Genomic DNA, 144179 nt, shown 5'->3' with positions numbered 1-144179 from the left:
AAAACCTCCAACATAGAAATAGAATACTAGAACTAAACATAGACATAGAATACCACCCAAAACACCCCCTGTCACGCCCTGACCTACTCTACTATAGAAAATGACATCTTACAAGAGTCAGGATGTGACAGTCCTGGTTTGAAACGACAACCAGCACACTTACTCTTCTTACTCTGTAAACTGTAAACATCTACTGTAAACTGGAAACATCTACTGTAAACATCTACTGTAAACTGTAAACATCTACTGGAAACTGGAAACATCTATCTACCTGTATCTGTGGCCAGAGTCTACCACCTGGTAGTAGTGGATTTTTACAGTAACCAGTCTGTACTTTTACTTGACATTGGGCAAAATAGCTATTGAGTAAATACTACAATGCAGAATGGATTGATCCGCAGAGACTTCCCACTGGGCACAGACATCAGTTCAACGTCTACTTTTGATTTACATTTGGTTGAGTTGTCAACTGAAGTGAATTCAATGGGAAATCAACAAACTAATCTTCTGTTTGTGCCAGATTGGGCTGAAATGCCTTCTGTTTAATTTTTCTGTATTTATTTTTGCTGTACATGTTATGCTATTGTAACAGTACTCTTCTTGCGTTGTGTACAATCAATCATCGACAGGAACTCCAACTTGTAACACCAGTCATGGAGCTTTATTCTGATAGGAACAGGACAAAATTGCACATCATGCAATGCACCACTCACCATCCAACTCTGCACTCATGCACACTGATTTGGTGCTTGTTCACTGGGACGATTCTAACTGAAACATCCCCCCTCGTAAGCAAGCCACGCAAACCAGCCAATAAGATGCCATGTTGAGTAGGTGAAGGCAAGACAAAAATTAAACCAAAGATCCATTGGCTTAACAATAAAGTGGCAAGGGGAATCACCAATATAACCCTGTTACACTATGAATGTATGCCGGGTGGATATTATAACAGAACATGGTCAAGATGTTAAAATGTTCATAAATGACCAGCATGGTCAAATAATAATAATCATAGTAGTTGTCGAGGGTGCAACAAGCATGTCCGGTGAACAGGTCATGGTTCCATAGCCGCAGGCAGAACAGTTGAAACTGGAGCAGCAGCATGGCCAGGTGGACTGGGGACAGCAAGGAGTCATCATGCCAGGTAGTCCTGAGGCATGGTCCTAGGGCTCAGGTCCTCCGAGAGAAAGAAAGAAAGAGAGAATTAGAGAGAGCATATTTAAAATCACACAGGACACCGGATAAGACAAGAGAAACACTCCAGATGTAACAGACTGACCCTAGCCCCCCGACACATAAACTACTGCAGCATAAATACTGGAGGCTGAGACAGGAGGGATCAGAAGACACTGTGGCCCCATCCGATGATACCCCCGGACAGGGCCAAACAGGCAGGATATAACCCCACCCACTTTGCCAAAGCACAACCCCCACACCACTAGAGGGATGTCTCCAACCACCAACTTACCGTCCTAAGACAAGGCCGAGTAAAGCCCACAAAGATCTCCGCCACGGCACAACCCAAGGGGGGGGGGGGTGGGGCGCCAACCCAGACAGGAAGACCACGTCAGTGACTCAACCCACTAATGAAGGAAATAAGTATTTGATAATTTCTTTGTCAGTGGGCAAACGTACAAAATCAGCAGGGGATCAAATACTTTTTTCCCTCACTGTAGTCTGGGTTGCCATTTCATTAGATGTTCAGGAGTTTTATGGCTTGGGGGTAGAAGCTGTCTTGAAGCCTCTTGGACCTAGACTTGGTGCTTTGGTCCCGCTTGCCGTGCGGTAGAAGAGAGAAGTGTCTATGACTGTAACGTTCGTCGTTATAGAGGGACCAAGGCGCAGCGGAGGTTTGGTTCATCATCATTTTTATTAGAACGGTGAACCAGCAAAACAATAAACGATACCACGAACGAACAGCTTCACAGGCTACGAATAGCAATGCAAATACAATTCCCCACGAACAGCGTGGGGGAAAATGAACTTAAATGAGATCCCAATCAGAGACAACTAGCGACAGCTGTCTCTGATTGGGAAGACAGAAACCAACATAGAAATACTCCCCAATAGAGCCAACACAAGGCTCCAACGCAAAACAGAAAACAAACACAGGAAAACCACCCAACATAAACCACCCTGACCCAAAACACCTGAGTTCACCCGGTCAGGGCGTGACAGTACCCCCCCCTCAACGGTGCGTACTCCCGGCGCACCAAACTTAAGTCTATTAGGGGGGGGAATCCGGGTGGGCGCCTCACCCTCGGTGGAGGCTCTGGCCCCGGGCGTGTTCTCCCTCCCGCCTCCACCTTAGCCCTACCCCTCTGGCCCGGACTGGACCACTGTGGAGCGGCATGCCCAGGCTCTGGAGCGGAGCCGTCGCCCGGAACAGGATTGGGCACCGGTGGACCGGACCCGGGCCGTTCCGGACTGGGAACACGCACCACTGGTTTGGTGCGGGCAGCAGGGACGGGCCGGACAGGACTGGGGACACGCACCACTGACTTGGTGCGGGGAGCAGGGACGGGCCGGACAGGACTGGGGACACGCACCACTGACCTGGTGCGGGGAGCAGGAACGGGCCGGACAGGACTGGGAACACGCACCTCTGACTTGGTGCGGGGAGCAGGAACGGGCCGGACAGGACTGGGGACACGCACCACTAACCTGGTGCGGGGAGCAGGGACGGGCCGGACAGGACTGGGGACACGCACCACTAACCTGGTGCGGGGAGCAGGGACGGGCCGGACAGGACTGGGGACACGCACCACTAACCTGGTGCGGGGAGCAGGGACGGGCCGGACAGGACTGGGGACACGCACCACTAACCTGGTGCGGGGAGCAGGGACGGGCCGGACAGGACTGGGGACACGCACCACTGACTTGGTGCGGGGAGCAGGGACGGGCCGGACAGGACTGGGGACACGCACCACTAACCTGGTGCGGGGAGCAGGAACGGGCCGGACAGGACTGGGGACACGCACCACTAACCTGGTGCGGGGAGCAGGAACGGGCCGGACAGGACTGGGAACACGCACCTCTGACTTGGTGCGGGGAGCAGGAACGGGCCGGACAGGACTGGGGACACGCACCACTAACCTGGTGCGGGGAGCAGGAACGGGCCGGACAGGACTGGGAACACGCACCTCTGACTTGGTGCGGGGAGCAGGGACGGGCCAGACAGGACTGTGAACACGTACTGGTGCCCTGAAGCGTGGAGCCGGTTTAGCCACTCGTCCTGGCTGGATGCCCATCCTAGCACGGCATGTGCTGGGCATGTCCACCGGACGTACCGGGCTGTGCGGGCGCACTGGCGACACACCGCGCAACTCCGCTTCCCGTGGCCTGGAGCGGGGAGCAGGGACGGGCCGGACAGGACTGTGGACACGCACCGTGGGCTTGGTGCGGGGAGCAGGGACGGGCCAGACAGGACTGTGAACACGTATAGGTGACCTGTAGCGTGGAGCTGGTTTAGCCACTCGTCCCGGCTGGATTCCCATCTTAGCACGGCATGTGCTGGGTCTGTCCACCGGACGCACTGGGCTGTGCGGGCGCACTGGCGACACAGCGCGCAACTCCGCATACCAGGGCTCCTCCTCCAGATCTTCCCTCTGCAGGTCCTCAATCAACTGCCTCATCCTCGTCTCTTCCTCCGCCGTCATCCCCCACGAGAGCAGTGGTCTGGGCTCTTCCTCTGCCCTACCGGACCACCCCATTAGCCCCCCCCCAAAATTTTCTTGGGGCTGTTTTCCGGGCCTCCTCGACCGCCGCCTGCGACTCCGTCTACCGGCTGGCTTTTCCTCCTCGACCTGGGAGTCCGTCCGCCAGGGTCCTTTCCCCGACATGATCTCCTCCCAGGTCCAGAACTCCTTTCCCTCGCGAGCCCATCTCTCGCGCTCCTTTTCCTCCCGCTGCTTGGTCCTGGTTCGGTGGGGAATTCTGTAACGTTCGTCGTTATAGAGGGACCAAGGCGCAGCGGAGGTTTGGTTCATCATCATTTTTATTAGAACGGTGAACCAGCAAAACAATAAACGATACCACGAACGAACAGCTTCACAGGCTACGAATAGCAATGCAAATACAATTCCCCACGAACAGCGTGGGGGAAAATGAACTTAAATGAGATCCCAATCAGAGACAACTAGCGACAGCTGTCTCTGATTGGGAAGACAGAAACCAACATAGAAATACTCCCCAATAGAGCCAACACAAGGCTCCAACGCAAAACAGAAAACAAACACAGGAAAACCACCCAACATAAACCACCCTGACCCAAAACACCTGAGTTCACCCGGTCAGGGCGTGACAATGACTAGGGTGGCTAGAGTCTTTGAAAATTTTTAGGGCCTTCCTCTGACATCGCCTGGTGTAGTGGTCCTGGATGGCAGGAAGCTTGGCCCCAGTGATGTACTGGGTCATACGCACTACCCTCTGTAGTGTCTTGCGGTCGGAGGCCGAGCAGTTGCCATAACAGGAAGTGATGCAACCAGTCAGGATGCTCTTGATGGTGCAGCTGTAGAACCTTTTGAGGATCTGAGGACCCATGCCAAATATTTTTAGTCTCCTGAGGGGGAATAGGTTTTGTCGTGTCCTCTTCACGACTGTCTTGGAGTGCTTGGACCATGTTAGTTTGTTGGTGATGTGGACACACAGGAACTTGAATCTCTCAACCTTCTCCACCACAGCCCCGTTCGATGAGAATGGGGGGGTGCTCAGTCCTCGTTTTCCTGTAGTCCACAATCATCTCCTTTGTCTTGATCACGTTGAGGGAGAGGTTGTTGTCCTGGCACCACACGGCCAGGTCTCTGACCTCCTCCTTATAGTCTGTCTCGTTGTTGTCGGTGATCAGGCCTACCACTGTTGTGTCATCGGCAAACTTAATGATGGTGTTGGAGTCGTGCCTGGCCGTGCAGTCATGAGTGAACAGGGAGTACAGGAGGGGACTGAGCACGCACCCCTGAGGGGCCCCTGTGTTGGGGATCAGCGTGGCGGATGTGTTGTTACCTACTCTTGCCACCTGGGGGCGGCACATCAGGAAGTCCAGGATCCAGTTGCAGAGGGAGGTGTTTAGTCACAGGGTCCTTAGCTTATAGATGAGCTTTGAGGGCACTATTGTGTTGAACGCTGAGCTGTAGTCAATGAATAGCACCCTCACATAGGTTTTCCTTTTGTCCAGGAAAGGGCAGTGTGGAGTGCAATAGAGATTGCATCATCTGTGGATCTGTTGGGGTGGTATGCAAATTCACATCCGACGAGCGTCAGAGCCGGTGTAGTACGATTCGATCTTAGTCCTGTATTGATGCTTTGTCTGTTTGATGGTTCGTCGGAGGGCATAGCGGGATTTCTTATAAGCTTCCGGGTTAGAGTCCCGCTCCTTGAAAGCGGCAGCTCTAGCATTTATCTCAGTGTGGATGTTGCCTGTAATCCATGGCTTCTGGTTGGGGTATGTACGTACGGTCACTGTGGGGACGACGTCATCGATGCACTTATTGATGAAGCCAAAGACTGATGTGGTGTACTCCTCAATGCCATCAGAGGAATCCCGGATCATATTCCAGCCTGTGCTAGCAAAACAGTCCTGAAGCATCTGCTTCGTCTGACAACTTTTTTATTGATTGAGTCACTGGTGCTTCCTGCTTTAATTTTTGCTTGTAAGCAGGAGTCAGGAGGATAGAATTATGGTCAGATTTGCCAAATGGAGAGCGAGCATCAGTCTGTGGTGGTATGTAGACGGCTATGAAAAATACAGATGAAAACTCTCTAGGTAGAGAGTGTGGTCTACAGCTTATCATGAGATACTCTACCTCAGGTGAACAAAACCTAGAGACCTCCTTAGATATCGTGCACCAGCTGTTATTTACAAAAATACATAGTCCGCCGCCCCTTGTCTTACCAGACGCCGCTGTTCTCTCCTGCCAATAAAGCGTATAACCAGCCAGCTGTATGTTGATAGTGTCGTCATTCAGCCACGACTCCGTGAAGCATAAGATATTACAGTTTTGAATGTCCTGTTGGTATTTTAATCTTCTGCGTAGGTCATCAATTTTATTTTCCAAAGATTGCACGTTTGCTCGCAGAATAGAAGGAAGTGGGGTTTATACGCCTACGAATTCTCAGAAGACAGCCCGCACTCTGGACCCTTTTTTTCGCCTTCTCTTCACGCAAATGACGGGGACCTGGGCATTTTTCCCTGGAAAGCAATATATTATTCACGTCGGGTTCGTCGGACTCGTTAAAAGAAAAAAAGGGTTCTGCCAGTCCATGGCGAGTAATGCATATTCTGATGTCCAGAAGTTATTTTCGGTCACAAGAGACGGTAGCAGCAACATTATGTACAAAATTATTTAAAAAAATAAGTTACAAACAATGCAAAGAAATGAACAAAAAAAATGAATTGTTCAGGAATAAGTAAAACGTCAGCCTTGTCAGCCTCTTGAAGGATTTCCAAATATGCTGAGCACTTGTTGGCTGCTTTTCCTTCACTCTGCAGTCCAACTCATCCCAACCATCTCAACTGGGTTGAGGTCGGGTGATTGTGGAGGCCAGGTCATCTGATGCAGCGCTCCATCACTCTCCTTCTTGGTCAAATAGCCCTTACACAGCCTGGAGGTGTGTTTTGGGTCATTGTCCTGTTGGAAAATGATAGTCCCACTAAGTGCAAACCAGATGGGTTGAGGTATCGCTGCAGAATGCTGTGGTAGCCATGCTGGTTAAGTGTGCCTTGAATTCTAAATAAATCACAGACAGGGTCACCAGCAAAGCACCCCCACACCATCACATCTCCTCCTCCATGCTTCACGGTAGGAACCACACATGCGGAGATCATCAGTTCACCTACTCTGCGTCTCAAAAAAACACTGTGGTTGGAACCAAAAATCTCAAATTTTGACTCATCAGACCAAAGGACAGATTTCCACCGATCTAATGTCCATTGCTCATGTTTCTTGGCTCAAGCAATTCTCTTATTATTATTGGTGTCCTTTAGTAGGGGTTTCTTTGCAGCAATTAGACCATGAAGGCCTGATTCATGCAGTCTCCTTTGAACAGTTGATGTTGAGATGTGTCTGTTACTTGAACTGTGTGAAGCATTTATTTGGTCTTGAATATCTGAGGCTGGTAACACTAATGAACTTATCCTCTGCAGCAGAGGTAACTCTGGGTCTTCCTTTCCTGTGGCGGTCTTCATGAGAGACAGTTTCATCATAGCGCTTGATGGTTTTTGCAACTGCACTTGAATAAAACTTAAACGTTAACAAAATAGGGCTATCTTCTCTATACCACCTCTACCTTGTCACAACACAACTGATTTGCTCAGACGCATTAAGAAAGAAAGAAATTCCACAAAATCACTTTTAACAAGGCACACCTGTTAATTGAAATGCATTCCAGGTGACTACCTTATGAAGCTGGTTGAGAGAATGCCAAGAGTGTTCAAAGCTGTCATCAAGGTAAAGGGTGGCTACTTTGAAGAATCTCAAATATAAAATATGTTTTGATTTGATTAACACTTTTTTGGTTACTACATGATTCCATATGTGTTATGTCATATTTTTGATGTCTTCACTATTATTCTACAATGTAGAAAATAGTAAAAATAAAGAAAAATCCTGGAATGAGTAGGTATGTCCAAACTTTTGACTGGTACTGTAACTCTCAATCCAATAATTAATTATCTTTTTCCTACGAGCCTTAGAAGAAACAGATATAAATGATCACTAAATTATACAAAATTGAGATCTCTCATATTTATTCAGAGATTAAAAAAAGACTACTCTGAGCAAAAGGTTTTTCATGCAGGCAGTGCTGTAGCAGTTGACCCTCTGACAGCCACACCATCCCACATGGACAGATCCCTCATTGACCCACACAGTTATTAAATAACATTCAATTCCATTCTTTTCACTCAAAGTTATTTGTTCCAATTGCAGCTTGGCTGAGCATGACAACAACAGTTAAACAAAATAAGAAATACATAATCAACATCATAAAAGATGACTCATACAACAACTCATCACACCCTCAGCCTAACATCTCACAACCAAGGGACCCTTTCTCCCTCAATCTCCCAATGGAAATATCTTAATGCCTGCACATTAGAATATCTGTGAGTAAGTCTCATCCAGTTTTCACTCCATTTTCCTCAAAGCTGAGCCACCTGCTTGTTAGTGCTCATTAAGCATGCTCGTTTAGAATTGATTAGTTATACGTTGCATTACATTGCAGAGAGCCTAGGGGTTAAGAGTGTTGGGCCACTAACCAAAAGTTTGCTTGTTCAAATCCCAGAGCCAGCGGGATTGTGGAACATCTGCCGTTCTGCCTTTGAACAAGGCAATTAACCCCCAACAACTGCTTTCCAGGTGCCGATGATGTTGATTAAGGTAGTCCCCCACACCTCTCTGATTCCGAAGGGTTGGGTTAAATGTGAAAGACACAATTCAATTGAATGTATTCAGTTGTGCAACTTACTAGGTATCATCCCCCTTCCCCGAGTTACAATGGTGAAATGGCACTGTGCATGATGTAAACCCCTAAACCGCTCTACTACTTTCTTCATGGTTCATTCTTGCTGGGTGGTGTGCTATTGAGAGTGAATGTGATTTATATTCCACGTGGGAGTTGTAATGTTACATTAGTAGACCAGTGTTCGCTGGCGAGTCATGCTCCTATTGTACGATATGAAACATGTAATAAAGTGGCCTTCATGAGCTCATACAGTGACAGGACAGTGTCAACATCCATTAGATTAGATCCGTTTATGATACCCAGAGATACAGTACACCTTTATGAGCATCATAAACTGACCTCAATGTGTTCTAATGTTATTTATCTATGATAACAGCTGACTGAACATGTCATTCATATCAAATCACACTTGTTAATAAAACCCTTTTTATATCAGCAGATGTCACAAAGTGCTTATACAGAAATCTAGCGTAAAAGCCCAAACAGCAAGCAATGCAGATGTAGAAGCACGGTGGCTAGGAAAAACTCCATAGAAAGGCAGGAACCTAGAAAGAAACATAGAGAGGAACCAGGGTCTGAGGAGTGGTCAGTTCTCTTCTGCCTGTGCCGGGTGGAGATTATAAATTTTTGAATGGTACTGTATATATACTAAAAAAATATATAAATGTAACATGTAAAGTGTTGGTCACATGTTTCCTGTTTTGAAATAGAACATCCCATAAATGTCTCTAAAATGTTGTGCTACATCCCTGTTAGTGAGCATTTCTCCTTCGCCAAGATAATCATTCCACCTGATAGGTGAAGCTTATCAAGAAGCTGATTAAACTGCATGATCATTACACAGGTGCACCTTGTGCTGGGGACAATAAAATGCCACTCTAAAATGTGCAGTTTTGTCACACAACACAATGCCACAGATGGCTGAATTTCAGAAAAAAAATGTAAACCTCCACAAGTCTGGTTCATCCTTGGGAGCAATTTCCAAATGTCTGAAGGTACCACGTTCATCTGTACAAACAATAGTACGCAAGTATAAACACCATGGGACCACGCAACCATCATACCGCTCAGGAAGGAGATGCGTTCTGTCTCCTAGAGATGAACGTACTTTGGTGCGAAAAGTGCAAATCAATCGCAGAACAACAGCAAAGGACCTTGTGAAGATGCTGCAGGAAACAGGTACACAGGTATCTATATCCACAGTAAAACGAGTCCTATATCGACATAACCTGAAAGGCCGCTCAGCAAGGAAGAAGCCACTGCTCCAAAACCACCATAAAAAAGCCAGACTACGGTTTGCAACTGCACATGGGGACAAAGATCGTACTTTTTGGAGAAATGTCCTCTAGTCTGATGAAACAAAAATATAACTGTTTGGCCATAATGACCATCGTTATGTTTGGAGGATAATGGGGGATGCTTGCAAGCCGAGGAACACCATCCCAACCGTGAAGCATGGGGGTGGCAGCATCATGTTGTGGGGGTGCTTTGCTGCACGAAGGACTGGTGCACTTCACAAAATAGATGGCATCGTGTGGAAGGAAAATTATGTGGATATATTGAAGCAACATCTCAAGACATCAGTCAGGAAGTTAAAGTTGGTCGCAAATGGGTCTTCCAAATGGACAATGACCCCAAGCATACTTCCAAAGTTGTGGCAAAATGGCCTAAGGACAACAAAGTCAAGGTAATGGAGTGGCCATCACAAAGCCCTGACCTCAATCCTATAGAACATTTGTGGGCAGACCTGAAAAAGCATGTGCGAGCAAGGAGGCCTACAAACCTGATTGAGTTACACCAGCTCTGTCAGGAGGAATGGACCAAAATTCAGCCAACTTATTGTGGGAAGGTTGTGGAAGGCTACCCCAAACGTTTGACCCAAGTTAAACAACTTTACGGCAATGCTACCAAATACTAATTGAGTGTATGTAAACTTCTGACCCACTGGGAAAGCTGAAATGTATCATTCTCTCTACTATAATTCTGACATTTCACATTTTTTAAATAAAGTGGTGATCCTAACTGACAGGGAATTTGTACTAGGATTAAATTCAGGAATTGTGAAAAACTGAGTTTAAACCGGGCTATCTGCATTGTGTCCCGCCACCCGCCACCCACCACCTGCCAACCCCTCTTTTACGCTACTGCTACTCTCTGTTCATCATATATGCATAGTCACTTTAACCATATCTACGTGTACATATTACCTCAATCAGCCCGACTAACCGGTGCCTGTATATGGCCTCGCTACTGTTATAGCCTCGCTACTGTTATAGCCTCGCTACTGTTATAGCCTTGCTACTGTTATTTTTCACTGTTTTTTTACTGTTGTTTTTATTTCCTTACTTACCTATTGCCCACCTAATACCTTTGCACTGTTGGTTAGAGCCTGTAAGTATGTAAACTTCCGACTTCAACTGTATATACACATGGTACAAATATTGAGTCGATGTGTAGGGGTACGAGGTAAATATGTACATATTGTTTTATTTATTTAACTTGGCAAGTCAGTTAAGAATAATTTCTTATTTACAATGACGGCCTACCCCTGCCAAACCCGGTCGACGCTGGGCCAATTGTGGGCCGCCCTATGGGACTCCCAATCACGGCCAGATGTGATGCAGCCTGGATTCAAATCAGGCACTGCAGTGACGCCTCTTGCACAGAGATGCAGTGTCTTAGACCACTGCACCACTCTGGAGCCCCATACAGTATAGGGAGGGATAAAGTGACAACAGGATAAATAATAAACAGTTGCAGCAGCGTGTGTGGAGTCAAGAATGCATAAAGGGTAAATGCAGATTGTCCGGGTAGCTATTTGGTTAACTATTTAATTAGCTATTTAGCAGTCTTATGGCTTGGGGTCAGAAGCTGTTCAGGGTCCTGTTGGTTCCAGAATTGGTGCATCTGTACCACTTGCCGTGTGGTAGCAGAAAGAACAGTCTATAACTTGGGTTGCTGGAGTCTTTTTTAGGGCCTTCCTCTGACACCGCCTGGTATAGAGGTCCTGGATGGCAGGACTCGACCCCAGTGATGTACTGGGCCATACACACTACCCTCTGTGTATAACCTGGTGTTCAGTGAAATATCCATTTCTATATTTACGACATCAGGACTGGTATTTCTTTTGTCATTTTGACAACTGTTCATCGTTGCAATGCACACACACAATGAGGTTTAAGGGGAAGAGGGATTTGGTTTGGGGAATGTAGAGAATAGAAGCCTCACTGTTCATCCAACAGACAATAGGAGGCCATTGCACACATGCTCTGCATTACATTTACATGTTAGTCATTTAGCAGACACTCTTATCCAGAGCGACTTACAGTACTGAATGCATAAATTTCATTTCATACATTTTTTTCCCCCGTTTTCTCTGCACACACACAGACAGACACACACACGCACACGCACACACAGAGAAGGATAAAGAAGGGAAAATCAACAGGGACAACATTTTGAGTGCCCACTGCCTCCCACAGCTATACTGAAATGATAAACCATTTGTATTTGTATTTATTATGGATCCCCATTCGCATCATTATGGGTGCTAATGCAGCTGCTACTATTCCTGTGGTCCAGCAACATTAAGGCAGACAACAAACAGTAAATGCAATGAGTCAGTTTCACAATAGTCACAGTAGTCTACTAGCAGACCAATTCAAATCAAATCAAATTTTATTGGTCACATACACATGGTTAGCAGATGCTATTGCGAGTGTAGCGAAATGATTAACCTTCTAGATCTGACAGGGTAGCATTATTTAACAGGTAATATCTAACCATACCACAACAAAACCTAATATCTAACATATTCCACAACAAAACCTAAATCATGAAACATACACCCCCTCCCTTCTTCTTACCAGAGATGGTGGAAAAAGCTCCCTCACGACGCCAGGACAGCGGAGTCAATCACCACCTTCCGGAGACACCTGAAACCCCACCTCTTTAAGGAATACCTAGGATAGGATAAAGTAATCCTTCTACCCCCCCCCTAAAAGATTTGGATGCACTATTGTAAAGTGGTTGTTCCACTGGATATCATAAGGTGAATGCACCAATTTGTAAGTCGCTCTGGATAAGAGCGTCTGCTAAATGACTTAAATGTAAATGTAAATGTTTGTTCCTGTCGGCACGATGCACTGAAAATCCCGTTGGCTGTACGGACTCCGACAGCATGTCCCCAGCTAGCCATGTCTCCGTGAAACAGAGTATGTTAAAATACTGGATCTCTTTGGAAAGCAACTCTTGCCCTAATTTTGTTGACTTTGTTAACTAGGGACTGGACATTAGCGAGTAATATACTCAGAAGCGGTGGGTGGTGTGGGCGTGTAACAGTATAGCTTCCGTCTCTCTCCTCGCCCCTACCTAGGCTCGAGCCAGGGACCCTCTGCACACATCGACAACAGCCACCCTTGAAGCATCGTTACCCATCACTCCAAAAAAGCCTTGGCCCTTGCAGAGCAAGGGGAACAACTAGTTGAAGGTTTCAGAGCGAGTGACTAGCTAGCCATTTCACATCGGTTACACGCGCATCCGAAGCCTCACTAGAAGATGAGAAGACCGCTCCGGCACCCTCTCCGGCACCCCCTGGCACCCTCTCCGCCAACGGTGTTGTTTTGGGTCGGCCTCTGGAATCAGGTCGTGACCATGATGATGATAATGCGGACAGTGGTATTATAATTGGTGTTGAGGAGGCAGCCAGCCACAGTCCGTGTTCCCTGGGTGTTATTGAGACTCTAAGAGTACTGCTGGGATGACGTATGCTACAGTAATTATGCTAGATAGGGTGACTAGCTTTTAGCTCTGATGAAAAGATGATATTACTGTAATGACAACACTAGGGCATATAGTTTCAGCTAAACGGATAATTAAAATAATGACGATGACGTCTACGATGACAATGATGATGATTATCAAGCTGTTTCAGCATGCCGCAATCTTGTCAAATATAGTGTGTTATGGAACAGTTGCTGTAATAGTTATGAATGGTATGATGTGTTATGGAACAGTTGCTGTAATAGTTATAAATGGTATGATGTGTTATGGAACAGTTGCTGTAATAGTTATGAATGGCATGATGTGTTATGGAACAGTTGCTGTAATAGTTATAAATGGTATGATGTGTTATGGAACAGTTGCTGTAATAGTTATGAATGTTATGATGTGTTATGGAACAGTTGCTGTAATAGTTATGAATGTTATGATGTGTTATGGAACAGTTGCTGTAATAGTTATGGATGGTATGATGTGTTATGGAACAGTTGCTGTAATAGTTATGAATGGTATGATGTGTTATGGAACAGTTGCTGTAATAGTTATGAATGGTATGATGTGTTATGGAACAGTTGCTGTAATAGTTATGGATGGTATGATGTGTTATGGAACAGTTGCTGTTATAGTTATGAATGGTATGATGTGTTATGGAACAGTTGCTGTAATAGTTATGGATGGTATGATGTGTTATGGAACAGTTGCTGTTATAGTTATGAATGGTATGATGTGTTATGGAACAGTTGCTGTTATAGTTATGAATGGTATGATGTGTTATGGAACAGCCGCCCAGTGACATGAGCCTACCAGACGAGCTAAATTACTTCTACGCTCACTTCGAGGCAAGTAACACTGAAGAATGCATGAGAGCATCAGCTGTTCCTGACGACTGTGTGATAAATCTCTCCGTAGACGATGTGAGTAAGACCTTTAAACAGTACGTTCCGCTAGCGGAACGTCTGCTCCAATATCCAATGATGGGCGGGGCGCGAAATTCAAACTCCTCTAAATCCGAAAACTTCCACTTTTCAAACATATGACTATTTTACAGCTATTTAAAGACAAGACTCTCCTTTATCTAACCAAACTGTCCGATTTCAAAAAGGCTTTACAGCGAAAGCAAAACATTAGATTATGTCAGCAGAGTACCCAGCCAGAAATAATCACACAGCCATTTTTCAAGCTAGCATATCATGTCACATAAACCCAAACCATAGCTAAATGCAGCACTAACCTTTGATGATCTTCATCAGATGACACACCTAGGACATTGTGTTATACAATACATGCATGTCTGTTCAATCAAGTTCATATTTATATCAAAAAACAGCTTTTTACATTAGCATGTGACGTTCAGAACTAGCATTCCCACCGAACACTTCCGGTGATTTTACTAAATTACTCACGATAAACGTTCACAAAAAGCATAACAATTATTTTAAGAATTATAGATACAGAACTCCTCTATGCACTCGATATGTCCGATTTTAAAATAGCTTTTCGGATGAAGCACATTTTGCAATAATCTAAGTACATAGCCCGGCGTTACAGGGCTAGCTATTTAGACACCCTGCAAGTTTAGCCTTCACCAAAATCACATTTCCTATAAGAAAAATGTTCTTACCTTGCTTGTTCTTCATCAGAATACACTGCCAGGACTTCTACTTCAATAACAAATGTAGGTTTGGTCCCAAATAATCCATCGTTATATCCAAACAGCGACGTTTTGTTCGTGCGTTCTAGACACTATCCCAACGCTAAATCTCGGCCACGAGCATGACGCAAAATATGACAAAAAATTTCTAAATATTCCATTACCGTACTTCGAAGCATGTCAACCGCTGTTTAAAACCAATATTTATGCAATTTATCTCGTAGAGAAGCGATAATATTCCGACCGGGAATCTGCCTGTCTGTAAACTGAGGAAAAAACCGAAAGCCGGGGGCGGGGCGTGTCACGCGCCTAAGGCTTAGTCCATTGAGTGACCACTTAGCTTTTGCTCTCCTTTGTTTCAGCCAGGGCTTTGAATTACGTCATTCCTGTTTTTCCCGGGCTATGAGACCTCATTGGAGACGTGTGAAGTGTCACGTAAGAGCAGAGATCCTTTGTAAACGATAGAGATAATAAAGAAGGGCAAGAAATGTTCAGACAGGGTACTTCCTGAACAGAAGCATCTCAGGTTTTTGCCTGCCATAGGAGTTCTGTTATACTCACAGACACCATTCAAACAGTTTCAGAAACTTTGGAGTGTTTTCTCTCCAAAGCTAATAATTATATGCATATTCCAGTTTCTGGGCAGGACTAATAATCAGATTAAATCGGGTACGTTTTTTATCCAGCCGTGAAAATACTGCCCCCTAGCCATAACAGGTTAACATGCATAAGGTCGCAGGGCCAGAAGGACTACCAGGATGCCTACTCAGATTATGCGCTGAAAAGCTGGCAAGTGTTTCACTGACATTTGTTACCTCTCCCTATCCCAGTCTGTAATACTTACATGTTTCAAGCAGACTACCATAGTCTCTGTGCCCAAGAATGCCAAGGTAACCTGCCTAAATGACTACCGCCCCGTAGCAGTCACATCTGTAACCATGAAATGCTTTGAAAGGCTGGTCACAGCTCACATCAACACCCAGAAACCCTGGACCTACTCCAATTCGCATACCGCCCCAACAAATCCACAGATGACAAAATCTTTGTACTCCACACTGCCCTTTCCCACCTGGACATAAGGAAAACCTAGGTGAGAATGCTATTCATTGACTACAGCTCAGCGTTCAACATCATAGTGCCCTCCAAGCTCATCACTAAGCTAAGGACCCTGGGACTAAACATCTCCTTCTGCAACTGGCTCCTGGATTTCCTGACAGGCTGCCCCCAGGTGGTAAGGGTAGGCAACAACGCATCCGACACACTGATCCTCAATACAGGGGCCCCTCAGGGGTGCGTGCTTAGTCCCTTCCTGTACTCCCTGTTCACCCACGACCTCTATACCAGTCGGTGTCAGAGGAAGGCCGAAGAAATTGTAAAATACTCCAGCCACCCTAGTCATAGACTGTTCTTTCTGCTACCGTATGGCAAGCGGTCCTGGAGTGACAAGTCTGGGACCAAAAGGCTCCTTAACAGCTTCTACCCCCAAGCCATAAGACTGCTCAACAGTTAATCAATTGGCTACCCGGATTAGTTGAATTGACCCCCTTACTTTATTCTTATCTATTATTATTTTTTTGCACTGACTGTAATGACTTGTATGTCAGAGCAAAAACAACGCCATGAGGTCAAATTTAACACCGTAGAGCTCCATGACAGGATTGTGTCGAGGCATAGATCTGGAGAAGGGCACCAAAAAATGTCTGCAGCATTGAAAGGTCCCTAAGAACACAGTGGCCTTCATCATTCTTAAATGGAAGAAGTTTGGAACCACCAAGACTTTTCCTAGTGTCACGTTGGCATGAAGGGTTTTGGAGACAGGCGCAGGAATGTGTAATTGGGTTTTTATTAAACCCAAATTACGGCGTGCCGTGTAAAGGAAGGGGGACGAAGACCAAACAAACACGTAACGAAACACAGGGTAAAATCACAAAACAAAAGAGCGATGAGTACCTCGAATAAATAACACACGCACAATGATTAACACACAGGACGAGATCCGTAATCATCTGCGCAATACACAAGGGCACGAAAGCCAAAACACACAGCACAGGTACTCACACGCACCAACGTGCGGAAGTTTACATACACCTTAGCCAAATACATTTAAACTCAGTTTTTCACAATTCCTGACATTTAATCCTAGTAAAAATTCTCTGTCGTAGGTCAGTTAGGATCACCACATTATTTTAAGAATGTGAAATGTCAGAAAAATAGTAAAGAGAATGATTTATTTCAGCTTTCATCACATTCTCAGTGGGTCAGTAGTTTACATACACTCAATTAGTATTTGGTAGCATTGCTTTTAAACTGTTTAATTTGGGTCGAACGTTTTGGGTAGCCTTCCACAACCTTCCCACAAGAAGTTGGCTGAATTTTGGCCCATTCCTCCTGACAGAGCTGGTGTAACTGAGTCAGGTTTGTAGGGCTCCTTGCTCGCACACGCTTTTTCAGTTCTGCTGTCACGCCCTGGCCATAGAGAGGTTTTTGTTCTCTATTTTGGTTAGGCCAGGGTGTGACTAGGGTGGGCATTCTATGTCCTTTTTTCTATGTTTTGTATGGTTCTCAATCAGGGGCAGCTGTATATCGTTGTCTCTGATTGGGAGCCATACTTAGGCAGCTTGTTTTCCTTTGGGTTTTGTGGGTGGTTAATTTCTGTTTAGAATTGATGTTCCTGACAGAACTGTTTGGCTGTCATTCATTTTCTTGTTTTGTATAAGTGTTCTATTAAAATTAAATGATGAGCACTCTCCACGCTGCGCCTTGGTCTACTCCCTTTGACGGCCGTTACATCTGCCCACAAATGTTCTATAGGATTGAGGTCAGGGCTTTGTGATGGCCACTCCAATACCTTGACTTTGTGGTCCTTAAGCCATTTTGCCACAACTTTGGAAGTATGCTTGGGGTCATTGTCCATTTGGAAGATCCATTTGCGACCAAGCTTTAACTTCCTGACTGATGTCTTGAGATGTTGCTTCAATTTATCCACATAATTTTCCTTCCACATGATGCCATCTGTTTTGTGAAGTGCACCAGTCCCTCCTGCAGCAAAGCACCTCCACAACATGGTGCTGCCACCCCCGTGCTTAACGGTTGGGATGGTTTTCATTGGCTTGCAAGCCTCCCCTTTTTTCCTCCAATTATAACGATGGTCATTATGGCTGAACAGTTGTATTTTTGTTTCATGAGCGGTATTTCAGGTAATGTCGATATAGGACTCGTTTTACTGTGGATACACATACTTTTGTACCTGTTTCCTCCAGCATCTTCACAAGGTCCCTTGCTGTTGTTCTGGGATTGATTTGCACTTTTCACACCAAAGTACGTTCATCTCTAGGAGACAGAACGCGTCTCCTTCCTGAGCGGTATGATGGCTGCGTGGTCCCATGGTGTTTATATTTGAGTACTATTGTTTGTACAGATGAAGGTGGTACCTTCAGGCGTTTGGAAATTGCTCCCAAGAATGAACCAGACTTGTGGAGGCCTACAATTCTTTTTCTGAGGTCTTGGCTGATTTCTTTTGACTTTCCCATGATGTCAAGCAAAGAGACACTGCATTTGAAAGTAGGCCTTGAAATACATCCACAGGTACACCTCCAATTGACTCAAATAGTGTCAAATAGCCTATCAGAAGCTTCTAAAGCCGTGACATCATTTTCTGGAATTGTCCAAGCTTTTTAAATGCACAGTCAACTTAGTGTATGTAAACTTGTGACTGTCATGCCCTGACCAGAGAGAGTCGTTTTTCTCTGTTTGGTTAGGTAAGGGTGTGACATGGGGTGGGCATTCTATGTGTTGTATGTCTATGTTGTTTTTGTATTTCTTTGTTGGGCTGAGTATGGTTCCTAATCAGAGGCAGCTGTCTATCTTTGCCTCTGATTAGGAATCATACTTAGGCAGCCTGTTCCCCACCTGTGTTTGTGGGTTATTGTTATTTCTGTGTGTGTACGGCACAGTGCGTTACGTTCTTACTACGTACCTGTTTATGGTTTTGATTTCGGTTTCCCTAAATAAAGATGTGGAATTACTGGCACGCTGCACCTTGGCTCCTTTATGACAGGGAATTTGAGGATTCAGAACATGACAGTGACCCACTGGAATTGTGATACAGTGAATTATAAGTGAAATAATCTGTCTGTAAACAATTGTTGGAAAAATTACTTGTGTCATGCACAAAGTAGATGTCCTAACCAACTTGCCAAAACTATAGTTTGTTAACAAGAAATATGTGGAGTGGTTGAAAAACGGGTTTCAATGACTCCAAACTCAGTGTATGTAAACTTCCGACTTCAACTGTATACAAATACAATCAGTGGGAATAGGGGCCAGGTGTACTCAATGAAAGATCCAAAGGGATCCGTGACACCTAGAGTTGGCCACCCGACCAAACTGAGCAATCGGGGGAGAAGGGCCTTGGTCAGGGAGGTGACCAAGAACCCGATGGTCACTCTGACAGAGCTAGAGTTCTAGAGTTCCTCTGTGGAGATGGGAGAACCTTCCAGAAGGACAACCATCTCTGCAGCACTCCACCAATTAGGCCTTTATGGTAGAGTGGTCAGATGGAACCCACTTCTCAGTAAAAGGCACAAGAAAGCCCGCTTGGAGTTTGCCAAAAGGCCCCTAAAGACTCTCAGACCATGAGAAACAAGATTCTCTGGTCTGATGAAACCAAGATTGAACTCTTTGGCCTGAATGCCAAGCGTCATATCTGGAGGAAAGCTGGCTCCGTCCCTATGGTGAAGCATGGTGGTGGCAGCATCATGCAGTGTGGATGTTTTTCAGAGGCAAGGACTGGGAGACTAGTCAGGATCGAGGGAAAGATGAACGGAGCAAAGTACAGAGAGGTCCTTGATGAAAACCTGCTCCAGAGTGCTCAGTACCTCAGACTGGGGTGAAGGTTTAGCTTCCAACAGGACAACGACCCTTAGCACACAGCCAAGACAACGCAGAAGTGGCTTCGGGACAAGTCTCTGAATGTCCTTGAGTGGCCCAGCCAGAGCCCGGACTTGAACCCGATCTAACATCTCTGGAGAGACCTTAAAATAGTTGCACAGCGAAGCTCCCCATCTAATCTAACAGAGCTTGAGAAGATCTGCAGAGAAGAATGGTGTGCCAAGGTGTGTCAGATATACATGTGTGCCAAGCTTGTAGCGTTATACAGAAGAAGACCTGAAGCTGCAATCACTGCCAAAGGTGCTTCAACAAAGTACCGAGTAAAGGGTCTGAATACTTATGTAAAGGTCATATTTCAGTGTTTTATTTTTTATAAATTTGTAAAAAAAAATCTAAACCTCTTTTTTTTCTTTGTTATTATGGGGGTTTGCGTGTAGATTAATGAGGGAAAAAACGATTTAATCAATTTTAATTAAGCCTGGCTCATTCTGCACTGGGCTGAGGGAGGGAGGGAGCAGGGCCTTCAGTAAAGCTCCATTTTGGTGTTATCCTGCCATTAGAAGCTGTCTGCTGGTTCATTACTAACCACACAAATAGACAGATGGGCCGTTCCAGATTCAACCGATCTGATTAATGAGCCCTCTCTTCAGCACTAATGGTAACATACCAGAAAGACGAACTAGCCGGAGAGAGAGAGAGAGAGAGTCATGTTTTCATTTCCTTCCTCGTCCTTGGAATGTGTGTGTTTCCCCCCCTCACAATGACTTTCAGTTCATTCCTGTCCTGTGATCTACTGTGGGACTCTGTGTTGAGATGGATGTAGACATAACCCTTTAATGACAAATCCGAGATGACATTGCATGCCATTGTGCCTTTGAGCAAGGCACTTAACCCCCCACAACAACAGCTCCCCGGGCGCCCAGCAGTGGTGGAAAAAGTACAGTACCTAAAAGTAAAGATACCTTAATTGAAAATGAGTAAAAGTGAAAGTCACCCAGTAAAATACTACTTGAGTAAAACTCTAAAAGTATTTGGTTTTAAATATACTTAAGTGTCAAAAGTAAATGTAATTGCTAAAATATACTTAAGTATCAAAAGTCAAATTTGAAATAATTTAAAATTCCTTATTTTAGGCAAACCAAAAGGCACCATTATCTTTTGTTCTTTTTATTTATGGTTGGCCAGGGGAACACTCAGACATAATTTACAAACTAAGTATTTGTTTTTGGTGAGTCGGCCAGAGGCAGTATGGATGACCAGGGATGTTCTCTTGATAAGTGCGTGAAATGGACCATTTTCATGTCCTGCTAAGCATTTAATGGGTGTCAGGGAAAAGTACATTATTTTCTTTAGGAATGTAAGTGAAGTAAAAGTAAAAGTAAACAAAATATAAAAAGTAAAGTACAGATAGCCCAAAAAAACTACTTAAGTAGTACTTTAAAGTATTTTTATTTAGGTACTTTCTACCACTGGTGCCCAGTGTGGCAGCCCCCCGCACCTCTCCAAAACCTGAATATGTATGTATGTGTATGTGTGTCTTTCGGGGGGGTTGGGTAATAAGCGAAGGTAACATTTTGGTTGTACAATTGACCAATAAAGTTATATTATGATATTATGGTATTTAAATTTAAACTACCGGTCAAACGTTTTAGAACACCTACTCATTCAAGGGATTTTCTTTGTTTTTACTATTTTCTACATTGAAGAAAAATAGTGAAGACATCAAAACTATGATGTAAAACATAGTTTTTGATTTTATTTCAGCTATATTTAACTTTTTTATGTTCAACTGAACCTTTATTTAACTAGGCAAGTCAGTTAAAAGAAATTCTTATTTACAATGACAGCCTAGGAACAGTAGGTTAACTGCCTTGTTCAGGGGCAGAACGACAGATTTATTCTGTGTACCATCCCCTACCTTGTCACAACACAACTGATTGGCTCAAACGCATCAAGAAGGAAAGAAATTCCACAAATTAATTTTTAAGAAGGCACACCTGTTAATTGAAATGCATTCCAGGTGACTACCTCATGAAGCTGGTTGAGAGAATGCCAACAGTGTACAAAGCTGTCATCAAGGCAAAGGGTGGCTGTTTGAAGAATCTCAAAAATAAAATATATTTTGATTTGTTTAACACTTTTTTGGTTACTACATGACTCCATATGTGTTATTTCATAGTTTGATGTCTTCACTTTTATTCTACAATGTAGAAAATGGTAAAAATAAAGAAAACCCTTGAATGAGTAGGTGTTCTAAAACGTTTGACAGGTAGTGTAAGTATTCAGACCCTTTACTCAGTACTTTGTTGAAGCACCTTTGGCAGCAATTACAGCTTCTTGGGTATGACGCTACAAGCTTGGCACACCTGTATTTGGGGAGTTTCTCCCATTCTTCTCTGCAGATCCTCTCAAGCTCTGTCAGGTTGGATGGGGAGCGTTGCTGCACAGCTATTTTCAGGTATCTCCAGAGATGTTTGATTGGGATCAGGGACACTTGAGGACATTCAGAGACTTGTCCTGAAGCCACTTCTGCGTTGTCTTGGCTGTGTGCTAAGGATCGTTGTCCTGTTGAAAGCTGAACCTTCACCCAATCTGAGGTCCTGAGTGCTCTGGAGTAGGTTTTTATCAAGGATCTCTCTGTACTTTGCTCTGTTCATCTTTGCCTCAATCCCAACTAATCTCCCAGTCCCTGCCGCTGAAAAACATCCGCCCAGCATTATACTGCCTCCACCATTCTTTACTGTAGGGATGGTGCCATGTTTCCTCCAGACGTGACGCTTGGCATTCAGGCCAAAGAGTTCAATCTTGGTTTCATCAGACCAGAGAATCTTGTTTCTCATGGTCTGAGAGTCTTTAGGTGCCTTTTGGCAAACACCAAGTGGGCTGTCATGTGAGTTTTACTGAGGAGTGGCTTCCGTAGGGTCACTCTACCATAAAGGCCTGATTGGTGGAGTGCTACAGAGATGGTTGTCTTTCTGGAAGGTTCTCCCATCTCCACAGAGGAACTCTAGAGCTCTGTCTGAATGACCATCAGGTTCTTGGTCACCTCTCTGACCAAGGCCTTTCTCCCCCAATTGCTCAGTTTGGCCGGGCAGCCAGCTCTAGGAAGAGTCTTGGTGGTTCCAAACTTCTTCCATTTAAGAATGATGGAGGCCACTGTGTTCTTTGGGACCTTCAATGCTGCAGAAATGTTTTCGTACCCCTCCCTAGATCTGTGCCTCGACACAATCCTGTCTCTGAGCTCTACAGACAATTCCTTTGACCTCATGGCTTGGTTTTTGCTCTGACATGCACTGTAAACTGTGGGATCTTATTTAGACAGGTGTGTGTCTTTCCAAATCATGTCCAATCAACTGAATTTACCACAGGTGAACTCCAATCAAGTTGTAGAAACATCTCAAGGATGATCAATGGAAACAGGATGCACCTGAGCTCAATTTCGAGTCTCATAGACAAGGGTCTGAATACTTTTGTAAATGAGGTATTTCTGTCCTTTGTTTTTAATACATTTGCAAAAATGTCTAAAAAAACTGTTTTAGCTTCGTTATTATAGGGTATTGTGTATAGATTGCTTAGGAAATTGTTTCATTTAATCAACTATTTAATGAATTTTAGAATAAGGCTGTAACATAACAAAATGTGGAAAAAGGGAAGGGGTCTGAATACTTTCCAAGGGCACTGTATGACCTATCCCCAGCAGAAGACTACAGCCCCTAACACTTGTGACGGCACTGTAGGTTTGCTTTCTGAGCTGAGATATTGTTGTTATCATCCATTTGTTTTTTAAATATATATTTTGTTAAGCTATTTTCAAAGCTCTACATTTTTTCCGCTTCCTCTGCACACATGGCAGCTGTTGTAAGTAGGAACAGGTGGCCTTTAGACCTTACAGGTGGCCTTTGGACCTTACAGGTGGCCTTTGGGCAATTCACTTGTTTGAGGACCTCTTTAGTGAGTAATTGCTTGTTTTCCATGACTGTGGTTTTGTGTTTTTCTTGGTATATTTCCTGTGCTCCTATGCTGCTAAAATTAACTTCAGTCAGACTCACATTCCAGCTCAGCCTTCATCCATGTTATGAAGGTAGATATCTTCATTGAGACAATGCTGTAACATCAATCCATGGGCGAGTCAGTGCCACATTTACATTTTTGCCGGAATCAAAATGGAAGAGAAGTTAACCTGCAAATTGATCAGGCTATGATGTGAAATGGGCTACTCATTCTTTCTTTAGTGTGCTTTCGTGTGCTTATCAATGCAATAATTGTATTGCACCCTTTCATTACTAACTTGTGTTGTGTGATATGTATTTGAATATTACTAGTTTTAAAACACAAGAACATTTGGTTACTAAAATATGAAGGGAGAATGAAGGGATGACAACACACTCTTCACTCTACCTCTTCATTCTGTGTTCATAACCAAGTGCTAAGGCGGTATACGACTGGGAAAAATCCACTTGAACACCCCTCTAACTGGCCATTTCTATTGGGAAACTCGTCTATCATCCCTGAGCTCAAATGCAACAACAAAACATTATTCATAAAAAGCTGTCTAATAACATAGTTTTGAACACTATCATTTATTTACAGTAGATTCGTAGAACACCACTCTGAACAATGATCGAGAGAGACAGCGATGTTAAAATGTGTGTACGATGCCAGTACTTGTGCTCCAAACTGCAACTTGATGCTGTAATCCAACAGACAGCGTGAGTCAAAGCGCTAAGATAATTGATTTTTGGAATTGAATTGCACATGGTTTGGTTAGTGGAATGAAGATAGAAGAGATGGGGTCGGGGGGGATGGATGGGGGAGGATGTTGCCTACAGTAAATACAGTAGCTGGATAAGGTCGTTCAACTGCAGGAAATCCCTTGGTCACATCAAACACACAGGATCTGCTCTTTTACAGGAAAAATCTGCACTCATGTAGGCTTTATTTATCTTTCTCTCTCCCTCGCGCCTGCCCTTTTTTTTCTTTCTTTCTCTCTTTTTCTCTCTCTTCCTCCTTCCATCTATCTCTATCTCTGGCTTTTCAGGATACGGCATGGATGAAAGAATGATTTTGTTGGTGGCCCTAACCTTCCTCTCGCCTTCACCTCACCTATTTCAAAGGCCCTTCAAAAAAAAAACACTCCCTTCTTTCTGATAGCTGAAAGTGGTCAGAGGTCAGAGGTTAAAGGTAGATAATGTTGTTACTGGGGTACAACAAAATGGCAGATTGAAAACCCTTTGATCACAGAGGCCTATGTTCTTACAGAGACATCTGCCTTTGATGTGTACAGGAATTATTACACTGGACCTGTTCTAGTCCTGTACGACCCATAAAACCATTCATGTTAGCTAATGTCTAAATAACAACAGGTTCTAAGGTTTTGAACATGGCCTATGAATGGTAATTTAAAAGTTGTATTAATTTTATTAAAAAAATATGTATATTTTGTACTGTACTTTAATGTATTTAATTTAAATATGCATTTAATTCAGTGTAAACCCAGATTTTAGATCACTTACTCTTGCCTTTCTCTTGTAATTCTATGAAAAACAAGTGCAATGTATGAAGTTGGATTTAATTTGGACGAATTATGCACAATCACTGCACTGCATATAGGAGACCATAGCTAAGTCAGTCTGCGTACAGCGTGTACTGGACCAAATACCCATCTGAAATTACAAGCCAACAGCTTTGCATCTTTAAAAGGCATCCCACTAGCGGGACAACTTTTGGTGAAACTGGAGGGCACCCAATTCAAATAAATAATCATAAAAAGTATGGATATTAAACATTTAGGTACATACAAGTGTCTTGTATCGGTTAAAAGCTTCAATTCTTGTTAGTCTAACTGCACTGTCCGATTTACAGTAGGCTTTACAGCGAAAGCATGCCATGTGATTGTTTGAGGATGGCGCCCCAAATCAAAATATTTTTCCACCGTCACAGGATTCATAAATTCACAAATAGCGATTAAATATTCACTTACCTTTTGAAAATATTCCTCTGATTTGTCATCCAAAGGGTCCCAGCTATAACATGTAGTGTCGTTTTGTTAGATAAAATCCTTCTTTATATCCCAAAAAGTCAGTTTAGTTGGAGCCATCGAGTTGAGTAATCCACACGTTCAACATGCCAAGATTTGTTTCAACAAGTCAAAATACATTTCTATTTAATCCTCAGATACCCTAAAATGTAATTAAACTATAATATTTCAAACGGAAAGAAGTATGTTCAATAGGAAAGCGATATTAACAGGTGCGTGTCCTCTTCATCTCGCGCATACATGAATTTCCAAGTCTTTTCCCTGTAGTAAATCTCATATTTCTTACTCGTTTTGAAAGAAACAAGCCTGAAACATTGAACAAAGACTACTGACACCCAGTGGAAGCCATAGGAATTGCATACCGGGAACGAGATTTAATTATTTCCCTATACGTTCCATTGGAAGACCATGGGCTCTCAAAAAAGAAAAATTCTGGTTGGTTTTTCTTTGGATTTTCTCCTACCATATCTATTGTGTTATAGTCTCTTACATTATTTTAACGTTTATACAAATATCAGAGTGTTTTCCTTCCAATGGTATCAATTATATGCACATCCTGGCTTCAGGGCCTGAGCAACAGGCAGTTAACTTTGGGCATGTCAGTCAGGCGGAAATTGTAGAAAAATAGACCCTAGAATGAAGAAGTTTTTAACAACATTCCCCTAATGCTCTGGAGGGCTAATTAATCAGAGTATAACTCCTAACCATGATCAATGCACATTTAAAACTCCTCATCCTTGTATTCAGAATGAATTACTTGAAGATTTTAAGAAAAATTGCTCCCACGCTTCACAGAATATTGTTCAATGTTTGAAGGTCTCACTTTATATATTTCATTATTTTATTTATTTTAAAGATGCTTCAGAGATGATTTTTAGTCCTGTGGAAAGACTATCTCAAAAACAGGATTCAAGCTGCTTAGCAGGAGAAATAGATTTCCAGGGGAAATGGATGTTTGAAGCGTTTGTCATGACAGCAAGAGAAACAGTATTTCACAGGATGATGATGATGATTGTCCATCTAATGGAGGTTGCTTGATGGAGACTGTTTGGTGAAGGATGTTTGACGTGACGGTGATGATGATGAAGATCATGATGATGATTGTCAATGTAATGGAGACTGCCCTGGTAAGCGTCACCAATAACCTCCTCATGAATGCTGACTCTGGGCCTGCGGGCATCCTCAAACTGCTTGTCCTCAGTGCAGCATTCGACATAGTCAGCCATGCCATTCTGTCCTAGACTGTTTCAGATCCTATCTCACTGATCACAACCAGTTTGTAGCCATCGGTTCTAGTAGGTCAGACACAGTTGTGGTCCGACAGGGGGTCCCCCAATGCTCGGTCCTGGGTCCACTACTATTTTGTATCTACATGCTTCCACTGGGAAACATCTTGAGGAAACACAGACTGGGCTTTCACTTTTATGCCGACAACACTCAGCTGTACGTCTCCACAAACACTGTCACTGCCAATGCCACTGCACTCCTGGTCAGTTGCCTGCAGGACATCAAAGCGTGGATGCAGTTAAGTTTCCTGAAGTTAAACTGCAAGAAGGCCGGAGGACGTACTGATTGGCACTCGCACCATCATAAACAACAGCAGCAGCAACAGCCTCAATACTGATGGAGTTCAGGTCCTCCCCTCCAGGATGGTTCAGCAGCTACATCCTCACTACTGATGGTGTTAAGGTCCTCCCCTCCAGGATGGTTCCGCAGCTACATCCTCACTACTGATGGTGTTAAGGTCCTCCCCTCCAGGATGGTTCAGCAGCTACATCCTCACTACTGATGGTGTTAAGGTCCTCCCCTCCAGGATGGTTCCGCAGCTACATCCTCACTACTGATGGTGTTAAGGTCCTCCCCTCCAGGAAGGTTCAGCAGGTACAGCCTCACTACTGATGGTGTTAAGGTCCTCCCCTCCTGGAGGATTCCCCAGCTACACAGCTACATCCTCACTACTGATGGTGTTAAGGTCCTCCCCTCCAGGAAGGTTCAGCAGGTACAGCCTCACTACTGATGGTGTTAAGGTCCTCCCCTCCTGGAGGATTCCCCAGCTACACAGCTACATCCTCACTACTGATGGTGTTAAGGTCCTCCCCTCCAGGAAGGTTCAGCAGGTACAGCCTCAATACTGAGGGTGTCAACCTGGGTGTGATATTTGACAGTCAGCTCTCGTTTGAGGCACACATCAAGAGTCTCATTTTTCCACCTACGGAACATTACCAGGTTGCGACCTATGCTATCACAACCTGCAGCTGAGCGACTCATCCACGCCTTTAATCTCATCTGGACTATTGTAATGGACATGTTTGTTGGCACATCTTCCAAGTTCTTAAACAGGCTACAACATGTCCAGAACTGTGTTGCACCTGTCCTTGCCCACACCTCCCCCCGAGGCCCATGAGGCGACGCACAATTGGCCCAGCATCATCCGAGTTAGGGGAGGGTTTGGCCGACTGGGATGTCCTTGTCCCATCGCGATCTAGCAACTCCTGTGGCGGGCCAGGCGCCTGCACGCTGGCACAGTCAGCAGGTGTATGGTGTTTCCTTCGACACAACAGCTTTTTTTGTGGATGGGTATATGTATAAAATGTATAATAGTAATATCTAAACTTACTAAATCGGGTGATTTTGTATACATTTATTTAAATTTGCATCGGGCCGCTTCTGGGGGGGGATTCTGGTAAGATGCCGGCAAAGTCAGCTGAATTCCGGGAGACGGAAACGGCCGATGTACTTGGGCCGATTCTGGGCAGTCATTCATTTTGATACCGGGCCGAGTACGACACCCGATTCTGGGCCGATTCAATCAGAGGGCCGCTTCTGTGTGACACCGGATGCAGTAAACACACACACACACACACACACACACACACACACACACACACACACACACACACACACACACACACACACACACACACACACACACACACACACACACACAGACACACTCCACCATTACCATACATTGTTCCTCTTGTGCTACCATTCAACAGGTGGACAGGCATATAAACGAGGCTCCTCATTTCTCTGATTTGTTTTCTGCTCTGTGACAAACTGTTTTCTTATTACCAATCAGATGGAGGATTTCCCATCAGGAGCGAGCAGGCGGTGTTCTGAATCCTTATCATTCTCTGCCGCTCTGCTCCGGCATCGGATGGCATTCCACTTCCATCGTTCCTGCAGTAAAGGTGTTTTTCTGTAAACAACAACCACGATTGAGTTTCAGATCACATCTTTTGTTGGTGAGTGTGTGTTTTAGTCTAGTTATAATAAACACTGGTAGCTTGAGTTTCAGATCAAGTCTACTGTGGGTGTATGTGTGTTTCATGTCTACTGTGCGAGTATGTGTGTTTACGTTTCTGTGTGTTTGGGTGTTTGTGTCTATGTGTGTATGATTTGTCAGAAGGCTAATTCCCTCTCATTCATATTTCACTGCACATCACCTAAAAAGCTTCCTGCTGTGTCATAATAAGATACACACACATGCACACGCGCACACACACTCTGCTAAACAATGTAATGGTGTGAACTATGGCTTGTGAATGCATGGTGTGATTTTGTTTGCAATGTATTGTTGCACTGTTTACTTGTTAAAATCGGTCTAAACCCTCCCTTCTCTTGGACATATTAAAAACAGAAACTTTTTAGATAAATCCCTCTGCAACTTTGGCCTGTAATATGGTTTTTGGCCTGTAATATGGTATTTTTTTAGCATTTCAGTGGACAGAAAATGTAGCTATCTCTAGCTAGGTTTCCATACAATTGGCCTACAATTCCAACATACAATTCCACCAACAGCTCGCAGACACACTTCGGGTATAGCCTACGTGATGAGATTATTAAGGAAAAAAGAGCGAGATTATTTGTATTTGTCAAACGGCAGGCAAGCATCAATCATCGTGTCACATGATTAAGATCCTCAATATTTATTGGAAAAGAGCATCAAGCTCATCACCGTGTGAGGTTCATTATAAACAATGTAATCTGTTGCCTAATAAATTGCATGCTTTCCACACATAATATCAATGCGTGGCTCCAGGTTTACTTCGATATAATGGTTATTATGTAAATATTTGCGCATAAAGGTGTTTCCACTGCCATTTCTCACACAATTCATTTTATTGACACAAAAAGATCCCACCTTGTCTAGCGTATTTTGTTTTGTAGACATTTGGAAAGTTTACAGACAAATGTGCTGTTTCCATCAAGCCTGTCGTGACATTTGTTACCCGACATGTAGGCCAACTTTACTGGCATAAAAAGGTTGGATGAAACCTGGTTTCTGTTGTACACTTAAGGATGTCGTTCAAAGTTCTTTAAGTTGTTTCGTTGCTTATTTGCTTGTAAACACTCCAATGAAGTGTCTTGGGACAATTCCAGGGAACTTCACGCTTATATGCTGGTCTGCTGCCAACTTGTGAACAAAATGAGAAAAGACGAAGCTGTTAGCAGCATAATTCCATGTTACCGAGTGTGGGTTCCAGATGTGCGTTTGAGCAGTCTTGTTAATAGAGATTAGATTCGTGATACATTTCTAATGATATTAGGGTACAATAGTTTCCCTGCAAATCAAATTGAATAATTCAGGTTTATTGGAGGGGTGTAAACATTTAAACAGAGACAGGGGAATATTTGCGAAAACAAATTAAATCAAACACCTGCCGAAAAGATGCCGAAAATGAATGGGAGTAAAAAGGGGCGTGTGTGTGTTTGAGATTAAACATGCATTTCACATCAATGCAAGTCAGTGTAGGTGACGTGTACATGTGTGTTTTTGAGTACCACCAGTCAAGTGATTTACCACACAATCCACACAGTCTCTCTTTGAAAAGAGACTGACATAATTTGCTTCCCTTCCTGACCTGCCAAAATTGTTACAACAAATGTCTGCAAATGTGAAGTGTGTGTGATTACGGTGGGCTGCTTGATTCATATATAGAAAAAGACAGCTACCTAACTGATAATGCACTACCTCCCAATAAAGCAAACTGGATCATAATGTAGTGAATAGATTTGTAATCTCAGTAGTTTAGGGTATGTTCTGTACAAAGGCTCAACATGTGTGGTTAGTAAATTCCACATCTGAGAGAAATGCGACAGCAGCAGCTTGCTTATTACACCTGGGTTTCGGGGGTGCTGGAGCAGTGCTTGATGTACCCATTCCTGAGACTTCTTACTTCTCTTACAGTGTAATTACATTTTAGATGAGAGTCCTTATGTTCAGTTCTAGATTATTTTATGTTATGGCTTGCCTGGTTTCCAGGTGAAGATGAATACAGTCAAGCGAGTGTTATTGTGTATGTGTGTGTGTGTGCATGTATTAACTATTTGTGAGCGATTCTTTCTATGATGTTGCATTAGAACATTTTCACATTAGAAAATATCACACTAGGAAACGCAGTGGGTGTAAGGTTTTCTTCCAGCCCAGCACAAACACACCTGATACAACTAAATATCACACTAGGAAACGCAGTGGGTGTAAGGTTTTCTTCCAGCCCAGCACAAACACACCTGATACAACTAAATATCACACTAGGAAACGCAGTGGGTGTAAGGTTTTCTTCCAGCCCAGCACAAACACACCTGGTACAACTAAAATTACGACGAGTTGATATGTTGAAGCATAATTCATGTTCTGCGTTTGTTAAGGGATTAAACAATGAACACTCTATGGCTCTCCAGACACAAGTCTGGCCCCTCCTGATGGATGGTCACAACACAGCGAGGAGGGTTGAATACAGCATGGACTCTGAAGTTCACCAGCGTTCCGTGTCTCCGTCGCTAATGATCTTGTCAGCCTGTTTCACTGTTTCCCTAAATGTTCTTCACCACCGGTCCTTCACAAGTGCCCTTCTCTGCTCTTCACCAAACAATGTTGAAGACAAAGACAACTCCTACTCAACACCCATTCCTACTCTGTCTCTTAATCCCCAGAGGGTAAACCCAGGACAGAGAGAGGTAGGTGAATGAGGTAGCAGTCAGAGCAGGGCTGAGACAGTCCTGAAATGGACTTCCCACTGCTGCCATAGGCAGGCAATATCATGCATGTATAAAACCGCACTCAATATATTGGCCCACATAAGGCTAATGTGATAAGGCATTGCAAATGATACTTATGGACAAAAACATTTTCAAACATACTTTATTTGACCTTCATCCTATCAGGGTGGAGTACCATTAAGACCAAGGTATATTTTACAAGGGAGCCCTGCACAAATAATGTTCTTCAGCAATGGGTTAAATCAAATTAAAGTTGATTATTCAAGTGCAGCGAAATGCTTATGTTTCTAGCGCCAACAGTGCAGTATATCTAGCAATACAATAACAATACACACATAATCCAAAAATAAAAAAACATCCCAAGAAATGAAGAAATATCAGAGCGAGCAAGATCAGAGCAATGTTAGAGTCAGTCAGGAATACAAACAAATATATACAGTACCTTCGGAAAGTACTCTGACCACTTGACTTTTTCCACATTTTGTTCCGTTACAGCCTTATTCTAAAATGTATTAAATAAATAAAACATTTCAGCAATCTACATAAAATACCCCATAACATGTTTTTAGAATTTTTTGCAAATGTATTAAATAAATAAAACAGAAATACCTTATTTACATAAGTATTCAGACCCTTCGCTATGAGACTTGAAAATTAGCTCAGGTGCATCCTGTTTCCATTGATCATCCTTGAGATGTTTCTACAATATTATTGGAGTTCACCTGTGGTAAATTCAATTGATTGGACATGATTTGGAAAGACCACACCTGTCTATATAAGGTCCCACAGTTGACAGTGCATGTCAGAGCAAAATCCAAGCCATGAGGTCGAAGGAATTGTCTGTAGAGATCCAAGACAGGATTGTGTCGAGGTACAGATCTGGGGAAGGGTACCAAAACATGGCTATAGCATTGAAGGTCCCCAGAACACAGTGGCCTCCAAAATTCTTAAATGAAAGAAGTTTGGAACCACCAAGATGCTTCCTAGAGCTGGCTGCCCGGCCAAACTGAGCAATCGGGGGAAAAGGGTCTTGGTCAGGGGGGTGACAGAGAACCCGATGGTCACTCTGACAGAATGATGGGAGAACAGTAAACTGAGCCACAGGGAAGACTGTAACTATAACTCTGGAATTAAACCATCACTGTAGGAAATACAATGGCTTTAGTCATAGTCATGGATAGGTTTAATTATTCATCTGTTGAAATAATCTAACCACCGATCATTCATCAAGTGTTATTCTGTAAATATAAATGTACTAGATATGAAGGTTATATAAACACACGACTTCTCTCTGTGTAGAAGTGATATTCAGAAAACACTTCATCTCATTCTGCTTTGCAGAAGATCTATTCAATGTTTTGACTTCATAGCTAGTTCCTTTTCTTTTTATGTTCATTGCAATAGACACAGAGTGTTAAAGCTCAATCACTTTCCACAGAGAACACACATCCACATCACCACCAGACAGTAATGGCTCCTTTAAAAAAAGCAGCCACCATGAACTAAAGCAGTTGTTCCCAACCAGGGGTACTAGGACCAGCGTAAGACCCTTACCGGTATAGACAGGGGAAAGAAAGTATATTTTATAATAACGCATGGAACAGAGAAGCGCCTTGAATGGGTGTGGACAATTACTCAACTGTGCATTGGTTTATGAATGAGCCACTGTGCATGCGGTGAATGATTCTGTGATCGACATTCTCTGCGTGATTAACACCTAAGGTTAAAGTTCATCATACACTTTCGCGATTTGTTTTTTTAAATAGAGCAGCTGTAACTTTTGGGTGGGAATATTGTACATGCATAATATCATTCTAAGATATATATGTACGCAAATAAATGCAAAAAATGCCACGTCTTCACTTACAAAAATCAGATGTTGAATATGTGCTATCGCGGCAGGCTGCTCAATCAAGATCAGGAATACTCGATCACCCTGGACAGCTATCGGCCAAGTAGGGGAAGAAACTCTGAATTTCGTACAATTTTATCCGGATAAGTTAAACGTTAAGAAGATATTATATTTCTTCCTAACTTGTTTTGATTATAAGGTTGTTATGTTTTAGAAAACTATGCGGAAGTAATGGTAATGAAAGATAGCAGGTCTCGCTCATCAAGAAATTGCTAATGTTTTGTGTAACCAGGTAGATAGCTAGCTAGCTAATATTCAGTGCTTGTACAGAAATGTACTGTGTGTATTAAGTACATTCTGAATTGGAAGCTGGCGAGGGTTTGCTGCACTGATAATGAAAATCGTACCACGACTCAGAGAGATGAATAGCCACAAGTGGCAGTGAGTTTAACGTAGCATGCTAAGCTAACTAGCTAACAATTAGCTGTGCTTTTACAGGACAGGAGGTAGCCACGTATGAACCTCTGTCCAGTCGTAGGTGCCTAATTCCTGCTTGTAACATACTAGCTACAAAGTGTTCCTTTAGCAGGATATATATATTAGATATCCCCAAAAAGTCTTAATCTAGAAGGAGCGCGCGTTTTGGTCCATAGTTCTGAAATGTTATAAACCGGAGCCTCGCGTGCTTCCGGGTTCGATGTTGCATTGAGCAGATGATGAAGCGGATCATCTGGGTGATCTCAGGACTAAACAGAAGGATGATGAAGCTACTGGTGGCCCTCGCGTTGATCGCCTACATTGCCTGTGAGTATAGTATGTCTGCAATACTATTGTATAGGCCTACTGTGTTGCAGTAAGCTCAGCTCAATCAATACCTTTTGTGTCTGGTTCTCAGTCTCTCGAATCCAACAACAGGCCTTAATGGCAAGACTAACTTTTGTTTATATTGCCAAAATGGCCTGAACAGTAGGTGGTAGTATCCCACTTATACAATAATCAGGATGACAATAATGCTGGTGATGGTAGTTATGATGATGATGAAGGCAATTCAGGTCTAACTGTCTGAATATTGTCTTCCTGAGTGTCTATGCAATGGAGTATGTTTGCAGTGATAAGGCTAATATGGGTCTCATCTCAAGTCTCTACTGCTGGAAGGTCAATGGGCAGGGTCAGAGTACTCTCACATTAATAACAATATAGGTCTAGTCAATAGAAGGCTCTAGGCCTTGTTATTTCCCCTTCATGACTGGGAGGGTTGTTTGAGGGTGTGAGCAGAGCACACTAGTCCATTCAGTGATAGAACTGCCAGGGACCTAAAGATGCGATATTATCACTATACTTAGGTGCCCAATATGTATTGACATCACAATTCTTTAAACAGGTTAACATCCACAGACATTAAACTCTACGTTTAAAATCACCATTGGCCTCATAGCGAAATTCCTGAGTGGTTTCCTTCATCTCCGGCAACTGAGTTAGGAAGGACGCCTGTACCTTTATAGTGACTGGGTGTATTGATACACCATCAAAAGTGTAATTAATAACTTCACCATGCTTAAAGGGATATTCAATGTCTGCTTTTTTATTTTTTACCCACCTACCAATATGTGCCCTTCTTTATGAGGCATTGGAAAACCTCCCTGGTCTTTGTTGTTGAATCTGTTTGAAATTCACTGCTCGACTGAGGGACCTTACAATTATCTGTATGTGTGGGGTACAGAGATGAGGTTGTCATTCAAAAATCAAGTTAAACACTATTATTGCACACAGAGTGAGTCCATGGAACTTTATGTGACTTGTTAAGCAAATGTTTACTTCTGAACTTATTTAGGTTTGTCATAACAAAAGGGTTTGAATTCTTAATGCCTCAAGATATTTGAGCTTTAAATATTTAATTTGTTACAATTTCAAAAAACATAATTCCACTTTGAAATTGTAGGGTATTGTGTATAAACCGGTGACAAAACATTCTTAATTTAATCCATTTAAAAATGAGTCTGTAACACAACAAAATGTTGGAAAAAGTCAAGGGGTGTGAGTACTTTCTGAAGGCTCTGTACATGTACAGTTGAAGTCAGAAGTTTACATACACCTTAGTCAAATACATTTAAACTCAGTTTTTCACAATTCCTGACATTTAGTCCTAGTAAAAATTCCCTGTTTTAGGTCAGTTAGGATCACCACTTTATTTTAAGAATGTGAAATGTCAGAATAATAGTAGAGAATGATTTATTTCAGCTTTTATTTCTTTCATCACATTCCCAGTGGGTCAGAAGTTTACATACAAATCAAATCAAAGTTTATTTGTCACGTGCGCCGAAGACAACAGGTGTAGACCTTACAGTGAAATGCTTACTTACAGGCTCTAACCAATAGTGCAAGAAAGGTATTAGGTGAACAATAGGTAGGTAAAGAAATAAAAACAATCTAGAAAAAAGAAACGCACACCTATAAAGGCGAGGTGCTGGCTAGCGGAGCAGAACACTAGAAAATAAAGGAAAGCCGCACACTCTAAGAGCTCAGATGCAAAAATTTTAATAACCAACGTTTCGACAGCTAAGCTGTCTTCATCAGAAATAAAAACAACAGTAAACAGACAGGCTATATACAGTAGCGAGGCTATAAAAGTAGCGAGGCTACATACAGACACTGGTTAGTCGGGCTGATTGAGGTAGTATGTACATGTAGATATGGTTAAAGTGACTATGCATATATGATAAACAGAAAGTAGCAGTAGCGTAAAAGAGGGCTTGGCGGGTGGTGGGTGGCGGGACACAATGCAGATAGCCCGGTTAGCCAATGTGCGGGAGCACTGGTTGGTCGGCCCAATTGAGGTAGTATGTACATGAATGTATAGTTAAAGAGACTATGCATATATGATAATCAGAGAGTAGCAGCAGCGTAAAAAGAGGGGTTGGGGGGCACACAATGCATATAGTCCGGGTAGCCATTTGATTACCTGTTCAGGAGTCTTATGTCTTGGGGGTAAAAACTGTTGAGAAGCCTTTTTTTTGTCCTAGACTTGGCACTCCGGTACCGCTTGCCATGCGGTAGTAGAGAAAACAGTCTATGACTGGGGTGGCTGGGGTCTTTGACAATTTTTAGGGCCTTCCTCTGACACCGCCTGGTGTAGAGGTCCTGGATGGCAGGCAGCTTAGCCCCTGTAATGTACTGGGCCGTACACACTACCCTCTGTAGTGTGTACGGCCCAATTAGTATTTGGTAGCATTGCCTTTAAATTGTTTAACTTGGGTCAAACGTTTCGGGTAGACTTCCACAAGCTTTCCACAATAAGTTGGGTGAATTTTGGCCCATTCCTCCTGACAGAGCTGGTGTAACTGAGTCAGGTTTTGTAGGCCTCCTTGCTCGCACACGCTTTTTCAGTTCTGCCCACAAATTTTCTATAGGTGTATACATTGTCCCCATGTGCAGTTGCAAACCATAGTCTGGCTTTTTTATGGCGGTTTTGGAGCAGTGGCTTCTTCCTTGCTGAGCGGCCTTTCAGGTTATGTCGATATAGGACTCGCTTTACTGTGGATATAGATACTTTTGTACCGGTTTCCTCCAGCATCTTCACAAGGACCTTTACTGTTGTTCTGGGATTGATTTGCACTTTTCGCACCAAAGTACGTTCATCTCTAGGAGACAGAACGCATCTCCTTCCTGAGCGGTATGATGGCTGCGTGGTCCCTTGGTGTTTATACTTGCGTACTATTGTTTGTATATATGGATGTGGTACCTTCAGGCGTTTGGAAATTGCTCCCAAGAATGAACCAGACTTGTTGGAGGTCTACAAGGTCTTGGCTGATTTTTCTTTTGATTTTCCCATGATGTCAAGCAAAGAGGTACTGAGTTTGAAGGTAGGCCTTGAAATACATCCACAGGTACACCTCCAATTGACTCAAATGTTGGAGTTTTCCAAGCTGTTTAAAGGCACAGTCAATTTAGTGTATGTGAACTTGTGACCCACTGGAATTGTGATACAGTGAATTATAAGTGAAATAATCTATCTGTAAGCAATTGTTGGACAAATGACTTGTCATGCACAAAGCAGATGTCCTAACAGACTTGTCAAAACTATAGTTTGTTAACAAGAAATTTGTGGAGTGGTTGAAAAACGAGTTTTAATGACTCCATCCTAAGTGTATGTTAACTTTGGACTTCAACTGTACATATGTACCTCCTGTACCTCGTACCCCAGCACATCGACTCGGTACTGGTACCCTGTCTATATAGTGAAGTTGTCATTACTCATTTTGTATTTGTTATTACTTGTCTATTTTTCTCTATTTTCTCTCTCTGGTTTGTTGGGAAGGGCTCCCGTAAGTAAGAATTTCGCTGTTAGTCTTCACCCGTAGCTTATGATGGACGTGACGAATAACATTTGATTTGATACTATATGTATTGCGATTCGATACTGCTTGCAATTTGATGTTCCAAACATATTGCTCACTATATGTCTGCTGCGGAGACCAAAGAGAGCTTAGTTTCGATCAGTCATAGAAAGGACATCACTACGAGCTGTAGTAGAACGACTTAATGGTGACTTGCTATTAAGTTGTAGTAGGGGTCTTACTTTACTGTCCTTACATAACAAGCCTTTGTCTGAGAATTCTTATTTCTGTTGTGTACTTGTTGTCATCATGCCAATCCTTTCAAGAGAATTTAGAAGAGAGATTTTATTGATACTTTTTCCAGAAGTGCCCCAAATCCATCAATTCTCTTGCCTGTCGCTGCCCTCCTACACCCCACTCCTCCTATTGATTTCCTATAGAGTAGACAAAGAACGACACTGACTCGGTCCTCTGCTCCATTCTCTACAAAATGTCAGACGCCAGTCACAGGGCTCTGGAGCAGAGCAGAGACATCCAGGATGGACGAGACACAGCCAGGCTGGCTGCTGTCCCCTGGCCAGCTGTTCACCAGGGTGTCTATCTGGAGAGGGAAGACTGGGATGTAGAGCTAGTTATAGTTTTATACATATTTTTAGACATTTGTTTAGGAGTTAGCCTTGGAAGTGTAGGGATTCATAGTTTGCCTAAAATAAAAAGTGTGGCAGTATCTGGGTGTTAATTAGGCTTGTTGTTACACTTGTTTTGTTTTTGCTTCTAGGCCTAATGCACTGCTTTGTTCTCCACAGCTCATGTAAAAAAACAACACCTCTGAATTAAGAGAACATTGGACCCCATCTCATTATAATCACATTCCCTGGCATTTTAAATGGATAAAATTGAAAAAACACACAGTCACATTCACAGAACAAGATTCACTCAATTATTTCCCTTGAACATTTATTTCCCAATTAGCCACTGTGTGTGGCCTTTGGCAAGCTGCCAGGGTTTTGGAGGGAGAGTAAAGCCCCAGCTGCTCTTAGGACTAGGTCTGGGCAGTCCCTTACAAAAAAAGATTGCAGTTTTGAAACTGCAGTAAAAGTGCAGTAACTGCAGTTGAGTCGACTGGTATTTTGGATGCAGTAATTTTACAGAATAACTGCAGTTATACTGCCCTCTAACTGCAGTTACACTGCAAAATTACTGCAGTAAAAAAAACGGTGTTATTTTGGATGCAGTATTTGCCACATACTGCAGTTACACTCCACTCTTACTTTCAAACTTTTTCCGTAAGGGTCATTAGATTAATTTGGCGCAATGAACCAATTGCTCGTATCACAAGAATTAAGTTTGTGTTTTTTTTAAATTGTTTAATTATTTTTGTTCTCGTCTACTTCTGTGCTGTGCGAACTGTGCACCTTCCCACTCATACACCAATACCAAACTCCTCCCCCGACACACAACAACATTGACGAAGGTTCACTTCTTCCTCTCTCACAACAAGCAGTTTCAACTCGCTATATGAGGTTTAGTACAACAGAATCGGTGATATGGACACCGAAACACATTGACATTATTTTACTGTAATAGAGGAGAAGTTAACTTGTCTAACAATACCCTTTTATGTCTCAACTCCTAAAATTTAGAACAGGGCTGATCCTACTAAAGCGCGAGTGTCAATGACCATGATTATGGAAAATGAAGGCTCAGTTTCGGTCCGCACGGTATTGCGGTACCACGTACCAGAGGTCTGCACTACAATGTTCTTACCGCTAGCAGCATTTTAGCCACAGACTTATGTGCTAGCTGTCTAGTCTGTGTTATAGAAATGTGCAATGAGCAATAAAATACGCTTTCATATGAGGAATTGGCAACTCATTTTCGTTCTGCGAATTAAGCATCTTCTTATCCAGGTAGGTCACATGATTTCAACATCTATACAAAGTGAACAAGCCGTGTTGTTCAAATAGTTGAAGATGGACAGGAGGGTGTATTCATAACAGTTAGACTGTTCTACCTTGTTCGCAAGCAAATAGATCCCAAAAAAATGAAATGAAGAAACATCAGAACGAGCAATGTCAGAGACTGGAATATAAATATATATACATGTATATAAAACACTGACTGTACAAAACATTAGGTGTTGGTATGACCTTAATAATTCCATATCATTGTATTCCCCCCACCCCCATCTGAGAGCCCTCGCCTCCTCCCTGTAGGCTGTCTCATCGTTGTTGGTAATCAAGCCTACTACTGTTGTGTTGTCTGCAAACTTGATGATTGAGTTGGAGTCGTGCATGGCCACGCAGTCATGGGTGAACAGGGAGTACAGGAGGGGCTGAGCACGCACCCTTGTGGGGCCCCAGTGTTGAGGATCAGCGAAGTGGAGATGTTGTTTCCTACCTTCACCACCTCGGGGCGGCCCGTCAGGAAGTCCAGGACCCAATTGCACAGGACGGGGTGAGACCCAGGGCTTCAAGCTTAATGATGAGCTTGGAGGCTACTATGGTGTTGAATGCTGAGCTGTAGTCAGTGAACAGCATTCTACATAGGTATTCCTCTTGTCCAGATGGGATAGGGCAGTGTGATGGCAATCGCATAGTATATGGACCTATTGGGGCGGTAAGCAAATTGAAGTGGGTCTAGGGTGACAGGTAAGTTGGAGGTGATATGAACCTTGACTAGTCTCTCAAAGCACTTCATGATGACAGAAGTGAGTGCTACAGGGCAATAGACATTTAGTGTAGTTCATTTAGTTCTTGGATACAGGAACAATGGTGGCCATCTTGAAGCATGTGGGGACAACAGACTGGGATAGGGAGAGATTGAATATGTCCATAAACACACCAGCCAGCTGGTCTGCGTGTGCTCTGAGGACCCGGCTAGGGATGCTGTCTGGACCGGCAGCCTTGCGAGGGTTAACACGTTTAAATGTCTTACGTCGGCCACGAGAGAAGGAGAGCCCACAGTTCTTGGTAGCGGGCCGCGTAAGTGGCACTGTATTATCCTCAAAGCGGGCAAAGAAGGTGTTTAGTTTGTCTGGAAGCAAGATGTCGGTGTCTGTGACGTGGCTGGTTTTCCTTTTGTAGTCCATGATTGTCTGAAGGCCCTGCCACGTACGTCTTGTGTCTGAGCTGTTGACTTGCGACTCCACTTTGTCTCTATACTCACATTTTGCTTGTTTTATTGCCTTGCGTAGGGAATAACTACACTGTTTGTATTTGGCCATATTGCCAGTTGCCTTTCCATGGTTAAATGCGGTTGTTCGCGCTTTCAGTTTTGCACATCTATCCACGGTTTCTGGTTAAGGTAGGTTTTAATAGTCAAAGTGGGTATAACATCTCCTATACACTTCCTTATAAACTCACTCACCAAATTAGCCTATACCTCAATATTATTCTCTGAGGCTACCCAGAACATATCCCAGTCTGCGTAATCAAAACAATCTTGAAGCGTGGATTCCGATTGGTCAGACCAGCATTGAATAGTCTTTAGCACGGGTACTTCCTATTTGAGTTTCTACCTATAGGAGCTGAGGAGCAAAATAGAGTCGTGGTCAGATTTGCCAAAAGGAGGGCAGGGCAGGGCCTTGTATGCATCGCGGAAGTTAGAGTAACAGCGGTACAGCGTTTTTCCTGTGCGAGTGCTACAGATGATATGCTGATAGAATTTAAGTAGCCTTGTTCTCAAATTAGCTTTGTTCAAGTCCCCAGCTACAATAAATGCAGCCTCAGGATATATGGTTTCCAGTTTGCATAGAGTCCAGTGAAGTTCCTTGAGGGCCGTCGTGGTATCGGCCTGAGGGGGGGTTATACACGGCTGTGACAATAACGGAAGAGAATTCTCTTGGGAGATAATACGGTCGGCATTTGATTGTGAGGAATTCTAAGTCGGGTGAACAAAAGGGCTTGAGTTCCTGTATGTTGTTACAGTTACACCATGAGTCGTTTAATCATAAAACATATACTCCCGCTAGCACATTCAGCATTACTCACTCCAACAGCCACCCGCCCACCTAGTCAGTCAGTGTTCATGGGAGACAGCTTCTTACTGCCCTTGGGAGTCTCATTCAACAACCCATCGCAAAGGATTTTTCCTCTTTCAATTGAAGACATTGTATGCTTCAATCAATATTTGCTTGCACACGTACTGGTTGAATGGGTTGTGAATGTGTGACATCGATCACAATTGAGGGTGTTCCTAAGCCACTTTGATCCAGTTGGCACTACAATGGAAGTGCTTTGTCTTTTATTGTTTTGCATTCTCTTATGCACGCACACACACACACACACACACCGCTAAGACTTAGGCTAGTCAACGGCGTATGTTTGTCACCAAGTCACAGTGTACAAAGTGTGGATTTTCCCTTGCATATCATCTCTCTTGCTCTCTCGCCCTCTCTCCTACCTCTCCATGTCTCTGCCTTTCCTTTTGAGGCTCTAGTCCATTAGCGTGGAGATCCTGAAGGCCAACTGCTGCTTGTAGACTAAGTGGCTGGCTGCGACAACACATACAGCATAAGCTAGGTTAGCCGCTGGCCAGACTAGAGATGGAGTTAGATCAAGTTCAGGGCCAGCCACTCTACTCCAAGTAGGGCAGATAGATGAGCCCCAGTTGGATGGCAGGTTGGTTGGCAGGGAGGGGGAAGAGAGACACTTGCCCTGGGTTGTTTATGACTGGAGAGAGAGATGGATAGATGGGTATGGCAGATAAGTATATGTGACAGTTATTGCTACAGTTTCCTTATTACATCTGGAGTTTGGCTATCTGTAACAGTAGGCTGTTGCAATCTCTCATGTTCCCCTGTGTCCTGTTTCCCTCGCTCCGTCTCTCTCTCCTCTCTCTCCCTGCCTGCCTGCCTCAGGCATTCCCTGGCACCAAGACTGGACTAGACTGTGTCTCCTGGTTTTGTGAGGCAGAGAAGCACGAGAGAAGGCTAGAATCGGAGACAGGAGGAGAGTGAACTGCAGGCGAGCTGAATACAGAGTATCCCTGTTTATAGGAACAAGGCTATCAAACTGTCACAGGCCACTAGCAGGTCATACTGTAGCAAGGTGTGTGTGTGTGTGTGTGTGTGTGTGTGTGTGTGTTCACCTATATGATACACTCAGAAATACACAAACCAGAGCGCGTTGGGGGATATTTCTCCTTTTCCCTAGCCATATTGATTTATTTACAGAGGATTGACACCCACCATCTCAGATTGTTCTGAAGTTGTTTCTGTAGTTAGAAACAGATTATCATTTCTGATACATTATTTTGATGAAATATAATTTGATCTGAGATATTGAGCTAATTGATTGCACCCAAATTGGCTATTTTAATTAATTGGATTCATATAATCGTAAATAAATATACTACCTAACATCTGATTTGGACCATAATTATTCTTAATAATATATAAGACATGAGGAGTCCAATTACAGTGGGCATCAGAACTATTCACCCCCTCAGATTTTTTCACATTTTGTTTTTTCTTCTATTTATATATATATATTTTACAAAATAATACAAATTAAATAACAAAAATATAGTAGTTGCATAAGTATTCACCCCCTTTGTTTAGACAAGCCTATTTTAGTTCTGGAGTAGAATTTGCCTGAACAAATCACATAATAAGTTCCATGGACTCAGTATGAAATAATAGGGGTTAACATGACTTTTTAATGACTGTCTCTTCCTCTTTCCCCCATATATACAACAGCTGTGTAATGTTCCTCAGTCAAGTAATGGATTTCAAGCACAGATTCGACTACAAAGACCAGGGAGCTTTTCAGAAGCCTCATAAAGAAGGGCAGTGATTTGTAGATGGGTAACAATAACAAGTCACACATTGAATATCTCTTTTAAGCATGGTAAAGTTAATAATGTTGCTGTGGAGGATGTATTAAACCACTCAGATACATCAGAGATACAGTCGTCTTTCTGAACTGAGCTCAGGACAGGAAGGAAAATGCTCAGGGATGTCCATGATGATGATTGGTGATTTTAAAACAGCTACGGAGTTCAATGGCTGGGATGGGAGAAAACAGGATGGATCGACAACATTGTTGTGACTCCACAATAACAACCTAAATGACAGAGTGAAAAGAATGACAAAAATATGCAAAATCCTGTCTGCAACAAGGCACTAAAGTAATACTGAAGGGGAAAAAAGCACTGCAAAGGAATACACTTTTTGCCCTAAATGCAAATTATTATTTTTTTTTTTTCTTTAACCTTTAACTAGACAAGTCAGGAAAGGACATGCAAACAAAGCCTTATTTTTGGGGCATGCTTGACATTGGCAAAGAATGGGGAGTTTTTCAGGATAAAAAGAAACGGAATAGAGCTAAGCACAGGCAAAATCCTAGAGGAAAACCTGCTTCAGTCTGCTTTCCACCAGACACTGGGAATGGAATTCACCTTTCAGCAGGACAGTAATTTACAACACAAGGCCAAATCCACACTGGAGTTGCTTACTACCAAAGTTACAGTTTTGACTTATATCTACTTTAAAAATCTATTGCAAGACTTAAAAACTGCTGTCTAGCCATGTTCCCCAACAATTTAGAAACAAATAAGATTAGCATTCCTGCAACATTATTTTGTTGAAATATATTTTGAACTCGGAGAAACTAAGCTAATTGATTGCACCTAAATTGGCCATTTTAAATTATAGGATTCATATAATATTCAATAATTATAGTACCGAACATCCGATTTGGACCAAACTTTTTTCTAACAATGAGTAAGACATGAGGAATCCAAAAAAGTGGACATGAGGAATTCAAAACACCACAAACCCCATGCCAATTCTACCCCATCAACAGGTATATTAGTGTCAGTTCTATATGTTTGATAAGTAGCATGGAGCTGCGGCTTGAAGTATTGCTTCTTCAACCTATAGTGTATTCAGAGAATTTGGTGCTGGTTTTTATGCACCTATTCAGAGAGAGAAAGAGTTGTAGACCTGTATGTATAGTAATAGGAGAATGTGGATGTACAAAACCACTAAACCAGAACACTAAGCCTACACCATGTCATTGTGTGGAAGGTCATTTTGAAAAGCACCTTTTTAGTTAATGTTATCTTCCCCTTCTCTCATCCTTCTGTGTAGCTGTCTGGGGAACCTACACCAATATGAGGTACAGTATGCTTTAATGACTATTTCCTTTCTTCATAAAACAAATGCATGGATACCATGAAATTACTACACTGTCAGTCACCTCTTTCATGCTGTTCCTTTTCTATATTTCGTGCTATTTCTTTTCTATCCATTCTGTTACAATCCATTAGACTTTTTTTTCCCTTCCCACTATACTCCCTTCACCCTTAATTGCATTGGATAGATTCAAAACACACTCGACAACCCAGGACTGTTAGGGAGTTATACCCATACTCAGTCTCAACAATCTTTGTTACGTTAGAAGGAATGCACCAAAAGCACTTTAAATCATTTTTCTCCTGGCTGCTAGTGTTCATGTTTTGATTCTTATAGCTTGTAATCGGGGTAGGATTCAGACTGTAAACAGCACACGAGTTGGCTTAGCTAGCCAACTAACCATGTTACATCACTGAGTTGGTTGTTGATGTGAGCAACCAGGTGTGCTACTGTTTGATATATAAATGGACTTGGAGAGAGAGAAGAGCAACCATGTAGGACCAGCAGTGCAGATTATATAACTAGGGGTGTAGAAAGCACACGTGTGCATGCACTCTGGATTTCCCTATTTTTCTGTCTTCTTATTTTCTCTTTCTCTCTGTCTCACTGTGTGTCTCTCGCTCTTTCTCTCAGTCTCTGTCTCCTCTTCCTGATCCATGTGCGTTCATAGCCTTTGTGTGTGTATTATGTCTGTCTGATTCTTAGGTGTGTCTGTGGGCCGGTTCGAAGTCAGGGATGGAAAGATGCACTTTCATGATGAGGGGAGGGTGATGTGGGTCTTTCACTGTAATTGTATTGACATGGGGTGGGGGGGGGGGGGGGGGGAGTAGGGCTGTTGATGTGGGTCTTTCACTGTAATTGTATTGACATGGGGTGGGGGGGGGGAGTAGGGCTGTTGATGTGGGTCTTTCACTGTAATTGTATTGACATGGGGTGGGGGGGGGGGCTGTTGCGGTGATCATCTTACCGCCAACCCGGCAGTCATGAGTCGTGACCGCAGTAAAATTCCACGTGACCGTTGAGTCACGGTAATCTCCTCTTATGCACTCTGGACTTGCGTTGGTAGCAGCCAACTTGCTGACGACCGTCAGGTCGCTAATTGCCTGGTACTCGGGGCTCTATTGTCTCTCTAACCACTCTGAAATCAATGGAAAATCACATCAAACACTTATCATCAAAACAGTATAATGCTTTTAAAACCCTCACTGTGATGATCAATTTGAAGAAGTTCAACAATAGGTTGAAACATAGTTATTATGGATGTTGTTTCAAAGCCTAACACAGTGAAATAGACAGCTCTTTCAGAAGTGATGACTAATTCAAACACCCATATGCATGTTAGAGCTTCTGCATAGGCTTATTCACTGAGTGAACAAAAGGAATTGTCTGAAGAGCTCCATTCTCCAGATCTGTGCCTCGACACAATCCTGTCTCGGAGCTCTACGGACAATTCCTTCGACCTCATGGCTTGGTTTTTGCTCTGACATGCACTGTCAACTGTGGGACCTTATATAGACAGGTGTGTGCCTTTCCAAATCATGTCCAATCAATTGCATTTACCACAGGTGAACTCCAATCAAGTTGTAGAAACATCTCAAGGATGATCAATGGAAACAGGATGCAACTGAGCTCAATTTCTTGTCTCATAGCAAAGGGTCTGAATACTTACAATGCCTTGCAAAAGTATTCACCCCCTTGGCGTTTTTCCTATTTTGTTGCATTACAACCTGTAATTTAAGTGGATTTTTTATTTGGATATCATGTAATGGACATACACAAAATAGTCCAAATTAGTGAAGTGAAAAAAAAATAAAATACATTTGTTTCAAGAAATTCTAATAAATTAAAAATGGAAAGGTGATGCATGTATTCACCCCCTTTACTATGAAACTCCTAAACAAGATCTGGTGCAACCAAGTCTACCTGTGTGCAATCTAATTGTCACATGTCTGTCCCATGATCTCAGTGTATATGTACACCTGTTCTGAAAGGCCCCAGAGTCTGCAACACCACTAAGCAAGGGGCACCACCAAGCAAGCGGCACCATGAAGACCAGGGAGATCTCCAAACAGGTCAGGGACAAAGTTGTGGAGAAGTACAGATCAGGGTTCCGTTATAAAAAAGATAAGAAACTTTGAACATCCCACGGAGCACCATTAAATCCATTATTAAAAAATGGAAAGAATATGGCACCACAACAAACCTGCCAAGAGGGCCGCCCACCAAAACTCACGGACCAGGCAAGGAGGGCGTTAATCAGAGAGGCAACAAAGAGACCAAAGATAACCCTGAAGGAGCTGCAAAGCTCCACAGCGGAGATTGGAGTATCTGTCCATAGGACTGTAAGCTGTACACTCCACAGAGCTGGGCTTTACGGAAGAGTGGCCAGACAAAAATAAGCAAACATGTTTGGTGTTCGCCAAAAGGCATGTGGGAGACTCCCCAAACATATTGAAGAAGGTACTCTGGTCAGATGAGACAAAAATGTAGCTTTTTGGCCATCAAGGGAAAATGCTATGTCTGGCGCAAACCCATCACCCCGAGAACACCATCGTCAGGGACTGGGATATTGGTCAGAATTGAATTGGGGCTAAATACAGGGAAATTCTTGAGGCAATCCTGTTTCAGTCTTCCAGAGATTTGAGACTGGGACGGAGGTTCACCTTCCAGCCGGACAATAACCCTAAGCATACTGCTAAAGCAACACTCAAGTGGTTTAAGGGGAAACATTTACATTTTGGAATGGCCTAGTCAAATCCCAGACCTCAATTCAATTGAGAATCTGTGGTATGACTTAAAGATTGCTGTACACCAGCGGATCCCCTCCAACTTGAAGGAGCTGGAGCAGTTTTGCCTTGAAGAATGGGCAAAAATCCCAGTGGCTAGATGTGCCAAGCTTATAGAGACATACCCCAAGAGACTTGCAGCTGTAATTGCTGCAAAAGGTGGCTCTACAAAGTGTTGACTTTGGGAGGGTGAATAGTTATGCACGCTCAAGTTTTCTTTTTTTGTCTTATTTCTTGCTTGTTTCACAATAAAAAATATTTAGCATCTTCAAAGTGGTAGGCATGCTGTGTAAATCGAATGATAAATCACCCCCCCATTTTTGTTTTAATTCCAGGTTGTAAGGCAACAAAAATATGAAAAATGCCAAAGGGGGTGAATACTTTCGCAAGCCATTGTATGTAAATAAGGTGTCATTTTATTTTGAGTACTTCGCTTTGTCATTATGGGTATAGTGTATAAAGAGGAAGATTGGAGAGAGAGAGAGAGAGAGAGAGAGAGGGGGATTGAAGGAGAGAAAGAGGGGGATTTGAGGGAGAGAGAGAGGGGGATGGAGGGTGAGGAAGAGGGGATGGAGGGTGAGGAAGAGGGGATGGAGGGTGAGGAAGAGGGGATGGAGGGTGAGGAAGAGGGGATGGAGGGTGAGGAAGAGGGGGATGGAGGGTGAGGAAGAGGGGATGGAGGGGATGGAGGGAGCAAATGATGCAATGTAGGGAATGAGAGGAAGTGGAGAAGTAAAGGGGGAGACAACCAGACACAGCCAGACGGGGGAGAGGAGGTGGAGGAGTGGGGGACAGATAGACATACGGAGGAGCGTGGGTACCGAAAAGCAGGCTTTGTGTGGTGAGCTATTGACTCTGGGCTGAAGTGATTAGAGTTTCAATCACGCCTCACTGTATGGCTCTTTCTCTCTATCTCTAGATCCATACAGGAACATGGAGAGATGAAGATTGAGGAAAGGATTGACGAGGTGAGTTCTCTCTTCCTCACTGTTTTACATACATCATGCAATGTATGATCAATATGAATAATATAATGTCCCCAGCACAAAATCTTCCGTCCAACACACACACACAGTGTACACACACAGTATACACACACACACACAGTGTACACACTGACATGTCGCTGTGTGTGAAGGCATTTTAATTCAATCTCCCAGTCAGAGGCCTGACACCCGAGGTGTTCAAACATCTCGCTGCTTTTCTCGTTGTGCTGCGGTCAGTTTTTATCCTCTTTATCTGTCTCTTTGTTATATTTACCCAGAAGGGAAGGCCCAAACACCCGCTGAGGGAGAGCTGTAAATGATGCCGGTATAGACAGACCGACAGGCCCAATGGGAGGCCTTACTAATGATGATTTAGAGCAGGAATGGATGTCTAGAGACTCTTCCTCCTGGCGGGCCGCACTGTGCTTCTGTTCCAGCTCAGCACTAAACACACCTGATTCTAGTTGTCCTGTATACTGGACATTGTGTCACCCTGGGATGTGTTTAGCATTGTGGACAGTTTGTTACTACAAGTGTTACTACAAAGTAGTGAATATGGATTGGCTATCACTGTGCGGGAGAGAGAGAGAGAATTACCAGTCTGTTACTGAATCAAAATGGTGTCTTTATCTCTGTCAATTTCCTCATTAGAATAGGGCTCTTTCGTATCTGGATGACCTTACGGTTCAAAGTGGCTCTGAAGACTCATTTCTGGGTGTCTGCGCAGGCTGTTATCCAGGGTGACATTTCTCCCCAGACACACTGATCTCTGATTAGAAGTCTCACGCCAATGGGGGTGAAGGTGTTGTCTGGGAATGTAACAAGCAAACCTGTGTGTGTGTGCTCGTACAATGCAAGCTTAAGGGAATACAACAAACTAAATGATTGATGTGTCACTTAGTCTTGTCGTCGGGTGCGTTTGTAAACCCGGCAGGCGAAACAGTTCCACATGAAATCACACACTCCTCAGCAGATGAGCAGCCCAAACCAAACTGCTCTGAATGACTATTTAGCATTACCTTTACACTGTATGTGTCCTTACAGTAGGATAATACCATGGTAACACATTATCCCTGCAGGATCAGTCTAATCTGTCTTTATATTCTTCTGTCTCTCTTTCTCACAGGCAGTTGCTCCCCTCAGAGAGAAGATCCGGGATCTGGAGCTGAGGTATGTCTGCTTCATCACACACCTGCAAACACGCACGCACGCAGGCACGCAAACGCACGTAAACACACACACACACACACACACAAACGCACGTAAACGCAAACACACACACGCAAACACACACACGCAAACACACACACGTAAAAACACACACGTACGCACACACACACGTACGCACAAACACATTAAATCAAATGTTAATAATATCTAACAATTCACAACAATACACACAAATCTAAAAGTAAAAGAATGGATTAAAGAAATATATAAATATTAGGACGAGCAATGTCAGAACGGAATTGACTAGACTACAGTAGAATACAGTAGAGTTAATCTCCCAGCAGTGGCATGTTTATTCATAACTGTGGTCTGCTGTGCTACAGATGCTCCATATCTTAAACGGGCAATCTGCAGTTCAAACAATAATAATGTGCGTCACCCCGCCTCAGATTTGGTAAATGGCTATTATAATATTTCATATATAATAATACATAGATGGAGCTATGGGTGTCTCTGAGAGGGACTGTGTGTCTCTGAGAGGGACTGTGTGTCTCTGAGAGGGACTGTGTGGGTGTCTGAGACACTGGAGGTGGCAGAACGGAGTGCTTGGGTTGGGGTGTAGGGTTTGAGCATAGCCTGAAGGTAGGGAGGGTCAGTTTCTCTTGCACCATGGTCTTGTTGTGGATGTGAGCTTGAACTGGTAGCCAGTGGAGTGTGCAGAGTGACATGGGGTTACTTTGGAAGGTTGAACACCAGGCAGGCTGTGGCGTTCTGGATAAGTTGCAGAGGTTTGATGGCACAAGGTAGCTCAGGGAGCTCAGCCAACAGAGAGCTGCAATAGTTTAGATGGGAGTTGACAAAAGCCTTGAATAAATCCTGCACCGCTTCCTGTGTGAGGTAGGATGTTGTAGAGCATGAACCTGCAGGAGCAAGTCACAGCTTTGATGTATGCAGAGAATGACAGGGTGTTTCATTTCGCTACACTCACAATAACATCTGCTAACCATGTGTAGGGTGAACAATGGCATTTTATTTGTTGTCCAGAGCCCAATGTTCTGTTTCTCGAGAGAGAAATCGGATCATTCACGAGAGAAATCGGATCATTCACGAGAGAAATTAAATCAAGAACTATGTAAGATGCTGGGCTGAAGAGTTGTAGTTTTCATTAAGCAAAATATTCAACCTAGCTCATTGCAGAAACGTGGTAATTAACTACAATGACCACAATCCATTGTGCCTGTTCTTTCAGCCTCGGACAGAGATAGATAATTTTACACCTGCAAAGTTAGGTTAGATACACACTGACCGCATGAGAGAGGAACGTGCACAACACAACAACGAGAGGCAGGATAGAGAGAGTTTGAAAGTACGCCTTATCTTCTTTAAAAACTAATAAAATGAATTTGTCAGACAGCTCTGCAGTATACTTAGGCAGGCTAGCTAAAAGGATGACTAAAGACAGTACAGTATGGGGACCACGGAGGTAACCCTAGATGGATGGATGGCTGGTTGCTACTGCCTGAGTAGAGATGAGATAATGACTTTAAGGAATTCAAAATAATAAAGTAATCAAATAAAAACTAAGTCATATACACAACTGAAATAGTGTGTTATTTAATAATCATTTCCTATTTTTCTATTGATGTCTACCCAATGTTTAACTGACAAAGACAATGGAATGTTTTGAATGTTTTGGGTAATTGAATGTTCACTGTTTTGGAATTTCCACTTAAAAATATTTTTAATGTCATTATTTCATAATTAATTTAACCCGAACTGAACCAACCTCAAAAAACACTAATCGCTCAGCACTACCACCTGGGCGTCAGAAGTGGGGAAGGAGAAAAGTAGTTGTGTTATCCGGAAAGCAATGATGGATCCGAGTGACTTGGTGTATAGAGAGAAGAGGAGAGGGCCTAGAACCGAGCCTTGGGGGACACCAGTAGTGAGAGTACGTGGTGCAGACACAGATCTTCTCCATGGAGCGACATGCCAGGTAGGATACAATGCAAGAGTGTGCAGAGACGCCCATCCCAGAGAGTGTGGAGAGGAGGATCTGCTGGTTCACGGTGTTGAAAGCAGCGGATAGGTGTAGGACAGGGGTTTCCAACCATTTTTTAGCTACTTAAAAAAAAATTGCGAGCTATTCATTCTTCTCTTCTCTACCGTTCATCTCTTCCCCGGGTACTTGGTGTACAATGTATGTGTTTTCTGTCAATATACCTGGTAATATAATGGTTAATAAACAGAATTTGGCATGACAGGCCCCATAACTTTTATTTAGTATTTTCTCATTCTGTTTTCTCATAGTTGTATTTTTGGTGGTTTTGGATTTTTTTTCTGAATATACCAATTATTCATAAAGAAACAACAAAAATGGGAGTCCATATCAATGCTTAAATCACATCAGACCATTTTCTAGGTCTGGAAAATAACCAAAATGTTTGTTTATTTATATATATTTTTTGTGTAATTCCCCCTTTTTTTATGTTTTAAAAAATATATATTTTACCTTTATTTAACTAGGCAAGTCAGTTTAGAACAAATTCTTATTTTCAATGACGGCCTAGGAACAGTGGGTTAACTGCCTTGTTCAGGGGCAGAACGACAGATTTTGACCTTGTCAGCTCAGGGATTCGATCTTGCAACCTTCCGGTTACTAGTCCAACGACTAGGCAATCTGCCGCCCCATTGTACATCTAGCAAGAGCGTAATGTGTCAGTCTAGCGATGTTTCTGCTGTTAGGCCTACTGCTGCAGAACATGTCATCTTTGCACAACAATGGCCACCCAATTGATACAAATAATCATGATATAGTCTTGTTTTGTCAAATAATCCTACTTTGCTGTTTACATTTCATTTAGAATGTTTATGGGGAATGTATTTCTGTTTACCCACAAGACGCCGGTTATCATTAGCATCGCTACCTGGCTACATCCGGACTGATAGACAAACGCGCGCACAAAACAGACATGGGCAATATTGCTGGAAATTAATTAGCAGATATTGTGTTACGTTTGGCTTTTTATGCCAGTAGTGGCTAACCAGGGTTAGGATAATGTCAATGTGGCTTTGATTGGAAAGTAGCCAGGAGCTTAACCTCCCTGGGCAAGGCGGGATGCTTGCGTTCCACCTAGTCAACAGCCAGTGGAATCGTGTGGCGCGAAATACAAATACCTCATAAATGCTATAACTTCAATTTCTCAAACATATGACTATTTTACACCATTTTAAAGACAAGACTCTCATTAATCTAACCACACTGTCCGTTTTCAAAAAGGCTTTACAGCGAAAGCAAAACATTAGATTATGTCAGGAGAGTACCCTCCCAAAAATAATCACACAGCCATTTTCAAAGCATGCATGTATGTCACAAAAACCAAAACCACAGCTAAATGCAGCACTAACCTTTGATGATCTTCATCAGATGACACTCCTAGGACATTATGTTATACAATACATGCATGTTTTGTTCAATCAAGTTCATATTTATATAAAAAAACAGCTTTTTACATTAGCATGTGATGTTCAGAACTAGCATACCCACCGCAAACTTCCGGTGAATTTACCTAATTACTCACGATAAACGTTTACAAAATACATAACAATTATTTTAAGAATTATAGATACAGAACTCCTTTATGCAATCGCGGTGTCAGATTTAAAAATAGCTTTTCGGCGAAAGCACATTTTGCAATATTCTGAGTAGATAGCCGGGCCATCACGGCTAGCTAATTTGACACCCACCAAGTTTGGCCCTCACCAAACTCAATGTACTATAAGAAAAATTGGATTACCTTTGCTGTTCTTCGTCAGAATGCACTCCCAGGACTTCTACTTCAACAACACATGTTGTTTTGGTTCGAAATAATCCATAGTTATATTGAAATAGCTCCGTTTTGTTCGTGCGTTCTGGTAACTATCCGAAGGGTGACGCGCGGGCGCATTTCGTGACAAAAAAAATCGAAATATTCCATTACCGTACTTCAAAGCATGTCAAACGCTGTTTAAAATACATTTTTATGCGATTTTTCTCGTAAAATAGCGATAATATTCCAACCGGGCGACGTTGTATTCGTTCAAAGACTGAAAGAACAAAATGGAGAATTCACATGAACGCGCATCTCCAGTGTCACTGTCCCCAGGCAGGCCAGTAAGAAACAGAACTGCTGTACTTAGCCCAGAGACTGCAGAGCTCTTATTCCACTTTCTGGAGCATTCTGAGAGCCAATGGAAGCCTTAGAAATGGAAGCCTTAGAAAATGTCACGTTACAGCAGAGATGCTGTATTTTTGATAGAGATAACCTAGAAGGACAACAAATTGTCAGACAGGACACTTCCTGCATGGAATCTTCTCAGGTTTTGGCCTGCCATATGAGTTCTGTTATACTCACAGACACCATTCAAACAGTTTTAGAAACTTTAGGGTGTTTTCTATCCAAATCTACTAATTATATGCATATTCTAGTTTCTGGGCAGGAGTAGTAACCAGATTAAATCGGGTACGTTTTTTATCCGGCCGTGCAAATACTGCCCCCTAGCCCCAACAGGTTTTAATGTTTATGACAGTTTGCGATGGAACACATAAAAAAATGCATGTACTTTCTTTCAGATTAGATTGGTGAGCTACTCATAGTGGGGATATGAGTTACTCGTAGCTTGCGATCTACCTGTTGGATACCCCTGATCTACGAGGATGAGAACAAGAGGAGGGAGGGTTAGCTTTGGCAGTGCAGGTCTCCATGATCTAGGAGCATGAGAACCAGAGGAGAGAGGGTCAGCTTTGGCAGTGCAGGTCTCCATGGTCTAGGAGCATGAGAACCAGAGGAGAGAGGTTTAGCTTTGGCAGTGCAGGTCTCCATGGTCTAGGAGCATGAGAACCAGAGGAGAGAGGGTTAGCTTTGACAGTGCAGGTCTCCATGATCTAGGAGGATGAGAACCAGAGGAGAGAGGGTTAGCTTTGACAGTGCAGGTCTCCATGATCTAGGAGGATGAGAACCAGAGGAGAGAGGGTTAGCTTTGGCAGTGCAGGTCTCCATGACACAGAGGAGAGCAGTCTCAGTTGAGTGACCTGTCTTGAAACCTGACTAGTTAGGGTCAAGAAGATCATTCTGAGAGAGATGTTCAAAGACTGAATGCTCAACTATTTCAGAAAGACAAAGAAAGAAGGGATACCGGTCTGTTTGTGTGCATCTGCAGACCAAAGCCCTGTGAGAATAGTGGGTTTTGTACCCTAAATCATTCTGGACGATAGTAGGTGTAAATGTTAATATTGGGGTAAGATCATGTTGGAGTTTGGTAACAGATAGTGGTGTTGATGTATCTTTCTGTCATTGGGGTGTGTGTGCCCCCCAAGTCCCCTCTGCAGTCTAGTCTCTTGAGGCGGAGATCTGATTCCACTAGGTTATTTGGTGTGAAGAACAAACTTGGTCTTAGCTCACACTGCTCCATCTATAAGGGCATACTTGTTCATCATAGCCCTCCAGACACATTGTGCAGTCCTTGAGTTGGGCACTGTACCTCATTACAACCTCAATGAGATTTACCTGGCTGTGAAGTTATACTCACTTACCTCCTATTTCCTTCAGACTCACTCACTCATTCACTCATTCACTCACTCACTCACTCACTCACTCACTCACTCACTCACTCACTCACTCACTCACTCACTCACTCACTCACTCAATCAATCAATCTTGAATGCACACACACACACACACACACACACACACACACACACACACACACACACACATACAGAGAGACACAAACACACTAGGTTTGGGCGGTATCCAGATTTTCATACCTTCATAATGACCTTGTGCCATACCGGGATATTCGGTAATACCGGCACTGAACACAAAAGGTGCTATTTAACCACCAATGAGCCTTCGAAATCCGATGGTTAGCAATGCTAACAAGCACTTGTAAAATCCCACAGAGAACGCTAAATGCTAACAGTCTCTGGTCTAATGTATTTACAGGACAGGCATTCCAGGTCAAATTTATACAACTATCTTAAAAAATGCTACACAGTTTGCTGCACGGACAAAACAAATATTAGACAGCGAGGCCCTTGATCCAGGAGGGGGCTCTCTGATGTTACCTTGAAGCTTGAGTTTAGAACATGTGTCAAACTCATTCCACTGAGGGCTGAGTGTCTGCGGTCTTCGCTCCTGTCTTGTATTTTTTTGTTGATGAAATAAGGTCACTAATTATTAAGTAACTCCCCTCACCTGGTTGTCTAGGTCTTAATTGAAAGGAAAAACCAAAAACCCACAGACACTAGGCCCTCCATGGAATGAGTTTGACACCCATGTTTTAGAAGAAGCTAACCACTTAGCTAGATATCTAACTATCTACTAAATTAGCAAACCAGATGCACAACTGCAGAGCATTTATCATATTTCAGACAGTTATCTTGATAGTTATGAGACATCTAGCAGGCAAACATTTAGTTATGAACTCTGTACTGTAACTAGATCACATGACGATTGTTGCACAACAGTGAGTGACTCACAAAGCTCTGGTCTCTCGTTGTTGTGTGCTTGTAAACAAACACTATGTGACTGGAGAAATACCGTTAAGCTTCATTATGAAAAATGATGTGACAGGTGAAATGAAGAACGCAATCTCATAATGTATTGCACAAGTTGACTGCAGGTGTTTACTTAAAAGGTAGCAACAAATATTCATATTTTATTTAAAAAAAAAAATTCTAAGAAAGTATACAGAACAAAAAGATAAATGCAACATGCGACAATTTCAAAGATTTTACTGAGTTACAGTTCATATAAGGAATAAATAAATTGGGTCCTAATCTATGGATTTCACATGACTGGGAATACAGATATGCATCTGTTGGTCACAGATATCTTAAAAAAAGGTGACCACCTTTTGCCTCATGTAGCATGACATCTCATTCGCATAGCATTGACCAGGCTGTTGACTGTGGCCTGTGGAATGTTGTCCCACTTCTCTTCAATGGCTGTGCGAAGTTGCTGGATATTGGCGTGAACTGGAACACGCTTGTCGATCCAGAGCATCCCAAGCATGCTCAATGGGTGACATGTCTGGTGAGTGTGCAGGTCATGGAAGAACTGGGACATTTTCAGCTTCCAGGAGTTGTGTTCAGATCCTTGCGACATGGGCCGTGCATGCTGAAACATGAGCTGATGGTGGCGGATGTATGGCACGACAATGGGGCTCAGGATCTCGTCGTGGTATCTCTGCATTCAAATTGCCATCGATAAAATGCAATTGTGTTCGTTGTTCGTAGCATGTGCCTGCCCATACCATAACCCCACTGCTACCATGGGGCGCTCTGTTCACACGGCGCCATACACGTGGTCTGCGGTTGTGAGGTGGGTTGGACATACAGCCAAATTTTCTAAAATTATGGTAGAGAAATTAACATTAAATTCTCTGGTGGACATTCCTGCAGTCAGCATGCCAATTGCACACACTCTCAATTTGAGACCTCTGTGGCGTTGTGTGTCAAAACGGCACATTTTTAGTGTTCTTTTGTTGTCCCCAGCACAAGGTGCACCTGTGTAAACAGCATGATCATTAATCATCTTGTTGATATGCCACAGTTGTCAGGTGGATGGATTATCTTAAAGGTGAAATGCTCACTAACAGGGATGTAAACACATTAGTGAAACATGGGACCAACACTACATGTTGTGTTTCTATTTTGGTTCAGTGTAGTTTCAACGATATTGACGGTTTTGGAAAACCGTGGCTATTTCCAAATACCCTAGTATACGGTATACCGCCTAACTCTCTCTCTCTCTCTCTCTCTCACACACACACACACACACACACACACACACACACACACACACACACACACACACAAGGTCCCCAGGCATGATTAATCATGGAACTAAATCCCATCTCACTGCCTCTCTGAGCACCTGTCTGCCCCACTTTAAGTTCTCCAAGCTTCCTGGGTACGCCTCTTAAAGACTCTCACCTTGCCGTCTTGCCCAAACACGGCCAAATTGGATGGAAATCTATTTTCGCCCTAACGGCACATTTTTCAGAGATAAGTAGTGAGGGGGACAAATCAGTAGCGAGCGAGAAGGACTGAGAAGCAGGAAAAATCAATCAGTTTTCTCCTGCCTTCTTGTGGTATGCTGAATAGCAGGCGCTGCCCAGATTCGGTCCTGCCTCTTTTTCCTGGAAAAACTACCAGTGCTGTGTTGAGGTGTGTGGCTACTGTAGGACCCAACAAAGACTGCTCACTCGCCCACACACACACATACATACATGCATACCAATACATACATACATATATACATACATACATACATACATACATACATATATACATACATACCAATACATACATACATACCAATACATAAATACATACCAATACATACCAATACATGCAATCCAATACATACATACATACATACATACATACATACATACATACATACATACATGCATACATGCATACCAATACATGCATACATGCATGCATGCAGTTGAAGTTGGAAGTTTAAGTTTGGAGTCATTAACTTGTTTTTCAACCACTCCACAAATTTCTTGTTAACAAACTATAGTTTCGGCAAGTCGGTTAGGACATCTACTTTGTGCACGACAAAAGTAATTTTTCCAACAATTGTTTACAGACAGATTATTTCACTTATAATTCACTGTATCACAATTCCAGTGGGTCAGAAGTTTACATACACTAAGTTGACTGTGCCTTTAAACAGCTCGGAAAATTCCAGAAAATGATGTCATGGCTTTAGAAGCTTCTGATAGGCTAATTGACTTAATTGTAGGTGTACCTGTGGATGTATTTCAAGGCCTACCTTCAAACTCAGTGCCTCTTTGCTTGACATTATGGGAAAATCAAAAGAAATCGGTCAAGACCTCAGAAAAATAATTGTAGACCTCCACGAGTCTGGTTCATCCTTGGGAGCAATTTCCAAATGCTTGAAGGTACCACGTTCATCTGTACCAAAAATAGTATGCAAGCATAAACACCATGGGACCACACAGCCGTCATACCGCTCAGGAAGGGGATGCGTTCTGTCTCCTAGAGATTAACGTCTTTTGGTGTGAAAAGTGCAAATCAATCCAAGAACAACAGCAAAGGACCTTGTGAAGATGCTGGAGGAAACAGGTTCAAAACTATCTATATCCACAGTAAAACGAGTCCTATATCGACATAACCTGAAAGGCTGCTCAGCAAGGAAGAAGCCACTGCTCCAAAACCGCCATAAAAAAGCCAGACTACGGTTTGCAACCGCACATGGGGACAAAGATTGTACTTTTTGGAGAAATATCCTCTGGTCTGATGAAACAAATATAGACTGTTTGGCCATAATGACCATCATTATGTTTGGAGGAAAAAGGGGGAGGCTTGCGAGCCGAAGAACACCATCCCAACCTTGAATCACGGGGGTGGCAGCATCATGTTGTGGGGGTGCTTTGCTGCAGGAGGGACTGGTGCACTTCACAAAATAGATGGCATCATGAGGTAGGAAAATTATGTGGATATATTGAAGCAACATCTCAAGACATCAGTCAGGAAGTTAAAGCTTGGTCGCAAATGGATCTTCCAAATGGACAATGACCCCAAGCATACTTCCAAAATTGTGGCAAAATGGCTTAAGGACAACAAAGTCAAGGTCTTGGAGTGGCCATCACAAGGCCCTGACCTCAATCCTATAGAAAATTTGTGGGCAGAACTGAAAAAGCGCGTGAGCAAGGAGGCCTACAAACCTGACTCAGTTACACCAGCTCTGTCAGGAGGAATGGGCCAAATTTCACCCAACTTATTGTGGGACGCTTGTGGAAGACTACCTGACACGTTTGACCCAAGTTAAACAATTTTAAAGGCAATGCTACCAAATACTAATTGAGTATATGTAAACTTCTGACCCACTGGGAGTGTGATGAAATAAATAAAAGCTGAAATAAATCATTCATACACACAGTTGAAGTCGGAAGTTTACATACACCTTAGCCAAATACATTTAAACTCAGTTTTTCACAATTCCTGACATTTAATCCAAGTAAAAATACCCTGTGTTAGGTCAGTTAGGATCACCACTTTATTTTAAGAATGTGAAATGTCAGAATAATAGTAGAGAGATTTATTTCAGCTGTTATTTATTTCATCACATTCCCAGTGGGTCAGAAGTTTACATACACTCAATTAGTATTTGGTTGCATTGCCTTTAAATTGTTTAACTTGGGTCAAATTGTCATGCACAATGTAGATGTCCTAACCATCTTGCCAAAACTATAGTTTGTTAACAAGACATTTGTGGAGTGGTAAACGTCAGACTTCAACTACATATTCCAATGCATACTCAAACACATTCGTCACACACACACACACACACACACAAAATCAGTCCTTAGAGGGGGGAATGACTCGTGTTCTGTTAGGTAACACAATTACCTTGAATGGGCTGTGTGATTAGGGTGAAATAGTGAACATGTCTCCCTCTCTTCTGAAGGGTTTAGTGGGTAGATAGTTTGCAACTCCCCAAAGAAAAGAGTGTTGTCACTCTGGTTACGTGGTTTTTCCAACTCCTGGCCCAGTCTTCCCTGGGGCCCAGTCTTCACTGGGGGGATATGGAGGGCCAGGAGAGACACACACACACGGCCCCCTACCCCGACACACACACACACGGTTCCCTGCCATGACACACACACGCACACACACGGCTCCCTGCCACGACACACACACGCACACACACGGCTCCCTGCCACGACACACACACGCACACACACGGCTCCCTGCCACGACACACACGCACACACACGGCTCCCTGCCACAATCACACTGCTCCCTGCCACAATCACACTGCTCCCTGCCACAATCACACTGCTCCCTGCCACAATCACACTGCTCCCTGCCACAATCATACTGCTCCCTGCCACAATCACACTGCTCCCTGCCACGCCACACACTGCTCCCTGCCACACCACACACTGCTCCCTGCCACGCCACACACTGCTCCCTGCCACGACCCACACTGCTCCTTGCCACGACCCACACTGCTCCCTGCCACGACCCACACTGCTCCCTGCCACGACCCACACAGCTCCCTGCCACGACCCACACTGCTCCCTGCCACGACCCACACTGCTCCCTGCCACGACCCACACTGCTCCCTGCCACGACCCACACTGCTCCCTGCCACGACCCACACTGCTCCCTGCCACGACCCACACTGGTCCCTGCCACGACCCACACTGGTCCCTGCCACGACCCACACTGGTCCCTGCCACGACCCACACTGCTCCCTGTCACGACGCACACATTGTTCCCTGTCACGACGCACACATTGTTCCCTGTCACGACGCACACATTGTTCCCTGTCACGACGCACACATTGTTCCCTGTCACGACGCACACATTGTTCCCTGTCACGACGCACACTGCTCCCTGTCACGACCCACACTGCTCCCTGTCACGACCCACACGGCTCCCTGCCACAATCACACACACGGCTCCCTGTCACAGACACACACGCTGTTCCCTGTCACGACACACACGCTGTTCCCTGTCACGACACACACGCTGTTCCCTGTCACGACACACACGCTGTTCCCTGTCACGACACACACGCTGTTCCCTGTCACGACACACACGCTGTTCCCTGTCACGCCACACACGCTGTTCCCTGTCACGCCACACACGCTGTTCCCTGTCACGCCACACACGCTGTTCCCTGTCACGCCACACACGCTGTTCCCTGTCACGCCACACACGCTGTTCCCTGTCACGCCACACACGCTGTTCCCTGTCACGACACACACGCTGTTCCCTGTCACGACACACACGCTGTTCCCTGTCACGACACACACGCTGTTCCCTGTCACGACACACACTGTTCCCTGTCACGACACACACTGCTCCCTGCCACAATCACAGTGTTAACCCAGAGGGGCCAAGCCTAATAATAAGCCCAGATGATGTCCCTAAAGAAGTCCTCTACTGTTCTGTTCTGGACTGTTACTCATCTCTCAGCATGATAGACCCAGTAGCCTTACAGCTCTCATCAACATGATGCTAACACATGACTTATAGATGGATTTCATGGCTTTGATTTGTATGAATGTACTTTCCTCCTATCAAAGGATTAATTTCTGGAATGTTTATCCTGATTTCCAGTTTCTCTCAGAAATACCCCCCTGTGAAGTTCCTCTCAGAGAAGGATCGGAAAAGGATTTTGGTGAGTGTTTCAAAATGCATACACCCCACACACAAACACGCACACGTTCCTCTCTTATCTCTGAGATCAGAACCCTGGACTTAAAACATTCATCAGTTTTTTTTTTTTATATATATATATATCTGAGGTGGTAGACATTGCGCTGTGGAGAATCATACTTTTTGATCAGATCTCTGAGCTGAAATCCTGTCAGGGAACGTGTGTGTGTGTGAGATGAGTGTGTGTACGTTACTATACACCTGTGGTGCTGCTCTGAGGCTGAGAGCCCCAACAAGGTCATGATTTCCTGGGCTTGCGTAAGCCACCGCTCACTGGACACTTGAGTTGACTCCCCACTGAGTTGTCTGGCTGGCAAACCTCCTCATCCAGAGTTCCATACTAAACACATCCTCTCTTATACATCTGATCATTTCCCACTAGGGATTACACTTTAGGACAGGTCTGTTGTGTCTGGCTGGCTGGCTGCTAGACCCTTATCCTAACATATTACACTTGCTCTTCAATGGACAACCAGCTGCAACTAGCTTCAAGGCATACTAGGGATTAGGCCTATGCTTCAGCACAGGTCTGTCTGACTGAAATGCTGCTTACCCAATCTCAATATAAACAGCTTTCTATTAACCTCAGCCTAAGTTAGATGTCCGAAGTTGTCTCTTGTATCTGAAGTTAAGATTTTACCCAGATTCGGACACACTGAAAGTTTGCTCTCTCTCCCTTCTTCCCTCTGTCATGGTTATCCTGAACTAGATCCATCTTACTCTGTTGTGGTTATCCTGAACTAGATCCATCTTACTCTGTCGTGGTTATCCTGAACTAGATCCATCTTACTCTGTTGTGGTTATCCTGAACTAGATCCATCTTACTCTGTTGTGGTTATCCTGAACTAGATCCATCTTACTCTGTCATGGTTATCCTGAACTAGATCCATCTTACTCTGTCGTGGTTATCCTGAACTAGATCCATCTTACTCTGTTGTGGTTATCCTGAACTAGATCCATCTTACTCTGTCGTGGTTATCCTGAACTAGATCCATCTTACTCTGTCGTGGTTATCCTGAACTAGATCCATCTTACTCTGTCGTGGTTATCCTGAACTAGATCCATCTTACTCTGTCGTGGTTATCCTGAACTAGATCCATCTTACTCTGTCGTGGTTATCCTGAACTAGATCCATCTTACTCTGTTGTGGTTATCCTGAACTAGATCCATCTTACTCTGTCGTGGTTATCCTGAACTAGATCCATCTTACTCTGTCGTGGTTATCCTGAACTAGATCCATCTTACTCTGTCGTGGTTATCCTGAACTAGATCCATCTTACTCTGTCGTGGTTATCCTGAACTAGATCCATCTTACTCTGTCGTGGTTATCCTGAACTAGATCCATCTTACTCTGTCTAGATGTTTTTTGTGCCCTCAATCTCCTCCCCTCCCCCTCTCATGGTGTGATCCTCTATCCCCTGGTCTAGATCATAGGCAGGGTGGTCTTCGTGGGGTCCCTTTCTCTCTTTCTCTGTGTTTCTCCCTCCCTCACTCATGGTGTAACCCTCTATCCCCTAGATAACGGGCGGCGCAGGTTTTGTTGGCTCCCATCTGACTGATAAGCTGATGATGGACGGCCATGAGGTGACGGTGGTGGACAACTTCTTCACGGGCCGCAAGAGGAACGTGGAGCACTGGATCGGCCATGAGAACTTTGAGCTCATCAACCACGACGTGGTGGAGCCGCTCTACATCGAGGGTGAGTGACGACACACACAGACACACACGCACAGAAACACACACACGTACACAGAATTCATACAATCACATATAGTGGCACATATAATAGGGATACTGTATAAACACTGATTGCCACACAGTACTGTAATCTCCTGCTTCGCTTAACTTGTGTTAGAAGACCAGGTGTGAGAATATACCACTAGATAGACTGAAACCTCTCTCTCTCTCCCTGTAATATTTGATCAGTCAGTCTGTCCAACAGGCTTCTGGGCTGTTCCACCAATTTGGTGCCTTTCGAGATGTGTAACTTGGTGTGTAACTTTGATTTCATCTAGTTTTAACAGTCATAAAGAGCAAATGTTTTTCCCCCATCAAGATGTTCAATAAATGACTATAGTAAATACCTATTAAGGTTTTTCCATCTCAAGAGGTTAAATAAATGACTATACTAACTGCCTATTCAGTGCCAAATTAATAGGCATTGCATTGCATCGCGGTGCTAGGGGTGTCACTAGGGGTGTCACTAGGGGTGTCACTACTGACTCGTGTTTGCATCTCAAGGTGAAAAAAACTGTCTGCATGTTCTTCACAAAGAGAGCAACAGATGCTACTGAGCCAGATGTCTGTGTCAGGGGAGAAGCTCCAGGTGGTATCTGATTTTAAGTACCTTGGCATCATACTTGATTCCAACCTCTCTTTTAAAAAGCATGTGAAAAAGGTAATTCAAATAACCAAATTCAACCTAGCTAATTTCCGATATATACAAAATTGCTTGACTACACTGGTAGCAAAACTGTACTTCAAATCTATGATACTCCCCCACTTAACATACTGCTTGACTAGTTGGGCCCAAGCTTGCTATACAACATTAAAACCTATTCAGTCTGTCTACAAACAGGCTCTCAAAGTGCTCGATAGGAAGCCCAATAGCCATCATCACTGTTACATCCTCAGAAAGCATGAGCTCCTGAGTTGGGAAAATCTTGTGCAATACACCGACGCATGTCTTGTATTCAAGATCCTAAATGGCCTGGCTCCCCCTGCACTCAGTATTTTTATTAAACAGAAAACCCAAACCTATGGCAGCAGATTCACAAGGTCTGCCATGAGAGGTGACTGTATAGTTCCCTTAAGGAAAAGCACCTTTAGTAAATCCGCTTTCTATGTGAGAGCTTCCCATGTCTGGAACACACTGCCATCAGACACACATAACTGCACCACCTACCACACTTTCACAAAAAACATGAAGACATGGCTAAAGGTCAATCAGATTTGTGAACATAATCCCTAGCTGTGTATTGCCGCTTTCCATGTTGTCTGTTGTCTGTAGCTTGTGAGGTGTGGAAACACTTTGTTGCTTTTATGGATTTTGTCTTGTTGCTTTTTGTCCTATGTTGCTCTGTCTGTATGCTGTGTCTTGCTTGTCCTACGTTGCTCTGTCTGTATGCTATGTCTTGCTTGTCCTATGTTGCTCTGCGTGTGCTCACTGTTCAATGATTGTCTGTATTGTAATTGTTTTAAATAACCTGCCCAGGGACTGTGGTTGAAAATTAGCCGGCTGGCTAAAACCGGCACTTTTACTGAAATGTTGATTGATGTGCACTGTCCCTGTAAAAATAAAATAAATTCAAACTACAGATCCGGGTTCAATTCAGGGCTGTGTCGCAGGCGGCAGCGATCGGGAGACCCATGAGGCAGTACACAATTGGCCCAGTGTCGTCCGGGTTAGGGAGGGTTTGGCCGGCTGGGATGTCCTTGTCCGATCGCACTCTAGCGACTCCTTGTGGCGGCATGCAAACTGACTTCGGTCATAAGTGGAACCACCAAGACTCTTCCTAGAGCTGCCCGCTAGGCCATACTGACAAAGCGGGGGAGAAGGGCCTTAGTCGTGGAGGTGACAGAGAATCCGATGGTCACTCTGACAGAGCTCCAGAGTTTCTCTGTGAAGATGGGAGAACCTTCTAGAAGGAAAACCATCTCTGCAGCACTCCATAAATCAGGCCTTTATGGTAGAGTGGCCAGACGAAGCCGCTCCTCAGTAAAAGGCACATGACAGCCCGCTTGGAGTTTGCCAAAAGGCACTTAAAGGAGACTCAGACCATGAGAAACAAGATTTTCTGGTCTGATGAAACCAAGATTGAACTTTTTGGCTTGAATGCCAAGCGTCACATCTGGAGGAAACCTGGCACCATCCCTACGGTGAAGCATGGTGGTAGCAGCATCATGCTGTAGGGATGTTTTTCAGTGGTAAGGACTGGGAGACTAGTCAGAATCGAGGGAAAGATGAACAGAGCAAAGTACAGAAAGAGATCCTTGATGAAAACCTGCTCCAGAGCGCTCAGGACCTCAGACTAGGGCGAAGGTTCACCTTCCAACAGGACAACGACCTTAAGCACACAGCCAAGACAACGCTCAAGTGGCTTCGGAACAAGTCTCTGAATGTCCTTGAGTGGCCCAGCCAGAGCCCGGAATTGAACCTGATCGAACATCTCTGGAGAGACCTGAATATAGCTGTGCATCAATGCTCCCTTCCATCCTGACAGAGCTTGAGAGGATCTGCAGAGAAGAATGGGAGAAACTACCCAAATACAGGTGTGCCAAGCTTGTAGCATCATACCCAAGAAGACTCAAGGCTGTAATCTCTGCCAAAGGTGCTTCAACAAAGTACTGTGTAAAGGGTCTGAATACTTATGTGTGCGCAATGATTGTTGCCAGGACCGGTGGTTAGACCGGCGACATCGAGCGCTGGTGAGGGGGAGTAGACGTGACAGAAAGTACTGGAATCACTGCCTTTTAGGTGGTTGTAGAATTGAACGGATCTTTTCTAGATTTTAATAATTTGCGTGTATTTTCCTAATTCTGCTCTGCATGCATTGTTTGGTGTTTTACATTGTACACAGAGGGTATTTTTGCCAAATTCTTCATGCAGAGTCTCAATTTGGTGTTTGTCCCATTTTGTGAATTCTTGGTTGGTCAGTGGATCCCAGACCTTACAACCATGAAGGGCAATGTGTTCTACAACTGATTCAAGTATTTTTTTTGTCATATCCTAATTGGTATGTCGAATTTTATGTTCTTTTTGATGGCGCAGGAGGCCATCTCATCTCTCTCAGATCGTTCACAGCTTTGTGGAAGTCACCTGTGGCACTGATTTTTAGGCCGAGGTACAGTTAAAGTCAGAAGTTTACATACACCTTAGCCAAATACATTTAAACTCAGTTTTTCAAAATTCCTGACATTTAATCCTTGTAAAAATTCCCTGTCTTAGGTCAGTTAGGATCACCACTTTATTTTAAGAATGTGAAATGTCAGAATAATAGTAGAGAGATTTATTTCTTTCATCACATTCCCAGTGGGTCAGAAGTTTACATACACCAAATTATTATTTGGTAGCGTTGCCTTTAAATTGTTTAATTTGGGGCAAACATTTCGGGTAGGCTTCCACAACTTTGTTGTCCTTAAGCCATTTTGCCACAACTTTGGAAGTATGCTTGGGGTCATTGTCCATTTGGAAGATCCATTTGCAACCAAGCTTTAACTTCCTGACTGATGTCTTGAGATGTTGCTTCAATATATCCACATATTTTCCTCCCTCATGATGCCATCTATTTTGTGAAGTGCACCAGTCCCTCCTGCAGCAAAGCACCCCCACAACATGATGCTGCCACCCCCGTGCTTCACTATTGGGATGGTGTTCTTCGGCTTGCAAGCATCCCCCTTTTTCCTCCAAACATAACGATGGTCATTATGGCCAAACAGTTCTATTTTTGTTTCATCAGACCAGAGGACATTTCTCCAAAAAGTACGATCTTTGTCCCCATGTGCATTTGCAAACCGTAGTCTGTTTTTTTATGGAGGTTTTGGAGCAGTGGCTTCTTCCTTACTGAGCGGCCTTTCAGGTTATGTAGGACTTGTTTTACTGTGGATATAGATAGTTTTGTACCTGTTTCCTCCAGCATCTTCACAAGGTCCTTGTGTTCTTGGATTGATTTGAACTTTTCGCACCAAAGTATGTTCATCTCTAGGAGACAGAACTTGTCTCCTTCCTGAGCGGTATGACGGCTGTGTGGTCCCATGGTGTTTATACTTGCGTACTATTGTTTGTACAGATGAACGTGGTACCTTCAGGCATTTGGAAATTGCTCCCAAGGATGAACCAGACTTTTGGAGGTCTACAAATTTTTTTCCTGAGGTCTTGGCTGAATTCTTTTAATTTTCCCATGATGTCAAGCAAAGAGGCACTGAGTTTGAAGGAAGGCCTTGAAATACATCGACAGGTACACCTCCAATTGAGTCAAATGATGTCAATTAGCCTATCAGAAGCTTCTAAAGCCATGACATTTTCTGGAATTTTCCAAGCTGTTTAAAGGCACAGTCAACTTAGTGTATGTAAACTTTTCACCCACTGGAATTGTGATACAGTGAAATAACCTGTCTGTAAACAATTGTTCGAAAAATGACTTGTAGATGTCCTAACCGATTTGCCAAAACTATAGTTTGTTAACAAGACATTTGTGGAGTGGTTGAATAACTAGTTTTAATGACTCCAACCTAAGTGTATGGTAACTTCCAACTTCAACTGTATGTGTCGTTGTTTTGTGTGCTCTAGGGCAACGGTGTCTAGATGGAATTGTATTTGTGGTCCTGGCAACTGGACCTTTTTTGGAACACTGTTATTTTTGTCTTTCTGAGATTTACAGTCAGGGCCCAAGTCTGACAGTATCTGTGCAGAATCTCTTGCTGCTGCTGTCAGTGGGCTGACTGTGAACACTCTGAGAGACTCTGAGTTGAGGTCAGTGATAAAGTAATCTACAGTACTACTGCTAAGGGATGAGCTGTAGGTGTACCTACCTCGAAGCCTACCATTGACTATGTATTTACCCAGCCTGTGACAGAGATACAGGAGTTGTTACCCATTTTTCTTGGTTCTGTTGTCATAGTTGTGGCTAGGGGGGCATATTTGGGAAGGAATGCTGTCACCTCCAGGTAGGTGTTTGTCCCCCTGTGTGCTAACAGTGTCAGGTTCTTGTCCACTTCTTGCATTTAGGCTGCCACAGACTAGTACATCCCTGGGCCTGGAAACAGTTGAGCTCCCCCTCTAGGATGGAGAAGCTGTCGGGGTTAAAGTATGGGGATTCTACTGGGGGGATATAGATATACAATTACCTTATTCATTTCTAGCCAGATGTAAAATGTTCCTGTTTCGATTAATTTAATAGTGTGGGTTAGGGCTCGCTCCCTCTGCCCTCTTTCGCTGCCCACTCTCTCGCTGCCCACTCTCTCTCGCTGCCCACTCTCTCGCTGCCCTCTCCCTCGCTGCCCTCTCCCTCGCTGCCCTCTCCCTCGCTGCCCTCTCCCTCGCTGCCCTCTCCCTCGCTGCCCTCTCCCTCGCTGCCCTCTTTCTCCTCTCTCTGACCTCGCTCTCTATGCCCTCTCTTTCTCGCTCTCTATGCCCTCTCTCGCTCTCTCTGACCTCTCTCTCTCGCTCTCTCTGACCTCTCTCTCTCGCTCTCTCTGACCTCTCTCTCTCGCTCTCTCTGACCTCTCTCTCTCGCTCTCTCTGACCTCTCTCTCTCGCTCTCTCTGACCTCTCTCTCTCGCTCTCTCTGACCTCTCTCTCTCACTCTCTCTGACCTCTCTCTCTCTCTCTCTCTGACCTCTCTCTGACCTCTCTCTCGCTCTCTATGCCCTCTCTCTGACCTCTCTCTCGCTCTCTATGCCCTCTCTCTCTCGCTCTATGCCCTCTCTCTCTCGCTCTCTCTGACCTCTGTCTCTCGCTCCCTCTGCCCTCTCTTTCTGCACTCTTTTTCTGCTCTCTCTTTTTGCTATCTCGCTCTGTCCTCCATCTCTATGCCCCTCTCTCTCTGCCTCTCACCTGCCAACTCAATCATTTCTCTCTCTTCTCTTTCTCATTTCCTTAGTCACACATCTGTCACCTGTTTATTCCCTCACTTCTTTTCACCCTTCTAGCCACGGGGATCCCTCACCCACCTCATCTCCCTCTTGTCCTCACTCTACCCTCATTCTTTCCATCCCTTCTCCCCTCTTTCCTTCTCTCTCCGTCCCCTCTCTCCGGACCCCCTCTCACCCCTCTACATCCCCTTTGGTCCCTCTCCATAGAGCTATCCCCATGTCAGCGGCCGAAACTGATTGCAATGACGTCTGTTACGATGTCTTGGTCAGGTTGAATACTGGTTGTATAAGGGCGATTTATCAATGTATTTTTAGCAACAACAAAAATGTCTTTATCTGGTTGTAGTCTAACCAGATAACAACCAAAATATGACATATTTCCCATAGCATCTTGATCTGGTCATGAAAAAGACATAAGAGGGCCACATTTTGCCCACTGGGACAGAGCTTTTAGGTCAGTGGTCTGCTGGGAAAAGCTGATTGTTAGATCACTTGTGTCCCTGAGATAATACTTTGAGGGGAATCTATGTTCACCTGACAGAAGGTCTCAAAAGAAGCCTAAAACCTCCTCCTCTCCTCCACCCATTGACCTTGGTGAGCGGGATAGAAGTAGCGTTGATAACAGGGCCTACCCTGCTGTGCCTTCAAGTCTTATCAGGAACACATCACTACACACCCATCTCCCCTACAGAGCCAGCCGCGCTCTACTCATAACCATCAATGCTCTACAATTACAACTTTAATGCTTCTTTTTACCTCAGTAGTTCCTTCTCTCTTTCTCCTCTCTCTCTCTCTCTCTTTCTCCTCTCTCTCTCTCTCTCTCTCTCTCTCTCTCTGACAGACAGACAGACAGACAGACAGACAGACAGACAGACAGACAGACAGACAGAGCCACAGCCACACACAGACAACCACACACAGACAACCACAGCCAGCCACACACACACAGACAGCCAGCCACACACACACAGACAGCCACAGCCAGCCACACACACACAGACAGACAGACAGATCTGTTAGGGCGGTATGCAATTTGGAGTGGGTCTAGGGTTTCTGGGATAATGGTGTTGATGTGAGCCATGACCAGCCTTTCAATGCACTTCATGGCTACAGACGTGAGTGCTACGGGTTGGTAGTCATTTAGGCAGGTTACCTTAGTGTTCTTGGGCACAGGGACTATGGTGGTCTGCTTAAAACATGTTGGTATTAGAGGCTCGGATTGGGAGAGGTTGAAAAAGTCAGTGAAGACACTTGCCAGTTCGTCAGCGCATGCTCTGAGTACGAGTCCTGGTAACCCCTGCGGCCTTGTGAATGTTGACCTGTTTAAAGGTCTTACTCACATTGGCTGCGGAGAGCGTGATCACACAGTCTTCCCGAACAGCTGGTGCTCTCATGCATGTTTCAGTGTTATTAAAGCAGGAAGCACCAGTGACTCAATCAATAAAAAAGTGGTCAGATGAAGCAGATGCTAAGCTCACATCGGCATAGCATCCTTCTAGTGCTGTAGCAGCTGATCATAACATCCTTCCAGTGCAGTAGCAGCTGATCATAACATCCTTCCAGTGCAGTAGCAGCTGATCATAACATCCTTCCAGTGCAGTAGCAGCTGATCATAACATCCTTCCAGTGCAGTAGCAGCTGATCATAACATCCTTCCAGTGCAGTAGCAGCTGATCATAACATCCTTCTAGTGCAGTAGCAGCTGATCATAACATCCTTCCAGTGCAGTAGCAGCTGATCATAACATCCTTCTAGTGCAGTAGCAGCTGATCATAACATCCTTCCAGTGCAGTAGCAGCTGATCATAACATCCTTCTAGTGCAGTAGCAGCTGATCATAACATCCTTCTAGTGCAGTAGCAGCTGATCATAACATCCTTCTAGTGCAGTAGCAGCTGATCATAACATCCTTGTAGTGCAGTAGCAGCTGATCATAACATCCTTCTAGTGCAGTAGCAGCTGATCATAACATCCTTCCAGTGCAGTAGCAGCTGATCATAACATCCTTCCAGTGCAGTAGCAGCTGATCATAACATCCTTCCAGTGCAGTAGCAGCTGATCATAACATCCTTCCAGTGCAGTAGCAGCTGATCATAACGTCCTTCCAGTGCAGTAGCAGCTGATCATAACATCCTTCTAGTGCAGTAGCAGCTGATCATAACATCCTTCCAGTGCAGTAGCAGCTGATCATAACATCCTTCTAGTGCAGTAGCAGCTGATCATAACATCCTTCTAGTGCAGTAGCAGCTAATCATAACATCCTTCTAGTGCAGTAGCAGCTAATCATATCATCCTTCTAGTGCAGTAGCAGCTGATCATAACATGCTTCTAGTGCAGTAGCAGCTGATCATAACATGCTTCTAGTGCAGTAGCAGCTGATCATAACATCCTTCTAGTGCAGTAGCAGCTGATCATAACATCCTTCCAGTGCAGTAGCAGCTGATCATAACATCCTTCCAGTGCAGTAGCAGCTGATCATAACATCCTTCCAGTGCAGTAGCAGCTGATCATAACGTCCTTCCAGTGCAGTAGCAGCTGATCATAACATCCTTCTAGTGCAGTAGCAGCTGATCATAACATCCTTCCAGTGCAGTAGCAGCTGATCATAACATCCTTCTAGTGCAGTAGCAGCTGATCATAACATCCTTCTAGTGCAGTAGCAGCTAATCATAACATCCTTCTAGTGCAGTAGCAGCTAATCATATCATCCTTCTAGTGCAGTAGCAGCTGATCATAACATGCTTCTAGTGCAGTAGCAGCTGATCATAACATCCTTCCAGTGCAGTAGCAGCTGATCATAACATCCTTCTAGTGCAGTAGCAGCTGATCATAACATCCTTCTAGTGCAGTAGCAGCTAATCATAACATCCTTCTAGTGCAGTAGCAGCTAATCATATCATCCTTCTAGTGCAGTAGCAGCTGATCATAACATGCTTCTAGTGCAGTAGCAGCTGATCATAACATGCTTCTAGTGCAGTAGCAGCTGATCATAACATCCTTCTAGTGCAGTAGCAGCTGATCATAACATCCTTCCAGTGCAGTAGCAGCTGATCATAACATCCTTCTAGTGCAGTAGCAGCTGATCATAACATCCTTCCAGTGCAGTAGCAGCTGATCATAACATCCTTCTAGTGCAGTAGCAGCTGATCATAACATGCTTCTAGTGCAGTAGCAGCTGATCATAACATCCTTCCAGTGCAGTAGCAGCTGATCATAACATCCTTCCAGTGCAGTAGCAGCTGATCATAACATCCTTCTAGTGCAGTAGCAGCTGATCATAACATGCTTCTAGTGCAGTAGCAGCTGATCATAACATCCTTCACTATGGTGTTCTTTTCTACCAGACACCAACCACTGTTATTCATTGTGCCTTTACAGTACCATGTTATTAACTTATTCTCTTTCTGCAGGTGTGCAAATAATTCTATTAATCTCTCTCCCTCCCTATTTTCTCTTTCCCCCCTCACTCTTTCTCTCTCTCTCTCTCTCTCTCTCTCTCTCTCTCTCTCTCGTGCGCTTTCTCTCTCTCTCTCTCTTTCTCTCTCTCTCTCTCTCTCTCTCTCTCTCTCTCTCTCTCTCTCTCGTGCGCTTTCTCTCTCTCTCTCTCTCGCTCTCTCTCTCTCTCTCTCTCTCTCGCTCTCTCTCTCTCACGCTTTCTCCCCCCTACAGTGGACCAGATCTATCACCTGGCCTCTCCTGCCTCTCCTCCCAACTACATGTACAATCCCATCAAGACCCTGAAGACTAACACTATAGGAACCCTCAACATGCTGGGTGAGTCATGAATTACATCCACTGGGTTAACAGCAGTGCAGTCCTCTATTTTAGTCTAGTTTGGATGTATCAGTAAGGACTTTTCTTTGCATAGTTTTTGTTTTGTGGTTTTGTAATTTCTACAGATTTGAATGGTAGAATCAGAACTATCTCCAAAACGATGGTGACAACCGTCTTCACGGAAACTCCCTTGCCACTGTTTGACAGGCAGGTATGATTGACTGATGATTATAATTAATGGACTGGTGACGAGGCAGGTTTCTCTGACAGTCAGTCATCAGGGGGTACGGAACATGAGGGAGGAAAATGAACAAATAACATGGAAGACTGGTCCCTCTAATTACCTTCTCTCCCTCCACCTCTCTCCCTCCACCTCTGCCAATAATCTCTACAACTCTCTCTACACCTCTCTCCACCTTCACCTCTCTCCCTCTCTCCTTTGCCCCCTCCTCCCCAGAGTGCAGCTGATCCTCCTCTGGCTAGTGTGTGATAGTGGTTGTATTAAGCTCACATCCCTCCACCACATAGCTGAGTAAAGGCCTGAGATCAGCTCAAGGCCACCAGTTAGCTTACAGTCCACACCTTCCACAGTGAAGACTGAGCAGGCTTGTAGATCTCTTACTCTCTCCGCCATGACACACATATAGACGTGCACACGGACTCATGAGAAGAGCATGATCAGCTGCATTCTGGTGTGTGTGTGTGTGTGTGAGTTACCGCCATATATTGACCAATTACTCTTCACCTAATCTGCTTCAAGAACAAGATGATGTGTTTCGCATCTGTTAGTGCTGGTATGGAACAAAACCCAGCCAACCCTACAGTACCATTGCTGACCGACAGACCGGACGTGCGCACGCGCACACACACCTTTATGGTCCACACTGGTAATAAAGAGACTGCAAGAGCCATCTCTTCATGAGAGTGTGTAGTAATTTCACATGCGATTTCCATGTTGAGAGTGAAGAGGCATTCAATGTGTTGTCTGCACTGTGTGGCACCTTCCTGTGCATTTACAGGTGTCATTCATCCTTGGACAATTACTGACCACAACTGTCTGGTAATTATCTTAGTAGAAATATTTCTGGCACAGAAAACTCTGAAATGGCATTTTTATCACATGCATTTTCACTTTGAACATCTCATGCCATCGCCCCCACACCAATTTACTGTACCTTCAGTGTTTTAGAGTGGCAGCGGAGGTTGTTGGGTAATTGGGGTGTGATATACAACAGGTTAGAAGGACATACGAGTGGCCTAGATTCCTCTCTCCACAGACTTGGAAGTCTTTCTTGCCAAGTGAAAGCCTGGTCCCAGATCTGGGCTGGGAAGTGTTTTGCCAACATGTATAGTCAGATGAGTTGGCTTAAACACATACAGATCTGGGACCAGGCTGGCGAACTTGAACTCTTTGATTAGATACACTATGCTGGATTGTCCTTTTCCCGCTGTCTGTAAGTATATCTAGTTCCAGTCCCACTGCTTTGATTGGATTACCCCTCCCAGGTTCTCCTTCTATACTAATCCTGTTCTGATCTCTCTGCTCTGTCTCGCTGCTGGATCCACTCTGAATTGGATTGATCTTGTCTGCCTCTCCACAGGTGTGATGCCTGGCTTTATTACTCTTGTCTGACTCTCTCCCCAGGCTCCACTCTGGCTTTGATTGATCTAGTCTGTGGCTCTCCCCAGGACAGGCTCTGGGTTTGATTGATCTGGTCTGCCTCTCCAGGGTTTTTGGCTCTGGGTCTTATTGCTTTTGTCTTGTATGTCTCCAGGGTTGGCGAAGCGTGTTGGAGCTCGTCTGCTGCTGGCGTCTACGTCTGAGGTCTACGGAGGTAACACACACACACACACCGTTTACTCAGCGTGGACATTTTATTACGACGTCATCTTTCTCTCCCTGACTGACAACTGGGCTTCTGTGTACAGACAACTGGTGAGACAGTGTCTGCTGTTGTTGTTGTGGCTAATTGAGGTTCAGCCACAGGTCAGCGGGATGTCTCTGAGGGAGGGAGGATAAAGCGTCAGGGCTGGGCTGCTGTCCACTCCTGGCCGGAGCAGGATCAAGGTCCTCAGGGTCTCCAAGCTACCGGCTATCTCCATAAACACCCTGAATTCATACGCATGTACGCACCAATGAGCATACAGTACACACACACACACAACGACAATGATCGACTTAGTCAATCTTACGATGCACTCTCTTTCTCACTCTATTTCCTTCTCCCTCTGTCTACCACCCAAAGTCGACTACGCGAGTGGCTGACATGAGCCCATTGCCTAGAGAGTTCACCGCTAATTGCCAGAGCCTTCCGCCTGCCCCCTTTATTGATCTCTAGGCTTAGGTACGCTGCCTGACCCCTTTATTAATGATTTATGTGAAGCTAGCAGTGTAGGTTACGCTAGTGAGACAGACCTTTATCGCACCACCACTACAGTAGCCTTCTCCACTGGTGCCAGCTGTTGACAGAAAGCGCTAACATTAACAGCAATGCTAGGCCTGGAGGACTAGGTGTTTCATAGAGTTATGACTGTGAATCCCCTCAAACCTTAGTTAAAGCTTGCCAACATGTCGCTTTCTTATGCAAATGAACGTTGTTTTGTTTTGCTACAGTTCAGTAACTTTAGCCACAGCAGTAACAAGAAAGAAGAAGCTGTTGCAGCTGTTATTGTCTGTTTGCGCGGTATTCCTTTGTAACTGTCCTCAACTCCGCTCACCACATCTCTGGATAAAGACAACAGTGCTCTGAGGAACCAATAACCGCATTGCACGCGTGCATGCGTTCGTGTGAGCCTTCCCTGGGGTACCAGAGTTATAATAATGAATTATGATATCTAGCTGGCAAACATTATGTTGTGAACTCTATACTGCAACTAGATCACATGCCGAGTGTTGCACAACAGTGAGTGACTAGCAAGGCTCCGGTCTCTCGTTGTTGTGTGCTTGTAAACAAACACTGTGACTGGAGAAATACCAGCAAGCTTCATAATGAACATTTTACATGACAGGTGAAATGAAAAAAGCTTCTTTATCTCCGAATGTACAGCACAGTTGACTGCAGGTATTTACTTAAAAGGTGGCTACAAATATTCACATCTATAAAATAGTTCCAATGGTGTTGATGCTTTTGAAAAGCCTTCCCGTGGCTATTTCCAAATACCCCAGTATGGTGTGTTGGGTTTTGTTGTAGTGAGAAATGTCAGCTTTGTACAGCACATGCTCCCCGCAGTGTTGAACTAATGAACAGGCCAGCTGTAGGGCTGCTGTCAAAGCCAGAGAAAACAACACACTCGACTACACCCACTTAACTGTGTGTATGTACAGTTGAAGTCGGAAGTTACCATACACTTAGGTTGGAGTCAGTTAAAACTCGTTTTTCAACCACTCCACAAATTTCTTGTTAACAAACTATAGTTTTGGCAAGTCGGTTAAGACATCTACTTTGTGCATGACACAAGTAATTTTTCCAACAATTGTTTACAGACAGATTATTTCACTTATAATTCACTGTATCACAATTCCAGTGGGTCAGAAGTTTACATTCACTAAGTTGACTGTGCCTTTAAACAGCTTGGAAAATTCCAGAAAATTATGTCATGGCTTTAGAAACTTCTGATAGGCTAATTGACATCATTTGAGTCAATTGGAGGTGTAGCTGTTGATGTATTTCAAGGCCTACCTTCAAACTCCGTGCCTCTTTGCTTGACATAATTGGAAAATCAAAAGAAATCAGCCAACACCTAAGATTGTAGACGTCCACAAGTCTGGTTCATCCTTGGGAGCAATTTCCAAATGCCTGAAGTTACCACGTTCATCTGTACAAACAATAGTACGCAAGTATAAACACCATGGGACCACACAGCCGTCACACCGCTCAGGAAGGAGATGCGTTCTGTCTGCTGGAGGTGAACGTACTTTGGTGTGAAAAGTTCAAATTAATCCCAGAACAACAGCAAAGGACCTTGTGAAGATGCTGGAGGAAACCGGTACAAAAGTATCTATATCCACTTCGACATAACCTGAAAAACCGCTCAACAAAGAAGAAGCCACTGCTCGAAATCCGCCATAAAAAAGCCAGACGACGGTTTGCAACTGCACATGGGGACAAAGATTGCACTTTTTGGAGAAATGTCCTCTGGTCTGATGAAACAAAAATATAACTGTTTGGCCATAATGACCATCGTTATGTTTGGAGGAAAAAGGGGGAGGCTTGCAAGCCGAAGAACACCATCCCAACCGTGAAGCACGGGGGTGGCAGCGTCATGTTGTGGGGGTGCTTTGCTGGTGGATGGACTGGTGCACTTCACAAAATAGATGGCATCATGAGGTAGGAAAATTCTGTGGATATATTGAAGCAACATCTCAAGACATCAGTAAGTTAAAGCTCGGTCGCAAATGGGTCTTCCAAATGGACAATGATCCCAAGCATACTTCCAAAGTTGTGGCAAAATGGCTTAAGGACAACAAAGTCAAGGTATTGGAGTGGCCATCACAAAGCCCTGACCTCAATTCTATAGAAAATATGTGGGCAGAACTGAAAAGTGTGTGTGTGTGAGCAAGGAGGCCTACAAACCTTACTCAGTTACACCAGCTCTGTTAGGAGGAATGGGCCAAAATTCACCCAACTTATTGTGGGAAGCTTGTGGAAGGCTACCTGAAACATTTGACCGAAGTTAAACAATTTAAAGGCAATGCTACCAAATACTAATTGAGTGTATGTAAACTTCTGACCCACTGGGAATGTGATGAAAGAAATAAAAGCTGAAATAAATCATTCTCTCTACTATTATTCTGACATTTCACATTCTTAAAATAAAGTGGTGATCCTAACTGACCTAAGACAGGGAGTTTTTATTAGGGTTAAATGTCAGGAATTGTGAAAAACTGAGTTTAAATGTATTTGGCTAAGGTGTATGTAAACTTCCGACTTCAACTGTATGCATGCTTGCGTACGTGTGAGTGTGTGCAACTTCTCACAAAATTACTTTTCCCTAAGCGTGTCCTTCAATCATATAGATCTTGTTTACTGTGTATGTAGGATACATTTCTGCTTGTTGCAATAATTATTTCTTTATTCTTTATCCTGAACAACGACTACTAATGGGAGGATTGGGTTTCAGTGGATTTGACATCATAAATAACAGCTGACTGTATTCCTGGTGACTTACACCTGTATTTCTGTCTATCTCTCCCCCCCCCCCCCCCCCCCCCAGACCCAGAAGTGCACCCCCAGAATGAGGAGTACTGGGGTCATGTGAACCCTATCGGCCCCCGGGCCTGCTACGACGAGGGCAAACGCGTCGCTGAGACCATGTGTTACGCCTACATGAAGCAGGTACGGGAGACACTCCCACTTCTGAGTATGATCTGTGTGCTATAAGAAATGTATGTAGTGCAGAACTACACGCAGGTAGACTGGCACTGGTAGCTAAGTATTATAGGTTGTGTGTGTGTGTGTGTGTGTGTGTGTGTGTGTGTGTGTGTGTAATAGAAGACTAGATCTATGAAATCGCCTTGTGTAATATTCCATCACTTTCTTTTCATAACAGTTCCGGCTTTCTTACTCTTTTCCTCTCTCTCTTTTTTTTCTCTGGAATTGTATCCCTCTTCTAATTGATGTGTTATCCTACGGCTGGTATTACTGTAGTGTTCTAATTGATGTGTTATCCTACGGCTGGTATTACTGTAGTGTTCTAGGTGATGTGTTATCCTACGGCTGGTATTACTGTAGTGTTCTAGGTGATCTGTTATCCTACGGCTGGTATTACTGTAGTGTTCTAGGTGATGTGTTATCCTACGGCTGGTATTACTGTAGTGTTCTAGGTGATGTGTTATCCTACGGCTGGTATTACTGTAGTGTTCTAGGTGATGTGTTATCCTACGGCTGGTATTACTGTAGTGTTCTAGGTGATGTGTTATCCTACGGCTGGTATTACTGTAGTGTTCTAGGTGATGTGTTATCCTACGGCTGGTATTACTGTAGTGTTCTAATTGATGTGTTATCCTACGGCTGGTATTACTGTAGTGTTATAATTGATGTGTTATCCTACGGCTGGTATTACTGTAGTGTTCTAGGTGATGTGTTATCCTACGGCTGGTATTACTGTAGTGTTCTAGGTGATGTGTTATCCTACGGCTGGTATCACTGTAGTGTTCTAGGTGATGTGTTATCCTACGGCTGGTATTACTGTAGTGTTCTAGGTGATGTGTTATCCTACGGCTGGTATTACTGTAGTGTTCTAGGTGATGTGTTATCCTACGGCTGGTATTACTGTAGTGTTCTAGGTGATGTGTTATCCTACGGCTGGTATTACTGTAGTGTTCTAATTGATGTGTTATCCTACGGCTGGTATTACTGTAGTGTTCTAGGTGATGTGTTATCCTACGGCTGGTATTACTGTAGTGTTCTAGGTGATGTGTTATCCTACGGCTGGTATTACTGTAGTGTTCTAGGTGATGTGATGTGTTATCCTACGGCTGGTATTACTGTAGTGTTCTAGGTGATGTGTTATCCTACGGCTGGTATTACTGTAGTGTTCTAGGTGATGTGTTATCCTACGGCTGGTATTACTGTAGTGTTCTAGGTGATGTGTTATCCTACGGCTGGTATTACTGTAGTGTTCTAGGTGATGTGTTATCCTACGGCTGGTATTACTGTAGTGTTCTAGGTGATGTGTTATCCTACGGCTGGTATTACTGTAGTGTTCTAGGTGATGTGTTATCCTACGGCTGGTATTACTGTAGTGTTCTAGGTGATGTGTTATCCTACGGCTGGTATTACTGTAGTGTTCTAGGTGATGTGTTATCCTACGGCTGGTATTACTGTAGTGTTCTAGGTGATGTGTTATCCTACGGCTGGTATTACTGTAGTGTTCTAGGTGATGTGTTATCCTACGGCTGGTATTACTGTAGTGTTCTAGGTGATGTGTTATCCTACGGCTGGTATTACTGTAGTGTTCTAGGTGATGTGTTATCCTACGGCTGGTATTACTGTAGTGTTCTAGGTGATGTGTTATCCTACGGCTGGTATTACTGTAGTGTTCTAGGTGATGTGTTATCCTACGGCTGGTATTACTGTAGTGTTCTAGGTGATGTGTTATCCTACGGCTGGTATTACTGTAGTGTTCTAGGTGATGTGTTATCCTACGGCTGGTATTACTGTAGTGTTCTAGGTGATGTGTTATCCTACGGCTGGTATTACTGTAGTGTTCTAGGTGATGTGTTATCCTACGGCTGGTATTACTGTAGTGTTCTAGGTGATGTGTTATCCTACGGCTGGTATTACTGTAGTGTTATAGGTGATGTGTTATCCTACGGCTGGTATTACTGTAGTGTTCTAGGTGATGTGTTATCCTACGGCTGGTATTACTGTAGTGTTCTAGGTGATGTGTTATCCTACGGCTGGTATTACTGTAGTGTTCTAGGTGATGTGTTATCCTACGGCTGGTATTACTGTAGTGTTATAATTGATGTGTTATCCTACGGCTGGTATTACTGTAGTGTTCTAGGTGATGTGTTATCCTACGGCTGGTATTACTGTAGTGTTCTAGGTGATGTGTTATCCTACGGCTGGTATTACTGTAGTGTTCTAATTGATGTGTTATCCTACGGCTGGTATTACTGTAGTGTTCTAGGTGATGTGTTATCCTACGGCTGGTATTACTGTAGTGTTCTAGGTGATGTGTTATCCTACGGCTGGTATTACTGTAGTGTTCTAGGTGATGTGTTATCCTACGGCTGGTATTACTGTAGTGTTCTAGGTGATGTGTTATCCTACGGCTGGTATTACTGTAGTGTTCTAGGTGATGTGTTATCCTACGGCTGGTATTACTGTAGTGTTCTAGGTGATGTGTTATCCTACGGCTGGTATTACTGTAGTGTTCTAGGTGATGTGTTATCCTACGGCTGGTATTACTGTAGTGTTCTAATTAGAGGTCGACCGATTATGATTTTTCAACGCCGATACCGATTAATCGGAAGATTTTTTATTTTATTTGTAATAATGACAATTACAACAATACTGAATGAACACTTATTTTAACTTAATATAATACGTAAATACTATCAATTTAGCCTCAAATACATAATGAAACATGTTTAATTTGGTTTAAATAATGCAAAAACAAAGTGTTGGAGAAGAAAGTAAAAGTGCAATATGTGCCATGTAAGAAAGCTAACGTTTAAGTTCCTTGCTCAGAACATGAGAACATATGAAAGCTGGTGGTTCCTTTTAACATGAGTCTTCAATATTCCCAGGTAAGAAGTTTTAGGTTGTAGTTATTATAGGACTATTTCTCTCTATACCATTTGTATTTCATATACCTTTGACTATTGGATGTTCTAATAGGTACTTTAGTATTGCCAGCCTAATCTCGGGAGTTGATAGGCTTGAAGTCATAAACAGCGCAATGCTTGAAGCATTGCGAAGAGCTGCTTGCAAACGCGGTAAAGTGCTGTTTGAATGAATGGTTACGAGCCTGCTGCTGCCTACCACCGCTCAGTCAGACTGCTATATCAAATTAACAGGCACCGCATCGGTTATATGCAAAGCAGGACAAGCTAGATAAACTAGTAATATCATCAGACATGTGTAGTTAACTAGTGATTATGTTAAGATTGATTGTTTTTTATAAGATACGTTTAATGCTAGCTAGCACCTTACCTTGGCTCCTTGCTGCACTCGCGTAATAGGTAGTCAGCCTGCCACGCAGTCTCCTCGTGGAGTGCAATGTAATCGGCCATGATCGGTGTCCAAAAATGCCGATTACCGATTGTTAGGAAACCTTGAAATCGGACCTAATTAATCTGCCATTCCGATTAATCGGTCGACCTCTAGATAGTATTCATATACACTATATATACAAATGTATGTGTTTCAGCATGACAATTCCTTCATGCACAAAGCGAGATCCATGCAGAAATGGTTTGTCGGGATCGGCAGCAATATTTCAACATCAAGTGGAAAACCTTCCCAGAAGAGTGGAGGCTATTATAGCAGCAAGGGGGGAACCAACTCCATATTAATGCCCATGATTTTGGAATGAGATGTTGGACGAGCAGTTGTACTTACACTTTTGGTCATGTAGTGTAGCTGTTTTTTCTACGGATCGGTGCGACAGAGCATCAGCGTCGGGTAAGCTCAAGGGGTGAGGTGTGTGTCTCTTTGTTAACAGCTGATCTCTAATATTAAGGAAATAATGAGGTTCTGCTCGCCTGAGTTAGAATACCTCATCATACGCTGTAGTTCATACTATTTACGAAGAGTTTTCATCTATATTTTTCGTAGCTGTCTTTTTACCACCACAAACCGATGCTGGCACTAAGACCGCACTCAATGAGCTGTATAGGGCCATAAGCAAACAAGAAAATGCTCATCCAGAGGCTGTAATTCTAGTGGCCAATGATTTTAATTCAGGGAATCTGCACCTCAGTTTTTCCTATCCCAGCCATTAATTAAACTATGTAACTATTTTGAAGTCACTATTGTCCTCATTGAAATCCCTGAGGAGTTTCCTTCCTCTCTGGCAACTGAGTTAGGAAGGACGCCTGTATCTTTGGAGTGACTGGGTGTATTGATACGTATTTAATAACTTCACCATGTTCAAAGAGATTTTTAATGTCTGCTTTTATAAAGAAATTGACCCATCTACCAATTGGTGCCTTTCTTTGGGCACCTTTGGGCACCCTGGCCTTTGTGGTTTAATCCTTGTTTGAAATTCACAGCTCGACGAATGTACCTTACAGATGTGTGGGGTACAGAGATGAGGTAATCATTCAAAAATCATGTTCAACACTAGAGTCCATGCAACTTATTATGTGACTTGTTAAGCTAATCACAAAACAGTAATTTAAATTTTTTTTTTTTTTAACATTTCTAAACAATATAATTCCACTTTGACATTATGGGGTATTGTGTGGAGGCCATTGACCCAAAAATCTCAATTTAATCTATTTTAAATTTGGGCTGTAACACAACAAAATGTGTCACTTTAAGTGCATCAATGATGTCTTCCCCACGGTTAACCGTATGTAGATGTTTGTTTCAGGATGACTGTGTGATCATGCACTCTGTAGCTCATGTGAGTAAGACCTGTAAATAGGTTAACAGGGCCAGACAGATTACCAGGACGTGTACTCAGAGCATGCGTTGACCAGCTGGCAAGTGTTTTCTAGACATGTTTACGAATCATGTGACAAATAAAGTTGTATTTGATGGCTAAGTTATACGGCCTTCAAAAGTAAATTACTTAAAACAGTTTTCTTTTACTTTGCTTTCACTGGGAATTTTAAACTCTAGACCATGCCTACACACAATTTCTAGTGGTTGAAGTATTGCATTGCAACCAGGAAAGTAGTCTAGTATTTTGTGCAGATGGAGGTTAAGATGGACACGTTTGTTCATGACAAATAACAGGTTAATAACAAAATGCAATCGTTTGCTATAGTGAGAAGAGAGAACATCACTTTATTTTCTTTGTATTCTATAATAATTAGAAACGGGCATCCATTTCCTAGGCTATGTTATTTACGTTCCATCATTGCAGAATCATTTTCTCACGTGGTAGCCTATAGGCCTTCAAGTTAAGATACCATTCTTCCCATCTCTCGTTTAATTGTACCCACTTCACAGTAGTAAATAGTTAAGTTAATTCAAGCATTTTGCTCTCGGCCATCCGATCCAGAGCGCAGTTTATTAACGATAGAACGGATGATTGTAGACTATTTCTTTCTGTATGTCTGAATACTGTAATTTCAAATTTCTCGAGTAGACAATATTTCATTTGTAAACATAATACATATTTTCATAACCTTTGCAGAATAAATTCCTAATCTTTTCTGGCATATTCCCAATGTATACTACAACAAATTACCAGACACATCTATCATTTAATTGGGCCTATTAGATTAAAGTATTTATTTCAAGTATTTTTCTCTATAAATAAGATGGTTGAATTTTACATGTGAACAGACAGTTGATATTTTGCATTGAAGTGTGTAGGCTACCACTGTAAGTAGACAATGTTTCAGAATTTGTGGGCAGTGTGCAGCATATAGGTTTGAGAAAACGTAAATGCGAAACATTAGACCCTTACAAACGATCAAACCGTCTGTTCACAGGTCCACAGCAATTTGCAATTGTTTTTGTTTTTCAGATTGTTTTTGTTTTTAAAAAGTTTAACATTCTGCCATCAAACCTCCAAAGACATTTGATCAAGTTCGCCATTGCTGTTTATTTTAGAAACTGCCTCGGCCTAATTCCAATGCTTTCAAAGTATATAGCAAATAAGGGTGTGATTGTCATCATAAATGGGGAATGATGTGGAGTTATAATGCTTGTTCACACACGCACAGTTTCAGGGTGGATCTGATTTATAATGGGAAACATGCGTATGTACGGCATGCGCCAAATTTTAATACATCTCAATATTTTTGTAAGTGCGCAGTGTTTTTCAGAAATGGCACATGTAGATATTTAGTGGGAGATTTACACAACAGTCATAAATGAAGCCCCAGACCTTTTGACAGAGGCCGAATTAAAGGTTACAGTAGCACTGCCAATGACAGACTTTTGGTTGCTAAAACAAAGTCAGCCTAAGCATGTGGAAATGTTGTAAAATGCACCTTTCAACAGAAAATCACAGTCCGGTGTAAAAACCATGGACATTTTTAAAATAAAAAAACTACGTTTTAAGTAAGAAGAAGGCATTGGTCTGAAGCCAAAAAACAATGTGTTTGCAGGTTGCTTAGGATTCTAACTTTCTTAAACATAGCATAGACCAGCGTTTCCCAAACTCGGTCCTCAGGACACCAAGGGGTGTACCTATTATGTTTTTTGCCCTAGCACTACCCAGCTGATTCAAATTACCAAAGCTTGATGATTAGTTGATTATCTGAATCATTTGTGTAGTGCAAAGGGAAAAAACTAAAACGTTCACCCCTTTGGGACCCGAGGACTGAGTTTGTGAAAGCCTGACATAGACCAACATAGCTACTGTAGTAAGTCAAAGCAGTGTGCTAAAAAAAAAAACCTTGAAAGAGCATGGATGGAGTAGGCATTGTGGTGCTTGTGAATTTCCTTTCTTTTTTTGGCTTCAGACCAATGCCTACTTCTCACTTAAAAAAGTGTTTTGTTTTTGATAGATAGATGGACGGATGGATTGATGGACAGATGGATAGACCCTCACTCTTCCTCTGCTATTAGCACACCATCTTTTGGACATATTTATGAATATTTCCCCTTTCTCTTTCCTTCCTGATTGACACCAGCCTTTGACTATCTTATTCCATTGATGCGGCTGGCCTTTCGTGTGGGCCAGGTGATATTTCTTTATCTCGTCCCTCCATCCCTCTCCTCATCCCTGGCTCGGGAGGATTCCAAGAAAAAGCCTCCCTCCCATTATGTTGTCTTCCTTCTCGGAGGCAGGTGGAATTTGAATATTGCAAATTACATCTGTCAGCCGGGCCTCTTTTAATTGAAATGCATTGACATTTTAGACGAGATGAGTATAGGTTGGGAAGAGGAGGGGGGGGCATGTTTCTCTACCTCCATGGACAGCATGTTATCAGTGGTAATATATGCCGTTTAGCAGATGCTTTTATCCAAAGCGACTTACCGCGTGCTTACCCAGGATCCTTGGCATTGCAAGCGCCATGTTCTACCAACTGAGCCAGTGGTAGAGGATGATTGGACAGACTTGTCACCGAGTGGTCTCTTTTTGGTTATATGGTAGGTGGTGGTTAGTTAGACTCTGACCAGACCAGACATTGACCAGGGGTGTGGACTTTTATTGATTGAACCCCCAGGGTTTCAAAACCTCGCTTCTCAGTCAGCTGTGAAATTGGCTCTAATAGATACATGAGATGAAGCATTAGTGTCAGGTTGGTGTAATGTAAATATTACGTAATATGTGATATTACAGGGGAGTATGCTTTAGGCTTGGGCGATATACCGTATACTGATGTATTTTGAAATATGGCCGGTATGATTTTCAATACCGAAAAAATAAATACAATGTGGTAGGTGCGTGTTATGCCACTACTTATACAGTGCCTTCGGAAAGTATTCAGAACCCTTAACTTTTTCCACATTTTGTTATGTAACAGCCTTATTCTAAAATGGATGAAATAAAAATAAATATCCTCATGAATCACTCAATACACCATAATCACAAAGTGGAAACAGCGTTTTATAATGTTTTGCAAATGTATTAACAATAAAAAACTGAAATACCATATTTATATAAGTATTCAGACCCTTTGCTATGAGACTTGAAATTGAGCTCAGGTGCATCCTGTTTGCATTGATCATCCTTGATGTTTCTACAACTTGATTGGAGTCCACCTGTGGTAAATTCAGTTGATTGGATATGATTTGGAAAGGCACACACCTGTGTATATTTAAGGTCCCACAGTTGAAAGTGTATGTCAGAGCAAAAATCAAGCCATGAGTTTGAAGGAATTGTCCGTAGAGCTACGAGACAGGATTGTGTCGAGGCATAGATCTGGGGAAGGGTACCAAAACATTTCTGCAGCATTAAAGGTCCCCAAGAACACAGTGGCCTTTAATGCCGGGCGGCCAGACTCTTCCTAGATCTGTCTCCCCGGCCAAACTGAGCAACTCGATGTTTACTCTGACAGAGCTTCAGAGTTCCTCTGTGGAGATGGGAGAACCTTCCAGGAGGACAACCATCTCTGCAGCACTCCACCAATCAGGCCTTCATGGTAGATTGGCCAGACGGAAGACACTCCTCAGTAAAAGGCACTACAGTTTGCCAAAAGGCACCTAAAGGACTCCCTAAAGGACTTTCTCAATACCATGAGAAACAAGATTCTCTGATCTGAGGAAACCAAGATTGAACTCTTTGGTCTGAATACCAAGCGGCACGTCTGGAGGAAACCTGGCACCATCCCTACGGTGAAGCATGGTGGTGGCAGCATCATGCTGTGGGAATGTTTTTCAACGGCAGGGACTGGAAGACTAGTCAGGATCGAGGGAAAGATGAGCCAAGGACAGAGAGATCCTTGATGAAAACCTGCTCCAGAGCGCTCAGGACCTCAGACTGGGGCAAAGGTTCACCATCCAACAGGACAACAACCCTAAGCACACAGCCAAAACAATGTAGGAATGGCTTTGGGACGTCTCTGAATGTTCTTGAGTGGCCCAGCCAGAGCCCGGACTTGAAGCCAATCGAACATCTTTGGAGAGACCTGAAAATAGCTGTGCAGCAACGCTTCCCATCCAACCTGACAGAGCTTGAGAGGATCTGCAGAGAAGAGTGAGAGAAACTCCCCAAATACAGAAGACTCGAGGCTGTAATCGCTGTCACGGGTGCTTTAACAAAGGGCTGAATAAAGGGTCTGAATACTTATGCAAATCTGATATTTCCATTATTACTAGAATCTTTTATACAATTTCAAGAATTATATTTTGTCATTATGGGATATTGTGTGTAGATTGATGAGGGGAAAAAAACGATTTAATACATTTTAGATTAAGGCTGTAACGTAACGTAACAAAATGTGGAAAAAGTCATGGTGTCTGAATACTTTCCGAATGCACTGTACATATAAAATGTGTAAAACAGTATGCAAGCGTTATTAAAGTGACCAGTGTTCAATGACTCTATGTACATAGGGCAAAGCAATCGCTAAGGTGCATGGTAGAGTACCAGGTGGTAGCCGGCTAGTAACAGTGATTAAGGTTCAGGGCAGGGTACTGGGTGGAGGCTGGCTAGCGGTGACTGTTTCACAGTCTAATGCCCTGGAGGTAGAAGCTGTTTATTCGTCTCTCGGTCACAGCTTTGATGTACCTGTACTGTCACCTCCTCCTACTTGTCTTCTCCCCCTGTCTCCATTGTCCATCAGACCTTCCAGAATTCCTGGATGGTCTAGCCTCTTCGGTGAGACGCCTGGGAGTCCTACCGGAGAGTTTACCTTCCAACATGTATCAGGGATTATCGCCACGGCTGTGTACATCGCTCCCCAAGCTGAAACCAAAAATGCTCTCAAACATCTTCATTGGACCCTGAACAAACTAGAGACTACGTACCCGGAAGCAGCGTTAATTGCCTCTGGGGACTTTAACAAAAGTAATTTGAGGACTGTGCTCCTGAATTTCTATCAACGTATTGACTATCCAACTTGCGGAAACTCCACGCTTGACCACTGCTACACGTCTTTTCTACACGGGTATAAGGCCCTCTTCCGTCCTCCTTTCGGCAAATCGGACCACAACTCCATTTTGCTCCTCCCCGGCTACAAACAAATACTCAAGGGATGTTCTGGCGTCTGTACCAATCAGAATCCATGCTCCAATACTGTCGTCATCACGTGGACTGGACCGTGTTCCGTGTCGCTCCTGGGGATAACATCAATGAATACGCCGACTCCGTCATCGGATTCATTAAAAAAAAGCATTGTGATACCAATGGTGTCTTTCAAAACTTACCCAAATCAAAAAACGTGGATTGATGGCAGCCTTGTCGGGAAGCTGAAGGAGAGAGATTCTGCTTATAAACACAATTTGTCACCTTGCCGTATGTTGAAACGGCACAAATACAACCTACGCATATCGATCAAGGCTGGCGAGACACAAGTATAGGGAGAACAATTCAATTCAGCAGGTCAAACACAAGGCATATGTGGTAGGGACTTCCAATGATCACGGATTACAAAAAGAAAGCCAGTCACGTCGCGGACACCAACACTGACCTACCGGATGAGCTAAACACTTTTTTTTTCTCACGCTTCAAACATAACGACACTGATCTGCCGAGGAGAGCCTTTGAGGACCACGTGAGCTATGTGCTTACCGGCTCCACAGAGGATGTAAGTAAGGAAAGGTAATGTGGATACCTATGTAAGTCATTCAAACGTCCCAACCCTCGCAATGCTGCCAGCCAAGACGGTATCCCTAGAGCCCTCAGAGCATGTGCAGACCACCTAGCTGTTGTTTTTTCTGACACTTTCCATCTCTCTCTAGCTCAGGCCGTTATCAAGGTATTCGCTATCATCCCCGTACCCAAGAAAGGGAAAGGAACTCAACCGAATGACTACCAATTTCTAGCACTCACTTCCGTCATCATGAAGTGCTTTGAGAGACTAGTCAAAGACCACAATACCACCTCCCTCCCAACACATCCATGGACGACATAATCACCATTGCACTGCACACTGCCCTCACCCACCTGAACAAAAGAAATGCATATGTGAGGACAGAGAGGTTATTTATTTTCCTGGTACCACTCTGCCAGGGCTATCACCTCCTCCCTGTATACTGTCTCGTCATTGTTGGTAAGCAGGTCTACCACTGCTGTGTTGTCAGCAAACTTGATGATTGATTTAGAGACGTTCGTTGCCACGCAGTCATAGGTGAACAGGGAGTTCAGGAGTTGGCTGGGCACGCACTCCTGTGGAGCCCCAGTGTTGAGGATCAGTGTGGCGGGGATGTTGTTGCCTACCCTCACCACTTAGGGTCAGCTTGTCAGGAAGTCCAGGACATAGTTGCACAGGGAGGGATTCAGACCCAGGGCCCTGAGCTTAGTGATGAGCTTGGAGGGCACTATGTTGTTGAATGCTGAGCTGAAGTCGATGAACAGCATTCTTACATAGGGCAGTGTTCAGTTCAATGGCTATTGCACTGCACACTAGATCTAGGTTGTCAGGTAAGGTGGAGTTGATATGATCCTTAACTAGCCTCTCAAAGCACTTCATGATGAAGTGAGTTCTACGGGGCGATAGTCATTTAGTTCAGTTTCGCTTTCTTGCGTATAGGAAGAATGGTGAACATCTTGAAGCAAGTGGGGACAACAGACTGGCATATAGAGAGACTTAATATGTCCAGCTGGTCTGCACATGCTCTGAAGACGTTGCTTGGGATGCCGTCTGGGCCGGCAGCCTTGTGTGGGTTAACACGCTTAAATGACTTACTCATGTCGGCCATGGAGAACGAGAGTGCATAATCCTCGTGAGCGGAGGGGGCTTTGGTCGGCGGCTCAATGTTTTCCTCAAAGCGGGCGACTTAGCTTTTGCGTGGTGGTTAATGACAGATTTTACTCTTATTGTTCTCTTATCATTGTTCTATTAATGTTCCCTCAGTGTCGTCCCCTTCATTTCCATTCCTCAGGTGTAAGTGCTGGTACTTTAGGATTGGTGTGTGTTTTGGAGGATGCTATTAAAACACTGCAGTTACCTCAGACCTTATTGCGGTGACAGGGTTTTGCCAGTGCGTGTTTGTGTGTGTACACTGCACCACATCAGAGTGCAGGTTCTAAAAGCTGGGCGGAACAAAACTTGAGCAGAAGTGAAAAGAAAGTATGTTTACCAATGTCCTGATTCCATGCTCTCTGTCTCTCTGAGAGAATGAGGTTTTCTCTCCTCCCCCAGAGAAACAGGTTCTCTCTCCCTGCGTTGTGATAGGAAACCCAGTGCAGAGTTGCCATGCCAGACAGGTATGATATACAGAGATACTGGGGAAGGCAGGCTTTTAGCTCTTAGGCCACAGCATGACAGGCACCTCATTATCAGTTTGGTTCTACAAGACAATATTTCCATTTCTTTGGGTACTCTGTGTTCTTTCTTGCCTTTAAATGATCAGTTCCTAGCCTTTTTCCTCTCTAGATGAGTCAAAGGGGATTGTGCGGCATCTTTTATCTGGCTTTGTACACTGTAATTACCCATAGTAGAGAGAGCAGCTAGCAATCACACATCACAATGGTACACATGGGTAGAGTGGAAGTAGAAAGAGTGTCTAAGAATCCAATACAGGAGCAGTACAACAAAAAGACAGCAGGAGCAACTACAATTGAAAGTGAATAGTGTCGATTTTATTAGCACATAAAGCCCAACTCTACCCAACCATTTTACAAATGCAGGAGGGGAAACACTCCATATGAAGTGGAATGTAGGCAAAGCATTCTCCCCACCACTGTTGTGCTAAAAAGCTGAGGGATGGAGATGTAGAAATGGAACCACTCTAAAATTCATAGAACGCGTTATTGATGCCAGCGCTGATTATCCATGATATCAAAATTATAGTTTCAACCATGTTTTGAGGCTATACAGTGTTTCTTAAAATGTTCTTTGTTTACAAACAGAGTAAAACAAGCTTATATTTTGGGTTCTGGTGGCGTGTGACAGTTGAACTAAGTTCATGAGGCATTTATAAATTATTTTCTTCAAGAATCAGTGCATACAGTACATATCATTAATTTAGAAGTCCAAAAGTTCCTGTAGCAAATGCCAATTGTCCAGCTGTTTGTAGATTCTTAGCAGTTAGCTCAGGTGAGAGGGAGACTTTTTTCCAGCATCGTGTCTTGACCATCTACGACTGCCTGAGCACTTCCTTTGTATCCAGCTTGAAGAATGGGTGTCTAGCAGTGATCAGCTGCCAACTTGACAGAGTTTGAAGAATTCCCCCCCCCCCCCCCCCCCCCCCCCCAAAAGGAATGTGTGTAAAGCTGTTAGAGACTTACCCAGAAAGACTCACAGATGTAATCGCTGCCAAAGGGGATTCTAACATGTATTGACTCATTTTTTCACTTTGTCATTATGGGGTATTGTGTATAGATCGGTGAAACAATAATGTAGTTCCTCAATTTTGAATTCAGGCTGTAACACAACGAAATGTGGAATAAGTAAACGGTATGACTACTTTCTGATGGCACTGTATGTACCATGATACAGAAATAAAGTTTATTTCAATGTCATGCAATAACTTGTTGATGTATATCCCTATTCCCACCACTCTCCCTATTCCCTCTCCCTATTCCCACCCCTCTCCCTCTCCCTATTCCCACCCCTCTCCCTATTCCCACCCCTCTCCCTATTCCCATTCCCTCCCAAACAAATGTTTATAAGTATTGAATTCCAATGGTACAAACCGCAACGCCCAGATTCTTGGTGCGTTATGGGTTGGCAATCCCCTTCAAAAGTATATTCACACACTGTTCTCCTATAAACCTCACTACAGGGCTCCAGTTTCCCCTGAAGGACGTAAGTCAGTGTTTCCAGAGGAAACAACCACAACAGGTTTCTGAGCCACCAGGAATTTTTTTGGTTTTGTGTCATGAATTTTATTTTATCTACCAGCATATCACATTAGAGCTACCATTTAAAAAAAAAAAAAATGCTATTTCAGTGCAGAGCTAGCAGAGAGTAGACCCAGAACACAATGGAGAGGCTGTAAACCAACTGTAGAGCCCAAAATATTTGAAATGTCCCTTTCCATCTCTTTCCAGAAATCTTTATCAATTGGACAGTACCAGGTGGTGGTGGTGGTGGTTGTTGTTGCATTCCCCCGAACAGGCGGGATCAAAATTACTTCCTACAACAGGTGTAGTTTGGAACTGATGTATACTGTTAAATGGTAGCTCGTACTTCAAGGCCTCATTTTTTTACCAAACTTATTGTATTGTTTTCCTCTCCAGGAAGTCTACTCAATCATACTCCTTATTCTGTCCTTGATTACCATATATATTACCAGCCTTTTAGCATGCCCTACATTTTCAAGCTAGCCTGTTATATAAGGTCTTCATGTTTTGACACTAAAAATAGAACTCGTAGGTGTCGTAGCTTTGGAGATGAAGAGGGGTGACTATCCTTGTTATAAAGGTGATGTAACCAGATAGGCTACAGATAATCAATTATATGTGGGTTTTTGGTTGTGTGTGTGTTGTCTGCTTGTATTTGAATGGTTTATATAAAGTGTGTGTGTGTGGTGGTGATGACCGTGTGAGTGGATCTCTGGTTTGTTTTCTCTATAGGACAGCTAGATCCCCCTCTTGGATGAGGAGTTATCTCCTTTCCTTATCGAATACGTTAAGTGTACAGCTTTAGTTCCTTCCTTCTATTCTTCCCATCTAGTCTGTACTATCCTGTACTATCCAGTACTATCCAGTACTATCCTGTACTATCCTGTACTATCCAGAAGATATTTCCATACAAGCGTTTTGAGGCCAAACACCTGGTTAAGGTCATCGATTTGCTGGAGGCCAAACAGCTGGGTAGCCCTTTCCACTCACAGCCCCTGTCTTCCCGTATACGGGTTGAAAATGGCAGATTTGTTCTTTGATAAGTGCCTTATTGGAACACAGTGGCTGTGCAGTAACATGCTGTACAGTACATGACGTCAGAGATTAAGCTCTGCACTTCACAGCTCTGTATGTTTTTGTATTTATTTATTTTTTATTTAACCTTTTATATAACTAGGCAAGTCAGTTAAGAACAAATTATTATTTACAATGACGGCCTACCCCGGACGACGCTGGGCCAATTGTGTGCCGCCCTATGGGACTCCCAATCACGGCCGGTTGTGACACAGCCTGGGATCGAACCCCCGGGCTGTAGTGACGCCGCAACACTTGCGCAAACAATATCAGTAATTGTGTGATGACAGTAATGCAGGGCTGTGTTCCAAACAAAACGACAACAGGTGTGCTTGCTCTAGTTCCTCAAGGACACAGCTAGGAGAGAAAGAAAAAAAAGTACCTAACAGTTGAAGACTCTTTGAATCATAAAAGTGCATTCAGATTACTTAGGAACTAAGAGAGGGGTGTGGCCACTTGGAGAAACCAGTTTGACCTCTGACAAGACTGAATCTAAACATTACATTTTATGTGCATTTTACATTTACTGTACTTTTCACTACATTTGATGATGACTAAATCTGAAAATCCTCCAGATATATGACAAGAACATGATAAGAACCTGATACGAACATGACAAGAATATTCTTGGAAAATTCGGGTTAGGTGCAACAAAAGACAAAAAATCTATTTTTTTCTTCTTTTGTCGCACCTAACCCGCACCGGAATATTTTCAGATTTAGTCATCATCAAGTGTAGTGAAAAGTACAGTAAATGTAAAATGCACATAAAATGTAATGTTTGGATTCAGTCTTGTCAGGTGAACTGTTGTGTCCTCACCTTTTAGTCTAGAAAATGTCCCATAATCTCCAAACTGTTCCCTTTTCATTTCTACCATGGTTATGCATATGCCCTCCATATTTTTTCTGTAAGAAACTTTTCAATATAGCCCTATCCATACAGGCCAATTCCCACGAGTGTAAAAGGTTCAATGTATTCAGTTATTTTTTTTGACACAGTACAGTTTTCCCATCAAGAGAAGAAATGTTCTGTAACCTTATTATGTATTTAAGTGTTTGTATTATAAACTCAGCAAAAGAAGAAATGTCCTCTCACTGTCAAATGCGTTTATTTCAGCAAACGTTAACGTGTAAATATTTGTATGAACATAAGATTCAACATTTGAGACATACACTGAACAAGTTCCACAGACATGTGACTAACAGAAATGGAATAATATGTTCCTGAACAAAGGGGGGGGGGGCAAAATCAAAAGTAACAGTCAGTATCTGGTGTGGCCACCAGCTGCATTAAGTACTGCAGTGCATCTCCTCATTATGGACTGCACCAGATTGGCCAGTTCTTGCAACAAGGCACCTGCAAGTTCCCGGACATTTCTGGGTGGGGGTGGCCCTAACCCCCACCCCCCACCCTCCGATCCAGCAGGTCCCAGACGTGCTCAATGGAATTGAGATCCGGGCTCTTCGCTGGCCATGGCAGAACACTGACATTCCTGTCTTGCAGGAAATCACGCACAGAACGAGCAGTATGGCTGGTGGCATTGTCATGCTGGAGGGTCATGTCAGGATGAGCCTGCAGGAAGGGTACCACATGAGGGAGGAGGATGTCTTCCCTGTAACACACAGCGTTGAGATTGCCTGCAATGACGACAAGCTCTGTCCGCTGATGCTGTAACACACCACCCCAGACCATGACGGACCCTCCACCTCCAAATCGATCCCACTCCAGAGCACAGGCCTCGGTGTAACGCTCATTCCTTCAACGATAAACGTGAATCTGACCATCACCCCTGGTGAGACAAAACCGTGACTCGTCAGTGAAGAGGACTTTTTGCCAGTCCTGTCTGGTCCAGCGACGGTGGGTTTGTGCCCATAGGCGCCGTTGTTGCCGGTGATGTCTTGTGAAGACCTGCCTTACAACAGGCCTACAAGCCCTCAGTCCAGCCTCTCTCAGCCTATTGCGGACAGTCTGAGCACTGATGGAGGGATTGTGCGTTCCTGGTGTAACTCGGGCAGTTGTTTTTGCCATCCTGTACCTGTCCCGCAGGTGTGATGTTCGGATGTACCGATCCTGTGCAGGTGTTGTTACACGTGGTCTGCCACTGCGAGGACGATCAGCTGTCCGTCCTGTCTCCCTGTAGAGCTGTCTTAAGTGCCTCACAGTACGAACATTGCAATTTATTGCCCTGGCCACATCTGTAGTCCTCATGCCTCCTTGCAGCATGCCTAAGGCACGTTCACGCAGATGAGCAGGGACCATGGGCATCTTTCTTTTTGTGTTTTTCAGAGTCAGTAGAAAGGCCTCTTTAGTGTCCTAAGTTTTCATAACTGTGACCTTAATTGCCTACCGTCTGTAAGCTGTTAGTGTCTTCACGGCCGTTCCACAAGTGCATGTTCGTTAATTGTTTATGGTTCATTGAACACGCATGGGAAACAATGTTTAAACCCTTTACAATGAAGATCTGTGAAGTTATTTGGATTTTTACGAATTATCTTTGAAAGGCAGGGTCCTGAAAAAGGGTTTTCTCGTGCTATTTTGTATGCCATGTTTGATTGTGTGAATTATGTAAATGTCTTCAGTTTGTGTAAACTGTGAGGAAGAAATAATAAAGCCAAAGTCAGTCGCTCTTTTTTGCTATTTATAAAATATGAACGTGACCTAAAAATAAAATTACAAAATCCTTCGTAATTAAAAAAATACATTTTGATTATAGCCTAATGGCAGCCATGAAATAAGCTACAAGTAGACCTACAAATATTATAGAATGAAATAATTGAACATGAAGTGGCCTAGGCTACAAGTTAATTGACGTTGCCGTAGACCTAATGTGTTGACCTTTAGGTTATTGGTTGAGCTACAGTGAAATGTGTGAGCGTTTAGATAATAGTAGCCTACTGGTCTAATGGATATATGGAAGCTGCTCCAGTGTAACCTAATAGCTTTAAACTAGATAGGTCTATCGATTGCACATACATGAAAGGGATGTCTATATGTAGCCTAATCTAGCTATCATATAATTTGGTTACCTCGGTTTTATTTGTTTATAACATTGTAAACTATTTAGGCTAATTTTTATTTAACTATGACTTTTTCGGCAGTCACAGAGAACTGACAATTCTTGTGTGTATTTCTGTTTGTGTGAGATTTTTGTAATCGTTTTGTTTGTTTGTCACCTGGTGGCCCATGAGCTGTGTTTGTGTACCAGTGATAAAGCTTGCCCAGTCGATGGGGCTTTGTGTGTAAATGTTGCTAATCCCTCCACACACAGCACCTCCCCAGAATATAATGTTCTCTGCTTCTGCTTACATACATTCATCTGGTGTACAGATCACAACAAAACACTTTGCGTTAGATGGAGAAACAGACCAATCCTAGAGGAGAAGAGATCCTGCAAAGATATTATTTTTCTATTGACTTTAAAAACTTTGCCAAATGACGCAAGCGTGTTAGAATCAGCTTTTCGAGTAGAATTTAGCAAAACTAGCGCAACAGATGGCTTGTTGTTTTCTTAATGTAATGATCGGATTGTGTTTATCCATCTTTGATGTTCTGCATACAGGTTTAGAAAGGGTACCAATGTTGTGCCTGGTGATTTTAAGCCCCCAAAGATATGGATTTGCCCGTGAAACATTTGTCATTTTACTAGTCTGAAGCCTGTAAATCATAGAGCCAGGAGCAACTCAAATCTGACTTTTTTTGGTTATGTTGGTTTACTTTATGGTTCCCTCTTCACCTTGTATTAGAAATAACACAAAATGGTAATTACATGCTAATAACTCATGAATTGCGTAATGTCCTCGACCAATGAGGTTGTTTCATCATTGCGTTTGGGTAGGTCTTTGACACAAACCATAACCCCCTTCTTTTGTCCTGTGCCACGTTAGGATTTGCGTACTTTTCTACTCACCCCTCTATTTCCTCTTCCTGTGCCCACAGGAAGGAGTGGAGGTGAGGGTGGCACGCATCTTTAACACCTTTGGGTCCCGGATGCACATGAATGACGGTCGTGTGGTCAGCAACTTCATACTGCAGGCTCTACAGGGAGAGCCCCTCACCGTACGTCCACTATAATTACCACTCTTACTACGGTTACTACTGTTACTACTACCACTGTTACTGCTGCTCCTACTACCACTGTTACTACTGTTATTACTACTGCTGGTACTGCTGTAGCCACTGTTACTACTGTTACTGCTAACACTTACTACTACTACTACTACTACTACTACTACTAATGTTACTACTTTTGCTACTACAACTGTTACTACTACTACTGCCACTGTTACTACTACTACCACTTACAACTGCCGCTGTTACTACTACCACTGTTACTACTACCACTGTTACTACTGTTACCGCTGTTACAGCTGTTACTACCACTTACTACTACCGCTGTTGCTACTGCCGCTGTTGCTACTGCCGCTGTTGCTACTGCCGCTGTTGCTACTGCCGCTGTTGCTACTGCCGCTGTTGCTACTGCCGCTGTTGCTACGCTACTGCCGCTGTTGCTACGCTACTGCCGCTGTTGCTACTGCCACTGTTACTTTTACCACTGTTACTACTGTCATTACTACCACTGTTACTTTTACTTCTGCCGCTGTTACTACTGTTACTACTACCACTTAACACTACCGCTGTTACTACTGCCGCTGTTACTACTGCCGCTGTTACTTCTGCCGCTGTTACTACTGTTACTACTACCACTTACAACTACCGCTGTTACTACTGCCACTGTTACTACTACCACTGTTACTACTGTTACCGCTGTTACCACTGTTACTACTCACTGTTACTACTACCGCTGTTACTTCTGCCACTGTTACTACTGTTACTGCTGTTACCACTGTTACTACTACCACTGTTACTACTGCCGCTGTTACTACTGCCGCTGTTACTACTGCCGCTGTTACTACTACCACTGTTACTACTGCCGCTGTTACCACTGTTACCACTGTTACCACTGTTACCACTGTTACCACTGTTACCACTGTTACTACTACTACCACTGTTACACTGTTGCCATCTGTTATTGCTACCACTCTTACAACTATTAATGTTACCACTTTACTACTGTTACTACTGTCATTACTACCACTGTTACTACTGCCGCTGTTACCACTGTTAGTATTACTACACTGTTACTAATGTTACTGCTACCACTTACTACGGTTACTACTGCCACTGTTACTACTACCGCTGTTACTACTACCGCTGTTACTACTACCGCTGTTACTACTACCGCTGTTACTACTACCGCTGTTACTACTACCGCTGTTACTACTGCCGATGTTACTACTACCGCTGTTGCTACTGCCGCTGGTACTACTACCACTGTTACTTTTACCATTGTTACTTCTGCTGCTGTTACTACTGTTACTACTACCACTTACAACTACCGCTGTTACTACTGCCGCTGTTACTACTACCACTGTTACTACTGCCGCTGTTACCACTGTTACTACTACCACTGTTACTACTGCCACTGTTACTACTGTTACCACTGTTACCACTGTTACTACTGCCGCTGTTACTACTGCCGCTGTTACTACTGCCACTGTTACTACTGTTACCGCTGTTACCACTGTTACTACTGTTACTACTACTACCACTGTTACTACTACTACCACTGTTACCACTGTTACCACTGTTACCGCTGTTACTACTACCACTGTTACTACTGCCGCTGTTACCACTGTTACTACTACCACTGTTACTACTGCCACTGTTACTACTGTTACCACTGTTACCACTGTTACTACTGCCGCTGTTACTACTACCGCTGTTACTACTACCGCTGTTACTACTACCGCTGTTACTACTGCCGATGTTACTACTGCCGCTGTTACTACTGCCGCTGTTACAACTGTTACTACTACCGATGTTACTACTGCCGCTGTTACTACTGCCGCTGTTACTACTGCCGCTGTTACTACTGCCGCTGTTACTACTGTTGCTACTACTACTGTTACTGCTCCTTCTACTCTTACCACTGTTACTATGACTACCACTGTTACACATTTGCCATCTGTTACTGCTACCACTGTTACTACTGTTACTACTGCCACTGTTACTATGGTTTCTTCTAGCACTGTTACTATGGTTTCTTCTAGCACTGTTGCTACTGGTACTGCTACCACTGTTACCACTGTTACTGCTGCCACTTACCACTGTTACTGCTGCCACTTACTACTGTTACTACTACCGCTGTTACTACTACCGCTGTTACTACTGCCGCTGTTACTACTACCGCTGTTGCTACTGCCGCTGGTACTACTACCACTGTTACTTTTACCATTGTTACTTCTGCTGCTGTTACTACTGTTACTACTACCACTTACAACTACCGCTGTTACTACTGCCGCTGTTACTACTACCACTGTTACTACTGCCGCTGTTACCACTGTTACTACTACCACTGTTACTACTGCCACTGTTACTACTGTTACCACTGTTACCACTGTTACTACTGCCGCTGTTACTACTGCCGCTGTTACTACTGCCACTGTTACTACTGTTACCGCTGTTACCACTGTTACTACTGTTACTACTACTACCACTGTTACTACTACTACCACTGTTACCACTGTTACCACTGTTACCGCTGTTACTACTACCACTGTTACTACTGCCGCTGTTACCACTGTTACTACTACCACTGTTACTACTGCCACTGTTACTACTGTTACCACTGTTACCACTGTTACTACTGCCGCTGTTACTACTACCGCTGTTACTACTACCGCTGTTACTACTACCGCTGTTACTACTACCGCTGTTACTACTGCCGCTGTTACTACTGCCGCTGTTACTACTGCCGCTGTTACAACTGTTACTACTGCCGCTGTTACTACTGCCGCTGTTACTACTGCCGCTGTTACTACTGCCGCTGTTACTACTGTTGCTACTACTACTGTTACTGCTCCTTCTACTCTTACCACTGTTACTATGACTACCACTGTTACACATTTGCCATCTGTTACTGCTACCACTGTTACTACTGTTACTACTGCCACTGTTACTATGGTTTCTTCTAGCACTGTTGCTACTGTTACTACTACCGCTGTTACTACTGTTAGTACTACCACTGTTAGTACTACCACTGTTACTACTGTTAGTACTACCACTGTTACAACTACCACTGTTACTACTGTTTGTACTACCACTTTTTCTACTACTACTGTTACTACTGCCGCTGTTACCACTGTTAGTATTACTACACTGTTACTACTGTTACTGCTGCCACTTACTACGGTTACTACTGCCACTGTTACTACTACCGCTGTTACTACTACCGCTGTTACTACTACCGCTGTTACTACTACCGCTGTTACTACTGCCGATGTTACTACTACCGCTGTTGCTACTGCCGCTGGTACTACTACCACTGTTACTTTTACCATTGTTACTTCTGCTGCTGTTACTACTGTTACTACTACCACTTACAACTACCGCTGTTACTACTGCCGCTGTTACTACTACCACTGTTACTACTGCCGCTGTTACCACTGTTACTACTACCACTGTTACTACTGCCACTGTTACTACTGTTACCACTGTTACCACTGTTACTACTGCCGCTGTTACTACTGCCGCTGTTACTACTGCCACTGTTACTACTGTTACCGCTGTTACCACTGTTACTACTGTTACTACTACTACCACTGTTACTACTACTACCACTGTTACCACTGTTACCACTGTTACCACTGTTACCGCTGTTACTACTACCACTGTTACTACTGCCGCTGTTACCACTGTTACTACTACCACTGTTACTACTGCCACTGTTACTACTGTTACCACTGTTACCACTGTTACTACTGCCGCTGTTACTACTACCGCTGTTACTACTACCGCTGTTACTACTACCGCTGTTACTACTACCGCTGTTACTACTGCCGATGTTACTACTGCCGCTGTTACTACTGCCGCTGTTACAACTGTTACTACTACCGATGTTACTACTGCCGCTGTTACTACTGCCGCTGTTACTACTGCCGCTGTTACTACTGCCGCTGTTACTACTGCCGCTGTTACTACTGTTGCTACTACTACTGTTACTGCTCCTTCTACTCTTACCACTGTTACTATGACTACCACTGTTACACATTTGCCATCTGTTACTGCTACCACTGTTACTACTGTTACTACTGCCACTGTTACTATGGTTTCTTCTAGCACTGTTGCTACTGTTACTACTACCACTGTTACTACTGTTTGTACTACCACTTTTTCTACTACTACTGTTACTACTGCCGCTGTTACCACTGTTAGTATTACTACACTGTTACTACTGGTACTGCTACCACTGTTACCACTGTTACTGCTGCCACTTACCACTGTTACTGCTGCCACTTACTACTGTTACTACTACCGCTGTTACTACTACCGCTGTTACTACTGCCGCTGTTACTACTACCGCTGTTGCTACTGCCGCTGGTACTACTACCACTGTTACTTTTACCATTGTTACTTCTGCTGCTGTTACTACTGTTACTACTACCACTTACAACTACCGCTGTTACTACTGCCGCTGTTACTACTACCACTGTTACTACTGCCGCTGTTACCACTGTTACTACTACCACTGTTACTACTGCCACTGTTACTACTGTTACCACTGTTACCACTGTTACTACTGCCGCTGTTACTACTGCCGCTGTTACTACTGCCACTGTTACTACTGTTACCGCTGTTACCACTGTTACTACTGTTACTACTACTACCACTGTTACTACTACTACCACTGTTACCACTGTTACCACTGTTACCACTGTTACCGCTGTTACTACTACCGCTGTTACTACTGCCGCTGTTACCACTGTTACTACTACCACTGTTACTACTGCCACTGTTACTACTGTTACCACTGTTACCACTGTTACTACTGCCGCTGTTACTACTACCGCTGTTACTACTACCGCTGTTACTACTACCGCTGTTACTACTACCGCTGTTACTACTGCCGATGTTACTACTGCCGCTGTTACTACTGCCGCTGTTACAACTGTTACTACTACCGATGTTACTACTGCCGCTGTTACTACTGCCGCTGTTACTACTGCCGCTGTTACTACTGCCGCTGTTACTACTGTTGCTACTACTACTGTTACTGCTCCTTCTACTCTTACCACTGTTACTATGACTACCACTGTTACACATTTGCCATCTGTTACTGCTACCACTGTTACTACTGTTACTACTGCCACTGTTACTATGGTTTCTTCTAGCACTGTTGCTACTGTTACTACTACCGCTGTTACTACTGTTAGTACTACCACTGTTACAACTACCACTGTTACTACTGTTTGTACTACCACTTTTTCTACTACTACTGTTACTACTGCCGCTGTTACCACTGTTAGTATTACTACACTGTTACTACTGGTACTGCTACCACTGTTACCACTGTTACTGCTGCCACTTACTACGGTTACTACTGTTACTACTGCCACTGTTATGACTTATTACTACCACTGTTACTACTTTCTGTCACTCTCACTCATCACTCTCTACCACTCTCACTGTCTCCTCACCCATACATTTGCTCTCAATCTCACACACTCTACCAGTTGTAGTATTACCATCTCTCATTCAGTCAGTCAGACAGACTTGTCTCTCTGATCCGTCATGTAGCACCTACCTGTCTTTCTCTGAATATTTCAAGAATCTGATTCTGAATAAGATTGTTTCATATCACCTTGTTTATATAGGTGTATGGTAGTGGATCCCAGACGAGGGCCTTCCAGTATGTGAGGTAAGCCTGACCGAACACATCTAACACACTGTTCACAGAAGCTTACATTTTTATCTTGCTCTCCATTTGTTGGTGTCTGTGTATCTCTGCATGTTGTTACTGTGAATGTGTCCGACAGATTGGATTATAATTGTGTATTCAGGTTCTGTATTCAGTGGATACGGGCAGAAGACCGACAGCCCGCTGGGTAGCTTAAATGTCGCTCTCTCTTGAAGACACGATGTCGCTCAGTGGAAAGGGGAAGAAAAAAACATGCCTGAGCAATATGGTTATCATCACTTTGTGTGTTTGAGTGTGTGCGCAGATATGGGCGTGTGTGCATGCAGGTGTCTGTCTCTAAGCAGAACGTTGTGGTGGTAGCTGTAATAGTCTATGGGCTCTGAAGGCCCAGACCGTTAAGCATGCATGTTCTCTCTTCTAAGGGACAGTTGGATAACCAGGGAGGAAATCTTTCCAAAGAGCACTAATTCTTTCTAGTAATTGAATTCAAGGAACAGTATTTCAAAGGTGGAAATGGCTTTGTTCATTTGAAAGGCGGCAGAGTTTGCTTTTCACACAGACTGATAGTTGGGCTCGGTTGGAGGGCTGTAGGGGTCTGCATATATCAACGTTGTAACACTCGCAGGAATCTGGAGGCAATGGACAGGCGGCTGGCTGGACATGGGAACTCCGGCCACAAGGTTTTTTAGGGGAGAGAAAGGTAATATTTGCTTTAGATTACAAAGGTGGTGGGAAAAATACTTACACCCCTCCCTCTCTTTTCATCACGTACACACACACACACACACACACACACACACACACACACACACACACCGCCTCATCCACATCCTCAGTCTTCAGAGGTTTTGGCGATTGCTGTGTGCATGTCTGTCTGTGTGTGTGCGTGTGTGTGCATGTCTGTGTGTGTGTTAGAATGATCTTTGGAGAATAATTTAATCAGCCCTGCTTTCATCGACGGTGCAGTCTGATCTCACAACACAACACACACACACACACACACAAACACGCTGCAATTTAGAAGGAGCGAGATCAGAGGAGGATGGGTATTTGAAGCTCTCCTATCATCCTTCGAGCAACCATTTACCTGGAAGGTGAATGTCTTTAATTAGGCTTGTATAAACAGTGGGAGAGCTCCTCTCTCAACCAGGTCCTATGACAGCCTGACTTTGCTTAATGACTTCTGTAGTCTGTGAATCAGTGGATTTGGTGGACTTAAGAGTCTCTTTCCCTACCCATGGTGTTACATTGCCAAGCCAAGACTCTGGGTTACATTTTATTCTTCTGAAAGAACACGGGCAGAGCACTAAGTAGCTGTGAAATGTTAAAAAGAGCAACGCTGCAATTATTCAAAAAGACTTGAAATGAAATGTCACCCTCAAAGTAAAAGTCATGTTCAAACTTTTGATAACGTCTAAGACCAGCAAAGCATGCTATTGTAACCCACCATTATCACACATATGACTGTCTGCCCTCAGTCTTACCTCACAGACTTATTGTGCCTCGCAGACTTGCCTCGCAGACTTGCCTCTTGCCTCGCAGACTTACCTCTGTCTAGCACGAAATGAAGACAGCAAACCTTTCGTCACATCCCACGATGCATTTCACCTACGCGGCTGAGGCCTCGGAGAGCCAGAGGGAGACAATGTTGACTCCGATACTTTAGCACCTGACGACGCTGATTTGGGTGTGGTGTCACTTGGAATTGTGGGAGATATTTGGACTTTTTTATATGATGGTGTCAAGTGGCAGGTGGAATAGGAACAGTTTTTATCACAACACTCTTTCATTTCTTCGTTAGCGCTGTCTTTGTCTCTCCTCTCTCTGGACTGCTACTAGATGTGAGTACTGTCTTGTTGCTTTGAGGCCATTATTTATTTTAGGTGGTGCAGTAAACTAAAGTATTAGTTTATAATCCATGAATGTTGTCTTGCCCTGTATCCCTGCAAACTAAATCTACAGAGAAGTTTTCTCATCTATACAGATCCTTACAGCATTGTCTGTGTATTTCATCAATGAACCTGAAGGTATTTATCTGTTGTAGCAGTTTCTGGTTTCATCCCACCAGCGTCGATTTGTTATTGTGTTGTTATTATTTATAGGGGCTTAGTCTTTCTGAGTTCATTAGAACTGGCCCCCAGAAAACATAATATATAATATTATAAAATATAATATTACATAATATCACAGGAGCGTTTTCTGAATGATTTTTGCATCATTAGTTTTTTTGTTGAAAACTATTTTCTTTAGTCAATTTAACATGAATAAAACATGTAGAGAAAAAGGTCTATATTGATGGATGGCTGATGAGCAGGTAGCCAGTTTGAGCCTGTTCCCAGTAGGAGCATAGTGGTTGTTAGTGTGATCAGACCAGTTTGAGCCTGTTCCCAGTAGGAGCATAGTGGTTGTTATTGTGATCAGACCAGTTTGAGCCTGTTCCCAGTAGGAGCATAGTGGTTGTTAGTGTGATCAAACATACAGCCTGGTAAACTTCAGTGGCTTTTTAAAGGCCAGTACATTCCTTTCCATGCAGCAAGCCACGGGGACCTACCGCCGCTAATTATGCTACAGAGGCTGAGACACACATACAGTACCAGTCAAAAGTTTGGACCCACCTACTCATTCCAGGGTTTTTCTTTATATTTACTATTTTCTACATTGTAGAATAATAGTGAAGACATCAAAATTATGAAATAACACATGGAATCATGTAGTAACCAAAAAAGTGTTAAACAAATGAAAATATATTTTAGATTTTAGATTCTTCAAAGTAGCCATCCTTGCCTTGATGACAGCTTTGCACACTCTTGGCATTCTCTCGAACATCTTCATGAGGTAGTTACCTGGAATGCACTTTAATTAACAGGTGTGACTTGTTAAAGATTAATTTGTGGAATTTCTTTCCTTCTTCGTGCGTTTGAGCCAATCAGTTGTGTTGTGACAAGGTAGGGGTGGTATACAGAAGATAGCCCTATTTGGTAAAAGACCAAGTCCATATTATGGCAAGAGAAGTACAAATAAATAAAGAGAAACGACAGTTCATCATTACTTTAAGACATGAAGGTCAGTCAATACAGAACACTTCAAGAACTATTAAAGTTTATTAAAGTGCAGTCGCAAAAACCCTATGATGAAACTGGCTCTCACGAGGACTGCCACAGGAAAGAAAGACCCAGAGTTACCTCTGCTAAAGAGGATAAGTTCATTAGAGTTACCAGCCTCAGAAATTTCAGCCCAAATAAATGCGACAGAGTTCAAGTAACAGACACATCTCAACATCAACTGTTCAGAGGAGACTGCGTGAATCATGGTCGAATTTCTGCAAAGAAACCACTACTAAAGGACACCAATAAGAAGAAGAGACTTGCTTGGGCCAAGAAACATGAGCAATGGACATTAGACTGTTGGAAATCTGTTCTTTGGTCTCATGAGTCCAAATTTGAGATTTTCGGTTTCAACCGCCGTGTCTTTGTGAGACGCAGAGTAGGTGAACGGATGATCTCCGCATGTGTGGTTCCCACCGTGAAGCATGGAGGAGGAGGTGTGGTGGTGTGTTGCTGGTGACACTGTCTGTGATTTATTTAGAATTCAAGGCTCACTTAACCAGCATGGCTACAACAGTATTCTGCAGAGATACACCATCCCATGTGGTTTACACTTAGTGGGACTATCATTTGTTTTTCAACGGGACAATGACTCATCACACCTCCAGGCTGTGTAAGGGCTATTTGACCAAGAAGGAGAGTGATGGAGTGCTGCATCAGATGACCTGGCCTCCACAGTCACCCGACCTCAACCCAATTCAGATGGTTTGGGATGAATTGGACCGCAGAGTGAAGGAAAAGCAGCCAACAAGTGCTCAGCATATCCTTCAAGATGGTTGGAAAAGCTTTTCAGGTGAAGCTGGTTGAGAGAATGCCAAGAGTGTGCAAAGCTGTCATCAAGGCAAAGGGTGGCTACTTTGAAGTAATATATACTGCTCAAAAAAATAAAGGGAACACTTAAACAACACATCCTAGATCTGAATGAAAGAAATAATCTTATTAAATACTTTTTTCTTTACATAGTTGAATGTGCTGACAACAAAACCACACAAAAATAATCAATGGAAATTCAATTTATCAACCCATGGAGGTCTGGATTTGGAGTCACACTCAAAATTAAAGTGGAAAACCACACTACAGGCTGATCCAACTTTGATGTAATGTCCTTAAAACAAGTCAAAATGAGGCTCAGTAGTGTGTGTGGCCTCCACGTGCCTGTATGACCTCCCTACAACGCCTGGGCATGCTCCTGGGCATGCTCCTGATGAGGTGGCGGATGGTCTCCTGAGGGATCTCCTCCCAGACCTGGACTAAAGCATCCGCCAACTCCTGGACAGTCTGTGGTGCAATGTGGTGTTGGTGGATGGAGCGAGACATGATGTCCCAGATGTGCTCAATTGGATTCAGGTCTGGGGAACGGGCGGGCCAGTCCATAGCATCAATGCCTTCCACTTGCAGGAACTGCTGACACACTCCAGCCACATGAGGTCAAGCATTGTCTTGCATTAGGAGGAACCCAGGGCCAACCGCACCAGCATATGGTCTCACAAGGGGTCTGACGATCTCATCTCGGTACCTAATGGCAGTCAGGCTACCTCTGGCGAGCACATGTAGGGCTGTGCGGCCCCCCAAAGAAATGCCACCCCACACCATGACTGACCCACCGCCAAACCAGTCATGCTGGAGGATGTTGCAGGCAGCAGAACATTCTCCACGGCATCTCCAGACTCTGTCACGTCTGTCACGTGCTCAGTGTGAACCTGCTTTCGTCTGTGAAGAGCACAGAGCGCCAGTGGCGAATTTGCCAATCTTGGTGTTCTCTGGCAAATGCCAAACGTCCTGCACGGTGTTGGGCTGTAAGCACAACCCCCACCTGTGGACGTCGGGCCCTCATACCACCCTCATGGAGTCTGTTTCTGACCGTTTGAGCAGACACATGCACATTTGTGGCCTGCTGGAGGTCATTTTGCAGGGCTCTGGCAGTGCTCCTCCTGCTCCTCCTTGCACAAAGGCAGAGGTAGCGGTCCTGCTGCTGGGTTGTTGCCCTACTACGGCCTCCTCCACATCTCCTGATGTACTGGCCTGTCTCCTGGTAGCGCCTCCATGCTCTGGACACTACGCTGACAGACACAGCAAACCTTCTTGCCACAGCTCGCATTGATGTGCCATCCTGGATGAGCTGCACTACCTGAGCCACTTGTGTGGGTTGTAGACTCCGTCTCATGCTACCACTAGAGTGAAAGCACTGCCAGCATTCAAAAGTGACCAAAACATCAGCCAGGAAGCATAGGAACTGAGAAGTGGTCTGTGGTTCCCACCTGCAGAACCACTCCTTTATTGGGGGTGTCTTGCTAATTGCCTATAATTTCCACCTGTTGTCTATTCCATTTGCACAACAGCATGTGAAATTTATTGTCAATCAGTGTTGCTTCCTAAGTGGACAGTTTGACTTCACAGAAGTGTGATTGACTTGGAGTTACATTGTGTTGTTTAAGTGTTCCCTTTATTTTTTTGAGCATTGTATTTTGTTCTGTTTTACACTTTTTGATTCCACATGTGTTATTTCATAGTGTTGATGTCTTGACTATTATTCTACAATGTAGAAAATAGTAAAAATAAAGAAAAAACGTTGAATGAGTAGGTGTGTCCAAACATTTGATTGGTACTGTATGTGCGAGCAGACACGCACACGTGCACAGGCACACCCAGGCACTCACTCACAGGCACGGCAACACTCTCTTGTGCAAACATGCACATACTGTACAGTGGTTCTTTCTTACAAAAGTTGCGTCATACTGCAGCGCAGCTTGCAGGGTGCTGCGGTATGGGATGGCACGACGTCATAGTATTTTACTGTCAGCCATTGTTGCCGTTTAATACTAGTTTGACCACCGGAGGGCATCTTTGAGAAGTTAAGTGATTGAAATGGCATGGAGCTGTAGACCTAAGAGTCATGTTTACTGTAGCTGTTATAGCATAACTTACTTATTGGCATAAAGGCCTACTTCAATATACAGTATGTCAATCAGTCATTTTTTCATTTGTGCATGTCATCACAGAGCATACAAGTCATCCATGTCTTTAAATACAGTCAAGCATTTTAGTTATAAAACAAAATAACAAATGGAGCCTTGAATAATTAAACATTGAATAAACCGCAACATGTCAGCTAAAGCGATTGAATTTATGAATGCATTTGACTGTTTTTAATATTGGCTGTAATAGAGACTTTAAGACCTTTTTTTTGTTAGAACAGACTATATGGGATTGATTATAATTTGTTTGTAAATGATTATTGTATTTGTTGTGCTGGTTATACGATTAGAAATATAGCTTAATTAAATTGAATAATATTATGGTGTTTATATTCCAAGAAAAACGAAAATGCATTTTACAGTAGCCTATGTAGGCCTCAGCGTTTTCTTAGGAAAAATTGTAGGCTAACCTATACCCAAATGGAGGTTCAGTGAAAATAAAAATCTGATTTGATTTATCAAGACCACTCCCCATGCTTGTCTCAAAGCAGTGCAAAATGGTGCTGAAGTAGTTGACCACAAGCTATTGCTTCAAATCCTATTAGAACAACTGGATGACTTTTGGGTTTTTCAGTAATAAACCATTTGTTGTCTTCAATTGCATTAGCCTACTTTATTCCAATATTTCTGTAATTCAGTGATATTTATTCTCATAGTAATTTATTATGGATCCATTCAGATAGGGTTAGAAAACAGTGCATGTGGTGGGCTATGCAAAGAGATGGGTGAAGTGACATGCCTCGCAAACAGCCATTAATACATTTAAATTCCCTGAACTCGGCAAGTCTTATGCTGATAGCCCATCAAGGGTGGATGGCTTCTTTTGTATTGCAGTGTATTGAAATATCAGGCCCACAGCATTTTTGCTTACTTCCAGTACAGTGCACTTTCACTCCATTCTCCGTCTGACTCTACCAATGCCACCAGATTATTCTTTCTGTTGTTGTTATCTATTCGGTAACATTCCACAAGTAAATGTAATAAATAAAACACCTACATTGAATAGCTCAGGTCTGGAAAATATGTGAAACCTTTATTTTTATATCTGTGCTTAGTATCAAATCAAGGTTTATTTGTCACGTGCGCGGAATATAACAGGTGTAGACCTTACAGTGGAATGCTTACTTACAAGCCCCTAACCAACAGCGCAATTTTTAAGTAAAAAATAGGTATTAGGTGAACAATGGATAAGTAAAGAAATAAAAACAAGAGTAAAAATACAGTGAAAATAACAGTAGTGAGGCTATAACAGTAGTGAGGCTATAACAGTAGCGAGGCTATATACAGGCACCGGTTAGTCGGGCTAACTTGAGGTAATATGCACATTTACATTTACATTTAAGTCATTTAGCAGACGCTCTTATCCAGAGCGACTTACACATGTAGGTATAGTTAAAGTGACTATGCATAGATGATGAACAGAGAGTAGCAGCAGCGTAAAAGAGGGGTGGCGGGACACAATGCATATAGTCCGGGTAGCCATTTGATTACCTGTTCAGGAGTCTTATGTCTTGGGGGTAAAAGCTGTTGAGAAGCCTTTTTGTCCTAGACTTGGCACTCTGGTACTGCTTGCCATGCGGTAGCAGAGAGAACAGTCTATGACTGGTGTGGCTGAGGTCTTTGACAATTTTTAGGGCCTTCCTCTGACAGTGATGTACTGGTCCATAAGCATTACCCTGTAGTGCCTTGCGATCAGAGGCCGAGCAGTTTCCGTACCAGGCAGGGATGCAACCAGTCAGGTTGCTCTGGATGTTGCAGCTGTAGAACCTTTTGAGGATCTGAGGACCCATGCCAATTCTTTTTAGTTTCCTGAGGGGAAATGGGCTTTGTTCTACCCTCTTCATGACTGTCTTTGTGTTTGGACCATTCTAGTTTGTTGTTCATGTGGACACCAAGGAACTTGAAGCTCTCAACCTGCTCCACTACAGCCCCGTCGATGAGAATGGAGATGTTCTCGGTCCTCCTTTTCCTGTAGTCCACAATCATCTCTTTAGTCTTGGTTACGTTGAGGGATAGGTTGTTATTCTGGCACCACCCGGCCAAGTCTCTGACCTCCTCCCGATAGGCTGTCTCGTTGTTGTCGGTGATCAGGCCTACCACTGGTGTGACATCTGCAAATGTAATGATGGTGTTGGAGTCGTACCTGGCCATGCAGTCGTGGGTGAACAGGGAGTACAGGAGAGGACTGAGCACGAACCCCTGAGGGGCTCCAGTGTTGAGGATCAGCGTGGCGGATGTGTTGTTACCTACCCTTACCACCTGGGGGAGGCCCGTCAGGAAGTCCAGGATCCAGTTGCAGAGGGAGGTGTTTACCCCCAGGGTCCTTAGCTTAGTGATGAGCTTTGAGGGCGCTATGGTGTTGAACGCTGAGCTGTAGTCAATGAATAGTATTCTCATGTAGGTGTTCCTTTTGTCCAGGTGGGAAAGGGTAGTGTGGAGTGCAATAGAGATCGCATCATCTTTGGCTCTGTTAGGGCGATATGCAAATTGGAGTGGGTCTAGGTAGCTGAGGCTTTATGGCTTTGCCATCAACTTGTTAATTTAGCAGACATCACTTGTGTACACATTTTAAGAATATAATGGAATATACAGACCATTTTTCGTTTGTGTTAGAATAAAAGCCTTACGGTGTAACAATAGTTTTAATAATAAGCTACGGACCAGTTACAGCTTCTTCTGACCAAGTAGACGCCGGACAGAGGAAGAACAATTCCTACACTATTGTTCTAAATTCATTCACTCTCTTCTTCATCCTCTTCATTCAGTTCATTCAAATTCAATTGTAATACATTTTGTCACTCCCATTCAACAATTCCAAATCACTTTTGTATGTGCTCCGAAGGGATAACTTGATATAAGTTAATTAAATAATCAAAAGGAAAAAATTGATTATTTATTAGCCTAGTGGATATATTTTAGGCATATATAATGTGAATTAGACCTCATGTAAAATCATTGTCAAAAGCGCAAGAGACACTGTTGCATAACAAACTGTTAAATGATATTGTAATCTATCTGCCAGTTTGGAACAGTAGAAGTAATGCCAGAGAGTCTGTTCAAATGAAAACATTGTAAAGCCTTTAATACAGCATAGCAAAGTTTAAAAACAGACGGATTTGTTAAATTGCTTTATCCAACATTTTACTGTTGCATGAGGCTTGGTGATCACAGAATCAGTAGAATATTAAACAAACACTCAAACAGGCATCAGAAGCAGGAACAACATAGAGCTGAGTGACTCACTCGTTCCTGGCTTTCATTCAAAATAAGTTACATTATAAAACAGGGTTAAAGACAACTTCTTTGTGATAATCTTTAGCATGCAGTCTCTCCTCTCGCTACAGCTAATTCTGTTTGAATTATTATGTGGATTATAATGAATTCATATCTTTGTAGGGGTTGATGCATTTTTCATTAGGGAAAATATATATGGAATGTGATATTGAGTTACAAATGTAAATTGAATACATTGCACGTTTTCCCTTTTTTGTCCATTAGGCAACACTTTACAATAGGACTCAACTCTGACTGGCCACAGCATCTACCAGTAGTTAAAACTGCAGATAACATACAGCCAGCTATTGTGAAAGAAAACTTGTGGATCTTGTTGATTTCCTCTATTGCTTCAAGAGGCCTACTGTCCACCTGGTAATTGTGTGATTCTAAAGGATAATGTGTGGTTTCAGAGAGAAGCCAGGATTGATTTATTTTACATTCATTGGAACCATAATGTAACAAATTGTTTGAACACACACAGCATAAGCAGGTTAACTTGTTCAAAACATTTCTTTATTGAAGCCTATCAGAAAGACTGTTGGTACATACTGTATTTTGATCCAAAGCCACGAATGAGTGAGTCATTTACATTACATTTAAGTCACTCAGCTTTATGCTTACAAATACTGTATAGCTTAATGCTGCAAAATTGCCTACTAAATAGGCCAAGCCTAAACAAACACACAAACACACACTAAAGAACACACACACACTATCATCGGAGGTTAGCTGTCTGGGTCTGGAGAGGCAGAGCGATAGAGACAGAGACACAATCATCAGTGTGTCAATATGCCGAAACAGCATCACAGCTCCCCTAGGCCTCCTCTGTCACCGCTGTCACACTATGACAAACTGCACCTGGAGCAGGGGAGGAAGTCACCTAATGAATAAAGGAGTGATGGAGGGGGAGTGAGGGGTCACCATCATCTGCTCTATCCATAGGCAAACCAGTGTCCTTAACGAGCTGTGCCTAATGTGTTCATCAATCTTAATTACTCTGAGACGTGTGTTAAACTCACGTTGGTTTCCACTTCCGTCTCCCCGACGTGTCAGTTACTTCGTCATCACTTGTCTGTTCAGGATAATCGGTACACACGCACGCACGCGTGCCCGCGCGCGCAAACACACAACATGATGGAATGGAAAGCAGTTATTCTGAGTCTCCATGGATGTAGTAATCAATATGGGGAAGAGACAGGGCCTGTCCAGGCCCCAGGGGAAAGAGACGGGCCTGTCCAGGCCTCAGGGGAAAGAGACAGGGCTGTCCAGGCCTCAGGGGAAAGAGACAGGGCTGTCCAGGCCCCAGGGGAAAGAGACTGGGCTGTCCAGTCCTCAGGGAAAGAGACGGGGCTGTCCAGTCCTCAGGGAAAGAGACAGGGCTGTCCAGGCCCCAGGGGAAAGAGACAGGGCTGTCCAGTCCTCAGGGAAAGAGACAGGGCTGTCCAGTCCTCAGGGAAAGAGACGGAGCTGTCCAGTCCTCAGGGAAAGAGACGGAGCTGTCCAGTCCTCAGGGAAAGAGACGGAGCTGTCCAGTCCTCAGGGAAAGAGACGGAGCTGTCCAGTCCTCAGGGAAAGAGACGGAGCTGTCCAGTCCTCAGGGAAAGAGACAGGGCTGTCCAGTCCTCAGGGAAAGAGACGGAGCTGTCCAGGCCTCAGGGGAAAGAGACAGGACTGTCCAGTCCTCAGGGAAAGAGACAGGGCTGTCCAGGCCCCAGGGGAAAGAGACAGGACTGTCCAGTCCTCAGGGAAAGAGACAGGGCTGTCCAGGCCCCAGGGGAAAGAGACAGGACTGTCCAGGCCTCAGGGGAAAGAGACAGGGCTGTCCAGTCCTCAGGGAAAGAGACAGGGCTGTCCAGGCCCCAGGGGAAAGAGACAGGGCTGTCCAGTCCTCAGGGGAAAGAGACAGGGCTGTCCAGGCCTCAGGGGAAAGAGACGGAGCTGTCCAGTCCTCAGGGAAAGAGACAGGGCTGTCCAGGCCTCAGGGGAAAGAGACAGGGCTGTCCAGGCCTCAGGGGAAGAGACAGGGCTGTCCAGGCCTCAGGGGAAAGAGACAGGGCTGTCCAGGCCTCAGGGGAAAGAGACAGGGCTGTCCAGGCCTCAGGGGAAAGAGTTAAAGGGATAATCCACCCAAACCACTAATTCCAATGATTGACAGGAGTCCACCTGTGGTAAATTCAGTTGATTGGACATGATTTGGAAAGACACACACCTGTCTATATAAGGTCCCACAGTTGACAGTGCATGTCAGAGCAAAAACCAAGCCATGAGGTTGAAGGAATTGTAGTAGAGCTCCGCGACAGGATTGTGTCGAGGCACAGATCTGGGGAAGGATACCAAAAAATGTATGCAGCATTGAAGAGAACACAGTGGGAGAGAAGCCAAAAGCCCACCATGCCTATTTTTCTAAAATTGTCAGTCCACATGTCAAGTGTAATTACTCAAGTTCTCTCAACTCCGGGACTACCCGCCAGCTATTTTTTTGTTTGTTACCTAATGCAGGACTCTAGTGCCAGAGAAGAGAAACTCTCGGACTGAAACATTCACACCTCCATTAATTTACGAAAAGATTTTGTGCCACAGTTTAGACTACCGATAGATCAGCGTTCTAACTCCCCCTTGACTGTAGGTCAATCTGCACTAGCAGACAGTAACATGTTGTAATGTAGATGGTTATAGATTCAATTAGATCTTTAATCATGTTACATGTTTCTTTGAATCCTGTTTGTGAGAACAACATTGGAGGCCCTCAGAGCATTCCCAATATCACTTGTAGACTAGGAGACAACAGTAGAGAGTGAAACAGCAGTAGAGAAGGCGACAACAGTAGATTCAGCAGTGGCAGAATACCTGTTTAGTATACCTGGAAAGGATGCATGGTTTTAGACTGCTTCAAATTAATTCACAATACATACAAGGGGAGTGTTTTTTAAATATCCAATGCAGTAGCCCTGGTGTTGGTTCTTCCTCCAGCTCCAAGGTGTTATGGCATATTGTCTGGTGTTGGTTCTTTCTCCAGCTCCAAGGTGTTATGGTATATTGTCTGGTGTTGGTTCTTTCTCCAGCTCCAAGGTGTTATGGCATATCGTCTGGTGTTGGTTCTTTCTCCAGCTCCAAGGTGTTATGGCATATTGTCTGGTGTTGGTTCTTCCTTCAGCTCCAAGGTGTTATGGCATATTGTCTGGTGTTGGTTCTTCCTCCGGCTCCAAGGTGTTATAGTATATTGTCTGGTGTTGGTTCTTCCTCCAGCTCCAAGGTGTTATAGCATATTGTCTGGTGTTGGTTCTTCCTCCAGCTCCAAGGTGTTATGGCATATTGTGAGCTTTGTCTCCAGACAGTACTTTTCTTGCCCTGGGATCAAGACGCAGACAAAAGGTAAATGTTGTCTAGCTTGCATGTTGCTGGGTGTGTTTTTATCTCGTCAGAGTGTGTGTTCCCTGAGTTCTAATTCCACCCAAAGCCTCTTGGTGCTTTAGGGCCTGTCTGCCACCTGGGTGTTCTAACTCACTGACACAACACCATGATATCTGAAGCAGGCCTTGGGCGCTTATATACACACACACACACACAAACAGTGACATCACACTCAATCACATCAAACACATTCTCACACATAAACACAACCACACACACACAAGCATTTATAGATCCACATATGCGAGCACACACACACTTCTCATCCCCATGGTCCTTTGGTACTTTCGTCTGTGTGTGTTTGTGTTGGATCTCTGTGGTGGACGTGTCTGTTTATTATCTCTGTATTTTGTTAGCTTCTCTGGTCCATCCTGTTTTAGTAGACCTTCACAGATCAGACTAATAAATCTGCCTTTAATGATAGACATTTGTATTCAAAACTGTCCCCTCAGAGCATGTCCACATTTTTCCCCATGTGTTGGAAGCGAGACTGAGTGTTTGATGGAGTCTAGTGTGTATGTGTGTGTGTTCAAGTTTTATTAATTTATCACATGCACAAGAACAGTGAAATGCTTAACTTGCATGCCCTCTGATTATGACTGTGAGATGTGGTTGTCTCACCTAGCTATCTTAAGATGAATACACTCATTGTAAGTCTCTGGATAAGAGCGTCTGCTAAATGACTAACGTGTGTATTGTGAACTTGTGTGTTAGCACATGCTTGCACTTGTGTGTGTCTGTGTGTGTATGAGAATGGTGTAAGTGTCTACTACATTAAGAGAGTGTGTTATAGAGTGCAGTAATAAGCCTGAGTTACTTCCCCCTGATGTACTCAGATCATCTCGTGACTCTTCTGGCATAACAGCCAGTGGACTGCTGTGTTGTTGGACCACTGAAGCCCCAGATACCAGACCCAGATACCAGACCCAGATACCTGAGCCAGACCTAGACAGGTTCTCTGACCCGTGAGAGCTGAGAGGAGGAGAAGACAGAAGCAGCTTAGTTTAAAGAGAATCACATGGCTCCTGTGGAGACACACAAACACACACTAAAAAACCCACACTATCATCGGAGGTTAGCTGTCTGGGTCTGGAGAGGCAGAGCGATAGAGACAGAGACACAATCATCAGTGTGTCAATATGCCGAAACAGCATCACAGCTCCCCTAGGCCTCCTCTGTCACCGCTGTCACACTATGACAAACTGCACCTGGAGCAGGGGAGGAAGTAAAACTCTAAAACTCTAAATCTCTAAAACTGGAAACACTTATCTCCCTCACTAGCTTTAAGCACCAGCTGTCAGAGCAGCTCACAGATCTCTGCACCTGTACATAGCCCATCTTTAATTGAGCCCAAACTACTACCTTTTCCCCTACTGTATTTATTTATTTTATTTATTTTGCTCCTTTGCACCATATTATTTATATTTTAACTTTTAACTTTCTTCAAACTACAAATCTACCATTCCAGTGTTTTTTCTTGCCATACTTTATTTACTTTGCCACCATGGCATTTTTTTGCCTTTACCTCCATTATCTCACATCATTTGCTCACATTGTATATAGTCTTATTTTTTTCTACTGCATCATTGATTGTATGTTGTTTTACTCCATGTGTAACTCTGTGTTTTTGTATGTTGTCGAACTGCTTTGCTTTATCTTGGCCAGGTCGCAATTGTAAATGAGAACTTGTTCTCAACTTGCCTACCTGGTTAAATAAAGGTGAAATTAAAAATTAAAATTAAAAAAAGTCACCTAATGAATAAAGGACTGATGGAGGGGGGGGTCACCATCATCTGCTCTATCCATAGGCAAACCAGTGTCCTTAACGAGCTGTGCCTAATGTGTTCATCAATCTTAATTACTCTGAGACGTGTGTTAAACTCACGTTGGTTTCCACTTCCGTCTCCTCGAAATAAAATAAATAAAAATGTCAGTTACCTCGTCATCACCAGTCTGTTCAGGATAAACGATACACACACACACACACACACACACACACAACGTGACGGAATGGAAAGCAGTTATTCTGTGTCGCCATGGTTGTAGTAATCAATATGTGTGATCCATGGAAAGAGACAGGGCTGTCCAGGCCTCAGGGAAAGAGACAGGGCTGTCTCTTAAAGGGATAATCCACCCCAAACCACTAATTCCTATGATTGACAGGAGTCCACCTGTGGTAAATTCCAATGAAAGACACACACCTGTCTATATAAGGTCCCACAGTTGACAGTGCATGTCAGAGCAAACTCCAAGCCATGAGGTTGAAGGAATTGTCCGTAGAGCTCTGGAGAAGGATACCAAAAAATGTATGCAGCATTGAAGGTAAGAACACAGTGGCCTCCATCATTCTTAAGTGGAAGATGTTTGGAACCACCAAGACTGTTCCTAGAGCTGACCGCCCTTCCAAACTGAGCAATCGGGGGAGAAGGGCCTTGGTCAGGGAGGTGATCAGATGGTCACTCTGAAAGAGCTCAAGAGTTCCTCTGTGGAGATGGGAGAACCTTCCAGAAGGACAACCATCTCTGCACCACTCCACCAATCAGGCCTTTACGGTAGTGGCCAGACAGAAGCCACTCCTCAGTAAAAGTCACGACAGCCTGCTTGGAGTTTGCCAAATGGCACCTAAAGACTCAGACAATGAGAAACAAGATTCTCTGGTCTGTTGAAACCAAGATTCAACACTTTGGCCTGAATACCAAGCGTCATGTCTGGAGGAAACCTGGCAACATCCCTACGGTGAAGCATGGTGGTGGCAGCAGCATGAACGGAGCAAAGTACAGAGAGATCCTTGATAACCTGCTCCAGAGCGCTCGTGACCTTAGACTTGGACGAAGGTTCACCTTCCAACAGGACAACGACCCTAAGCACACAGCCAAGACATCGCAGGAATGACTTCGGGACAAGTCTTGATTGTCCTTGAGTAGCCCAGCCAGAGCCCGTACTTGAACCCGATCGAACATCTCTGGAGAGACCTGAAAATAGCTGTGCAGCAACGCTCCACATCGAACTTGACAGAGCTTGAGAGGATTTGCTGAGAAGAATGGGTGAAACTCACCAGAATACAGGTGTGCCAAGCTTGTAGCGTCATACCCAAGAAGACTTGAGTTTGTAATTGCTGTCATGGGTGCTTTAACAAAGTCCTGAGTAAAGGGTCTAAATATTTAGGTCAATGTGATATTTCTGTTAACTGTTTTTGCTTTGTCATTATGTGGTGTGTGTAGATTGATGAGGGGGGAAAAGCAATTTAATACATTTTTGAATAAAGCTGTAACTTAATAAAATCTGTGAAGAGTCAAGGGGTCTGAATACTTTCCGAAGGCACTGTAATAACAGGCTCAACTCTTCTGGGAAGTCTTTCCACTAGGTGTTGGAACATTGCTGAGGGAACTTGCTTCCATTCAGCCACAGGCATTAGGGAGGTCAAGCACTGCTGTTAGGTCTGGCTCACAGTCAGTGTTCCAATTCATCCCAAAGATGTTTGATGGTGTTGAGGTCAGGGCTCGGTGCAGGCCAGTCAAGTTCTTCCACACAGTATGTACCTCGCTTTGTGCACGGGGGCATTGTCATGCTGAAACAGGAAAGGGCCTTCCCCAAACGGTTGCCACAAAGTTGGAAGCACAGAATTGTCTAGAATGCCATTGTATGCTGTAGCGTTAAGATTTCCCTTCACTGGAACCATGAAAACAGCCCCAGACCGTTATTCCTCCCCCACCAAACTTTACAGCTGGCAATATGCATTGGGGCATGTAGCGTTCTCCTAGCATTCACCAAACCCACCTTCGTCCTTCGGACTGCCACATGGTGAAGCATGATCCATCACTCCAGAGAAAGCGTTTCCACTTCTCCAGAGTCCAATGCCGGCGAGCTTTACACCACTCCCGCCGACGATTGGCATTGTGCATGGTGATCTTAGGCTTATGTGCGGCTGCTTGGCCATGGAAACCCATTTCATAAATCCCGATGTTGCTTCCAGGGGCAGTTTGCAACTCGGTAGTGAGTGTTGCAACCGAGGACAGACGATTTTTACATGGTACCCTATGATGGTGCCACGTTGAAAGTCACGGAGCTCTTCAGTAAGGCCATTCTACTGCCGATGTTTGTCTATGGAGATTGCATGGCTGTGTGCTCGATTTTATATGCCTGTCGGCAACAAGTTTAGCTGAAATAGCCGAATCCACTAATTTGAAGGGATGTCCACATACACAAATGTTTCATTTTGTCGTTATAACAAGATTGGTACCAATGTGAAAATCATTGTGGAAATCTGTTGCAGCTCAAGTCGACTGCAAAACTCACAATGCAATGCTTTCTCTCTGGGCTGGCTGGCTAGCTAGTTACACACAATAATACCAAAGTCAATATCAGCATCTGAAGTAGCTAGTTAGTGCAATTTGTTTAGGTGGTTTTACAGCTATCAAATTAGGAGTCTATCTCACAGAGTTCAGCTTGCAGTTCCTCTCTGCCCAGAGCCAGTGCAGACTATATTGCTATGGCAACAATGGCCCTTTTCCACACTTGGCGCATTGCAAGATGGTACCTGTAGGAGCAACTGAATTGAATAATTCGGTACACTGTTAAGATTGAGCACATCAAAGCAAAATATATACTTTGTCACAATGATATAAACTGATTTGATGTGTTCTAGACAAGTATGCCAATACCATCTATTGGCTGATTTGGCAATCTGGAGTGTAGGTAATAGTTTTAAAAGCGTTATGAAATGTGATAGGGGATAATACACTATCTCCAGCAATGAAAACAATGTAGCTATGACGCGTTCCTACACAATTTCCTGATTTCACAGATGGACACTTAGAAGTTAAATCATGGGGAAACATTTTATTTTACCCACTGATAGAACATGGGCTTTCACAAAATTGACAGGAGTTTCTGATTTTAAAGGGTGGAATATCCCTTTAAGGGTAATGAGCAGCTCAGGGTGAAAATGGAACCAGACTAATGACTCTCATAAATCAATACAGTGTGTCTTTGTGTCTCTTGTCTCCTCCTGACATACTGTACCACTGCACTGTCCTTGACAGCACACACACTTTCTCACAGTGTATTTCCTGTCTGTCTTTCTTTGTGCTTTTCTGCTATTCTCTCATCTCTACTGTGGACAAAGCACAGAGATGGAGTGGGAGGGTTTCTATAGCATCTTTTGTCCTTCACCGGCACAGGAAGAGGGAGGTGAGAGAAGGGGAAGGTATTGTTCAGACTGTACAATTTAGTAAGATGCAAAAATGTCTAAAAACATTTTTTTTTGTAGATAGTACATTCTGAACTCAGGCTGTAACACAACATGTGGAATAAGTCAAGGAGTGTGAATATATCTGATGGCACTGTGTATCATTAGGATGCCATTGAAAGCCCAGTCCAGTCAAAATAGTTTTGTATGATATTGTACAACAGATGATGAAACTAACACTGTAAAAGTGTAAAAAATGTTGATCAGTGTTATTTCCTGATAGTTGCTGGTTGAAAATACAATCTACACAGGACCTTCTAATCAGCAGGTTTGCATGGGCGGGAGTTTCGGCTTTCCATGGTGACATCATGGTGCTTAATAGACCAATAACAAAGAGAGTTCCAAACCTCTGCCAATAACCGCAAGTTTTCAGTTTTCCCCTCCCCACTCAGACCACTCCCAGACAGTCCAAAAGTCTTGCTTGAGCACGTTTTTTTGTTGTTGCTAAAATATCATTTTTAGCCATTTGAATGGAAATGTATTACAGTAAGGTACTTAATTGTTACCCACAAATTGTTTGATATTTAAAAAAATGATGGGCCTTTTAATTGTCCGTAATTTCCGGACTATTAAGCGCACCTGAATATAAGCCGCACCCACTGAATTTATTTTTTTTATATTTTTTTTTACATAAATAAGCAGCACATGTCTATAAGCCGCAGGTGCCTACCGGTACATTGAAACAAATTAACTTTACACAGGCTTTAATGAAACACGGCTTGTAACAAAAATAAATTGGCTTTAACGAAACACGGCTTGTAACAAAAAATTAAAAAATAGCAGTAAACAGTAGCCTACCAAGAAAGTCATTGCTCCAGACCAAGCTCCCGTGCAGCAGCTCTATTTCCTTTTCCAACAGCCAGATCAATCGCCTTCAACTTGAAAGCTGCATCATATGCATTTCTCCGTGTCTTTGCCATGATGAGGGTGACAAAATGACTACCGTAATCAGAATGATGGGAAGTTTGAGAGCGCTCGATTTAATCTAAACAGTAAACAAAAAAGTTTTTGACCTTAACCCGTTCGGCAATTTCATTGGTCTAATGAAAGCTTCATGCCGCCAAAAAACTGAGCATGTCACAGAATGTTAAAAAAAATAAAAAAATAAATTGAAAGCGGGAAAAATCCATATATTAGCCACGTCATTGTTTAAGTCACGAGGTTCAAAGAGTGGGAAAAAAGTAGCGGCTTATAGTCCGGAAATTACGGTAGTGTTTTCATATGAATGGTTGAATGTACTGTGTGCTATCTACATACATGCTAATGGCTGAATGTTTTATCTGGAGATAATAAAAAGCTTTTACTGGCCTTGTCAGATTGTTTTTGGTCAAAGCGAAGCCAATGCAGTTTAGGAGTGTTGAAACCGTGAGTGTGTATTCATCTTAGCACCATGACAGTTGATCTAACATTGTACTGAGTGTGATCTGTGTTTTCACACCACAGCCTGAGGGTATTCATCTTAGCACCATGACAGTTGATCTAACATTGTACTGAGTGTGATCTGTGTTTTCACACCACAGCCTGAGGGTATTCATCTTTCAGCCTGAGGGTATTCATCTTTCAGCCTGAGGGTATTCATCTTTCAGCCTGAGGGTATTCATCTTTCAGCCTGAGGGTATTCATCTTTCAGCCTGAGGGTATTCATCTTTCAGCCTGAGGGTATTCATCTTTCAGCCTGAGGGTATTCATCTTTCAGCCTGAGTGTATTCATCTTTCCGCCTGAGGGTATTCATCTTTCCGCCTGAGGGTATTCATCTTTCCGCCTGAGGGTATTCATCTTTCCGCCTGAGGGTATTCATCTTTCCGCCTGAGGGTATTCATCTTTCAACCTGTCACACCTCTCACTTCTCTCTCTTTCAATTCAATTTCAATTGAAGGGCTTTATTGGCATGGGAAACATATGTTTACATTTGCCAAAGAAAGTGAAATAGATAATAAACATTAAAACATTTACAGTAAACATTACACTTCCAAAAGTTCCAAAAGAATGATAGATTATGTCTATATACAGTGTTGTAATGATGTGTAAATAGTTAAAGTACAAAACGGAAAATAAATAAACATAAATATAGGTTGTATTTACAATGGTGTTTGTTCTTCACTGGTTGCCCTTTTCTTGTGGCAACGGGTCACAAATGTTGCTGCTGTAATTCGACAGTGTGGTATTTCACCCAATAGATATGGGAGTTTACCAAAATGTTATTTGTTTCAAATTCTGTTTGTGGCCTGTGTAATTTGAGGGAAATATGTGTCTCTAATATGGTCATACATTTGGTAGGAAGTGCAGCTCCATTTCCACATCATTTTGTGGACAGTAGGCACATAGCCTGTCTTCTCTTGAGAGCCTGGTCTGCCTTCAGCGGCCTTTCTTAATAGCAAGGCTATGCTCACTGAGTCTGTACATAGTCAAATATTTCCTTCATTTTGGGTCAGTCACTGTGGTCAGGTATTCTGCCACTGTGTAATCTCTGTTTAGGGCCAAATAGCAATCTAGTTTGTGCTGTTTTTTTGTTAATTCTTTCCAATGTGTCAAGTAATTATCTTTTTGTTTTCTCATGATTTGGTTGGGTCTAATTGTGTTGCTGTCCTGGGGCTCTGTGGGGTTTGTTTGTGAACAGAGCCCCAGAACCAGCTTGCATAGGGACTCCCCAGGTTCATCTCTCTGTAGGTGATGGCTTTGTTATGGAAGGTTTGGGAATCGCTTCCTTTTAGGTGGCTCTTTTTTCTGGATTTTGTTAATTAGCGGGTATCGGCCTAATTCTGCTCTGCATGCATTATTTGGTGTTTTACGTTTTACACAGAGGATGTTTTGGAGAAATCTGCATGCAGAGTCTCACTTTGGTGTTTGTCCTATTTTGTGAATTCTTAGTTGGTGAGTGGACCCCAGACCTTACAACCATAAAGGGCAATGGGTTAAAATAACTGATTATTTCTCTCTCCCCCCCCCCCCCCCCTCTCCCTCTCTCTCTCTCTCTCCCCCCTCTCTCGCTCTCCCTCTCTCTCTCTCTCTCCCCCCTCTCTCTCTCTCTCCCCCCTCGCTCTCTCCCCCCTCTCTCTCCCCCGCTCTCTCTCCCCCCTCTCTCTCTCTCCCCCCCCCCCTCTCTCTCCCCCCCTCTCTCCTCCCCCCCTCTCTCCCCCCCCCCTCTCTCTCCCCCCCTCTCTCTCTCTCTCCCCCCTCTCTAGTGATCTAGTGAATGGTCTGGTGTCATTGATGAACAGTAACATCAGCAGCCCAGTCAACCTGGTAAATCCAACCTACCGGTATCCTCTGTCTATGTATTTTACATTGTCAAAAACATCTGATACATGTCTGATGATTGGCTAAAAAAAACAATATCATATTAGAGTAGTACTTTTATCCATGTTTGATATTGACTATATGGTAACCTAAGACCTCTCCACACACACAACTAGCTAGGCCAGAGTAGCGTAGTTGTTGTTTTTCAGTCATGCTGTAGCAGTACAACCAGTTTTCTGTAGTACCTGTCTGGAAATGGAATGGATGGAGACCTCAGAGTAGTAGGAGAGGTCTTGTAGAGAGGCTGGCTGACGTACATTACTGACACACCCACTGTGGCTCTGATCCACCAAATTGTACTGCTTTCACAAACAAGTTTTATTTTATTTTTTTGCAAAAAAAATGTTTCTGAAAGGGTGCGTGTGTACTTTCGTCTTCCTGTGTGTGTGTGTGTGTGTGTGTGTGTGTGTGTATTGATCTTCTGTGTTGGTTCATGTAATCTGCCTGTAGGGGAACCCGGAAGAACACACCATATTAGAGTTTGCTGAGCTCATCAGGAGTCTGGTCGGTGAGTGTCAGATCAACAGACCACTCATCCACTTCTTTCTTTCACTCTTTCTTCCCCTTTCTCTTCAAATATACCAGATCGCTGCTGTTCTCTGTCTGGATTGTACCTAACTGTACCCTTTTCTACCTCCCTTCTTCCTCCCGCCACACACACACACTTAGTGAGCCGCAGTCAGATCCAGTTCCTTCCAGAGGCGCAGGACGACCCTCGGAGACGCCGCCCCGACATTCGCAAAGCCAAGATGATGCTGGGCTGGGAACCTGTGGTCAGTACAAACACGCACACACTGGATACACAACTGCATATATACAGTTGAAGTCGGAAGTTTACATACACTTAGGTTGGAGTCATTAAAACTCGTTTTTCAACCACTCCACAAATTTCGTGTTAACAAACTAGTTTTGGCAAGTCGGTTAGGACATCTACTTTGTGCATGACACAAGTAATTTTTCCAACAATTGTTTACAGACAGATTATTTCACTTATAATTCACTGTATCACAATTCCAGTGGGTCAGAAGTTTACATACACTAAGTTGACTGTGCCTTTGAACAGCTTGGAAAATTCCATAAAAGGATGTCATGGCTTTAGAAGCTTCTGATAGGCTAATTGACATCATTTGAGTCAATTGGAGGTGTACCTGTGGATGTATTTCAAGGCCTACCTTGAATTCAGTGCCTCTTTGCTTGACCTCATGAGAAAACCAAAAGAAATCAGCCAAGACCTCAGAAAAACAATTGTAAACCTCCACAAGTCTGGTTCATCCTTGGGAACAATTTCCAAACGCCTGAAGGAACCACATTCATCTGTACAAACAATAGTACGCAAGTATAAACACCATGGGACCACGCAGCCGTCATACCACTCAGGAAGGAGAAGCATTCTGTCTCCTAGAGATGAACTTACTTTGGTGCGAAAAGTGCAAATCAATCGCAGAACAACAGCAAAGGACCTTGTGAAGATGCTGGAGGAAGCCGGTACAAAAGTATCTATATCCACAGTAAAACGAGTCCTGTACCGACATAACCTGAAAGGCCGCTCAGCAAGGAAGAAGCCACTGCTCCAAAACCATCATAAAAAAGCCAGACTGCAGTTTGCAACTGCACATGGGGACAAAGATCGTACTTTTTGGAGAAATGTCCTCTAGTCTGATGTAACAAAAATAGAACTGTTTGGCCATAATGATCATCGTTATGTTTGGAGGAAAAAGGGGGAGGCTTGCAAGTCGAAGAACACCATCCCAACCGTGAAGAACGGGGGTGGCAGCATCATGTTGTGGGGGTGCTTTGCTGCAGGAGGGACTGGTGCACTTCACAAAATAGATGCCATCATGAGGGGGGAAATTATGTTGATATATTGAAGCAACATCAAGACATCAGTCAGGAAGTTAAAGCTTGGTCGCAAATGGGTCTTCCAAATGGACAATGATCCCAAGCATACTTCCTAAGTTGTGACAAAATGGCTTAAGGACAACAAAGTCAAGGTATTGGAGTGGCCATCACAAAGCCCTGACCTCAATCCCATAGAACATTTGTGGGCAGAACTGAAAAAGCGTGTGCGAGCAAGGAGGCCTACAAACCTGACTTAGTTACACCAGCTCTGTCAGGAAGAATGGGCCAAAATGCACCAAACTTATTGTGGGAAGCTTGTGGAAGGCTACCCGAAATGTTTGACCCAATTTAAACAATTAAACGGCAATGCTACCAAATACTAATTGAGTGTATGCAAACTTCTGACCCACTGGGAATGTGATGAAAGAAATAAATCTCTCTACTATTATTCTGACATTTCACATTCTTAAAATAAAGTGGTGATCCTAACTGACCTAAGACGGGAATTTTTACTAGGATTAAATGTCAGGAATTGTGAAAAACTGAGTTTAAATGTATTTGGCTAAGGTGTATGTAAACTTCCAATATATATAAAGTCGGAAGTTTACATACACCTTAGCCAAATACACACATGCGGCTAGACAGACACACACTCTCAATGCATTTAATCATACGTCTACTACACATACAATGATGTTCTGTAAGACGTGTGTGTTGTTGCGTTACCAGGTGCCGTTAGAGGAGGGCCTGAACAAGACCATCCAGTACTTCAGCCGGGAGCTGGAGCACCAGGCCAACAACCAGTACATCCCCAAGCCCAAGGCAGCCCGCCAGAAGAAAGGACGACCAAGACAACACAACTGAGCTCAAGGGGTCAAGGGTCACACCATCCCCAAAGGCTGCTGGGACACCGGAGGACCCAGGACCCTCAGAGAACTCTCTTGAGTTCGGCGCGAAGAAGAAGAAATGTTCCTGTGTCTGCTGTGGTTTTTACACTCCCGCGAGGCGTTGCTTTTCAGACACAAACGTGCCTGAAAGCAAGAATAGAATCACAAACAGATAATTAAAAAACTGACAACGATCGGAACCCAGTCTTGCACTCTGGGTTTTGTCAATACAGGCTGTTATTTAAGATCAGGCTTGAGAGAAGTGTTTTGTTGCGTTGTTTACACTGTGCAGTTTGTGTCATTTGTTTTGTTCGGTTGACGTGATCTATTTTATTACCTGCATTGATTCCTGGCTCTTACGTAAGACTGCTTTGTATTCCAACCATTGCAACATTGGAGGAGAGGAGAAGCGAGGAGGGGTGAAGGAGAGTGAGTTGGTTTGTTCAAAGCCTCAGATGGGTGTGCTAGGCCCCACCCCCTTCTACACTTGCTCTGGTGCTGTGCAGTGAGCTGTAAGCCTGGACACACACACGCCACTCGAGTGTGTTTCTGTGTCACTGTGTGTGTGTGTGTGTGTCTTTTGGTTCTGAGTAACTTTTTGGGATAACCTTTGAAAGCTCTACTGTCAAATCGGAAATCCAGAAATCTTATATAATTAATTTTAGGTGAAAATGCTATTTTAATAAAATATTTCCAATAAATGTCTCCCATGTGTGCGTGTGTCACTTCTAAAACCTTGGTGTTACTATTCTGGTAGTTGCTCCAATCTGGAGGTGGGGAGGTTAGTCAATAATGTGAGGCTGAGCAATGAGTCAGTCTTTATTTATACTGATCCTCTAGAGATCCTAGACAAACAATACAAACAGCAGGTGTAAAGAGATAGGAAGAGAAAAGCCAGATCTGGAGCAGGATTAGGCTGGGGAGAAGTGTGAGAGAGGAGACAGTTTAGGTGAATTTATTTGCACCAAATAAACATGTGATGGAGAACAATACAAATATAAACAGTATGCAGGTGTTGTTGGAAGCCCAGGGGTTTATTTGAAAACCACACCCCCCACATTTTATTTTACAATACATAAATATAAAAATGGTTTGTTAAAACATAATAAAACCTACTAATTATAAATTTATAAATGAATTGAGCAGTAACCACGCAAAAAAAAAAGTGTTTTGTTTAAATGTGTGTCAGTGTGATACTTAGGCTATATGGAGATTACTGTGTAGTTTGGTTCATCAGCCTGACCCCCAGTCTTCACTTGAAGTTATTGAGAGATAATGTTATGGCAATTTAAAAATATAAGTTTCAGAGTATGGTACCTCTATATCTGACAGAGAATTGACTATGTGAGGTGTGGCAGTGGAGGGGGTAAAGGTTATCACAGTGTCTTGTGTTATATACAGTCAGGTCCATAAATATTTGGACATTGACCAAGTTATTATTTTAGCTGTCTACCACAACATATTGGAGTTGAAATTAAATAATGAATATGAGCTGAAAGTGCAGACTTTCAGCTTAAATTTGAGGGGGATGAACAGTAGGAATTACAGCACTGCACATATGTGCCCCCCTTTTAAAGGGACCGAAAGTAATTGGACAATTGGCTGCTCAGCTGTTTCATGGCCAGGTGTGTGCTATTCCCTCGTTAGTTCATTTACAAGTAAGCAGACAAAAGGTCTAGATTTGATTTCAAGTGTGCATTTGGAATCTGTTGCTGTTAACCCTCAATATGAAGTACAAAGAGCTGTCACTGCCAGTGAAGCAAGTCATCATTAGGCTGAAAAATAAAAATAAAAAACAACAGCGAGATAGCAAAAACATGAGGTGTGGCCAAATCAACTATTTGGTACATTCTTAAAAAGAAAGAACGCACTAGTGAGCTCAGGAACACCAAAAGGCCCAGAAGACCACAGAAAACAACTGTGGTAGATGACAAAATAATTATTTCCCTGGTGAAGAAAAACCCCTTCACAACAGTTGGCCAGATCAAGAACACCCTCCAGGAGGTAGGTGTATCTGTGCCAACAATCAAGAGAAGACTTCACCAGAGTAAATACAGAGGGTTTACCACAAGATGTAAGCCTCAAAAACAGGAAGAGCAGATTAGAGTTAGCCAAAAAAACATCTGAAACCCCTGTACAGTTCTGGAACAACGTCCTATGGACAGATTAGACAAAGATCAACTTGTAGCAGAATGATGGGAAGAGTGTGGAGAAGGGAAGGAACTGCTCATGATCCAAAGCATACCACATCTGTGAAGCATGGTGGAGGTAGTGTTATTGCATGGGCATGTATGGCTGCCAATGGAACTTGTTCCCTTGTATTTATTGATGATGTGACTGTTGACAAAAGTTGCAGGATGAATTCTGAAGTGTTTAGGGATATCTGTTCAGATTCAGCCAAATGCTTCAAAACTCATTGGAAGGTTCACAGTGCAGATGGACAATGACCCGAAGCATACTGCAAAAGCAACCCAATACTTTTTCAAGGCAAAGAAGTGGAATGTTCTGCAATGGCCAAGTCAATCACCTGACCTGAATCCAATTGAGCATGCATTTCACTTGCTGCAGTAAAGGCCTAGCAGAGCATCACCAGGGAAGAACCCCAGCATCTGGTGATGTCTATGGGTTCCAGACTTCAGGCAGTCATTGACTGCAAAGGATTTGGAACCAAGTATTAAAACTCACAATTTATTTTATGATTATGCTAATATGTTCAATTACTTTTGAGTCCATAAAATTGGGGGCTATGTATGAAAAAAATTGACAAACTACACAGTTCATACAATCATTTTGACAAAACCTTTAAATTACCGATGAAAGTCTACACTTAAAGCACATCTTGACTGTTTCCTTTCAAATCCATTGTGGTGGCGTACAGAGCCAAAATGATGCAAATACTTATGGACCTGACTATAGATGGATTTCAGTAATTAACCTGGAAGAATCCATTGAAGGGTTTAGATAAACTGTGCGAGCGGTATTCCTCTCAAAAATGTTAGAAAAAGCTGCAATTCACTGCCTTCCTGAAGGCACAATGTATACGAAATGCTTCAGTCTGGTTTTAGACCCCATCATAGCACTGAGACTGCACTCATGAAGGTGGTAAATTACCTTTTAATGGCGTCAGACCAAGGCTCTGCATCTGTCCTCGTGCTCCTAGACCTTAGTGCTGCTTTTGACACCATTGATCATGACATTCTTTTGGAGAGATTGGAAACTCAAATTGGTCTACACGGACAAGTTCTGGCCTGGTTTAGATCTTAACTGTCGGAAAGATATCAGTTTGTCTCTGTGGATGGTTTGTCCTCTGACAAATCAACTGTAAGTTCTGGTGTTCCTCAAAGTTCCGATTTAGGACCACTATTGTTTTCACAATATATTTTACTTCTTGGTGATGTCATTCGGAAACATAACGTTAACTTTCACTGCTATGCGGACGATACACAACTGTGCATTTCGATTAAACATAGTGAAGCCCCAAAATTGCCCTCCCTGGAAGCCTGTGTTTCAGACATAAGGAAGTGGATGGCGGCAAATGTTTTACTTTTAAACTCGGACAAAACAGAGATGCTAGTTCTAGGTCCCAATAAACAAAGAGATCTTCTGTTGGATTTGACAATTAATATTGATGGTTGTACAGTTGTCTCAAATAAAACCGTGAAGGACCTTGGCGTTACTCTGGACCCTGATCTCTCTTTTGACAAACATATCAAGACTATTTCAAGGACAATTTTTTTCCATCAACGTAACATTGCAAAAATTAGAAACTTTCTGTCAAAAAATGATGCAGAAAAGTTAATCCATGCTTTTATCACTTCTAGATTAGACTACTGCAATGCTCTACTTTCCAGATACACGGATAAAGCACTAAATACACTTCAGTTAGTGCTAAACACGGCTGCTAGAATCTTGACTAGAACCAAAAAAATGTATCATATTACTCCAGTGCTAGCCTGAGTGTTGTCTGGCCCAGGGGTGTGAAGGTGAACGAAAAGGCACTGGAGCAATGAACCGCCCTTGCTGTCTCTGCCTGGCCGGTGCCCTAATCTCCACCAGGATTCTCTGCCTCTAACCCTATTACGGGGGCTAAGTCCCTGGCTTACTGGTGCTCTTCCATCCCGTCCCTAGGAGGGGTGCGTCTCTTGAGTGGGTTGAGTCACTGACGTGATCTTCCTGTCTGGGTTTGGTGCCCTCCTCGGGTTTGTGCCGTGGGGGAGATCTTCGTGGGCTATACTCAGCCTTGTCTCAGGGTAGTGAGTTGGTGGTTTGAAGATATCCCTCTAGTGTTGTGGGGGCTGTGCTTTGGCAAAGTGGGTGGGGTTATATCATGCCTGGTTGGCCCTGTCCGAGGGTATCGTCGGATGGGGCCACAGTGTCTCCCAACCGCTCCTGTACCAGCCTCCAGTATTTATGCTGCAATAGTTTGTGTCGGGGGGCTATGATCAGTCTGATATGTCTGGAGTATTTATTATCCGATGTCCTGTGTGAATTTAAGTATGCTCCCTGTAATTCTCCCTCTCGGAAGACTTGAGCCCTGGGACCATGCCTCAGGACTACCTGGCCTGATGACTCCTTGCTGCCCCCAGTCCACCTGGTCGTGCTGCTGCTCCAGTTTCAACTGTTCTGCCTGCGGCTATGGAACCCTGACCTGTTCACTGGACATGCTCCCTTGTCCCAGACCTGCTGTCTCTAATTCTGAATGCTCAGCTATGAAAAGCCAACTGACATTTACTCCTGAGGTGCTGACCTGTTGCACCCTCTACAACCACTGTGATTATTAGTATTTGACCCTGTTAGAATGTTTGAACATCTTGGCCATGTACTGTTATAATCTCCACCCGGCACAGCCAGAAGAGGACTGGCCCCCCCTCAGAGCCTGTTTCCTCTCTGTTTCTTCCTAGGCTCCTGCCTTTCTAGGGAGTTTTTCCTAGCCACCATGCTTCTACATTTGCATTGCTTGCTGTTTGGGGTTTTAGGCTGAGTTTCTGTATAGCACTTTGTGACATCGGCTGATATAAAAAGGGCTTTATAAATACATTTGATTGAATTTGATTGAAAGTGCATGTTTTGCGTACGTTAATGTTGTAAATAGACAAGTTCTTGAGTTTCTTAAACAAAGGTGCAGATGGAGCCAGGTAATTAGAGGAGGAAGCTAGTCTTGCAAATGTATTTTGTATGATGAGTAATTTGTGTGGATAGGAGGCATATGTGCTGGCCCAGACAATATTACAGTAAATGAGATATGGTAAATTAAGCTATAGTATAGAGTTAGGAAGCAAGCCTGATGAACCAAACCACTAATCTTTCTGATGATACCAACAGATTTCATCACTTTGCTGCAGACAAACTGAATATGATCTTTCCAGGTTAACTGTTCATCAGTTATAACTCAGAGGAATCTAGTGGATCTAACTGAATAGGATCTTTCCAGGACAACTGTTCATCAGTTATAACTCAGAGGAATCTAGTGGATCTAACTGAATAGGATCTTTCCAGGACAACTGTTCATCAGTTATAACTCAGAGGAATCTAGTGGATCTAACTGAATAGGATCTTTCCAGGACAACTGTTCATCAGTTATAACTCAGAGGAATCTAGTGGATCTAACTGAATAGGATCTTTCCAGGACAACTGTTCATCAATTATAACTCAGAGGAATCTAGTTGATGTGACTTGTTCCATTTCATTCCCACCATTTGAGATTCTGGCTCTTTTTTTAACCATATTTCTTATTCTTACTAGTGAATAAAATAAAGTTAGATTTTTGTTACATTTAAAAATTATTTGTTTATCTGGAACCATTCAGAAAATGTGTCCATTGGCTTCGTTAATTAGTGAATCAAAATTATTGTGTGATAAAATCTAATTGGTATCCTCAGCAAAGAGAATGGGAAGTAGGGTAGAAAACACAGCAGCAAGGTCATTGATATAGATTAGGAATAACAAAGGTCCCATTATCCAACCCTGTGGCACGCCACAGGATATCTCGGCCCTAAGGTATGGGTTAGAAACGAGTGAAAAGCATAAGCTGATCCACACCCAAAAATGTTTGTCGAGGTGTTGATTAACGGAAAGTGAACTGTATACAAAGAAAGAAAGCAACTTGCACACTATATGAGGGAGAAATAGAGAGGGGGCAGCGAAGGAAGAGAAAGGTTAGTCTTACGTTTTGAGAGAGGGAGTGACACAGCATGTGGAGTTAGTAGTAGTCGTAGTTGACGTTGGCTCCGTGACGGTGTGCCCCTCTGTCTCTGGGTCCAATGGGAGAGTTCTCGTCATAATGGTGCTGGCGACCCTGATCGCTGGACCGTGCGTGGTCCATCCAGTAGGACAGGTCCGTTTCCAGTCTCTGGGGAGGGAAAAAAACATGACCACAACCTCTCAACTTTAGCCCAACTCAAAAGATCTGAAACATTGGAAATGTGCAAGAAATATTGTAACATTTCCACTCCGCTCATTAGAGAGCAGGGTTATGCAATCAACTTGTTGCTCATACCCATCAGATCCTTTCAGATCTACTGGATTGCTTAGCAGGTAAAGGAGAGGAGCTAGGGGGTAAGGGAGTAGGAGCTAGGGGGTAAGGGGGTAGGAGCTAGGGGGTAAGGGGTAAGGTTTTAGGAGCTAGGGGGTAAGGGGCTATGGGGTTGATTTGCTAGTCAGCAGATGTTTTGGAGATGACTTGAACAGGACAGCTGGTATGCATAGAGTATAGACCAACATGGTTTAAAATGCAGAGGCTGTTGGATCCAACAGCAAGAGAGGCAGGTTCAGGCAACAGGAAATGACACATACCTAGGAAGTCATTAAAGCGATCCTACTGATTGACCTACAGGAGCTGTCAACTGTCTACAAAACTGAGGAGCAAACACAACTTTCTCCTTCCTTTACTTTATTCATAACCTCTACGTCTCAATACCTCGCTCTCTCGGTCTGTCTCTCTGTTTCGTCTCCCACACTCTGACATTATTTCTGACTTGTGTTTGCCAAAGATTTTCTCCCTGGTCCTGGTGTTTCTAAAGATCTCCATTGGAATCATTGATCTGGAAGAAACATAGCTAGAGAGGAAAAAAAGCTTGAAGTGTGTGCGTGTGTGTATTCAAGGTGTGTCAGAGTCTCTAGGTCCTGCTGTGACAGAAACATCCATCTGCTTTTATCTAGTCTGATAACGACAACAAATTAGCCTGGGCATTATCCGTCCCACCCACCGTTTTTATGTTTTGTATAGCTTGTCACGTCTGCTCCCGCTCTTCCCTCCCCCAGGCGCTTGAGGGCACCAGGTTGCCCTGCATCATGCACTCCTGCCATCCATCACGCACTCCTGCCATCCATCACGCACTCCTGCCCTCCCTCGTCACTCGCATCAGCGTTATTGGACTCACCTGGACTCACTTATCACCTGTTTATTTCCTCCCCTATATTTGTCAGTTCCCAGCTCTGTTCCCCGCTGCTGCATTGTATTGTTTCTGTCTTTAGTATTAGTTTGCTGACACTGTTCCTGTCTCGTTCCATGTCCGTTCTATATTAAATGTTTTACTCCCCGTACCTGCTTCGTCTCTCCAGCGTCATCTCATGTGACATAGCTATGTAGTTTGTGTTTGCAGTATTGCCTAGTTGTTGAAAGTGTTCCATTGCACAGGTCGTTCATTATTCAACCTACATAGCATATGCCCTTGCCCCCATGGCTGTGCAGTATGGCTTTACTGCACAGACCTGTACCTTAGAGACAATGTGCACCTTAGAGACTACCTGGACCTTGAAATGATTTGCACTGACTAACCACACATCCAACCCTCTTGCTCTTTCTCACACACACACACACACACACACACACACACACACACACACACACACACACACACACACACACACACACACACACACACACACACACACACACACACACACACACACACACACACACACACACACACACACACACACACACACACAGTGGTAGAATCAATAGAATACAATTGAACAGCACTGTTGACTGTGTGTGTGTACGTACAGTCCATTATTACTATGCCACCTCTTCTGCTACTTATTATTGATTAGTGTACTGCATTGTTGAGGGAGCTATAGCACATAGGCATTTCGCTGGACCTTTATTACCAGCGGTAAACTGTATGAGATTAATAGATTTGATTTGACTTAGTACACTGGCATTTTGCCAAAATATGAGTTTTTCTCACATAGATGCTTTAGATCTTAGTGCTTTGTATAATGGCTGTTTTCCCTGTAGCTGTGGATGGCTACTAGTGTGTTCTCATAGGCCTATACTTCTACAGATCGTAGTACTGTTTACCCTATCAAATATCTGGGGCCAGGAGTTTTTACAACCTTGTGACCTAATCATATAACATGTGCAATACTATAATAATAGCCCATAGTAGGGTTAGGTCACAGCGTCAGATTAAACTCAAGGCCCTACCCTATTCCGTGACCCCTCTCTTCACTGTTTCAGGGGGAGTTGGAATATGCAAAAAAAAAAAAACACGTTCCCATTTCACACAAGTACACACTTGTACATGTGTGAAATACGTCAAATATAAGCACCTGCCAAATGATTATTATTATTTACTATTCAACCCTCTTGGCCCGCTCACCGTCTCGTCGAAGCCCATGTACATGAACTGCATGATCCACTGCTGCACATCTGGCCTGCTGCGGTCCCAGATGTTCCTCTTGGGCCGCCGTAGCTTGGCCAGGAACTCTTTGGCCTTGGCGGGAGCAACAGCCACCCTGTACTTAGAGGAAGCGCTACCGTCACCCAGCACTGGGGGGAGGCAGAGAGGAGACTTGTAATGGCAGTAGAATGTAAAGTAGGTGCAGTGTTTAATGTGTGTATGTAAAAGCTATCTGTCAATATTACCATCTCTTTTCTTCAGAATCTTGTGAAGGCTGCTCTCACTGGAAACATCTAATAAAGAGAGTCAATAGGACACTTAGTGGGGTTAATGTGGGTTAATGTAGAGCCTAGAATCCCTTTAGCAAGGGAGAGGAGACTACTGTAGTGTAAGTCCATTGTGATTATAAAGTTAGATTGTGGTGTGATAAATCCCAGCTCATTCAGTAGAGGCTTAGCACACACACACACGCGCACACACACACAAACAGCCAGAAGTGGAGCACATGGATGAGGTTTATAGGAAATGGTTTGCAGGAGTCTAAGTTGCAAATTAGCAATTTCCCCACTAAACTTTTTTTTATCCACCTACAGTAGCAGTCTGTCTAGAGAGGAGGAGTGGTGTTTGCTATTTGCTGCCTCACATTTACATGAATGATGAATGAGACTTTCCACTGAGAGATCTGCCTGGTCTGCTTTCTTTCCCTACCTCGCTCTCCCTCTTTCCCTTCTTTCTGTCTTCTTCCCTGTCTAGGCAACCCTTCTCGCTCATTAAAATGGTGGTAAAGAGACAGCTAGAAAAGCCTTTTGAGGTGAAAGGGATTCATGGAATTTCCATGGCCAGCTAGTTTTCAGTGACACATTAAGTCCATTGTCGCTTGTCTCCTGTTTTAGAATATAAAGTATTCACACACTAACTTTTTCCATATTTTGTTGTGTTACAGCCTGAATTTAAAATTGATTACATTTAGATTATGTTCCACTGATCTACACACAATGCCCCACAACGCCAAAGTGGAATTTCGTTTTTAGAAATTTTTAGAAATGAATACAAAATGTAAAGCTGAACTGTCTTGAGTCAATAAGTATTCAACCTCTTTGTTATGGCAAGCCTAAATACAGTCAGGAGTAAAAATGTGCTTAACAAGTCACATAAGTTGCATGGATTTACTCTGTGTGCAATAATTGTGGTTAACATGATTTTTAAATGACTATCCCATCTCAGTACCCCACACATATAATTATCTATAAGGTCCCTCAGTCGAGCTGTGAATGAAGACCAGGGAGGTTTTCAATACCTCACAAAGAAGGGCACCTATTGGTAGATAACAAAAAAAGCAGATACTGAATATCATTTCAAGCATGGTGAAGTTATTAAATAATGCTTTGGATGGTGTATCAATACACCCAGTCACAACAAAAAATACAGGTGTCCTTCCTAACTCAGTTGCTGGAGAGGAAGGAAACTGCTCAGGGATTTCACCATGAGGCCAATGTTGACTTTAAAACAGTTACAGAGTTTATGGCTGTGATGGGAGAAAACTGAGGATGGATCAACATTGTAGTTACTCCACAATACTAACCTAAATGACAGAGTGAAAAGAAGGAAGTCTGTACAGAATAAAAATATTCAAAAACATGCATCCTGTTTGCAGCAAGGCACTGAAGTAATACTGCAAAGAATTTCAATTTTTATCCTTTTTATGTTTTGGGCAAATCCAATACAGCACATTACTGAGTACCACTCTTCATATGTTCAAGCATGGTGGTGGCTGCATCATGTTATGGGTATGCTCCTCATCGGCAAGGACTAGGGAGTTTGTTTAAGTTAAAAAATAAATGGAATAGAGCCAAGCACAGGCAAAATCCTAGAGGAAGACCTGGTTCAGTCTGCTTTCCAACAGACACTGGGAGACAAATTCACCTTTCAGCAGGAAAGTTTATTCCCCACTGGGTCAAACAGCTGCAAAGACAAAGAAATGTTTACACAAGCACCTATATTTATACCCTCCTACTAGGAGGAGTCAACTCCTTGCACATCTAGACAGCCAATCCATCTCTGCTGCTAAGTCAGGAAATGAATTGGTTCCTCTTATTGGTGTAGTCATGGCCCCGCCTCCTATATGTGTGTCACAGGACTGTTCCTTCTCACTTCATCTGACCTGAGGGATGAATTCCTCACTCCTCCCTACTCTGTTCTACACTATCAGTGACTGAAACCAGAATGTTGCCCTTTGCCTGCCCCCCCCCCCCCCCCAGGAGCCATGAGATTTAACAATACCATGTTTTATCATGTAAACGAGTTCTAGTATAGTAACATGAATAACTATATATTTGAAGCTAGATTCCACAACCACGCAAGAGAAAGAAATGTGTTACGCATTCATGCATTATGCAAAAATAACTCAGCACTCCCCTTAGATAATTCAAATACCCAATAAAACTTCATAAAACATACCTTCAAACTTGACGTTCTTAAATAACTATATCAATTAACACTTCAGTGTATCAGATGTTACTTCAGAAGCTTTGTTAATCTAAGTTTGGTTCCATATGAGTGAAATCAAATTATCTAGCATAGTAGGAGGTATGGGGGGACAGAGTGATAGATGGGAGGAGATGGAGACAGAGAGATCATTGAAAGAAAGGAGCTAGAGAGAGAGGTAGACAGGAAGAGAAAGCGAGAGTTACCTCACCTGCGAGAGCTAGCAATGTGAGCAGAGCGGTGAGCCCTACCAACCTCAGATACAGCCGCTGAGAAGCCATGTTGTCCCCTTCGCTCTCGCGTTCTGACCCGTCTAATGGAAACACACACCACAAACACACAGATACAGGGGCGCAGTTGGGGCCGCGAGCCAAACGTTCCGTTCGGAAACTGGCCCGTAGTGGCTTAATGTCGTTTATCCCCAAATCCAACCCACAGAAACAGGCCTGATTGAAGTAGTGTTTTTTCTTCTAATGGAATGTTCATGTGTGCCTGGGGTTCTTTTCCATCCAGTAAGTACAGCAGCAGCAGTGAAAGAGGAAGAGAGAGGAATTTTAACCGTATAGCTGCTGTCCTCCCTATACAGTGTATACCAAAGGTGAACTTGCAAACTTGAGCCAACGATACACCTCTGAATTATTACCACCCAGTTAAGTCGACTGAATTAACTTTGCTGAGAAAGTGTCAAAATGGATGCTGTAGTGGTGGAATGAGTAAGGGAACCCAGTGTAGAGAGAGAGAGAGAGAGAGAGAGAGAGAGAGAGAGAGAGAGAGAGAGAGAGAGAGAGAGAGAGAGAGAGGAGGTAGAGAGAGAGAGAGGTAGAGAGAGAGAGGTAGAGAGAGAGAGAGGTAGAGAGAGAGAGGTAGAGAGAGAGAGAGAGAGAGAGAGAGAGAGAGAGAGAGGTAGAGAGAGAGAGAGAGGTAGAGAGAGAGAGGTAGAGAGGTAGAGAGAGAGAGGAGAGAGAGAGAGAGAGAGAGAGAGGTAGAGAGAGAGAGGTAGAGAGAGAGATGTAGAGAGAGAGAGAGAGAGGTAGAGAGAAAGAGAGAGAGGTAGAGAGAGAGAGGTAGAGAGAGAGAGAGAGAGGTAGAGAGAGAGAGAGAGGTAGAGAGAGAGAGAGAGAGGTAGAGAGAGAGAGGTAGAGAGAGAGAGAGAGAGGTAGAGAGAGAGAGGTAGAGAGAGAGGTAGAGAGAGAGAGAGGTAGAGAGAGAGAATAACAGCACAAAGAACTAGCTATGCAAAATGGAGATCTAAGGATAAATCACTTCTCCAACCTTTTCGGACAAGAGCAAAAGCATATACATGATAGAGTGTGCAAAGCTGTCATCAAGGCAAATGGTGGCTATTTGAAGAATCTCAAATAGAAAATATATTTTGATTTGTTTAACACTTTTTTGGTTACTACATGATTCCATATGTGTTATTTTATAGTTTTGATGTCTTCACTATTATTCTACAATGTAGAAAATAGTAAAAAATAAAGAAAAACCCTTGAATGAGTAGGTGTTCAAAAACTTTTGACCGGTAGTGTACATGATCCATAACACATCTTAGAATCAGCTATTAAAGACTACCAGAAACCATTGGATTCTCCAATTACATTGAATGAACAACAGGACAAAATTCAAACTGTCCAACCCAAAAAGCCCTGTGGTGTTGATGGTTTTCTAAATTAAATGAAAAAAATATACAGACCACAAATTCAACTTGGATATACTCAAACTCTTGAATATTATCCTCAGCTCTGGCATCTTGCTCAATATTTGGAACCAAGGTCTGATCACCCCAATCCAGAAAAGTCGAGAAAAATTTGACCCCAATAATTACCGCAGGATCTGTGTCAAATGTAACCTCGGCAAAATCCTCTACAGTATCATCAACAGCAGACTCCAACATTTCCTCAGTGAAAACAATGTTCTGAGCAAATGTCAAATTGTCTTCTTACTAAAATTCCGTACAACAGACCACGTATTCACCTTGCAGACTCTAATTGACAAAGAAACCAAAACCAAAGCAAAGTCTTCTCATGCTTTATTGATTTCAAAAAAGTATTTGACTCAATTTTGTAGAGGGCCAGCTGTATAAACTGATGGAAAGCGGTGTTGGGGAGAAAACCTACGATATTATGAAATCTAAACAAACAATACGTGTGCAATCAGAATTGGCAATAAACACAGATTTCTTCCCGAAGGGGTGTGGGGTTCTACAGGAATGCATCTTGAACCCCACCCTATTCAACATTTATATCAATGATTTGGCGAGGGCACTAGAACATTCTGCAGCACCCGGCCTCACCCTACTAGACTGAAATCAAATGTCTACTGTTTGCAGATGATCTGGTGCTTCTGTCAACAACCAAGGAGGGCCTACAGCAGCACCTAGATCTTTCTTTCAGATTCTGCCAGACCTGGGCCCTGACAGTAAATCTCAGTCAGACAAAAATAATGGTGTTCCAAAAAAGGTCCAGTTGCCAGGACAACAAATACAAATGATATCTAGACACCGATGCCCTAGAGCACACAAATAATTATACCTACCTTGGCCTAAACATCAACACCAGCTTCACGTCTACTCCCGCTCCCTGGCGCTCAATGTCACCGGTCTACGAAGCACCGGTCCTGGCAACCCATCTATACGCACACCTGCGGCTCATCATCAGTCACACCTGGACTTCATTCATTCCTGATTACTTATCCGTTATCAGGTACAGTTGAAGTTTTTCACAATTCCTGACAGTTAATCCTAATAATAGTCAGTTAGGATCTGTCTTAGGTCAGTTAGGATCACCACTTTATTTGAAGAATGTGAAATGCCAGAATAATAGTAGAGAGAATGATTTATTTCAGCTTTTATTTCTTTCATCACATTCCCAGTGGGTCAGAAGTTTACATACACTCAATTAGTATTTGGTAGCATTGCCTTTAAATTGTTTAACTTGGGTCAATGGTTTCGGGTAGCCTTCCACAAGCTTCCCACAGTAAGTTGGGTGAATTTTGTCCCATTCCTCCTGACAGAGCTGGTGTAACTGAGTCAGTTTTGTAGGCCTCCTTGCTCGCACACGCTTTTTCAGTTCTGCCCACAAATTTTCCATAGGATTGATGTCAGGGCTTTGTGATGGCCACTCCAATACCTTGACTTTGTTGTCTTTAGGCCGCAGCAAGAACGACATCAGTGATATATACAATACATGCATGTTTTGTTCAATCAAGTTCATATTTATATCAAAAAACAGCTTTTTACATTAGCATGTGACTAGCATGTGACTAGCATTCCCACCGAACACTTCCGGTGAATTTACTAAATTACTCACGATAAACGTTCACAAAAAAGCATAACAATTATTTTAAGAATTATAGATACAGAACTCCTTTATGCACTCGCTATGTAAGATTTTAAAATAGCTTTTCGGTGAAAGCACATTTTGCAATATTCTGAGTAGATAGCCCAGCCATCACGGGCTAGCTATTTAGACACCCACCAAGTTTAGCCCTCACCAAAGTCAGATTTACTATAAGAAAAATGTGATTACCTTTAATCTGGTTACTACTCCTGCCCAGTAACTAGAATATGCATATAATTGTTTGATTTGGATAGAAAACACCATAAAGTTTCTAAAACTGTTTGAATGGTGTCTGTGAGTATAACAGAACTCATTTGGCAGGCCAAAACCTGAGAAGATTCCAAACAGGAAGCGCTCTCTCTGACTTTTTCTTGGCCTTCTTGATCATCTCTAACCAAAACAGGGGATCTCTGGCATGACGTGACATTTTCTAACGCTCCCATAGGCTTTCAGAAGGCGCCAGAACGATGAATGGTGGCTTTGCAGGCCCTGGCTGAAAAACATTAGCGCATTTGGATAGTGGTCGATCTGAGGACAATGAGACTGGAGGCGCCTGCACGAGCCGACACCATGTTTACTTTCTCTCTCTTTGAACGAAAACAACGACTCCCGGTCGGAATATTATCGCTTTTTTACGAGAAAAATTGCATAAAAATTGATTTTAAACACCGTTTGACATGTTTCGTAGTACGGTAATGGAATATTTTGAAATGTTTTGTCACGAAACGCGCCGGGCGCGTCACCCTTCTTTACCCTTCAGATAGTGTCTTGAACACACGAACAAAACGCCGCTATTTGGATATAACTATGGATTATTTTGAACCAAACCAACATTTGTTATTGAAGTAGAAGTCCTGGGAGTGCATTCTGACGAAGAACAGCAAAGGTAATAACATTTTTCTTATAGTAAATCTGACTTTGGTGAGGGCTAAACTTGGTGGGTGTCTAAATAGCTAGCCCTGTGATGCCGGGCTATCTACTTAGAATATTGCAAAATGTGCTTTCACCGAAAAGCTATTTTAAAATCGGACATAGCGAGTGCATAGAGGAGTTCTGTATCTAGAATTCTTAAAATAATTGTTATGTTTTTTGTGAACGTTAATCGTGAGTAATTTAGTAAATTCACCGGAAGTTTGCGGGGGGTATGCTAGTTCTGAACGTCACATGCTAATGTAAAAAGCTGGTTTTTGATATAAATATGAACTTGATTGAACAAAACATGCATGTATTGTATAACATAATGTCCTAGGGGTGTCATCTGATGAAGATCATCAAAGGTTAGTGCTGCATTTAGCTGTGGTTTTGTTTTTTGTGACATTATATGCTAGCTTGAAAAATGGGTGTCTGATTATTTCTGGCTGGGTACTCTGCTGACATAATCTAATGTTTTGCTTTCGTTGTAAAGCCTTTTTGAAATCGGACAGTGTGGTTAGATTAACGAGAGTCTTGTCTTTAAAATGGTGTAAAATAGTCATATGTTTGAGAAATTGAAGTAATAGCATTTCTAAGGTATTTGAATAACGCGCCACAGGATTCCACTGGCTGTTACGTAGGTGGGACGATTTCGTCCCACCTACCCTAGAGAGGTTAAGAAAGCGCTTTGCTGCTTTAGTTCATAAACCTATGCAATTTTATTGCCCTCTCCTTCTCTCTCTGATAAATATCTTACCATCCCCGTCTCTGTTCTTCTCATTAGACATGCGCACACACACACACGTGCACACACACACACACACGCACGCGCGCACACACACACACACACACAGACACACACACACACGCACACACGCACACACACACACGCACACACACACACATGCACACACACACACGCACGCACGCACACACACACACACACGCACGCGCGCACACACACACTCACACATGCACGCGCGCACACACGCACACACACACACACCTTCACAAAAACATTTTCCACCAGAATAGAGGCATCCAATGTGAAGACCTGTGCATATCGCTCTCATCTCTCCTATGAAATAACCTATTTCATTCTTACATCTTTCCCAACTTTTCAAGGTGTAAACAGTACAGGGCAAGATCACAGCCACTGACTGCTAATTAATCCATGTGTCCCAGTCAGCCAAGGTAACTGATACT

General features: G+C 43.4%; 3 protein-coding genes across 3 annotated transcripts; 2 read left to right on the top strand and 1 right to left on the bottom strand.

Annotated features, from left to right (window-relative positions):
• The first annotated feature begins 33721 nt into the window (after nt 1-33721).
• Nucleotides 33722-128317, top strand: uxs1 (UDP-glucuronate decarboxylase 1). Its single transcript, XM_029712107.1, has 15 exons — nt 33722-34479; nt 45106-45133; nt 48856-48904; nt 50049-50092; nt 62247-62307; nt 63864-64044; nt 73607-73711; nt 75487-75546; nt 78926-79047; nt 97754-97873; nt 103531-103574; nt 124772-124832; nt 125337-125394; nt 125556-125659; nt 127455-128317. Exons 1-15 carry the CDS (start codon nt 34389-34391, stop codon nt 127587-127589), a joined length of 1263 nt encoding a protein of 420 aa, XP_029567967.1. The 5' UTR covers nt 33722-34388; the 3' UTR covers nt 127590-128317.
• Nucleotides 114109-118549, top strand: LOC115161272 (eukaryotic translation initiation factor 3 subunit A-like). The gene is made up of 2 exons (XM_029712109.1): nt 114109-115039; nt 118416-118549. The coding sequence occupies exons 1-2, from the start codon at nt 114113-114115 to the stop codon at nt 118467-118469; spliced, it is 981 nt and encodes a 326-aa protein (XP_029567969.1). The 5' UTR covers nt 114109-114112; the 3' UTR covers nt 118470-118549.
• A 4360-nt stretch (nt 128318-132677) lies between the features above and the next one.
• ecrg4a (ECRG4 augurin precursor a) lies at nt 132678-139353 on the bottom strand. The gene is made up of 4 exons (XM_029712106.1): nt 138935-139353; nt 136485-136532; nt 136219-136388; nt 132678-133961 (listed from the first exon to the last, which is right to left on the bottom strand). The coding sequence occupies exons 1-4, from the start codon at nt 139002-139004 to the stop codon at nt 133812-133814; spliced, it is 438 nt and encodes a 145-aa protein (XP_029567966.1). The 5' UTR covers nt 139005-139353; the 3' UTR covers nt 132678-133811.
• Between the last annotated feature and the right edge of the window lie 4826 nt (nt 139354-144179).

Source organism: Salmo trutta, chromosome 24 (assembly GCF_901001165.1).
Source record: "Salmo trutta chromosome 24, fSalTru1.1, whole genome shotgun sequence".
In the NCBI taxonomy this organism is placed as follows: Eukaryota; Metazoa; Chordata; class Actinopteri; order Salmoniformes; family Salmonidae; genus Salmo; species Salmo trutta.
This window is presented reverse-complemented; position numbering and strand designations above follow the sequence as displayed.

Bases quoted from the DNA above. Each gene is read 5' to 3' on its own strand.
- LOC115161272 (XM_029712109.1), top strand. From the start codon at position 114,113: ATGGGGAAGAGACAGGGCCTGTCCAGGCCCCAGGGGAAAGAGACGGGC. The intron at 115,040-118,415 runs TTAAAGGGATAA...CCATGGAAAGAG, and splicing joins CCAGGCCTCAGGGGAAAGAG to ACAGGGCTGTCCAGGCCTCA.
- uxs1 (XM_029712107.1), top strand. From the start codon at position 34,389: ATGATGAAGCGGATCATCTGGGTGATCTCAGGACTAAACAGAAGGATG. The intron at 50,093-62,246 runs GTATGTCTGCTT...CCTGATTTCCAG, and splicing joins ATCCGGGATCTGGAGCTGAG to TTTCTCTCAGAAATACCCCC. The intron at 79,048-97,753 runs GTACGGGAGACA...CTGTGCCCACAG, and splicing joins GTTACGCCTACATGAAGCAG to GAAGGAGTGGAGGTGAGGGT.
- ecrg4a (XM_029712106.1), bottom strand. From the start codon at position 139,004: ATGGCTTCTCAGCGGCTGTATCTGAGGTTGGTAGGGCTCACCGCTCTG. The intron at 136,389-136,484 runs GTAATATTGACA...GCCTCCCCCCAG, and splicing joins GATTCTGAAGAAAAGAGATG to TGCTGGGTGACGGTAGCGCT. The intron at 133,962-136,218 runs GTGAGCGGGCCA...TTCCCTCCCCAG, and splicing joins ACATGGGCTTCGACGAGACG to AGACTGGAAACGGACCTGTC.